This window comes from Takifugu flavidus, chromosome 8, assembly GCF_003711565.1.
Source record: "Takifugu flavidus isolate HTHZ2018 chromosome 8, ASM371156v2, whole genome shotgun sequence".
NCBI classification, from domain to species: domain Eukaryota; kingdom Metazoa; phylum Chordata; class Actinopteri; order Tetraodontiformes; family Tetraodontidae; genus Takifugu; species Takifugu flavidus.
In genome coordinates, this window is record NC_079527.1 from 14,822,922 (window position 1) to 14,964,885 (window position 141,964).

General features: G+C 48.3%; 5 protein-coding genes and 2 long non-coding RNA genes across 19 annotated transcripts in view; 2 read left to right on the forward strand and 5 right to left on the reverse strand.

Moving 5' to 3' along the window:
• Window positions 1-11,443: 11,443 nt before the first annotated feature.
• zfp64 (zinc finger protein 64 homolog (mouse)) lies at window positions 11,444-15,565 on the reverse strand. Of its 7 annotated transcripts, none has more exons than XM_057041197.1 (7): window positions 15,429-15,565; window positions 14,802-14,864; window positions 14,526-14,693; window positions 14,301-14,447; window positions 14,144-14,206; window positions 13,801-14,052; window positions 11,444-13,200 (listed from the first exon to the last, which is right to left on the reverse strand). In XM_057041197.1, exons 1-7 carry the CDS (start codon window positions 15,454-15,456, stop codon window positions 11,927-11,929), a joined length of 1,995 nt encoding a protein of 664 aa, XP_056897177.1. In that variant the 5' UTR covers window positions 15,457-15,565; the 3' UTR covers window positions 11,444-11,926. The 7 variants fall into 7 exon arrangements, with proteins under 7 accessions (XP_056897177.1, XP_056897179.1, XP_056897181.1 ...); XM_057041199.1 differs by lacking the exon at window positions 15,429-15,565 and having other exon boundaries at window positions 14,526-14,589; window positions 14,665-14,693; window positions 14,802-15,326; XM_057041201.1 differs by lacking the exon at window positions 15,429-15,565 and having other exon boundaries at window positions 14,301-14,421; window positions 14,526-14,585; window positions 14,665-14,693; window positions 14,802-15,324.
• A 4,710-nt stretch (window positions 15,566-20,275) lies between these two features.
• On the reverse strand, window positions 20,276-63,412 carry LOC130529871 (uncharacterized). Its single transcript, XR_008951675.1, has 3 exons — window positions 63,016-63,412; window positions 36,871-37,196; window positions 20,276-22,223 (listed from the first exon to the last, which is right to left on the reverse strand). It is a non-coding gene; the product is annotated as an uncharacterized LOC130529871 (long non-coding RNA).
• Window positions 61,812-97,141, forward strand: LOC130529869 (teashirt homolog 2). 2 transcript variants are annotated; one of them, XM_057040524.1, is made up of 2 exons: window positions 61,812-62,519; window positions 93,435-97,141. In XM_057040524.1, the coding sequence occupies exons 1-2, from the start codon at window positions 62,480-62,482 to the stop codon at window positions 96,470-96,472; spliced, it is 3,078 nt and encodes a 1,025-aa protein (XP_056896504.1). In that variant the 5' UTR covers window positions 61,812-62,479; the 3' UTR covers window positions 96,473-97,141. The 2 variants fall into 2 exon arrangements, with proteins under 2 accessions (XP_056896504.1, XP_056896505.1); XM_057040525.1 differs by lacking the exon at window positions 61,812-62,519 and adding an exon at window positions 72,739-73,535.
• LOC130529870 (uncharacterized) lies at window positions 66,478-72,353 on the reverse strand. Of its 2 annotated transcripts, none has more exons than XR_008951672.1 (2): window positions 71,706-72,353; window positions 66,478-68,738 (listed from the first exon to the last, which is right to left on the reverse strand). It is a non-coding gene; the product is annotated as an uncharacterized LOC130529870 (long non-coding RNA). The 2 variants fall into 2 exon arrangements; XR_008951674.1 differs by having other exon boundaries at window positions 71,350-72,353.
• A 23,550-nt stretch (window positions 97,142-120,691) lies between the features above and the next one.
• On the reverse strand, window positions 120,692-126,537 carry znf217 (zinc finger protein 217). The gene is made up of 5 exons (XM_057041412.1): window positions 126,218-126,537; window positions 123,288-124,563; window positions 123,075-123,182; window positions 121,640-122,959; window positions 120,692-121,563 (listed from the first exon to the last, which is right to left on the reverse strand). Exons 2-5 carry the CDS (start codon window positions 124,534-124,536, stop codon window positions 121,451-121,453), a joined length of 2,790 nt encoding a protein of 929 aa, XP_056897392.1. The 5' UTR covers window positions 124,537-124,563; window positions 126,218-126,537; the 3' UTR covers window positions 120,692-121,450.
• A 4,158-nt stretch (window positions 126,538-130,695) lies between these two features.
• bcas1 (brain enriched myelin associated protein 1) lies at window positions 130,696-138,629 on the reverse strand. Of its 5 annotated transcripts, XM_057041030.1 has the most exons (15): window positions 138,398-138,629; window positions 138,270-138,318; window positions 138,115-138,199; window positions 137,204-137,535; window positions 135,134-135,313; window positions 134,280-134,339; window positions 133,788-133,823; window positions 133,442-133,648; window positions 132,981-133,043; window positions 132,795-132,836; window positions 132,512-132,553; window positions 131,876-131,995; window positions 131,578-131,796; window positions 131,395-131,495; window positions 130,696-131,283 (listed from the first exon to the last, which is right to left on the reverse strand). In XM_057041030.1, exons 2-14 carry the CDS (start codon window positions 138,306-138,308, stop codon window positions 131,415-131,417), a joined length of 1,506 nt encoding a protein of 501 aa, XP_056897010.1. In that variant the 5' UTR covers window positions 138,309-138,318; window positions 138,398-138,629; the 3' UTR covers window positions 130,696-131,283; window positions 131,395-131,414. The 5 variants fall into 5 exon arrangements, with proteins under 5 accessions (XP_056897010.1, XP_056897009.1, XP_056897011.1 ...); XM_057041029.1 differs by lacking the exon at window positions 138,398-138,629 and having other exon boundaries at window positions 138,115-138,277; XM_057041031.1 differs by lacking the exons at window positions 133,788-133,823; window positions 138,398-138,629 and having other exon boundaries at window positions 138,115-138,277.
• A 2,211-nt stretch (window positions 138,630-140,840) lies between these two features.
• Window positions 140,841-141,964, forward strand: part of pfdn4 (prefoldin subunit 4) — a 1,527-nt gene continuing 403 nt past the window's right edge. Inside the window, exons 1-3 of the mRNA XM_057041034.1 lie at window positions 140,841-140,967; window positions 141,384-141,491; window positions 141,579-141,719. Coding sequence (XP_056897014.1) covers window positions 140,941-140,967; window positions 141,384-141,491; window positions 141,579-141,719 — 276 coding nt within the window. The 5' untranslated portion in view covers window positions 140,841-140,940. The remainder of the gene's footprint in view (window positions 140,968-141,383; window positions 141,492-141,578; window positions 141,720-141,964) is intronic.

Here is a 141,964-nt window from a genome sequence, read left to right on the forward strand (position 1 = left end):
CTCCCCAGATGGGCGGAGACAGCTACTGCACGGGGTGTATTTTAACCTGTGTGTGTGAAAAATCACAGAAAAAAATCACAAAACGGTGCATGTGTGTGTGCACGGGCTCCGGACAGAGCCCGTGCACAGAATTGTAGTGGGAATTCTGAGCTTTTCAAACACGTTCCCGCGGTTCAAAACACACCCCGAGGTTTGTGATGTTTTCAGAAGCATTTCTAAATATTCAGGCTGAAAGGTGAAGTTTTCCGCTCTCTCCAGGCTGACATGAGCGCGCTGGTCCTGCCGGGTAGGAGCGCGTGTCCCTCCCCTCCTCATAACCCCAAACACATGGTCACCTCCTATTATTTTAACTGCTTCCAGTGACTTCAGATTCCGCTCGACCTCTGAGTCCAATCAGAGGGAATGACCACATTAAAACAAGCAGGCTGGCGACAGATTAGGTTACCTGCACAGTGAAAGGGTAGATTCTCCCTCAAAGGTCACAAATAACCCAACGTGATCAGTATCGCGCACCAAACTCACACAGGATCCCGTATTAAATGTACTGGGCTGCAAATATGGGGAGAGGAATTTAAAGTGAAGGAATTCCTTTTGGTCAGAAGCTTCTATTTCCTCAACAGCCCATAAACATGGATCTGTTAAGTAATTAATGAACCAGCTGGTGTCCTTCAACCTCCCTGTCTGCACCTGCCCATGAGGCAAAGCACAGGTCTTCATGTCTGGTGTCATTTGTAATTCAGGATGAGTCTATAACTTTAAAACTGCTTCCTTCCACATCCCAAAGGTCAAAGAATGCAGTTTAGGATGAGGAGGCTCAGTGAGAACAGAGCAGAACAAACAGGTAACGCTTACACCAGCTGCACAAGTGTCCATGTGTGCACACAAAGGCCTTCTGCTCCTGCTGTGGGACACTTTTTTCAGCAATCACAAAACAAACTTTAGCACACAAGCTAACGCGTGCAGCATTATCTGGGAAGTCCACTCGTCCACGGTTCTGGGTTCCTCCGCTGGTACCGTAGGACCCGACCTGAATGCTTCTCCAGAAACCCAATCCAAGCAAACAGCCCATCGCTCATAAAGACGCCACATGAGTGATGTGAGCGGAGCGAGTTATAGCGACCCTGGGACGTCACCCCCACCCCACCCCCGCAACCCTCCCCTTTCTCAAACACACAAATTCCACTGATTTTCCTCTCATCTGAGATCTCCGGATCAGGGCGCCGCTCATGAAATGTTACACGCGCTGCAGAGAACAAGAGCACAAGTGCTTCTCAGCAGCAGCCTGATCATTTCTCTCTGCTGTCTGATTGCAGCTTATTGACCAGAAGATGCTTTTTGAGCCACAAAGACATGTAATCAATCATTTCTTTCTCTCTCCATTGTTTGCTGCTGGAGGCCCAAGTCAATATAGTGAGTGGCTGATAATGGAGACACAAGGAGAAATTTGTTTTGAGGACAGCTGCTTCCAAACTCAAATCTCTTGCAAACTGTAACGTCCGCAGAGGGAGCAGGACAGTACGGAGGTCCCTTCACTGAAAAACTCCAGAATTTGAATACACTTCTCTGCTCCTGCCTGCAGATTTTTCTCATAAAAAAACCCCCTTTGATAGTTTAGCCATCTGGCCGGAGCCAAAAAAGTCCTCATAAAAGAGGCCCAAATAAGGTCAGGGGTCACTCCCTCCCTAGGTCAGGGGCCCGGGAAGGTTGTAATCGTGGACTTTACGAAAGTTGTCAGCTCAGATCCCCTTTTACAAATTAAAGCTCATTGCGATCCGTGCACCATTACAGTAAACGTGGTGTAAAGGACACATAAATATACACTAAATAACTTCCCTGCAGTGAGAAAACACACAGACAGCAAATATCTTTGCATCACTCTGTGATCAGGATCCTTTCATGTGTCAGACCTGACAGTTTTCCTCTTTAGAACAAAACCGTGATCAATATCTGGACGAGTAAACAGCCTTTACTCAACACATAGTACATTAAAGGTGCAATGACAGGCTGTCATTAACCCCGACCTGCCTCCGTCTCCATCCCAACATCCACGGGATGAAAGACCTCGGCTGGACTTATCACACAAGACACATTTAGGCGGCTGCTGTCTCGTGTGTCTGCGCGTACAAGCTGTCTGCTAACACGATACAGACGCTACGATGCCGGCCAAGATAACGGCGGCAGAGATTTCAACTTCTGTTTCAGACTCTGCGATTAAAATCCCGGAGAGCTTCTTGTGCTTCCATGAAGCAAACAGCATCAGCTCGGCCGAGCACAAACACCGGAATCGATCCGGGCTATTGATTTCCTTTGAAGAGCCTTAATGCTATGCTAAGCTAATTAGCCGCTGCTGGAGCTACTTTAATATTTATTCTACACATCGATGTCAAGTTTATACTCAAAGATGTCGTTAATGTCAGGATGGACGTAAATCCTGATGCGTGGAAACACCTGAGCGTACAATAGAGTTCAGGATTATTGCTGAGTTTGTGGAAATGGGTTCAAAAACAGCAGCTTGATTTATTATTCTGACTATAGAGAGGAAGTTTTTAATCTTAATTCTGTGCTAAATTCAGACAATAGATTTCCATTGAGACGCAGGCCTGAAGTGGAATCATGTTAAATGTAAAAACAAGAAAGAAAACTTTACAAAGAAGGAAGTATTTTGGGTGACAATTTACTACAGTAGTGCTTATTGATCTGTCACACAGGATTTGGGATTTTTTTAGAAGTTATTTCTCAATAACTGCTTTGACGTTGGATTAATTGTCGCAATCATCAATCAACTAATTAATCAAAAGAAGAAGAAAGCGATATCAGTCCTCATCTTTCATTAATCTTATCACTAGTCTCGGATGACCTTTGACCACAGATATGATCATCTTTCTTCTGACCCGCCCAAAGTTGTGGCGTGATATTAAACGTGCTGATTCTGTCAGATCACACCGGCCCACATCAGGTGGGAGAGCGCCAGAGCAACGGTGCCACGTCTGCCTTTATAGCCTGTGATTTTCTCACACATAAGAATGTGTTTGGTTCCACCCCACGTGCTCCCAAAAAGCCATCCGAAAGAACCGAGCCAGCGCCGGCGTCCGACAGCCCCTAGCAGAGCGTGGGTCGCACTGGACAAAGGCCAGTGTTTTCCTCACCACACAGCTGCTCCTCCAGAAATTTGTCACGACCCGATTGTCTTCACCCTTTAAAGTGTTCCGACTCCATGCTCCAGTCGCTCCTTTAGGAAGGTGCTGCTGGATGATGCATGTGCAGGAGTGTCCAGTTTCAGGGATAATGGTGAGAGACCTGGTCAGGAACGATGAGCTCCATTAAACAGGACGGCGCCTCATCAGGCTCTTCGGGGTAATCAGTAGCTCACAGGTGACTCAGCAGCTTCAGTCCTGTATTTGCCCAAAGTCCCTGAATCCATCATTAAAATATAATAATCAGGCTATTTTAGGCGGGAGTGTCATCATTACTGACTCCGTCATGCTATGTTTGGTTCATTAGTCATATCTCAACACTGACAATGGTGTGTGTGTGTGTGTGTGTGTGTGTGTGTGTGTGTGTGAGAGAGAGAGAGGTGGGGGGGGCGCACTTCAAATTCCACGCAGACAAGAATGCAACGTCTCCAGTTTCTATAATCAGCGTGCCTATGGAGAGAGAAAAATAAACAAACACTTTTTTCTCCTCTCCTCTCGTTTGCCTGAGGGAGGCGGTGAGGGGGAGATGGGGGTGCAGGGTGCGGGGGGGGGGGGGGGGGGGGGGGGGGGCATACCATTTTTAATCTTCAGTAATTGCAGGCTTCAGATGTCCCGCGACCATATTGTTCATCGTTACAGCGGCTGTTTACGGTGGCAGGAAGCTGACCTCTGACACCAGCGGAGCAGAAGCAGATCTGATAAACACACTTTGCTTTGTGCATCATAACCTGCTGCAGCAGCGCAGTAAAACATGCAGCAGGGACGGGAGGCCGGCGGTATGACCCGGGATAAAGAGGCTCTTTAGCTGGGGTTCAGTCTGCTATTCTGTCCGTGTCACCTTCTATGATGCAGTAAAAGCTTCAGGTTTGCTGTCTTGTTTTCTTCCTACGTCTGTGTTTAAACCTCGGGGTTGACTTCCGTGCATTTTATCAATAAAGGTGTTTATATATTCTTTCTTCTTTCCAAGGCTCATGTACAGTTTTCCTTCCCTCACCTGTACAGGGAAGTCAGGACCAGCTGCTGTCCCGGGCCGAGCGGTTCTCTCCTGAAGAGGAATGCATGCTGGTGGAATAATTGCCCTTACTCTTCTCTGACCACTTAGTTAAAAGGGATTCAGATGGTTTGGGATCTCCCTCCCCACCCCCTCATCCCCCCATGGGAGGAGGGGAGAGCCGTGAGGGGGATGGGTGCGTTTGACCTGGAGAGCTGAATATGAGCTTCATAAAAGGCCAAACTTCCTGCATCTGTCCAGCATAGAAGGTTGCTTATTTTCTACCTGAAACCTCAGCTCCTCTGAGTCCAGCGTCGGGGGTCGACGCTGCAGCTAAACTGACCTCCCAGAGGACCCAAAGACAGACGTGGACGCTGGAGGAAAGCGATCACGTGATCCTCATGGATCCTCGTGGATCATATCGCAACTTCTTGTCACCTTTTGTTGGAGGGGCGAGGCTGGGAGGTCTGAGTCCACACTGCAAGTCCGGTGGGACAAGTGACTGCATGTGTCCACAGCTTATCACACACACACACACACACACACACACACACACACACACACACACACACACACACACACACACACACACACTGCATTTGTTTAGTGACTCGCTGTCCAGCAAGCCTAACAGGTTTGAGAGTGATTTAAGGGAAACTTTGTTGTTGTCTCTTTGTGTGAAGGGTTTATTAATACATTAGCAGCTCCCTAAAACTAAACCGATATCAATTAGCCCTTTATTTTATCTACACAAGTGTTTTTCGAACACGTGATTTCGATTAAACATCTGCAACGTTTTCAGCGTTGGAGAAACCGGTTTTGGCTTCTTTTCCCCCTCATCTTTTCTGCTTATGTCAGCAGTCATCAAGACTGATTAATGGTGTAAATATTGAGCTGTGATGCTGTTTGCAGATATCAGTGTTGGACCACAGACAAGTCCGTCACCTCTGAGCTCTGGGACGTTTATGTTTGCACCCCCGACCCCCACAGAGACGCTAATTAAAACTATTTCAAGGACAAAGGAGGGAGGGTCGTTGCATCAGACGAGAAGCTGTGTAACAGATACTGTCGGGGATTAGCACCTGGACCAAGTCTGAACTACGACTCCGATGAACGCGCTGAATCATGGGACACACTGCTCACCTGATGAACGGGTTAAATTGGGACAGAGAGGAAAAAATGGACTGGTTGTACTGGATTGTAAATGTGTTGTGTGTTACTGAAAGATTCAACAGTTGCATCGTGCCGAATCACCTCAAACCTGCTGATTGAGTATTTTTTCTTACATATAAATGTGAAAACTGTACTTTCCACTTCTACTGAAGGTCAAAATCAACTGAGGTTCCGAGCATTTTCGCCTTCTCCTGCTGCCCGTTGCTTGTTGCCGTGCAGCCGCATCATTGGGCCGCTTCGACAAATGCCTCATTTCTGTATGTTCATAGGTGGGATATCGGAAAAGAACCTCTTCCTGGCATTCCTGCTGCCGAGCCCACCCTCCACCGTCCCAAACAAGATCTGCTGGTGACAAATCCTCAAAGCAGCTTCCTCCCGGCAGAGCCGGTCCAATGAGGTGAATTCTCTTTGTCCTGACTCACATCCTCCACGCCGGCATACTTATACTGCCCATTCAGAAGTCAGCCTCATTAAACCCTCGGCGTGAATCGAACCCCTGGCTGAGACGCATCATCTCGCTCTGATTAACAGTCTGAGTCAGGCAGTCAGAGGAAACCCCACTTTTCTTTTTCTTCTTCTTCTTCTGGGAACCAGAGCGTGTCGGTTCCAAGCGGAGGTGCCGACGGTGAACGTCTCATCCCGGCTTTTTAAGGGCATAGTTGTTATCTCTGCAGCCTCGGCGGTGCGGCTTATCACCCAGAAGGAACTGTATGTTAGCAGAAACAATAGGATTGATTGAGCACATTCCCCAAAAGGTGTTGGGTTACAGCAGTCTGCTCTATTTAATAGATGATATCGGCCTGACGGGACTTTGCAATGTGATCTTTATCACGCTGCTCTTTGAGAAATGGGGCATCATTCAAAAAGTCATTCATTATCTGGGAGAGCAGGAAGGAGCCCCTGGCTGTGCATCTGCTCAACCATACAGTAGACCGGCATGGCCGCCGCCATTCAGCCTGTTTAGCAATTACATGTTCAACATTTATGCATTATGTGCAACGTCATTTCCATTTGAAGAAAAATCATCTCATCCATATGTGAGCGTATATATCAGCACCCCCCCGCATGATTTTTCTTTAAAATAGACCCAATAATGAAATTAGCCTAACAATAAAGATGGTAATGGGTGCGTCGGCCTGAGTGTGAGGGTGGGATGCATCTGTAATGACTTGGGAATGACTCGGAGGAATGTTCACACCGATAAGCTCCAGAAGAGGCGGATTAAAACTTGCGTCCACGCACTAATCTCTGTATGCTGCAACTAAAAAAAGGGATTTTAAATGATAAAAAGGCAAAAACAACATGTTGAGCTTTTTATCTCCAGAAAGAAAATAATATTCTCTATCACATGTAGTGGAATAATATACAATGAAATATATAATAAAAATCAAATTCTCTCTTTGTTTCTCCAGAATGTTGAATAAACACATTCATTCAGTTATTTTAAGGGGAGCCATTTTTAATTGCTAAACCCAGATAAGCATCTGCTTTTGCTGCTTAACAGACCTGCTGACGTTACCTCGAACCTTTTAATCGGATTTAAAGAGTTTGAGCCACTCGGGACGTTTCGCTCCAGCCACTGAACTGTGGATATTTGCATCATTTCTGAGCAGGACGAAGCCACTTCCTCCTCAGCTCAGGTTTCACACACAAATCTTTGAAAGTAGGAAGAGTGAAAAGCTGTGAGCGTGCACCTCTCGTGCACAGATATCAGCCAGGCACTATCAGCCCACCAGCGGATTAATCGCCGGGGGTAGGATCACAGATGCTAATAAAGCAGACGTCCGCGGCCCTCCACACATTCCAGGCAGCCTGGAAAAACAAAGCGCCTTTCTTCCCTCGGAGCATCTCCAGCACGCAAAGCTTCATATAAACACTTAGTGTTATAACCTGATGTTCCCAGCAGCGCCCGTCCCTCCCCACCGCTGTCTCCGAAACCCGAGCCCCCTCTGACCACATTTTGGAATGGTGTTTGGCCAAGGTGTGTGCCCTTAATTGTCTGAAAACTTTCCATGACACTGGAGTTTTTCTGGCTGTTGTCCACTGTGCCTGACGGCCACTGAATTCATCAGCCATTGTTTTCTCTGCACGGGCATTTATGATGTCACTGCAAACATAAGCTTTGTCCTGAGATGAAGGATCAGCCAGAGTTCGTGCCCTCTCGGGGTCAATCAAACAGCAAATGTGGACAGGCTACGGCTCGGATCATTGGGCTGGCTGGACATTATGGCGGCAGTGAGAGAGCTTCATTAAGACAACAGAAAAAAGGAGGAAATCCTTTATGAAAGACTCTCAAAATTCTTTAAATCTTCCCACCTAATTTGTCTCTGAAGAAAAAAAATCCATTTGGCTTCTTAGACCTCAACCTTGATTTTATTTTTCCCATCTCTTACTTTTAAAAGCAGCAGTTTACAGAAACTCTTTAAAGCTCTTTTGTCAACGGGCCTGTTGACCAGTTGCTCTTATCTCCTCTCTTTGTCCCACATCACCATCAGCTCACTGATAAACAGCATATTAAAATAAAAACAAGCAGATTTCCTGAGTCTGACTCTATGAAATAGAGCAAACTCGGTCACCAAAGTTAAACAGAAGCATATTAACTGGAGTTTGACGAAGAATTTGAGTATAATTTATTGTTTGTACATGAATTTGGCTGCAGCAGTATGTCTGCAACACACACACACACACACCACACACGCACCACACACACACACACACGCAGGGAGACACAATGGGCTGTATCTGTTAAGATCAGATTTCCTACATGTTTGTTTTCCTAGGATAAGGCATGTGTGAAGAAGGAAAATATTTTGCTTGCTCGTGGCCATCTGCTGGAGCCACAGGAATTTCCAAAATTGTAAATAGCTTTTGTTTTCTCGTGTCAACTTTAATGAGGGAGGGGGGTGACAAGCACACGCGAGAATTGAGTTTAAAGTCTTAATTGTGAGCCAGCAGGTGTCATCCATGCAGGAATCCTTTATCTGGGCTTTACAATCCAAGTATTGAATGCATAAGAGGGATCCAATCACTGCATAATGGAGGGAGGGCAGTGAAAACAAAGGTCCAGCCACAAAATAACCCACTGTCACAAAACAATGTGCTGATGTGTGCAAATGATCAGAGCCGCTCACCAACCCCAGCATCGCCTCGGAAAATTAACAAAAACACACATATACAGTCAGGAGCTTGGTGTGACCAACGGACGGCTTCCCCCCAGCGTTCCCAGTGCAAACTTACATCCCAATAAAAAAAAACAATCGAGGGATTGTTCCCAGTTCAATACACGGCACCATGTGCACGGTCAAAACCACGCAAACACTCATTTGTTTAGGGTTAGTGGCATAGAATGGAAGCAGGACGGGGGCAAACAATGGCTAAATGTCTTTGTTACCGAATCACAAAAGCCCGGAGCTTATTTGCATTCACAAGATCGGAGCTCATCACTAAACGGTGGAAGCCACCTCGTTGTTGAAAAGCCAGGAGATACTGTAGCGCGGCCTCCGTGCACCAAAGCACTTTTATTGCGGCTGACTCTCTCACTCCAGACTCAAATTTGGACTTATTCCCCCCCACCCCCACCCCCCCAGGACTGTTTTAAACTGCTGCTTTCAATCATAAAGCAACAACAACAAAAGAGTCTGTGGGGTTAATGCTTCCTGACAACCAGAGACACACAATAAAGACAAAAACAACACCTTAAATACTCCAAAGACGAATGGATTTCTCCCACCAAAATGTGACAAAGCACTAAAGAATTGAGACGTACTGATTAACCGGATGAAATCTGCCCAATGGGCAGATTCCAGCTGGAAAATTCCCCCAAAACAGAAGGATTTTTCAGACCGAAGACACTTGAAACACTCGCAGAGGCGAAGGAGGAAAAGTTCTCTCATCGATTCCACTCTCAGATGCGACAATAGCCCAACGATGTCCTGGCAAATAATCACAGTTCCTTCTGAAAGGCAACTTTTAATGTCTTTTTGTTGCGTGGCCGTAAAGGACTAATCAATTAGCTCTATCATCCTGTATTTTTATCGCAGAGACGAGATAAAAGGCCTCGGCGAACCGTGGAATCAAACTCTCTTAAGATGTCAATAATGCCAGAGCCAGGCAAAAAAAGAGGCCTTCATTGGAAAACAACTGCACATCAATAGTTTGCCAATCAGTTAATTTGATTAACACGTCAGAAACCATTTAGAGACGGGAGGGAAAAGTGGGTAAACAAAGCAAAGGTCAGAATGGTGGACGAGCGCGGCGCCTCCTTTTACTGGCCTGTTGTCGCTGATGCTTTCTGCCTCCTGCCCGTTTCCCTCCCATCACCTGCCCCTCTCTGGATCTATTTATGTCCAGCAGGAATGCATCACAACTTACGGTTTCTTTAGGCAGCTGTGAGTGGAAATTGCCTTTTGGGGAGACATTTATGACCCCATTCAAAGGCCGACATCTCAAACACAGGAAGGAAGGAACCTGGAAGTGTCATACAGTATCAAGAGGTCTGGTTCAAACTGCTGAAAGACAGGATGGACGGGAGTTTTGGTTTTGCACAACATATTCCATGTGTTCAAAAAATAAAACGCCAGTTGTGTAAGAAGTAGAATCTGCAGCCCCCCCCCCCCCACCCCCCCAAGCAACGCTCTAAAGATGTGGTAGTCTATAGAAAAGACACTTAACCCAGCCCCAATGTCACATGTAGAACAGGAGATGGGGGGGGGGATGGGAATGGACTCTCTTCTTCAAGGGTGCTCAGGATTAAGGTCTGGAAGTCTGGGAGATAATAGATCAAAGAGATACACCAGAGAGCTCTTCCTGCTTCTCCCACATTTCACTTTTTCATGCAGTTTTTCTTTTGTTGGCACCTGAAGGTCCTGGAATCCCACATTAAAAAAAGCTCATCAGCAACAGTGGATCATAGCTGTCATTAGAATATCAATGGCAGCTTCAACAAAGGGCTCCTCATGGCCTCCTCACAGATTTCTATAACACAACGAGAAACAAAACAGCGACACTTTCAAAGCTACGATATCAGAGAAGCGTTCAGATCTCTAAAGGAGAGATTACAAATATAACTTTACTACAAATTAATAAAATCGCTAACATAGCCACATAGAAAAACAAGTAAAAGAGTTTTCCAACTACAAAAAGCTCAAGTGTCATCTTAGCCGATGAGTTGTATTCAGTGTAAAGTACATATTTATGTTTAGGCTACAAGGTTTTAATGTATTTTTTGTCTTTATGCTAAGCTAATTAAGCTAAACACCCAGCGACTATCCGACCACAGTGGGAGTCAAAGTTGCCAGCAAACACTCACTGTAACTGATGGATGGATGGAATATGCAGAGCTTCCAGCTTCCCATTCCAAATAAACTGCGCAAACTGGCGCCGCCTACTGGTAAACACGCAGAATGAGCAACAGAAATGAAAAAAAATTTGTTTGTGTGTGTGTGTGTGTGTGTGTGTGTGGGGGGGGGGGGGGTTTGGATAAAATTAAATTGTAAGATTGTCCTCCACCATCCCAAAAGGTATATTACAAGCTTAATATACTATATATATGTTGTTTAATTAAGCTAAGCTAAAGTAAATAAGCCAGATTTAACATCAATACACAATTATTAGAAGCTCATGCTTCTCCAAAATTCAGTGTGTGGTGTATCCTGACTGCAAAACAAACAAACAAACAAACAAACACTGCAAATTACAACTTCGATGATATAAATGGATCATGAAGAAGTCACAAAGTAGAAGTTTTTGTCCTGGCAAACGACTTGATGAGTGCGGCCCTGGTGCACCAGCGGAGCCATTAGTGTTGATGGAAGAGAGACATGATCGACGCATCTCAGAGGAGACCTTTATTAAGGAAAAGCCTTCACTCAAGTGCTCACGTCTGAGTGTATAGATGGGGCCAGAACTGGCACTTTAATGGAAAATCCATGAGAGCAAGTTGACTTTTAGAAGGCAAGATATATCAAAAAGAGTTAAACCTATAGAAGCTGTACAGTATAATAATGAGTCCAAGAAACCCGTTAATCGCGCTACTCTGCTGCCACCTACAGGGCAAACCCAGAAATACACGACAACAAACGAGACCTTCAATCACAATTAATTTATTTTTCTTTGCCTGAAAATAATCTATTTTCATCTAACAATCCACATAGTCAGCTTGTGCAAAATATCAATATTCCAATCCACAAATGGTGAGATGAGTATTTATAGATGCTTATGAAAGAGTTTCAAGGTTAATTCTGATGTCGACCAAGTAAAAACTACAAGAGAAACCAAACTCTGCTAATATAGTAAACCAACCTTTAAATGACTTAACTGCAAACTGATAGGGCCCATGTAATAATAGTGTACTTTGAATAAAATGATGAGATGAGAGCACCTCCATGTGCAGCCACAGACCGGTGGCGACCCTCTGGTGGCTGACAGGACCCCCCACCCCGAGAAGGTCTCAGTCCTCCTAGATTTCTTTTAATTGAATTATAATGAGTGCTGATTATTTTACTGTGTGACTGTTGGGTGACTGATTCACGTGTGAAGGCATCGCGTAAACATGAGTTGAAGACCGGCTTCATTGCGGGATGTTTTCTAGCGGGTTCGAGTCTGTGAAGAGCTGCTGAGTCTGAGTGGACACCAAGAGTGGGACACTGTGGATGACCACGTTCTGGCCCCCCAGGCTCATGCTGGGCATCAGTAATGCACTCTCCTCACACGGTAGATCAACAGTCTCTGCCGGCTTGTCCTCCGATGAGCCGGCCGCCATGTCGGGTGGCGCCGCCGGGGCGTTCCCTTCGGTGACCACGGTGACCTCTGTGCCGCCCTCCTGGATCAGAGCTTTCAGGCCGTCCAGTTCAGAGCAGGTTGTGATGAAAGTCTGTGAGCCGCTGGTGCCGGCCGACTGCAGCAGCGCCTGGTGGAGCGAACCGCCGCCGTCCTCAGCGCTCAGCTGCGTCAGCAGGACCGCCTGCGTTTCCAGGTTGGTTTCTGAGCTTTGGGCTGACATGAGGGGCTGGATGGGTGTGAGTAAGTTGACCTGTTGGAGCACCATGTCCTGGTTCTCTGGGCTCAGCAGAACCACGTTGGTCTTATTCTCACTCTGGATTCCATCTGGAATGATGTGGTTTTCCTGGTTCAGGGATGCAGACATGATGATTTTGAGCTGTGGGTTGCAGTAAGGAGCTACAAAGTTAGCCGGGACAGGAAAGGGGGTGTTGCTCTGTGGCGAGGGGTCCAGGGCGTGAAGGTGAGCGGCTCTGTGCTGCTTCTTGTGGCTGCGCAGAGAATCTTCCCGGACGAAGCTGGCGTCACAAGAGTCGCAGCAAAAAGCACGAGCGGCGTCGAGTTTGGCGTGGTACCTGGAGCCGACGGGCTTGGGCGACTCGCCGCTGGGCTTCCCTTTGCCGCCCTTTTCGGGTTTATCCGAGTGGCACTTCTTCCTGTGGATGACCAAGTTGCTGCGCTGCTTGGACGCGAAGCTGCAGAAGTCGCATTTAAAGGGCCGCTCCTCCGAATGGATCCTCTCGTGGACTCTGAGGGCCCCCCTGCTGGAGCAGGAGTAAGAGCACTTGGAACATTGAATGGGCTGAACGGGCTGGTGCTCCCGCGAGTGTTCCCGCAGAGCCGCCTTGTTGGCGCACCGGAAGTCACACTTCACGCAGTGGTAGGAGTTCTCGGTGCTGTGTTTGATCTGAACGTGTGACTTCAGGTTGCCTTTCATGGCGCAGCGGTAATCGCAGAAGTCGCACTTGTACGGTTTTTCACCAGAGTGAATCCGGACGTGTCGCTTCAGGTCCGAGTTAATTTTGAACTTGGCGTCACACTGTTGGCACTGGAACGGCGCGTCGCCTCCACAAATCAAATGAAAAGATCACAGAAAAAAGACAGAAATCCTTTACTTTAGATTTTTCAAAAGGTCAAAATAGAATAGTCGGTTAAGCGTGTAATATTAGCGTGTAAATGACGTCAGAAACAGTCTGGGTGCTCTTTGATCAGTGGTTTGCTGAACAGAATGAATACTCGGGTGGAACAGACAGATATGAACTGTTTAAAGTTTCTTAAATAATACACCAGACATCATCTCTGGAGTGATATTAAACAAGCTGAATATCACAATACACCATTTTAAATACTACAATTTGATGCATTTGCATTGTTATTTTGTGATTAACATCACCATTTTTAAGTATTGATCCATAAAACCACACAGAAAGATTGAGTTTACAGCCGAGATTGTTTAAAGTAGCCGTCATTTCTCCTACTGAGCGGTTATTTTACTGCATTACAGGAAAAAGTCTTCAGACAAACCGGAGTAGTTTGCAGACTTGAACAGACAGAGTTTAAATACCATTAAACTGCTTCAATCACTAGATGAATCGAGCATGCATCAAACAGCATAAATGCTTCTATGATGAGGACAGTAAGAGAGTTGTCCCGTGAAGGACTCACCGGTGTGTGAGCGCAGGTGAACCGTCAGCTGGCTGGAGTTGCGGCTGGCGTACGGACAGATCTGGCATTTAAAGGGCCGCTCGTCGTAGTGGATCCGGAGGTGTTTCTTCAGGCTGCTGCTGTCTGCCGCGGCGTACAGGCAGTGTTTGCATTTGTGCGGCTTCTCACCTGTGTGGGAGCGACTGTGCATGTTGAGCTTGTCCCGCCGACTGAAGCGCTTGTGGCACAGCTCGCATTCAAACGGCTTCTCCCCTGGACGACACCGGCGAAGAACATCAATCTCTATTTGATTCTGAAGAGCCCGGACACAAAGATCACAACAGGTGGAAGGTTTTGGAGTTACCAGTGTGGGTTTTCAGGTGTCGTTCCATGTCTTTCTGGCCGTACTGCGTCTTAAAAGTGCAACCTGTGGGTTACAGGAGGAAAACCCACAGGAAACAAATTTAATACTACATGCTGAGAGGCGATCAATCTTGTTGTGTAGAAGAAGCAATACCAACCTGAGAAAGAGCAGCTGTGTTTCTTGGACGTCGGGGCATGTTCTAGTTTTTTGGAAGGTGCTTTCTGTGCTTTGGTCAGGATCTTTTTCACATCCCCCATTAAACGAATCTGGGTTGATTCCTCAATAATAAAATCAGTGCTGGGATCTAAGAACGTCAACAATGGGACACTGCAGAACAACTCACACATGCTGAAATAACAGAGAAGACGTGGTTGCATTTTACCTGTGAGAGTGGTTATTGTGGTGGCGGATGTCGGGTCTGAGGTGGGCAGCGAACATCCATCTTGCTTATGGGCGAGAAATACCTCAAAATTATTATACTGCTGCTTGCAGAAGCCGCAGATGTGGATGTCTGGGCTCACCTCCACCACCACGGAGTGGCTTGCAGCAACTTAAAAATGCACAAAACATTCATTTGTTTAAGAGGAACTTCTGTGGTATGCATTTGATAGTATTAAGACGCATGTTGGAAATCTTATCAATGAATTATCTTCCTAACCTTCGGCGTTGAATGTTGCCATTTTTGACGTGCCGCTCAACTCATGTTCCGTCTTTTTAAAACCTACAGGGCGGTGATCCTGTTATCAAACTTCTCGAAAAGTTGCAGAAACTCAATTATTAAGAAAATGAAACTGGGAAGACCGCGTTTGTTTATCAAAGACAATAACAATTTAGTTTTGCGACACTGCTGCTATAGTTTACGGCACGCGGTTAGGTTTACGGCAGGAGGAGATAAACAGGGTGGTGGTGCGTTCCTTGTTATAGGAAAATCCCACCCCCGAAACACATCGCTTGTGTTTAGCCTGATAGCCTGATTGTTAAATGCCATAGTGTACATCCAAATATTTATAATTCAATGTGAAGTAATTTAAATTCAGGGATAATTTGCTTACTCAAAAACTCAGAAGTTTATTATGTCGATATTTGATTAAACGTTATTTGGTGTAGTATTTGGAGTGTTTACTGAATAATTTAGACGTTTTACAACTTTAATCTCGTAATTATCGCTGTAACGACTTATACATCCCCCCCCCCCCCCATCTCTCTCTGTATCACCAACTTCACATCTCTGAAATACAACCCTGCCGACCTACTCAGCTAAGATTGTTATAATTAATGTACTTGCATGATCTATGGCTGTTCTCTCTTCTCATGGTCCTCCCCCTTCTCCTCCCTCTCTGCCCAGCTGTCCATCAGCAGGAGGGTCCACCCCCCATATCAGCCTGGTCCCGCACAAAGTTTCTTCCTGTTAAAGGGGACATTTTTCCTGCCACTCTTGTTTGCTGGGGGTCAGGCCCTGGGATTCTGTCAAGCACCTAGAGACAATTTTGATGGTAACAGACACTGTCTCAATAAGTATTGATTGAATTGAGTTTTCATGCTGAGCAATAGGAAGATCTGCAAATGCACAACAGCATAACTTAAAAAAAAGATTAATCAGTAATTAATTATGTTTATAAAGAACTTGCTTTGTAGATGTTCCTCTTCTAGTTAATAGAGCATTATTTTTGGTTATTACTTCAGTTATTAGTTATCTGTTAACAAATTCTCTGAGGCACATGTTGTATGTTTCATAGTTATGGTTTAACAATGGAGCGCGGAGGATGATGATCTAAATCAGGTACCCAGGCCTTGAGGCCCAACCAGGTAGACAACACTTGCATCTGGGTTCCCATTCGCCTTGGTAAAAGGGGTTTTCTGCCTGGAAGGACAGAGGTGAGCAAACCTTTGATCCTAGAGGGTTGGTGCATTACTCGCTGTAGCCACGAGGGGGCAGTCTTCTTCAGACTGAGCCAGAACACTTAGAGAGTTTAAACCTTAAATGAACATTATTGACTTGTCTAGGATGAAATTCCAGGAGCTCGAATAGGCTCCAGAACGGAGTCCTATAAGGCTAGAGAGGACCTGGCAGGTCTGGATAAGGACTCTGAGGAGGTAGGAAATGACTCGATTGAAGGGGGTTGCGGGTATTCTCAAAGGCTTTAATAAAACAAGATTAGGTCACTCATCAACTTGTCTGTTATTTCTTTATTATTATTCACAAATCATTGTGCATTTACATTAATTGAGTTTGTGAAAAGAATTTGTAATTATTCGGTGAAACATTTAGTTCCTTAGCCGATATAAAGGAGAAATAACCTTGAGAATAAAATTCTGTGAAAATTAGACTTTAACATTGTCTGTCCTTATCAAAACCTGTCTCTCTATTGATATCATATACATATTCGTCCCTGACATAAACCTACAGGTCAGCGGGTCACTGCAGCATCTAAATGTTGGATCCCACAGAAAGAATGAACGAATGTCGTTGCTCTACTCACCGTGGCCACGTGGGGGCAGTATTCTCCACATTCCACTCGAATATTTGGAGAGAAAGTTGTTTAAAATTAACAATATTGTAATTAAACCACAAATGTGACAGTAGATATGCAACCTGCAGAATATGGAATATCAAGCCGCATTCAGTAAGTACACTCATGATCTTGTGTTGACTTTTGTTTCTGGAAAAAGTGTAATTATGGAAAACACACAATAAAGAAAACCTTGATGTTTTGATGTGCGCTGTCATAGCAAAATAAATACACGAATAAACACGTTTAAATGGATCATACAACACAAATGATGAAGACTCGTGGACAAAAGCCGAGCTTTTATCTATGGTGTCTTCTTCACCTCTTCAAATAGAAGCCTGGTGACTTTACCGCCCCCTGTCGTATTGGAATCATATTAAAATGAAAGCGATTCTGTTCCACCATAATCCAGAATAACCTTCACACTTCCTGCTGCAGGTAACGACTTTGAGGACAATTTGTTGCGTTATGGAGGCGAGGTTCCACGTGCAGCAGTGGTTGTAGGACGGTTAAGTAATCCAAAACCTCTCAAGGAAGGAGAATTTGCTGTAGTGGTGAGTGAATGAGAATGGCCCTTGATATGCCAGAGGAGTTGTTCTAGTGTGAATAAGCCATGAAAGTGAGTGACACACTGCTCCGTTTTCACTGGCAGCTTCTTAACTGCCTGATTGCCACCGTGAAGCCCCGGAATTTTCCTTACGCTGACTTTCCTGCATGGCAAAGTCACAGGACTGATTCTTTCCCTGCTGAACCAGCAAAACTGACAGGACACACACACACACACACACACACACACACACACACACACACACACACACACACACACACACTGACAAGCTGATTACTGATGTTTTAAATTCAATTCTGTCAGAAATTTCACCATATATCGGGCCAACACTTCATTTAGTTTTGTTTTTGGAGATTTTAATAACATATAAATAAACACAAATTAATTAAAAAAAACCTCATTTGGCCACAGGCTTCATTTCATTTTTAGAAAATTGAAACGTCCATCAAAAAAGCAAAGTCCCACAATGGTTGCGAGATGAATTAATTTAAGAAAAACTGCTCTTCATGAAGGTTCTTAGAGACGTGGAGCTTTACATCTGTTGTGTTTTTAGCATGTGTTTTACGGTCTATATTTTATCCAAACCAAAACATTTACATTGGACTGAATGCTTTGTTGTTTTACAAAGCACAGCTGTGCTGTAAACGTGAACCTTAGCATTGAATGCTGAATTGAATGTTTGTGGCTCCCAGCGCTGCCTCTTCCTGTTCCTGGAGGCAGCATCTTCCTGGAATCACCATAGATCAGCCATCATCTGCCTCCGCTGCTGCAGGAGAACACAATCCCACGCTGCAGTCCTTCACAGACGTATTTTAAGGGGCAGATGTTGAGCGGCCGAAGGTGGAGGTTGACGTTTATGTTGCCTTTTTTTTTTTGAGGTTGCAGAAACGAGACGGTGATCAGTCATGGCCGTGGCTGCTTCTCTGGCCACCATAAGTGTTTCAAAAATCCAAAACAACAAAGAAACATGGGGTTTTCTTCTCAGCAGGGGCTTATTTGAGACATGTAAAGTGATCAGAATTCTTCTCTGGCATCATTGTATCATCGTTTACTGACAAAAGCAAAGAAACCCCCCCAGCTTATAGATGAGCCTCAGTCGTCTCCTGGAAATTCACACAGTGATGTAATGTCCCGTTTCCTCCCAGTGAGACAGGGGCAACAATGGGAGGGCGGGTGGGGGCTCCATCACATTATTTTCCCCCAGCGAGGGAGGCCAGCTGCTTACAGTTGCTTAATGGCTCCGAGCTGTCACATGGCATCACAGGCTGCTGCCACACAGGAGCGGCAGATGCTTTGGTTGCACAAAGACTTGTAGATTGTCAACAGCAATTATAGCGGGCTTCCACCTGAGGGCACCCATACAACGCCGTCCTGGCCCCACCTGCAGCACCCAGAGAGCTCCTGAACTCTGGAAGCAGCTCGTGTCCTCACATTATTCCAATTCTCTGCTTTTGCCTAATGGTTTGTCAGACAACAAGCTTGGTATCCCAAAATCATATTTAGAAATGAAATATTTATCCAGCTTTGTCACCTTGCAGCCCTACTGCTCACTGATGTGGCAGGTCAGGGTGTGCACAGTTTGAGTAATTTCTCTTATTATTAATTCATGATGTTTCCCCCTCTTCTGCGAATCAGGGGAGGCTCGTCCAACGCCGCACGCGTCCAAGATTATTACCATTAAGAAGACGCAAACAAAGGTAGTTCGAACGCGTTTCAGCCCGCGTCGCTCCGAGAATGTTGATAACAAAGAAAACGGACGGCTAATGTGTTTCTCCGTCATTTAAAGTTGAAATGGGGGCAATTTAAAGGCCAAATCAGGTCTTCAGACCCGGTTAGAGGGGCCTCCGGTTTTGTTTGTTTTGATACACACACACGTATGAATTCCTTTGGTCAACAGCTGCCATCTCAGCGTCAGATCAAACCAGAGCCAGAGTCTGGGAACCATCAGATGCCTCCAACACTCCACGTTCTATCGTATGAAAAGATGCACACACGAGCAAGAGCGGCTCACAAAAGGAGCACATGCTCACACGCCAAACAAGCGCCGCGCTCTTTGTATCTGCCAACTGATGCAGATGATCAGGCTGCAGATGAGTGCAGGCAGACCGGAGATGAGAGGGTGCATGTGGCTGCAGAGACAATAGCAGGCCTTCGCCTTGGGAGGAGCGTCGAAGGCTAAGAGACACGCAGAGATGTACACGAAGGGGGAAATTACACAGAATTAGGCTTCAGATGGGAGATATTTACAAGTAGAGGTGACTAGACGAGTAAAAATTAGCTTCCCCGTCTCCTAAATGAAGTCTTTTTGTGCGTTGACAGTGAGGCTGTGTGTGTTTCACTGGTGTGTGTGTGTGTATTTGTTCCCAAATCAGGCTGCAGAGAGACGTCCCAGCTTCCAAGGCAGTGCTCCAGTTTGTAGCAGCTGACATTTTGGAACCAGTGGGTCAGCAAAATGGAGAAAGCACAGAGATGTATCAAGCTCAGAACATGCTGGGTGTAATTTATGGCGCCTCCTTCATTTCCTCCGCAGAGGGGCCTGATTCCAGCACAGCAAGTGACCGTTAGCGTTGCAGCCAGCAGGGTTTCAGGTCTTTCCATCACCAAGCTGGTTTTAATTCCTGACAGAAGGAATTCATGCTAATATTGATCCAATAACAGTGTTTTACAACACTGTTGTATCTCACTGCTGTTGGCAATTAGTGAACGATAAATGATCATTAATCAGCAATCATGTCCTAATAGTGAATTACAACATCACTTGGGGCCAAATATATCTTTAAGTGCAGCTTAGATATGAATTATATATGCACAGGCACATATCATTATATAAATAGGGTAAATACATGCATTTAAGGGAAATATATTATGTAAAGATACAAAATGGAATTCTTGTTAAAACTATGCAAAACTGTTAAATGATAAAACCATTTAAGACCAGGTTAACTGTTAACTGTCAGTAACAGACTTGTGCACCTCCGACGACAAAACAAAGGGAGCAAATGAAGCTGTTATTAATATTTATATTGTATTTTAATTTTAAACAAACACACACAGCCTCATCATCATCATCATCATCATCATCATCATCATCATCATCATCATCATCATCATCATCATCATCACAGAGGGAGAAAGGCTCATAATTGGATGGAGGTGTCTGTAGATAATGAAGCCAGATCTCACACCTGCCAAACCGTGGGGATTTCACTTGACTGGCCACTTAAATCTTCCTCACTCTGCGGGTCTGGAGGGCAAGAGAGTGAGCAAGGAACTAATGGGGAAAAAAAAGTGTGCTACAGGGAGGATCCCTGTCAGCGCGAGCGTAGCGTGGAGCCCGCCCAAGCTAACGCAGCCCCCACAGCTCGCTCCATTCACACACCCACCTCACTTCACTTCGCTGTAAATCCTCTGGTGTCAAGGATTTCAGACAGAAATGGGGGGGAAATGCTGCACCAGCTATTTTGTTTCGAACTCTCAAAAACACTCGCGTCTCCCAAGTTGTCTTTGGTGACAGCGTCGCGAGCGGGGAAGTGTATTGTGCCAGCTTTTAGCGGGGGTGTCATTCGAGGTGCTGAAAAGGAAAAATCAGATAGACGCTTCAACGGAGAAACACTTCTGTGTAGGAAAGTTTACCTGACACTCACCGCTGATGGCTGACACAGGATCAGTGGCGGCAAAAAGCGACACCAATTAGGGGTGGAGTTTACCCCAACAGAGCCCTTAACAATTTATGAAAGACAAAATGGAATTCCACTTCATCTGTCTTTGCCAGTCGAGCCATAAACAATGCTTGGGAATTGGGAGGTGAATCGCGGCGAGAGACAGGAAGTGGGTATCAAGCCTTGTTAGCTTGTCATGAGGACATACCTGCTGTTGTTCTCATAAATAAAAACAATCAATAAGTGCAGATATGCAGAGGGCGAAGCGCAGCCGTGTGATAACTGTCCAAGTTCTCTCTGCAGACAAAGAAACGAAGAGTGAATGAGCTGGAGTTGACCTTACGGGCTGGTTTCCACAACGCTCCTCCGCTCGCTGACAGATTCTGCTGCCGGCTGACAAAACCCAGATCCCAGGGAAAAAAAGACTAATATTTTCTATAAAAGACTGTTTATATCTGAAGTTGGGATTCTGGCTCTGTCCTCCCAATCTGCCAATAGGGACATTTCATTCCTCGCACATCGTTTGTTTGTTCCACCCCGAGGAACGGACCAATCATCACAATATGAGGTTTCGGTGCTCTTCGTTAGCTGATGACAACGTGGACGTTGGAAATAGATTTGGATGAAACTTGTAGTAATTCAAAAACCAGGACTCCAACTGGAACCCGCCCCCTTGCCTCTGTCATCCCGTATCATGTGACACGTGCGACTGGGCCGCTGGCTCTGCTGTCGTCTGAGCCGTGACAGGCAGAAAGCCGAGGTGACGGAGATCCAAAGAGAGGCGGAGCTACAGGAGCTGGGGCCGAGCTGCCGTCAGGTGTCGGTGAGGCTGCACGCAGGCCGGCAGACGCGGCGGCTCCGTCTCAGACTTGCACAATATTTGGCCAAAACGTGACTGAATTCTCAAGCTCCGGTTCCACCTGAAAGGTGCCAGGAAGCTCTGGCCAGCGTATCAAAGCCGGATACTTACAGTCTGATTTTCCAGCGTTCAGAGCAGGTGGGGAGGTAAATGAGTCCAGGTGGCGGGCCTGGCCCACGATACCCAGGAGGGGAACATTTCATCCAGCTCAGAAAGCAGCCTCCAGTGATGGATGGTGTCACATGTCCACTTAGAGCCGGCTCTCTGTGCGTGCTCAGGTGATATCCTGCTGCCCCTCCCCGAGAGATGAGAAATGCCCGAGCCCGCTCCGTCTTTTTGGGGAGACGCGCTGTAACCGTAGACCCCCCGATCGTCATCGTACCTGCGCGAGCTGCCGTGGCGGGACACTTTTAGAAGGTCGGTGCAGCGCTTTAATGTGGATCTTCTTTCCAAATTGTGGCGATAAGCAAGGCTGAAATGTACCCTGAAATGAAATCACACGGAAACGGAGAGCTTATCAAGATGAAGCTGCACCATAATACAAGAATTATCCATCACCATCCATCATGTATTTGTTTGCAGGAAACAGATTACACGGATCTTAATTGAAATATTATTTTACCTTCATTTGAATTATTTATGCGCCCGCCGAACGCGTTCATGCTTCAGAGGGCAAAAAAACACACATTATGTGATACGAGAACACGTGTGTGTGCGTTATTTTGTCAGAATTTCTCATATATTATTCAAATGGTGGAGTCAGAATATTACGCTGGAGCTTTATGAAGGGCATCAGACGGCCTGTCTTTGATGCAATTTCACTTGGCCGGAGAAGAGCTGTCCATTGGACCACCATTGCTAATGAGATCTGGGGGTACATTTGAGAGTGGTGGGAGGGCTGTCATCCACTAGGTGATGGTTTTAAGACCAAGCAGTGATACTTCATTAATTAACCTTCACATTCTATGTAGATCTGCTCATCAAGATGCAGTTAATTAAAGAAAGGTCATTCCAAGGGCTGCTGGGAAGCGGCGTTATTACAATAGAGGGATGGCACTGCTTTGAGTGAGATAACACCGGGGAGGGAGGGGGCAGGGAGGCGGCCATCACATAGTCGCTATAAAATGGCAGGCGACTCGCCAGAGCCACTCCCGAAGTGCTCCCCGTCACCCACCTACAGTCCAACAACAGAACTACTTTTAAATTGTTTTTCTTTATTTCTTCCCCTCCGTCTTTTTTATGTGGAAAAATGCTGCAGAAGCTCTAATGGAGGAAGCCTCGGTAAAATATTCATTACACTCAATCGACAGCATCTATCTTTTAACGTCTCCGTATAGTTTTTCTACTCCGGCTTTTCCGTCTGTGTCCTCCTGCCAATTTCCCGGGTGATGTCGACTTTCTCCGACCTTGCTCAGTGTAAAAGAAAAACTGCCATATTGGGTAAATAAAAGGGCCAGAACCCAGTGGGATATGAAATAGTTATGCATCATCTTGTGAGTGGAATCCACTTCTGGGTGCTGATTTATTTATTTTTGATTTCTGCGCATCCGCACGTGTCAATCTTCCTCGTTCTGCGGAAGTGGAGCTCGTAGATTTTAGCAAAGAAAAAACATCCCTCTTAGGCTCTAATCAATTTAGAAGGAGACAACAGGAAAACGTGTCTTCGGTGACAACATACGAGAGACTCCCGCTGTTACGTGATGCTTTTCCTGTGTCCAAATGCACCTGCAGAGACAACCAACACACAGTGAGCCTGAATACACAGGATGTGTCTGTGTAGACACAGTATATATGTGTCCCCGCCTGCTAGGATGCAGTAACTGCTGACCCTGGACACGGCGCCATTATGGCAGACAAGGCAGGGCTCCCCTGGCAGCAGCTGGGCCGGGTGGTTGCTAGGTGGAGAGACATTACCGCGGGCCTCTGCAATAATTTATCCTAAGAGCGCGGCGAGCCGTCATGTAGCCCCTGACAGAGAGCTGCAGTACTTTATCAGCCTGCCTGTAAATCAGCCATGTGTGGGTGCAGACGGCAACATTGTTTGATCTCTTTCAGACACTCTAATAATCTGCTCGCCTCTGATTGATACCTTCACACAACAAAGCACATTACACCAGCAAACCGCAGCAGCCGGCTCCGTGTGTGTGTGTGTGTGTGCGCGCGTGCTCTAATGTGCAAAACATGTGTGCCTGTGCGAGTGTGTCTTTCTGGTGGTCATCAGTATTGCCACTGGCCTGGGGAGGAAATAGGGAGGGGATGAATGAGTCTTCTGCAGAAACACAGGGTCATTTGGAGTCTGTAAACCAATGACAGGCTAACGGGTTCACAAAACGATCACTGGTTGGGGGGGTGGCAGGGAGGGGAGGGGGGGGCAGGGAGGGGAGGGGGGGGCAGGGAGGGGAGGGAGGGGCGGTGGTGGCGGGGGGAGCAGTCAAGCTAACCTCAGCGCCCGAGAAATACAGCAAACAGACAAAAAGCCACCGACACCGATGTCCTTCTGCTAAACGGTGCCCTCAGAACGTGGATGAGAACTTGATCGAGGATGAATGTTTTACCAGCTAATGTTTAAATAAATAACCAGATCTTGATGAGAGTTTCACAACCAGCCAGCAGGTGGCCCATTTTCAGAAGATCTACCCTCTCTGTCCTGTAGGAGTGTGTGTGTGTGTGTGTGTGTGTGTGTGTGTGTGTGTGTGTGTGTTGACAAATTGAGTAAATGGAACAACATGGCTGGATGGTTTTTTTTTATCTTTGCTTTAAAGTTCAGGGATTTCTTTTTATTCCGCTCATGGCCTCCTCTCACATCAGAGTAAATTGCATCCTCTCTAAATTGCACGGAAGCTGCTTGCTTGATATGGCTCATATACAAAGGAGAGCAATGTCCCGTCCAACAATACCCACGCCATTCGTGCCGCTCAGCTTCCGAATGTCATCGCTTTGAGTGTGACAGTAAAACATAACTCCACCTTTTATTTGTAGGTTGCTGTGGAACATGGCTTCCAATTATTCAGCTCCAAATTCAATAGCAATTTTCTGCTCAATGAAATGGTGGTTTCAATCTCCAGAGTAATGTCACTTTAGAGAGATTTTCAAAATGGCACGGCTGTGAGTGAATAGACGGACGCGGGAGGATTCATTGTGCTTGAGGAAATGGTGCTTGTCTGCTGAAGCTTGCCATTTATTGATGAAGAGACGCTATAGAACATATAGCGGGATGAGTGGACACAACGGTTCCGCTCCATCTGTGGATTCCGATTTTTGGCTTTCCGGCAGAATTTGTACGAGGACAAACCAGATGCATCACCTCGTGATTGCATTTGGTCAGATGGAACCCATTTTGCTTCAGCTGGGCATTAAAAGTAACATCGAACAATTCAAAAATGCAATTATAAGTGTTTGTGTATAATGTATCAGTGGGCCATCCAGGGCCCCGTAATGAATGCAATGCAACGTGCGCTCACTGAGCCGTGTGCATGCTCCGCTCAATGCATCTCTGAAAATAAACAGAGCAATGGAAATGGTTCTCATTAGTGTTGTTTTCATATTAAGTCCCTCAGACAAGGTTGACAAACCCGGCTCCCTGTGCCAGGCTCCTCGGGGACCACCGCTTCAATACAGCTCGGGCAAACAACACCAGCCGATACCAGCACCATTACCACCTCCTATAGTTACTTATCCTCCCCTCCCTCCCCGAGGAGCGCTTTGTCTACACACTCACAGGAAAATGCATTAAGATCTTCCAGCAGCACAGAGAAGGAGTCCTGCTTTCATTTATCACCATTGCTATTGGCCCTAAAAGGGACAAATGTCTGTTTTCCATCTCGCCGCTATTAGAAGGAGAGAAATGTGTGTGTTTGTGTGTGAGATGGAGGTTATTTTGTGCTCCAGAGACGATTCACTGCGAGGCTGTTTAGCAGGAGGGGAACAGGTGTTCCCAGCTTCTGGCTCCCACCATGTGTTCCAGTTGTTTCATCTGCAGCTGTTCCCAAACTCTGGATATGAAGATCAAAACACGTTATTAAGCACAGCGTTCCCTTTCATACGCTGCACTCTCCGCGGCTCCCAACGTTCCGGAATGGTGCATATTAATGCAGAGTAATTACTTGATGCATCAGGGGGTCCTTGTGTCACGTATATCATCCGATCGTTCGCTCGTCTAGAAACGATGAACTCTGACCTGCACGCGGACGGAGCGGAGCTGCCGTCAAATCAGCTCATGAAAGCGTTTTTAATGAACAATAACGTTTAAATGACGCGCATCATGTATGACAGCTGAGAGCAACAGCGCTGTGAACGTTACGGAAGGTGCTGGAATATCTGCGGTGATGAAGGACCTACCTTGATGTCTTCAGGTGACAGTTCTTTGTTGTGGAGTCTGGCCCCGCCCACTTTTTTCCTACTTTCCTTCGGAGAGTCTGGCACTAGTGACAAAGGTTAAACGGATGAGGTGAGAGCGGAGGGAAGGTGCGATGCAGGTGAACGAGTGGAGCAGACGATCACGTGATTTGGACAGGATGTGACACGGGGGACGGGGCGTTTCCTCTGGACGGGTTATTTTCTCCACGATAACAACATAATTAGCCATTTTGTTTCTGACCATAGACAATTATGAGGAGACCAGCCTTATCATGAATGCAAGATTCCGTGATTCCTTACGACGCCTACAGCTGTGAACTCCGAGTCTGAACAGCTTGCATGTTATTGACAATAACGACGGTATTAGACTGCAGGTCCCACCCTCTAAAATGAAATGGTATCGGGCCTTCCTGTAATACCGCTGTCGCTCCCTCCGGCATTTTGTAATTTGTTGCCATGTTTGTGTTTCCTTTCACACTTTAATATCATGGTATTGCTTCAATTTGAGCAGCAAGATAAGTTCTATTTCATTTTGTGGGATTAACTTACTGGATAGCGCACGTCTCAAGGTATTTGTTGTGTTTTGTTTTAGCTATGAATTATTTAGAAGCTTCAAAAATAGAGAATGGGCTACAAGATGGTGTCTCTCTCAGGCAATCTCAGTCAGATGTTTAATTTGGTCTGCTAGCGTGGAACGGCGCGCGCCACAACTGGGATTAGGCGGTGGGCTGTGTAATTTCCCTGAAGGAGGAGCACGTTGAATCTGCGAATAATGATAAAGGAGGAACGGAACATTAGAAACACGGAAACTCCTGATTGCGACGTGCGCTTCAGCTGTCATTCAGCCTTCACAAACAATGCTGGAGCACAAACCCCCGACACTTCAGCTTGTTTGTCATTAGGTGGAGCTTAACAATGAGATGTCGTCCGTTTTCAGCTCGTTTTTCATCGTTTCCCCCCTCGCTAAAGTTCACTCGCTCTATTAATGAAGGACTCCTGGTTTTCTTACCGCGCGGCACTTTTTAAAAATGCTAATGGACTCCAAGAAGCACCTGAGCCAAGATGAAAGTGCCCTAATTCCTGCTCCAAAGGTTACCGAGATGAGTTATAGCGGTGTAAGCATCTGAAAGCTATTCCCTCGTTAGATTTGACAAAGGGAGGCTGCCATTTCCCCCTTTAAAAATAGTGTTGGGTAATAAATGATCATTTGTGGATGGTGAGGCTAACGGCGATGACTTTTCTACTGACATAACTTTTAATGTCAGCTGATTTACATCCTGAAAGTTCTCCCCAAATATTTATCATGGGCGTTTTATTCATGACGCACGGCAGAGACCCACAGAGGAGCTTTTATTGGGATTCTGTTGGGAAATGGCTAATTAGTTGTCCGTGAAAAATACAGGCCTGCTGTTCTCTTTTTTTTTTAACCAAAATATTTTGTTGTTTTTTTTTCTTTCACTTTGCAGTCAGACCCCCCAGATCAGATCAGGACGAAACCCCCAGTTCAGTGTTATTAACCCGCTGACAGGTGGAACGCTTCCATTAATTATGCAGCGTCCTGGTCTCTGGGTAAAGCTGCCTTCTGTACCGCGTGGCGCTGCCTGCACCTCAGCATATGTGACGGTTCTTCTCTGCAGCCTCCTCCAGGCCCCGAAAGGTGCTGCTGGTGTGGACGCGGGGCTGTAGAGCAGCCCTCGCGGTGACAGTTTCAGGCGGAGGACTCTATTAATAGTTTACCTCTCAGCCGGGGCATTTCATCATTTTTGGTGTCTGAGGGCTTCCTGCTTCCAAAAAAGCAGGGCAAAGTTATCCAGCCCTGCATATTTCATGCTGTTGAGGATTATAAATACGAGGATCTCGGGTTGTTGGGCTGCGTCTCAGGTTCTGGCTTCAGAAATTATGACAATATAAACAACTATATACTAGAGTTGGTAAAATGGGGCCGTCCCGGCAGCGTTAATTCAAACTCAAGGCCAGACGTCACAACACACCTCACAGACTGAAAGGCTGTAATTTTACTGCCCTCCCCACATTTTGAACCTCTGATTCCCATATTTCTTTGAGCTCAGAGAGTCTATTTGTCCAGGATCAAAGGTCCATCCAACAACAAGAGGCGCTGACAGGCCGCCTCGGCCTCCAGTATGTGGGCCCTTCTGTCGGACCATGAGAAAGGTGAGCGAGAGCTTTCTCGCTCTGTTTTCCTCATCGCTGTGTTCGCCTCTAGAGACTTTGTGCCATCAAAACAACAGAGTCACACAAGCGCTCCCCAGACCGGTGCATTAGCCTGACCCATGGCCTGACCTCCTGTCAGAAAGCCCTGTTGTTCCGCCTTGATGCTCCCTTTTGGCTGAATCTGACTGATTGCTTTTGGTTTGCCTGTTTGCTATTTTGCAGAGTTTCCAGCAGGGGATGAAATTTCAGCACCTCGATGAATTCGTGATTACACGTCATTTTAAGGAGATTTGACCAGCAGACCCCTCGTAAAGTATCACGTCACGAGTTGGAGCTTTGTCACCCAAAATGAGGAAATCCTGAAAAAGACTGACCAAAAGCCAAGATGGTGTCCATAAATGAGTTCCTGTTTTTAGCGTTAAAATCAAGGTACACTATTAAAATTATTACAATTGTTAGCTGCTCAGAATGAGTCCGAGACTGAATCTAAGATTTCTGCCATCACAAGAATCAAAAGAAAACTTAGTTTCCCACAAATCCTGACTGACGAGCCCCAACCAGAAAAAAAGAAAGAGTTTTATTTTTTATTTTTCTGCCATCACTCAGGCGTTAAACCACCTGAAACCTCACACATCGACTTTTTATCCGCAGATTGCAACTCATCCATTTTTTAATTGCATTCATTTTTACCTGAGTCCCACCGGACCTGCAACAGTGGTGGTCACTGTCATCTGTCTGCTCTGACGGGAAGGGGGGGAAGGGGGGAGGGGGGAGAGACAGAGAGAGAGAGCGAGAGAGAGAGAGAGAGAGAGAGAGAGAGAGAGAAGAGAGAGAGAGAGAGAGAGAGAGAGAGAGAGAGAGAGAGAGAAGGGCGCCAAAGCCACTTTCCACCCCAAGCTGATCTGTCAGGCTTATCACACAGCCGAGCGATCTGGAGGTGACATCCTCCACTGAATCAGTGACATTTCACGGACGGTGCAAATCTATCCATCTTTGTCAAGCGTCCGCCTCGATTTTAGCATTCACCAAGTTAGCATATTGATCACGCAGAAACGCATGAGTGCGGATTTCTTGTTTTGTCGCTCCTTAAAAGGGGCTCTGGGAGTGCGGCGCGTACCTCAGGCTGTCCTCTCCTGACCTGAATATGATAAAAAACCCTCTTTTTTTCAGCAGAGTTTTAGAACAGATCTGGGATGTTCTGGCAAATAATTATCACAGATGCTGTGATCAATGACTTGTATTGATCGCTAATGCCTTATCCATGGTGAAGAAAACAGCCGAGAGGTTTTCGATATTCTGTCCACCGGTGGGTGTTTTCCACTCACTGGTTTATCTCCCCCCAACAATCCAGGTTTCACCATTAAAGAGGTTTGTGGTCAGGATCACTGGAATTAAAATGAAGGCTAAAGGCAAAACATAGTGAAGGATATTAACAAATACTGAAGTTTGTACATGAGACTGTCCTGTTTTAGCACTCAGGTCAGCATTGGCACGACTATCTCACAGGTAGCTGAATGAAAACAGTGTTTAGCATGCTAACGTTGCTCTGTATACATAAATGAGCCAGACTGGACCTTCGAATCAAACGCTGTGATTTTGGTGCCTTTGATTTAACTGTGTAGGAGTTTGTTTCACTACTTCACTGCTGTAGCAGCTTCATTATGGAACCCGCTGTTGGCTGGCAACCACGTCACGTTGGCGGGTTTTTAGCTCCTCAATTGTTTAGGCACATATGTGTTCAATAAACCATGCAGCTCTGCTTGCTTGCACTGCTTGAGTTTGGGAAACAAAAGAGCTTTGTTTCCACCGGCATAATTGCCGAGATGCATTAGAGAAAGAGCCCGTTTACGAGAGAGAAAGTATTTGCCACCTGGGTCCAGCAGTGAAGAAACCATAGCAGCTTCTGTTATTTGTAGTGTAATAATTGATTAATAATGCAGGGCTTTAGGGAACAGCGTAACCCCTAAAATGAGGCCGATGATTGTGCTTGCGCCGAAGCAAATCAACAGCGACAGAACAGCACCGGGGATTACAACATCTGCAGTCAGCGGTGTCGAGGTTAACTTGTCCTGTGATTACAAAACCCATTTCCTGGGAGCAGGTGTTGCACTGACACCGCTGCGATCATGTATGTGCAGATGCCTTCATGGGCCGGAGCGTACACACACCCAGACACACAAAGACGGCGAGGAGAGGGAAGAATGGCAGCTTCTGCGACCACATGCTTTTGAGACCCGTGTGAAAACATGAATGAGCTGCCTGCAAATCGATAGGGACAAGAGATCTAGTGTCTAGCTAATCCAGTGCAGACTGGCATGTTCTCCATGTAATCTCCTGCATTGTGCTGCGAGGGGAAAGATTATCCTTCTCTGACTGGCTCGTAAAAGGTTGCCTCGCTGTAGTTTGTGTCTGCGTGAAGGGAGGGAGCATATGTGCCGTGTAAACGATGCTTTCTCCCCCTCCCACTCTGTCAGAAACTGGATTATGTCCAGCAGCAGCACCCCCCCAACACACACACACACACACACACACACACACACACCAATAAAGGGCTTTCTCTCCTCTTTCCTTTTCAAAAATCATCGGATTTATGACAGGGGATTTTCGGAAAAAGTTCTGCACCAATTTTGATGCCAGCTAAGTATCCCGGCAGGATTAGAAGAGGCCTTTGGATGTTGCACTCCAACGTTTGGAGCGATGCATTGTGGTCAGGGTTATCAACCGCACGGAAAAAGGCACGTAGTGAAGAAAGAAGCGGGCTCGTTATTCGGATGAATGCGTATGCGTTTGAATCAATAAGAGCGATGAATCAGTCTTTTCCTTTTAATTCCAGAGGCACCATCCTGGAAGACGTTTTCACACAACTTGTGTGACTGTAAATTCAAATGTATCAAGGTGCTACGATTAAAAAAATCAATCTCAATAAGAGGCAGCGGCGGGCCAGGACTCAGGACGGCCTGATATCTGAATTATAGTGAAATATAGCAGCAGCTGCGAGTAATCATGATATTAATCATTCAAAATCTGGATGTAAGTGCAGTTTAACAGGGGATTAACAAACAATTAATTCATGCAGAAACTGTAAAACCATTGCAGGACCATGTGGTAAAAGGAAGGTCATCTTATCTCACTTTACAGCTATATTTTAAATTTAGCAATAGTTGTCACAATCTGGTGACGGGCTGCTATACCTAAACCCAACCAGTGGGGGCAGTAGAGTCAGGAAAGAACCTTCCTCTGGGTCGTCGCTGGAGGTCATGATGCTGGTCAATGTGCTGTGTGAACTTTGTTTCCTGCAGATGAGACTAGAGAATAATTTGACGAGCAAATATGCAACAATTTCTGTTTCTGCATTCAAGACGTCAGCTGCATTATGTCTGCGGCGGTGCCGTGCGTGCGGCCGACGTCCTCGCCAGTCGAACAGCGTCAGCCCGGCTGAGAGTCTGGCTGCTGTGGGACAAGGAAGAACTTAGTTAATAAAGCTTGAACCAGATCCTCGGGCTGCCCTTGGAGATCACTTACATCAAAGCAGCAATCAAAAACTGGTGCAGATATAATTTGTCATCAGGGATTTCCTGCTGGAGAATTATAGAGAAGATACAGGCCGATCAATACTATGGATTTTCACTGCACTGGCTGATTGTCCAATTGCTGTGAAACATGCACCGAGATAAAGGGCACGCCTGCCATTTTGTAACAGACTGCCGAGTCAGCATTCAGCCTGTCAGATACTTCCAGGCTGCTGTGAGAGAAAATTATCATGCTGCAGTGTCCAAATCCTATTTAACACTTTTTCCCTCCATGGGATGTGATTCATCACAGATCCTCCTCTGTTTGAGGGGGGCATCGCTCTGCGTCATTGTCAAGCGCCGCTCCGGCCACACATGGGTGGTGTTTAAAAGGAGCAGGCACGGGCAGATGCCAGAGCAATGCAATCCCTCCACAAGAACATGTCAACCAGAATTAGGGAAGACGTCGGCGGAATATGTTAAATCTCCCGAACACCTCGGAGAAATGACCATTTAGTGGCTGCAGAGAAGATTCGTTTTACACTCGGGAGAAACCGGGTTTTTAAAACAGCAAATATAGATCAATGTGAGCTGGTGGTGACCTGTTGAACCTGCAGGCTTTGACCTCCAGGCAAACCAGCAGTGACAGAGAGTCGTTCTCCTTTGTTTTCGATGCTGCTCCGGTGTGACACTGATCATAAAGCCCAATGGACCGGAACCGTATTACAGCCTTGTGGGCGGCAGGGTGGTGGAGTGAGCAGCACCACCGCCGCTTGGTGACTCTGGCCGTCGAGCAGTTCGTGTTCCAGCACCGAGGTCGGCGAAAAGTCACATTTGTCTTTCAGGGGTGAGTGGAGAGGAAGGTTTCCGCTTCCCGGCGAGTTTTGGTTGAGATTAAAGCGAGGTGACGCGTGAGCCCCCGCGTGGCTGCAGAGGCACAGATTCCTCTTTATTATCACAAAACATCTCCCTGCCGACGTTGTTCTTTGTCACAACCAGAAGGAGGCTTCTCTGTCTCAAATCCTTTTCACTCGGCATCAGCGGGGCCAGAGGGGACGAGACGTCCACAGAGGCGTCGCAGCGAGGTCAAAGGTCGACCAGGGTCAGGGTTGACCATTTCCATCCCCGCCTGTCCTCCTGGCTCACGATGGGCGTGGACTTTTGGGAACTATGCGCACCAAAATGAATTCATACTGTAATGTAATGAGGACTCGCAGGAGCTGTAATTGTTATTATTGCCAGGCCCAAATTGAAAAGCATAACCTGTGTGACACCAACTATCAGTTGTCATTATGTGGGAAAACATGCCCTCATTGCGGATCGCTGTCTGGTGACACCCAGTGTAATTGAGGAGGTAGTCAAGCTGTTGAAGGCTCTCAAAGGAGGGGCCGGACACTTGATCGGAGCGTTTTATGTCTTCGGAGATGATTTGATTTCACATAATGTCTATTTTACAGCCCAATATGCCATTAATTTGCATGATAGGGAGCCAAAATGTGACATTTTTATTTAGACGTCCCCGCAATGTTTGGAGAACAATTGGGTGCTGTTTTTTTTGTTCTGTCAGTCTTCCAGAGCGGTGTCGTCTCATTATATCACATCTTACCGTGCGGCGAATGGCTGCCTCTCTCCTCGTATTGCTGCTTCAGGTCAATGTGGCATTTTTGAAAGTGGTGATGGGAGGCAGGAGGAGCAGGACGGATGTACTGTTGACAGATGCCGGCGATTGTGTGTTTACCTCTGGTGTTTACCTAAAGAACTAAAATCAGACACAAAGAGATGCGCCAGCACCCTCTTACACTGTCTGAAATACTCCATCTAAATCACACAACTTCTATTTATACCCATATTAGCATGTCTATGTGGTGTTTTTATTGGGAACAACAGGGTGATTGTTTGTAGATTCACACAGTCTAGAAAGATGAGGAAGCAAAAAAAATAAAAAGTTTAGTGAAAGAGATCCCTGCACGGAGGCTGAACGCAGTAAAAGTGAAGCAGCTTTGGGTCTTTAACCACAGGAAGTGTTTTTGAACTCTAAATCAGGAAGTGTTTCAATCTTCAGGATGAGATTCTTGCAGAATTCTCTTTCTCCTGTTAACCCAGCTGGCAAACTGGGCAAGTCTGAGCCTGGTGGCTGGAGCGCTGAAGCGAGAAGGCGAACCCCCCCCCCCCCACCGTGAACCGCAGCCAAGTGCCAGCACTTAAGGTGAAGGGCCGAGGCGCCGGAGAAGTAATTTAATCTGAGGCTGGGCCTGATTCCCTGGCAGCCCAGTTTAAGAAAGGTCACAGAGAAACAGGCACTGGTGACCCCCCCCCCCCCCCAATTACGGGCGCTACAGCAGAACATATCACAGCACCGTCCAAAGTGACAGTCATTTAGCAGCAACTCATCTGAGGGGAGGAAGTGGGAGATGGATGATAAGGAAATAAAAAATGATTTGCCAGGACCTGTTAGCCACTTCTCTGCACAGGCCCGCTGCTCCCCCAGCTCCTCCCTGTCTTATTCACACACACTCATATACTCCCTCTCCCCCATCTCCTCCCACCCCCTGCCACCCCTGCTGCCCATCTCCCTCCTGCTCCACAGACACGTGACGACTCCGCATGATTATTGGCGCAATCACTCATGTAACAGCCTGCCCAGCTTTCCGTGGGGGCTCCAGTATTTGTCACTGTCACTTCCCCAAGTGCTCCGCCATTGTCTTGGAAATTGTATGTGTAAGGCAAGAGATGCCTGTGACCCACTTCGACAAGGGAGCCAGCGATGTGAGGGCGCTCATCACACAAAAAAACAGCAGTTTGATGTGTCCTATTATGTGTCCCAGCAAGAGCCATAAATAATTGTGACAAGTTTTTTGTTGCGCGTGAAAGTCCTTGACTCTGCCTCCTGTTCCAGCACCTCCTCTCTCGTATGGAGACGCTGCCAAGCACCCCCGATGATAGATGGCACGCTGCAGCAAATGACAACGGGATAGATTTTTAGTTTGTGCTTTGGAAGGGATCAGTAATGGTGCTTTGCTGTACAAAGCAATAAAAGAGAAGGACAAGAGACGGAGGGGGAGAATGAGGGGAAAACCGGGGGGAAAAAAAGGATCCGTGGATGACAAAGAAGGAAAAATGATGGCCGGTGACGCATGATGTTCGGGCTTTTGAGCACTTAAACATATGAATTCAGGGTTTCTCAGTGGGAAGATGACATGGCATTTGGACACAACACTACAGCAGCCACAAAAATGGATGAAACGGAGTTTATTGTGTGGCCCCGAAAAGCATTCCTCCCAACAACAAAGGAACAAATTGATATAGTGCAACTGCATTTCCTCTCCTTGCTCACACAACCGGACTGTTCAGTTGATTGTTTCTGCGCCGCGCTCATTGCCAAGCCGAGATTTCAGACTGCTTAGCAGAGAGAACATTTCCAGTGAAAAATCGACACAGGCGTTAGATAAAGTACCACCTGCAGGTCCTGGGTGCCAGGCGGGCAGGATACCGCTCGACACAACCATCAGTCATGGTAATGAGCACAAAGCTGACATACATGCTTTGAATTATGTGATGTTGAGGTCTAAACAGCCTCCGAACAGGCCGCAGATATTAGTTTAACTGCTCTGTCCTTATCGGAGAGTCAAGCTGTGAAGTTCTTACCCCTCTAAATTAACCTACCTCCACAGCAGTCCTCAGAAGACAGATGGTTACGTCTCCACGTGCTGTATTTCTCCAGCCAAAGTTTATTTTTTCAATTTCATGGATGACGACGGCGACGGAAGCGAAACCAGCGGTTCAAGTGTTACAGCAGCACGTCGGTGTTGGTGTTTGTCTTCTTTAGCCGACCGCAGATGCATTTGCTAATTGTATTCCGCTTCCTCTCTCATGGTTATTAATTTATCTCTTAAGACCACTGCGGCAGCGACGATCATTCATGTCACCGCATCCGATAGTTAAGAAGCGAGCTTCCGTAAAAATCCATCATGTACATCAATGCACATTACTGAGGTAATTAAACAGGAGGTAATGCCGCCAGATATTGTAAAATATCAGGGGGTGATCGTACGCCCCTTAACACCGCCTCAGCATCAGCACATGGGGATGACACGGTGGCACAAATGCAAATGGAATTTGTCTTTTTCAAAGTATCGGAGCCTTAATCAACCAAAAAATACCTGCTTTTTGAAACAGACTGATTAGAACCAACTGAGAAAGTGGCGTTAAAGGAATTACTCGCGAGCCCTCTTGGAGTTTGTACATTTAGCGCCGCACCGCCATTAGGAATAATCTGTCCAATTAAAGGTTGTGTAATTAATTAAGTGCACATTCTGTGAAGAGGAGAGGGGGGAAATTCATCAAGCTGCTGAAATATGACCTATCTTGTCCAAAAGACTAATATGTTTAAACAAAAGATGAAAATTGATGACAGCATTATTTGTAACAAAATGCTCACTGTGCAGCAATGATGCATCTGCACTCGGAGTCAGCTCTGTAGCGTCGTCCTCTCAGAGGCCGTGATGTATCACCCCCGGCCCCCTCCCCCTCCCTCGCCCCCGGACCCCTCTGCCCCCCCCTGGCACCCACCTCCCCCCCGGCCATAACTTTCATTGAAGGGCGTGTGTGGCCCACGGAGCGAGCCGGTCCGGTGCTGGTGTACTCAGGGAGGAGCTGCTAGATAAAGACACCTTCTACATGCACCAGAGGAAGCCAGGTGGCGCCGTCACAGCCTGGACCAGAGACCTGTCAGGTGCTTTTCTGTTATGGTGAGACATTTTCAGCATTACGTCTGTGTGTGTGTGTGTCTGTGTGTGTGTGTGTGTGTGTGCGCGCACCAGCGTCCTGCCAACTCTGCATATGGCCTAGAACAACACTTCAGGAGAGAGGACGAGCACAAGCACGTCTCCTGCTATATTTAACCTGACTGATGAAGCAGAGTCTGGGCAGCCCGCAGACACGGATCCATTCATCATTCCTGATGCTCCAGATCTTATGAAATTATTTCAGTCCTAATGGAGTGATGAGCAAAGCTGCTTGGAAAGTGCACCGAATCAGGAAAACAAATTCACCGAGATGAAGCTTTGTGTTGCAGTTTTGTTCAGCAAAACTCACCGAAGCTAAATGTTTATTTCATCCCTCCGATCTGAAACTGAGCCTCTTGGAGAAGATCCGCTGCTTTTAATGACTTCCTGTCAGAAGTGCGGTCCGGTCAGGATGGAAAGGAGTGATTCATGTTCAGGAGGCCACCATCTTTGACTGACCGCCACCTTTTGACCAAGCAAACCTGATCTGTGCCGACGCCTCGGAAAGAGAATCCCTTCTGCAGTCTTGCTCTCACAAGCTAACGAAGGAACACCCTGAACTGTTCCTCGTCAGGATCTCCCTCCAGCTGGAATCGCAAAGCTTGCGCTCCTTCGTGGCCTTCAGGACCAGTTTAGCTGGAAAGACAAAGCAAAAAGGACCCAATTTCATAATGAAGTCACAAACAAAAGTGGCAGAACCAAGGTTGGGCCATCCAAAGTGAGGCTGGAGGAGTCGTGGAACCAGGAACCAGCAGGCCTGAGCGGTTCTGAACAGCTTTAGCTGCCTGTTAACTGATCATCCATCCAGCAGATCTCACCAGTAATACAGCATTAACCAGGGGCAAAGGAAGGAAGGTCCTCATCCTTCTGTAGCAATATTACCATGTTGAAATGGAGTTTTTCTGACTTGCACTGAATCTTAATAAAATACTGAATCTTTTTTATTTCTTTTAAATATTTTTCATAGCCTATTATGGTTTTGGACCTCACGACTGTTTGATGTATTTAATGTTTATGTGTGAGTCCATCAGGCCAGAGTCAGGAAAGAAGACATAAAAGTCCATATCCTATCTAAAAAGAAATATTATCTGTGTCAAGGATAGGTGGGATGTCCTAAAATGGATGATAACGGGCTCGTTAAACATAACAGCACCGCGGTGATGAATAGATCATCACCTGAGAAGGTGCTGCTGTCCTGCTTCACTCTCCCTAAAATATAAGGACACATTGACACTGATGATTCATGATTTAAACATCATCATACTGTATGTCTGCGAGTGAGCCCCAGCTCAGGCCTGCACGTCCAGCTCTAAGGGTCACCTGGATGGAGCAGGTCAAGTCGGGGTCACGTGGTGCTGCCACAACTGGACGGCAGAAGGGACGAGGCAGAAAAGTTTACCAGAACATAAATATTCATCAGGAATATTCAGGACGGCTTTTTTTGAGCAGGAGGACCCCACAGGTAACCGACGGACATTTCCTGAAGACGCAGTCTTTATCAAACCCACTTCCAGAGCCGAACTGAATATTCCCAAACCGCATTGAAGGAGTTCTGCAACATCTGGAACATGCACAGGTGTCATAAAAGGCCTTTACGGTTTGGCACGACGGCGCGACACAAAGTTGGAGCAGCGCTTTAATATTTTAACTGCTGTTCTAATGATGACAGTAAATTAAGTCAAACTATCCCCGCGCAGCTCAGGACTGCGCACGCCTCTTTTCCAGACCGTTAAAAACTCAGCCAACATTCATCAAGAATAAACATTTACATCTGTGTGACATAAACAGATTCCATCACTGTAAATAGTGGCGAGGAGAGACAGAGCCTGGACCTGTCAGGGGGAATGAACATGAGCAATGGATGACTCCAGCAAGACGCCGACTTCTGAACTGATAGACATCCACTTCTGAGCGGGCCTGATGGGGGCAGATGGGTCCGTGAGTCCCCCCCTACACCCCCCCTTCTGTAAACATTAACATTCCACACGCATGAGAACGTCATTTGGCAAAAGCTTTGTCGAGAATTCAAAGGCCTGAAATGACAAGAGTTATGTGGCTCGCCCAGGAAGGCGTGTTTTCTGCTGCTCCGAGGATCATGAGAAACCTTCTGTTTACCACAGACATGCAGCCATGTTTGGGGGGGGGGGGGGGGGCAGACAGACAGACAGCTGCTGAGTGGCTCTGAGCACAGGGTCCATCAGTGGGGGCCCGAATTTTATTGAAATAAGCATTTTAAGTTAATTGAACCTATAAAGTCTGAGTCATTTTTAGTCCTGAATATCACTACTATTGGGGGGGGGGGGGGGGGGGCAGAGAGAGAGACAGAGAGAGAGAGAGAGAGACAGAGAGAGAGAGAGAGAGAGACAGAGAGACATAGAGAGACAGAGAGAGAGATGCAGGGGTGGGTATGCTTAAGTACACGTCATGTTATCAGTGTGTAAGGTTGCATTGAGCTCTGATTGTATCCTCAGTAAACTACATTTTAATCGAGAGTTTATTCTGGGTTTTTCATCCAAACGACCCGACTGAGCTGCTCTTTTCCTCGATGACACCGTTGACCCGGTGATCTGCACGATGGTTTCATTTAAAGGAAACGGCAGTTTGAGTGAAGCCGTGGAGGAGAGTGGCTGTGGCGGGGACGACGGCGATCTTCAGGGCAATCGAAGCTCCGGCGGCTCGATTACACGAAGCAGCGCTCCGATAAGGCGTCATTGAAATTTACAACAAGCAATCTCCACCATATGGACTCACCAAATGGAGCTCGCAGGCTGGCGAACGCAATCAGCTTTTTAATTAACAGAATTAACAGTGCGATGTTAAACCATAATGGCAGCCATAAAAACAGTTGATGTGACAATCAAAGTGCACCAAAAACATTCATAACCATTATTTTCATTAGTTGGAGCAAAAGGCAAAATGTTGCCGAGGCTCCTTCTAATCACACTTGAATTAGCTGCAGACGCGAGCGCCATAAAAGGCCGCTCGGCCCGGGTTCCCCTCACACGCTCGGTCCATTCTCTGAAGGAGCGAGATGGCAGAAGTACTAAACATCATTCTGAAGAGTGTCCGAATGTGAGACAAAGTCCAAATCGACAAAAGTTGGCCGTTCCGCTGGGCTTCGTCTCCCAAACTGCTGTGGCAGCACTACAACCAGAGATCGGATCAGCACCGGGGAGGCTTTGGCCGAGAAAAAGAGCCGTTTATTGACCATAAAACGTGTGTGTACATATAGAAGAGCAAACACACACCCCCCCCACCCGCACAAACACACACGCAGACACAAACGCCGCGGCTGTGCGGGGGCCATACCTCCGGCTACGCCGCGCAAAAAAGTCAAATTATTAGAAATAATGAAAAGCCATCAATAAGAATTCAGCAGAGAGTCGTTTCATTCTGTTTTCAACGGCGCTTTTCAACCCATTATTTTCTGTAAATGTTAACATCGTCAAGCCGGCCTATTGATTCTATTATTTTTGACCTTGCATTAGTGTCGGCTAATCTCGCATGCCATAAAATTTCATTTCATAGTGAAAAATACTCCAAGGCCCTAAGGGTGAGTTATACACAGGTTGCAGCACCCCTGGGATTCATAAGTGCACATGCGGGTAAACAAACCGTACATTTAATGTTTCTTAGATGAGTGAGCAGCGCCCGGCTCGCATTTCCTCCTGAAGCTCGCCGTGCTTCCCGCTCCTTCCCGTGAGGTGGCTCCCAGTCAGCGCTGGGTGGAGAGGCTGGTTCCGAGATGAATGTGAGCATCTTCCAACACAATATTGTATTTTCTCTCTGGCACAGACCCGGGAGGATTGCTGATCCAGTGAAGCCAAATGCTCTTTTTCCCCTATTTTTCTTCTTTTTTTTTTTTTTTTTTTTGGTAATGTCTTCACGGGCCGTCGCCGGAGATTGTTACATTTTTCACACGGTATTCAGGAATGACCGAAGTCTGACCCGGACGGCAGAACAATGGAGCGGCACCTGAGCTGCACCGGCTGCTGACACCTAATGATTCTCACTTTGGAGGTTTTACAGGCACAAAAAAAAGAAATAAAATCACAGAATATCTGGTGAGAAGTTCAATAGATGAACCGGACTGAACCAAGACCTTATTCCAATGTTAGAAATGCGTCAGTAACCTGTTTCTCCAGGTTTCTGCAGCTCTGATTATGACTGAGGGGGTCGGTTTGTTCCTGGTTGGACTTCCTGAAGCACCAACTGTCCTCAGACCAGCGTCAGGAACGTTGAACCGTTGTAGTAGCACCAAGATTTTACTGTCCTGTATTTGACGGGATGGTTCTTGGGCCATTTAACTGGCGATATACCGACTGTTGAAATAGCCGCCGCCTTTTCAGATGAGATGGGAATTGATTTACAAACGGCAGCCAAAGCCTCACGCTGCTCTGGAATCTGCAGATAATCCTCCCCTCATCTCCAGACGGTCCTGAATGGCTGCTCTGAGGGAGGTGCAGCCCCTGCATGAAGAGGGCTGGAGGAGAGGCTGCAGCAGCGTCACGGGTGGAGCTTCACCTTCTGGAGTCAGAATTCCATCACAGCTCAGTGAAACCACAGAGATTCCTGCAATATTAGTCTCAAACTGGCCGAACTCAGACATATTGAAATAGCTCCAGAGGGGCTAATCCTCGTCTCATTTAGCCGCGAGCTAACGCTCCTTCTGGTTTCTGAGGAGCCTCTAAACAGATGTGAAAATCCTTTACCTTTAAAAAAGACTTGATCTTCTATAATCTGGAACACCGGATTCGTAATCTACTCCAAGACACTTTACATTATTTCTTTTCCTTTGTGACTAAAGTGTCAGTGGTAATAGTTTGATGTAGCAGTGTGATCGGTGTAAAATGAGCTTTTAACGGGCAGCAGCTGCTTTGTGTCCGCTGATCGGATCAATCCCTCCTCTAATCTGAACCGATCACTTCATTGTTATTTTATTGGTTTATCTGCAGATTAGGCCGCAGCTGTGAGCTCACGGGGAGTTTATATCCCTCCCACCTTATCACACTTTCCAATCCGAGGTAAAAATAAATACATAGAAATGAGGCAAACGGGCAGGATCGTTTCACTCTGCTCCAAACTTAAAGAGCGGGACGGAGAGAGAGGAAGATTCCGGCTGCGGATGCCTGCGTTCAGGGTGTCACTTTGGTTAATAATCTCCTCCCAATCCTTCAACCTGGGTGCGCGTTCCCAGAGCTTCAAACCATGAAAACAGCTGGCGCCGCGCGGCCCAACTGTCAGACTCTCCTTTGCTGTCGATGATGGAAACATCAAACCAGTGAGCCGTGAGTGGACGTCTCAATCTGAATCTCCTCAGCTCCGCCGCGGCGCCGACACCCTCCCACTGATAATTCATGCAACATGCACGCGCACGAGGAGCACGCTGAAGCGTCCCAGCAACACACGGGCACCATCAGGCCCAGTAGTTCTCTTCCACTTGGAACCAAATGGGCTTCAGTCATTTTCTGGACTTTTTTTTTACAATTGTCCAATAATTTCAATCATTTGAGGAGAGGAAGCATTTTCTCATTTAGAGGGAGCAGTTTGATACATCCAGTGAGCTCAACATTTCATCAGTTTCTGCTCTGTGACGCGGCGCTCAGAAACTCCACTCATGCACTGCAAACATGCATCACAAGTGCTGAGTCATCACAAGTGCCGAGTCATCACAAGTGCCGAGTCATCACAAGTGCCGAGTCATCACAGGTGCTGAGTCATCACAAGTGCCGAGTCATCATGTCTCGTTCATCATGTTTCTGAGATAGAAACCAGTCAGTCTGGTCTCATCTATTCCTGGGAAACCCTCATCCATCCATCCATCCATCCATCCATCCATCCACCCACCCACCCATCCATCCATCCATCCACCACCCACCCACCCATCCATCCACCCATCCACCCACCCACCCACCCACCATCCATCCATCCATCCATCCATCCATCCATCCATCCATAGACATGATTAAAACAGAGGAACTCTTTCCTTTGAGCGTGATTGAAGGTGTGTTTGCGTTCTTTTTGGGAGCGCCGTCCCTGCCTCTCATCCAAGTTTAACAAAGCACCAAGGACGAGGAGCTCACGGCGGGCTGCAGCTCCTCTCATGGAGCACGAGATAAATAAATGAGTAGATGAGTTTGGCTCTGACAAGTGAGGGACATGGTGTTCCCTGTGCATTTTTGATAGTGATCTAATTCATCTGGCAGGCGTGGATGCTGATTAAATCAGAATGTCAGGCACTTGACAAGACAAGACACAAACCGGCGTGGAACCTGTTTGAACAGTGCGAGTCGTGCGAGATGGCCAGGGAGATTTGCAACGTGGCGTGTCCGCTGAACTGGGCGCGCAGTCCTGTTTCCATCACCTCCATCACTCTGTACAAGTCCGGAGAGACAGACGGACAGACGCGGTGGAATCCGCCGGGGCCCGCCCCCTCTGTTCACTCTGGGGCGAAGCCGGGTGTAAACAGGAGAGCACCATGCCCCCCCCTCGCCCCCACGTGGATGATGCCTCCATCAAATCTCTTTGACAATCACACAGCTGAAGGCGAGCCGCACGCACGCACGTGCCGGCCTGTAATTATGGAGAACAAAGGCTCTCTGAGCGCGCTCGCTGCGTGAAGGACTATCAATGGAAAATCAGACCAAAGACTGCCTGGGGTTGATCCGTCTGCGGCGCGGCACAATAGCAACGTGATAAAGGGGGAGTTCTGGAGACAAGAAATCATTCAGGCAGGTTGCTATTTAACTGATGAGTGCCTGAGCAGCGCCACCGGATCTGTGCAAAACTACTGCTTTCCAACACAGAACTTCAGCCATCTGCCAAAATATGACAAGAGGCTGATGTAAACACAGCCCGGAGAGTGATACTCATCTACTGAGTGTTTCCAAAGTTCCCCGTGTCAACCGCTGTTTTTATGTGCTTCTGTCACATGATTGTTTGAGTTTAAAGTTTCACAACAAGGGCAGCCTCGAATTTTCACGTCGCGCCAGAGGATTTATGTCTTCCTCTGGCCCAAAATAACGATCTAAAGACAATTAAGACACCCGCGTGAGCTCAAACTGGAGGGAACCAAAACCACATTCTGGGCGAGGGGATTTGAGCTGTCAGGCAGGAATGATGATACAAGTGTGATAGAATCTCTCACATCTGCTTCAAACACGCCTAAAAGGCTCAAATCAGACTCTGACCGGGGAGGTCACGCTCCAGCTGCAGACAGCGGGCGGGACTAAGTAAGATCCCTGCACATGAGGGAAAAGTTCATCATGAGAATACTTTTAATGAAACGAGCAGACGGGGGTTCACGTGTCAGTCAGATGGCCGCGGTGGGGCTGTTCTCCCCATGTTGTTGTCCAAATAGAGCAGGAAGCAGAGCTGGGTCTCTGGTCAGGGCCGCCCCTGCCTCCCTTCACCCTCCCTGCACACGCAGCTCCAAGGAGGTCAGAGTCACACGTGGAAAGTCATGCTGCTAATCTCCTTTGTCACTCATAAAATTTACACAACATCTCCCCGATGGTGGCCTGTCAGTTTGCTGCTGCCTGTGTCTGTCAGAGAACACAGATAATTACTCGGAGGGATCGGAGGAAGCCTCGATTATTTATGGGGATGGATGTCTGAAAGGGGGAAAGATACCGCATGTGACTTTGATGGAGATGACTTCTTCTTAGTAATAATACAACAAAATTATCGCTTTGAAACATTTGTCACCGCTGAAATCTGGTGAAAAAGACAAAAGAAGTAAACCCTGGAGTCATAACCCCCCCCCCCCAATCCATGTATGTATATATTTATATTATGTTTTTTGTAAATGAGAGCAAAAAAGAAGAGTTTTCCAATGAAACTTGTCTCAAATGTTCAAAGAGACACTGAACCTCCTCAGCACCAGACCATTCCATGCTGCTCCGCTCTTGACATGCTGGACACACGTCACGCGCAGACGGATGACGTGGAAGCGGAGGAGACGCCGCCTCTCGCCTTCATTTTCCCTCACCTTGTTATTGTGACCTCACCTGCTGCTCGTGCGTAATTCCTCCTGCGATATCAGCAGGACAAAAAAAGCTCATGAATTATACGGAGCCGGGAGAAAAACAAGGAGCTGAAGCCGCCAACAGGATCACGTTGCACTGACGCGCTCTTGAGTCCCTTCGCCCTCCGATCAGAAAGCGCTCCTTTCATATTCCATGGAAGAGATCGCACCGTAATGTTCTAATCTCCTGATAGTTTATTATTTTATTTATTATAAGAAAAGAGGTGTGACATCAAATCGGAGCTGTTTGTCTATAAAATTAAATATTCATGACCAAGCAGCCATCAATTAAAGCCGAGAACAACAACTGAAGGTCAATGTCAATTTAGTCAACAAAGAAATATGATTAAAATATTTTAACTGCCCCCCCACCTTCATGATCAAAACAAGACAAAGACTAAATCCAAATCTTTCAACACAAAGATTTCCATTTTCTTCATCACTGGATAATAAAAAAACAACTGACGCAAAAGAATCTTCTTCTGCTTGCTGACCAGAAAGTTCCACTCTCAAAGTTCCTACAGCTTTTACCCGGAACTAAAAGGTTCCTGGTGACTCTCGTTAGGTCACCCTCGTTTGTCTCTGCTCCTCAGAGCTGCTGTGATTGGTGGGTTCTTTATGTTTATGACTTTAGTTGTGTGATGCAGCTATGCTAGCTTAAATTTGGTCACCCTTTGCATAGATGCTCAACAGCGTCTGCTCAGCGTCCTCAGTCCATCTGTCCACACACTCCTGCTGCATCTGGAAGAACGCCGGGGCTGTAATCATAAATAAAAATAAGCCTGGAGCTGCAGGTGGCTGACAACAACAATTGTAATGACCCCAAAAGTGTCCGCGGACCCCCACCAGCGAGACCACAACAGGCAGGTAACCAACCTTTAAGAGTAAAACTGTATAATTACCTGGATCCAGCAAACTCTCAGTGTGCCTGTTTCATTCAAAATCGCTGCTTAAAGGGCAGCTGATCTGCAAATCAATTTGATGCCTACGGGGACTGAAAAGTGCACGTCACACACTGCGAGGCTGCACCAGACGGGGGGGCAGGTGCTCCTCTTCCCCCGAATCACAAGGAGAGTTTACAGACAGATATGAATTCACAATTAGCTTCAAACTGGCCACTTCTGAAGGTTGGTGACAGTGTCTGGGGTTCCACTAAAGGCCACGTGTGTGAAGCCATGAATTTCTTGCGACAGGCAATGATACCAGAGAGGCTATATTTAGGGAGGATAACTAGTACTGCACAGTATAATCTGACATTTGTACCACAAGGGAGTCATACTGCATTGCTCACAAATGACAGTGTCACTGTTGGTTTGTGTCCCCGGTGGAATAGGTTAAAGAGAACAAAACATGTTTTTGCAGTGGAGTGCCGCGCTGCAAGACAGATCTAATAAAAGTGCATTTGATTGTGGGGGTATGATCTGACTGCGTCTGTCACTGGTGAGTGAGCCCCCAGAGCTCGGAGACAGCGGCAGTCTGGTTGAAAAAGGAACAAAGAGTCCCTGGGAGTGCTCTCAGCAGTCTCTGGAACAGGAGTCTGCATGACTGGCCCGCGTCTGATGGCTGACTTCAGCAGAGCACAGCCGCAGCCCCTCCACCTCTGCAGCCCTCCTCTGGACGGGGACAAAGACGACAAGCAGAGGACGTTGCTCCTCTCATGTTGCCCAGGTTGATTTGCCTAAAGGATGCAGGCACCCATTAGGCCGCTTCGCCCTGGGTAACGTGTTATCAGTCCACAAATATCCTTTCTATCTGTCTGCTAATGCAGCGTTGTGGTTTGAATTAGAACATCAAGCGGCGGATTTGAGTACCTGTCAAATCCTCTTAAAGAAAACAAGCATGATGCAATTCTGCTCAACCAGGCAATTCATTAGCTGCAGTCAAACGCTCGTCCCTCTGCAGCTGCCTGCCGCCGTCCTCCCAGCGGACGCGGCGCAGCCACTTACGTCCACGTTCACCAAGGTGATGGAGCCTGCAGCAGCCTCCACCTGGCTCCCCTCTCTGGAGGAACAGGACAGGCTGAACAACAGAGCTCCGGCAGCTCGCCCGGGGACTCCGACGACTGCACGTTCAATCACCACATCCAGCCGCGGCTTGTTCAGGGCGCCGATGCAGCAGGCTGATGGGGAGGAGCCTTGCAGCCGGCGCCTGTGGCGTTCCGGGACAGTGTCCCAGCGCCCTGAAGGAGGGGGGGTGATGGAGCCAATAAACAGACATACAGAACACCAGTGTTCAAGACATCTTTACGTTAGATCCGCGTTAGCAGAGGCTGCAGGATACCGTAGCACCACAATCCTCTGTGGGGATCTGGAGATCTGGAACGTGCAGGCTGTTTTTTTTCAATGATATGTTTGAATTATTTCTTATGGGTGTGCATAATGGCAATATAAATCTTTCTGGGTGTGCAATTACAAAGACTGGCATGGTCTATTCCCCACTGGGTGATCGCCTGAGAACAATGACATATTACCGGCTGGCCGGCAGCGGTCATTAAGAGCTGATATGGGATTTATGGCCAGTCTTTAAACATGAGATGGCATTAGAGAGATTTGAATACAGTCAAAATGGCACAAAGGATCCTGCCCGAGCAAGATGGAGCTAATGAACTGTGGTTGGGAAGCAGGGGGATATAAAGTTATTTTGGGGAAAGCCAATTTCTCATCAGGCAAAATGAGTCTGATTTTAATCAACGGGTTGTCAGAGTCCATAACAAGCTCCCCGTGTTATTATGGTCTTTGAATTCGGAGAGGTTTTTATAGATTAGTAACGAGCAACGCAGGACAATTAATGCGTTAACACCTGCTTCCATTTATAACAACCAAAAGACGAGGACAAAAATATGAGAGCGTGACTCTATTAGAAGAAATGATGCAGACATTGTGCAGCATCAGCTCGGGCGCCGTTTCCGCTGGGCGACAACGGCGCCTCTATAAAACCATCCCTTTAATTTCCACTGGCAATTAAGGCGTCTAACATTCCACGTGATACCTGCTGAGAGATCTTAAGCAGCTAAAACATCCAATGTGTTCATTGGAAAGTGAGAAATAAAGACTTTGCCTCATCATATTAGTGCCAGTTCTTAAAGTGACTGTTTATCATGAGGTTGTGCTTCAGGTTTTAATGAGCTCCCTGCCTGTTCTAGTCTAATTCCAATTAGTCCCTCCGTCTCATGTAATGGCGTGATTACCTTGTGAAGCCTCCATTGTTTTCTGTACAAGCCTCAAAAGGAACCCCGACTATTTTAATCTGCTTCCTGGTGGCAGCGCACCTGCCAGCCGAGCCCCTCCTGCAGCACCATCACAGGTACGGCGAGAGCGGCGCCGTGCCGGGGGGGGGACCAAACCAACGGTACGACCGGATTCTGTGGATTCTCAAGAATTCATTCTCTGAATTCAAAAGTGTCATTAGAATTCTTAGATATCAGATGGCGAAATGCATCTAGCAATTGTCCTGGCCAATTAGCCTAGCTACTGTTTGAATTTAGATGGGGGGGGGGGTTATTGTTCCCAGCGTCTCAGACTGATTCAGAGACAGAAAGGTTTGACTGAAGTCATCATCTAACAGGATATCAGGCAGCACAATGGGAGAGGCCGGTAAGAGCCGCGACGTAAAACTGAATTTAGATTTCCTCCCAGATTTGACACTCAGGCAGAATAAGGGAGGGAGGAAATCTGCACGAAAACCCTTAAAAGAATCAATTTGGCGAGGCGTCTAAAAATGTGACTTTATCCGCTGCTGAGATTCCGACTGTCTCCTGTTGGAGTGGGATGACTGTCTTTCTTCCCCACTGACAGGCAGACCTGGGCCAAATTGACAGTTCTTTAAAGCAGCTGACAGGAAGCCGCATTAATTAAGTCATTGCTGGACTTTAATTGTGTTAAGAAGTTGGGGAAAAAAATCTAATATGAGAAAAGGTTACCAAGTCCTCTGCGGTGTCAGATTTTCTACTTTCTATGAATATTAATGCGCCTAATGAAGACAATCTTCACTTCATCTTCCCATTGTTCTGCATTCAGGTGCCAAGCTTTCACAGCCATTGATTTGTTGTTAAAGAACAAATATGTCACTGGAGGAAGTGACTGCCACCTCTTTCATCTTACATTTATCAAGAAAAACTGTTTTTTCCCTCCACTCCAAACGTGGAATTCTTTTTTCTCTTCTAAAAAGATTTCAGCTGAGTGAGTGTCATGCAGGAGTTGTTAAGGTGCGTTTGGGTGTTAATTAGATGTGTGGATGCTAATTTTGTTCTTGCTGTAAAAATGGGACAAAAGGGATTTGACGTTTCACCAAAAAACCTCAGGGAAGCGAAGTCTTTGTCTTTAACCGGTGGCAAAAACATAAAGATAATGTAGGACGATATTCCAGAGTATTCCAGACTCATCTGAAGAGTCTCTGCAGGAGCAAGAATCATCCGTCGCCTCGTTTGGGCCGCAACACGTGTAATTTTCACACAAACATGTAAATAAAGTAGAAAAACCTTCCAGCTGGAGCGTGACTTTAATTTCCCAGATGTAATTCCCTGGAAAGACGACAGCTTCAAACTGTTTGTCCGGTTGTATTTCAGAGGAACGATCACTTTTTAGAGCTGCTAACTGGCTTAGAGCCCCTTTTCATCACATAAGATGCTTCTAATGTTCTCTGGTCCAGGAGAACCCTCCCAGTTTAGAGCAGCCGACTGCGTCTCGGACTGAAATCACAGGCCTGATTCAATGTGAATCTGGAAAAATCCTTCAAAATATCATTGAAACCTGCAGTTATTCCACAAAAAAAGGATCTGAATGTAAATATAATATGACGGGACAAGCTGAGAGAGGAGCGAGCAGAGCTTTAAAGGGAAGTTCTGGGGCCTTCAGCAGAACCTGGGCTCCGCTAACGCCAGCGTTATCCTGCCTTGGTCGTGACTGCCAGGAAGACCGAAGAGACAGAAATTCAAATGAACCCCTGCTCTGATAAGACCACGACCTGAGTCCCTGTGAAAGATGAGCTATGGCTATTTCTGGAGAACGAAGCGCTCGCTCTCGCCACAGGGCAAACCCTGAATAGCCGGGCTGGAATTACTTGAAGAGAGGGACTGGCTGATGCACTTGGCACTTGTCATTGAAGGAGCACCTTTTGTTCGTGGCGCCACGGATCTCCATCTGAGGAGGAGCTCCAGAAGGTCCCGCGTGTTTGCAAACGCCTCGGCGAGACGTTCCAGGACCCGAGCAGGGGGGAGAGGAGTGCGGGAGGCTGGCGACGTCAGCGGAGCTCATTCATGCCGAGGGCTGAGTGCACACGCGGTGTGAAGGACGGGGAACCGTGCACATGTGGACGCGCCTTCATCACGTCTGACAGAGACGATGTTTCTGATGTCGTCCCTCACGTGAGAACCAGTGAAGTTTTACACTCTTTCCCACCACAGATGGGGGTCTCTCTCTCTCTCTCTCTCTCTCTCTCTCTCTCTCTCTCTCTCACACACACACACACACACACACACACACACACTGTTTAATGCTCTCTGATGATCCTAAAGGCCTCCAATGGGAGACTGTAGGTTCTATAAAAGATTCTTTATGAGTAAATTTATTGTTCAGACTGACTTTGGTTCACAGGAAGCGAAGCTGACAAATTTCACTCTGCACTGATTTAATTTAACTCCTGACTTTGAGCTACTGTGATTAAATTTCTGACACTGAGCAATTATCCCCTCCTTCAAGTCAAACAACACAACACAAATTCAAAATAGCCAAAGCAGCTAAATTAATTCAGCACTTCGTTAACATTTTTCTTATTGTGACACATGTGTGCGACTGGTTCAACATTAAATTTAAACATTAAATGCAGAGAAATGGAGGATTTTAGGGGCCAGAGAGGGGCCCCGTCTCTGTCCTGGCCCATTTTCACAGTCTTTCAACAAAAACTGGCCCAAAGAAGATAAAACAAGCTCGTTGGCAGATGATGCGCTCATCGACTGAAATCAATGTTTCCGGCTTCCGAATGAGCAAAATAAACACGTAAATTACTAAACAAAGGTCAAAAGGTGAGAACATCTTATTAATAAAAGCACCAGTTAATTCTTTCCAGCAGAAAAAAAGACAAATTAAGTTGAGCCTGAGAGGCAAAAGTGATGAAATGTCTTTCAACAACACTTTGTCTCCGTTCCTTTGGCCAGGACCGGGATACCTATTAACATTCCTCTTAAATTATTCATTCTGATGGATAAAACACCTCCACAATTAATTGCGTGTGAGCCGCTCAACCCCCCTGAAATGTGTTGAAGAGAGGAAAACTCTCTTTAAACGTAGCAATTCTTTGCTCGGGACTCTTAAAGGCGGGGGACTGCGGCTAAAAATAATACCAGGCGGGTAAATAGAGAAGAGGAACTTTTCTCTCTTCGGACCCCCCCAGGTCTCCTGGAGGAGAGAGGAAGAAAAGAACGACAGGCTTCTGAAATCTTTGCTATATTCTGTTTCATGGACACTTCAGAGGAAGTGAGCGGCGCCCCATCCTGCACGTTCATGTAAATTAGATCAGACCTCCGACCACGTTAAAAGACGTGGGATGGGATGTATAAATCATAAACATCAGGGATGTATGCACTATTAATTGTTCAGAAAAGAGCTCATGTTTCACAGCGGGGAGCCCGTCTTCCTGCATTTCATCAATATTCCACATGACAAAAGTCCAGTTTTTCCACCTGCAGAGAGAATAAAGTGTTAGCTCACATCCCGGGGGCTAATGGGGCAGAAAGGGCAGTATTGATGCGCACGGAGGCGAAGTGTTGGCTGCTGCTAACTGATGTGCACGTCAGTATTGATGTTTGCCAACAAGGCCGGTTCAGGGAGGAGACGCAGACACGCTGGTGGACGGAGAAGTTGGGTGTTAGGGAAAAGTCGTGCCGTAAGCAGAGATTCCAAATGAGCTTTGTGTCTCCGTGCACGTGCGCGACCAGGAGCAGCCTGGCTATTTATTGCCGCGCTGCTGAATGCAACGCCAGCTCAAAAGGCTCCAAATCATCGGGGAGATTGTTAGGCTTCGGCGAAAATTACGGAAATGCAGGGGAAATGGATGAGCAACACTTCATAACAATTAATCAGCGGCTGTTGATTAATAAAGTTCATTTTTTATTCTCCATGATTCAGGGGATTATCAAAAGGACACTGTCCTTGTCATTTTGATTAACAAACCCATCCTCACTCTGGGGGGGGCGCACTGAAGGGAGACGCTTTCTTTCGGCCATAAAATAAATATTGAATGAGAATATTAACTCGTTAACCTTGACAAGTATTTGTAATTTTCATAAGGGGGTAAAACCAGCAGATTCAGCACAAAAGCTGCTGTGGGGGTTTGAGGAGAAGGCAGCCGAAGAAGGTGTGGGGGGGGGGGGACGACAACGCACAACAAATTAGAGGGAATGAAGAATGCTACTGCATGAATCCTGTCATTTTTATGGGCTGCAGTGATTAATTTGTTTGTTGGAGTTCTCAATTAAGCTGGGAAGAACTGGCAGAATTAGAAAAAGGAGCGCGGCTCTGCAGAGCCCCTGGAGGGGGGTGGGGGGGGCACGCAGCCCTACCTGAGCTCAGGTCATCAGGCCATTCTGGGGCGCCGTCGTGGAGATTCATTTCAAACGGCGCAGACGGAAAAAAATGGAAATGGAAATGTTTCTTGGGCCCCCTGATAAATCATCCTGCCTTTACTTTCATTTGTCCAGGTCGCCCTGTCGAGGGTAATGCCCTTAAAATGTCAATTGTCAGTGTGCGCATGCATCGCATTACGGATGAAGTACAGTTCAGCACACAGAAGCAGCAGTCGGCCGCCGTGTTGCCCAGAAAAAAGGAAAATATGGAGCCTGCGCTTCCGCCCCTCCCCGGAGGCCTCGTGCACTTATTATTTGTCAGAGTGACAGATGTTTTTCAAACCATGTTGTCTCGCGTGCTGAACTTCCAGCAAAACGCAGTGAGAAGCTGCCCGGCGTGGACGGAGGCTCCCCGTAGGGGGGGCGCACGGTGGTCCGGAGGTGGCCCAGCTGGCCCCGCCCACGTCGCCAAACCTGCAGCTCAGCAGTTGTTTTGGTGGCTGCAGCAGCCGCATAAATCTGAATATGGACAGGAAACATTTGCAAGTTTCTCTGTGGAAATAAGAGTTCATTTGGATGCGTGCATTTTTGGATAATGCACGTGGGAACCACCATCCAGCTACTCAGTTTGGAGAGCTTTCTTCCTCCTCCTCTTCTTATTGGATGCATCTGTTTACTTTGTCTTCAGCAGCTGGATCACTTCACGCACATCAGAGGTCATTTTGAACTCCACCGTGCACTTTCTCAGTACCAGGTTGTGCAAATGTGAAGCAGCTTTAAAGCCTGTAAACAGCTCAGCGACCTGAGCACCAGCGCCGCTCAGCCACCCCGAGATCTCTGGGATGTCATGAGATCGTGTACATTTGGGATGCGTATGGCCCCTATATCGGCCCACAGACTTTATTTGTTGCCCTGGAACCTGCGTCTTTGCATCCACTCTGCACGTGTGCGCTGTGATGCACAGGTGTTTAATGAACAGCCACAGCGTCAATAAGTGTCTTTATGTTGAGAAATATGCAAGTTGACTCTGCTCTGGTCTAAAGGTCCCTACTAGTACTGAGCAACCACAAAGTTGAAGCTGAATTAGCTATTTTTACTTATTTTGCATACATTTGCATCCAGATTAGTTATTATTTATGTCTCTTCCTCTCTACACACCGCGTATATACATTTCTTTTTAAGGGGCTTATAAAAAGAGGCAGCCCACGGTTTATTTTACACCTCTTTTGTGCTCTTGCTGCTTCTGTTCTCCCAAGTATTTGTTTGCTGTAAGAGTTTAGCAGGAGTGAACAAAGAATACACACGATGCGTTCAAGTGCATCGTGAAGAGAGACCTGCTCCTTTTTCACACACGCTGCAAATTCCTCAAGTAAAAAGTGCAACTTTGTTATTGTGTTCACAACCATTATATGTATTTTAATGAAATCCCAGTGTTTTCCAGATCAGTGGGTGCTTTTAATGGTGTTGGCCACCGTTCTTTATTTCCAATTCAAGGTGTCCTCTGTTGTGCTCGGAGCGGCGACATTGACTGCAGCCAGCACTTGTGAAGCGAAAATGCTTATTAGTCAAACAGTCCCCATCGGAATAACGCCGTGGTCAGCCGGCGGTGAGGGATAACCCAGAGCGGATGACACTCTGGAGCTTATTCTGCAGGGAGACGGCTTCAGCGCAGCGCACACAAACATGATGTATGGACACACAAGCAGAGAGGCATCATGGGACCGCGCCATGGAGGAGCTACAAGAGTAACTGCAGCCGGAGCGGCGTTAGCGTCCAACGTGCTCTTCAAAACAATGACAGCGTGTTCTAGTTCTCTGTTTAATGATCCGTTTGCCCCTGCAACCTTGATACAAATGGTAAAAATAAAACAGTAAAAAAAATGCTTGTCAGTTTTGGTTCAATCCTCCAAAAGATGCCTTTTGATCCCTGAGATGGGACAAATATGAACCGCCAGAATATAAAAAATCTCCACAGTGTCCATGTCCATATAATGTAGGTAGGGGTAACTGTTGAGGGCTAACACTCGAAGGTCAAGAAGCTCTGGGAGCTAACAAGAGTTAGCATAATGAACAGCATGAATAGAATATTTTAGCAGGAAGGTGACCAAATTGTGTCAATGTTCAGCCTTTCATTTCCATCTCAGCCACTGCATGCTAACGCTAGCATGTTTGTTAGCAGTCGGCACTCCATCCAGAGTGCCTATCTATCTATCTATCTATCTATCTATCTATCTATCTATCTATCTATCTATCTATCTATCTATCTATCTATCTATCTATCTATCTATCTATCTATCTATCTATCTATATCTATCTATCTATCTATCCATCTATCCATCTATCATCTATCTATCTATCTATCTATCTATCTATCTATCTATCCATGGAGCAGGCTGCTCGGGATTGTTTGTGCTTTCCTGGTTTAATTCTTCTCGTCTCCCCTGTGAAGCATCTCATCATCAGCCAGTAAACCGTCTCAAAATAAATCCAATCCCATAAATCTACCTCTGAAGGAATCTGATACTTTTAAAACCTGACAGTGAGTGACCTTGAGATTTATTTTTGTCACACCAGAAACCGTCTCCCTCAGCAACGAGAGATGCGCCTGTCCAGATGGTTTTGTGTGGCATCGTCTTCCTAATTGTCAGTGATGCCATCAAAGGGATGTAGCAGACCTGACAACTGAGCTGATGAGCAATAAGATGAGCATGAGGGGGGAAATTAGAGCCAAAAACATGTGACAGTCTCTTTGTGCAGCACTACCTATGCTTTTAAACGCCTTAAATCCTTTGGCCTCCTTTGTTTTCTTGTTGCACAAAGCAAAGTTATTATTAAACTCCGGTTCAAAATAGTTATTTCTGTGTAATTATTGTGTCTGATTACATTACGCACGCTACCAATATGACCAACGCGTCACGTTAAATAGCCCCTCTCTTGTTTTCGCCGTAGAACTCGTGCATATTTTATGAAGCAATCACCTGTCTCGGTGGCTTTTAAGCCGAATTGGCGGCGGCTCCGTGGGCGCCGCGGTGCGTCCCCGATGACTGTAAAACATGCAGGACAAAACATATGACACAGGGGATGATCCCAACCCGAGAATGACATGTGCTAAAGAACATTATAGTCATCGCCAGGATAAAGGTCACATTGACTCGTGTTATAAATTGGACAGGACAGCTCCAGCGCACGAGGAGTGTCGAGTGTGAGGAGGTCTGAAAGAAAATCCCTGGGATGTTTCGGGACGCACACGCGCAGGCAGACGGATAAAAGCGTCTCCGTCTCGCTCTCACTTGTGATTAACGCACTTAATCATCGCGTTAAAAGGACAAGTCGGCGCGAAGTTCATCATATAATGGCGCCGCGGCGAGAAAAGGGCCGGAAAGACCTGCGAGTGGTCATCAAAAAAGGAAAGAAACCATGGGAAGGAGAAACGTTGCTGCAGTTCGTGCAGCTAATGAGTGAACCCACATCGCACCTCTTCTGCTGCGGCAGCCATAAATATTTACGTGTTCCAGCCTAAGAATACCCCGGAACAACAATAGGAACAGGAGCAGATCTTTGCTCCCAGTTACAAAAGGAGAAGACTTGAAAGGAAATGAGCAAATGAATGCGACGCCTCATTAGGCCGACTTTATTTGACCGTAGCCAATTAAAGAGCATCTGTAATTTAAAACAGCCATATTAAAAAAAGGGAAAAAAAAGAATGAAAATGAGGAGCACGCTCCTCTCGGGGGACCGAGTCCTTTCAAATCTGTTTTAATGAATGTTACTTTCTGTTTGAACAAGATGAAACAACACACGAGCTCAAAGCGCTGACCTGGGGTCAGAGGTCACGTGGGCTTGACGGGGTCACGAGAAGCCTGGGAAACGCTGTTCGTACCTAAACAGTGACGTTGGTGGGTCAAATCTGAGATCGCCACAGTGTAAATGTGCACGGTCAAGAACGTGATGGTGCTTAAAGAGATTCCGATGAGAGAAGCGCTATATTGATAGATTAAAGGGAAGTTTGCTAGTTTGGTGCTGGCAGCTGTTGGATTGTGGTTAATGCCCCCCCCCAATCAACGACCCACTGAGCCATTTTTACGCATCACGGAGATGCACGTTGGGGAAGGCAGAGCAGCTCCGTGGCCCGAGGATAGATCTGATCTCCGTGATGCTGCAACACGGGTGGATTTTGATCCTGGCGCGTCTGAGCCACATCAAAGCCACCAGGAGATCCCGACTGCTCGCTTTGCTCCGGCAGCGAAGCTTCCTGGAAAGGAGGAACACCTGTATTGCTTATCCTGGTTGTTAGGCATTGGGATAAGATTTTGTGCAATATGCATGACCAAATGCTGGAATAATGAGCCATCTGTATGTGTGGTCCCTTCCTTGGAGATGCCAGGAACGGCACCATCTGTGATGCAGCGACCAGCTGTTTTCCTTCTTATTACATGTTTATTAAAAGCTGCAGTTGTCCTCTTCAAGAAGACTAAAAGAGAGCACGGGTGGCACTGTCGCTCCTCCGACTGGCTCCGTCTCCATTAGACACAGGCTGGAGCTGCGTTCCCCCGTCCCATAAACCCACACTGGCTGTTTTAGCAGAACTGAGGGAGCGCTAATTAAACGCTCCTTTCTTCATCGGCGACTTGCAGGAGATTAAAGAACAAACATGCAGTTGACTGGCAGCAAAGCAACAGAGATGAAAGAGGATGAATGAACGCCATCCGTCAGGAGTGGAAATAAATAAATAAGCCGCGCCGCGTGGCCCACCTCCACTTAGCCCTCTGGGTTTGTGTTTCAGAAACCCTCAGCAGGCTTTACACATCTTCCCCATTTGCATTGTTTTCAATTTTCAAAACCTATTAGCAGGATATCGATTGACCGCAATTGAGCATTTATGCACAGCAGGCGACCTACATCCCTCAAGTCGGAATCAGATCTCATCCGCCCTAATTGAGGGTGGCAGAACTGCAGACCACCCTCTGCAACTGTCAACAAATTTCAGGAGCTCAGACTAAGATGCGTCGGGGATGCGTCCCGCACAGAGTGATGGACACCGAGAAGGAGAACTGGAAATGTCCATCAGCGTCCCCTGGCATGAGCTGAACGAGACAGGTCGGGTCTGAATAGACGCTGACAAACCCGGAGTGGACACACTGTCGACGCGGACTAAAGCAATACCAGGGGACAAGTGACAGGCTGCTGCGATGCCTCACTTAACCGCAGCACATGCACGCATGCAGGGAGGCAAAAATAGTGCGCGTGTTCCCCCCCCACCCCCACCCCCACCCCCACCCCCACCCCCGTCCATATGGACAGGCAGACCTCACGTCCTTCAGGAGGAGCCGAGACAAACTTAGGAGCAGCTTGGAGGCTGCGGAGCTGCAGGATGTGGTGGAGAGCAGCACCACTGATGTTTCTGACAGGGTTTCTGAGGTGAGCCTGCTCACTTTGCTCAATGCTCAATAGAATAAACAATATTCCGTCTCTGTCTGGATAAACAATTACCTGCTGCGGATTGTAACCTTATTGGATCGAGTGAGATGTTTGAGATAAATCATTAAAGGCGCCGACAGGGCATTTATCTTCGCTCCTGCTCTAACGCTCCGCGCACAACAGAGTGGAGGAAGTCAGTCAAGGGTGTGTGAGGTGGGTTTTTTAAAGCCGAGTCCCAGCGCGCCTCAGTGTGTGTGCTTGTAAGAGCACCGTTGCGTGTGTCAATCCTCCTGTGGAGCCATGTTCTCAAAGCTCTTCATTTTGAAATCAAGCATGAATAATTAAGCCGTTTCACAAGGCCGCTTTAACGATATATTACATGAGAAGAAATAGGTCAAGCAGCAACGTTGGAAGGGCTGTTTTTACATGGCGGTTTAAAAGACGGCCAACGGTGACTGACAGCTTCTCTCCTCCACCGATGACTCCAGGTTACACCTGCGTTATCGCTGCATTCCACGTGGAACATGTGAACAAGGAGTCGCGCACAAAAGCGAAAGGGACAACAAACGTTTGCTATTAACAACAGAGGCGCTAAAGTTGCAGGTGGACTAAAAAAACGGCGTTTCTGACCTGCTGAAGTCTGAAACGTCGGATTCTCCAGCTAACGCAGGTCAGCTGAGCTGGCGTGTGAAGGTGACCACGCTGGGACAGCGGGGTGACCTGGCTAGCATCAATAACTCATGCATATGCAAACGCCGCCGCTATTACACTGAGCAGAGCTTCTCTATACACCTGCGTTTTTGGATGACAGCAGAATTGACCCCCCCCCCCCCCACGTGTGAAGTCAGCAGCATTTGAGGCAGCGGCGTCACCCACAGACCTTCTGACGCTGAGAAAAGTTCAGAGAAAGAGCCGACCAGCGTCCACGTGTTGGATTCAGCTTCAGCAGGAAGCTGTTGCTAATGGCGCCCGTGTATCCGATTAGACGACGAAAACGGTATTTTTAACCACACGTCCATCACGGCCGTAAACTTTTCTCTGCTCCAAATTAGCAAAAGCTCTTTGTTTTTGCTCTGCTTGGTTTTCAGAAGCGCTACATGAATTACATGTTAAAAAATCAAGCTGCCTTTGACTGCTGGCACGTGTTGTTGTTTCCGCTCGGGGAGGTTTGAAGCCAGACTTCAATCACTGCCTGTCCGTTGTACATGAAATTTCATCTGCAGATTAAAGACGTATTTGGACGTCTTTGTTTTATTGCGGCTTTTATCGCGACGACGACGCCTCAGCATCCTTCAACCAGATCATGTGAATGAAGCCTAAGATATTGGAAACTGTCTCAGGTCCAGATTTTGCTCCACAAAAGGTTCTTGTGTGTTCCAGCATCCGCATGAAAGGCTCTCAGATGTTGGATTTAATCACACTAAAAGGCCGCTGAGTCGCTCGTGTATAAATAATCATAATTCCTGGGCAACAGAGAAAGGTTTCATTTAAAATTCATCCCACAGAGATGAGCTGGGAGCTCAGATCCAACAATCAGACGTGTTTATGAGCCATCAGAAAACAGCAGAAATCAGGAAAGGACGGGGAAAAGAGACGCTTTGTTGCAGAGGTCGAACCGCAGGAGCAGGTTGTCTGAAGGAAACTCAGAGGAACAAAGTTGAGCAGAAACAAACAGCAAAAGTTGCTTTGTAGCGTCTCGGCCCTGCAGGTTCATCAGTTTTCCCGTTTTCACTTGATCATTCCGAATTGTTAATGAGCGTCGTTGTTCTTCTCGGGGGTTTGGTGCTACCAACCTCTTACCGAGACACAGTTATGGGCTGAGACCAGAACGGGCCCCACAGAAACACATATCCCAGCGCTTGATTGATCACATGATTGATCATAAATGAATTCCGTTTGGACGCATCTGAGAAGCTTCAGCTCCGCTCCCGTCATCAGCCCGACTCCCTCGGTTCTTCACCTCCACTTGCTTAACCGCTGAGGTCAAAGGTCGAGGCGTTTCTGCAGCCGCTCAATAAAACGAAGAAGATGAAGAGGAAACTTGTGAAGAATGCGGGCAGGGTTGGTGCTCCCCGCCTGCCAACGTTGCACGGGTGGAAGAGCTGCAGCAAACATTCGAGGAATGCATAAACGGAGCTTCCTGGACTCTATCAGACAGGAGATAAAAGAACCGCCCACTTCAGTTCAGGTTCTAGGATCTGCTTTCATAACTCTGTGCACCACAACGTTTGGAGGAAGGTGGTTTGGAGACATTGGGTGAATTGGGTCGGTTCTGGCCCTGATCCAGATCTAAAGCCACTATCTGGATCAGTCTGATGGTTGTTAGAAACACAACTATAAAATGCAGGTTTGCAGGTTGGTCCTCAGGACAAAGTCTCACTCTTTGGGTTGTGAAACGAGGAATCGGGATCAGGATCTGGATCAAGATGGAACCTTTATGTTGTTGGTGCCAACTTCACTTTCATCCTGGTCTGGATCCGACCTCCCGTCTCCGGGAACAGTCCAAAGGCAGGTGTCCCACCTTGGTGCCCCCTGCTGTGGTCAGGAGCACTGGGCACTGATCGGAACCTCGGAGGTGGCGTCTGCAGGTGTTTCCAGCTGTCTGCAGCTCTAGAACATCTCATTCCTATTAACCTCAGGCCATCGGCTCCCATCCCGGAATCACAGCTAAAGGTCAAAATAGCCACGGAACATTGAGATTCTTCTAATTGGACACCTCATTTCCAGCCATGGATGCAGCTCCGATCAGACACGTTTGTCACCAAAACGGTCCCAGCCGAGGATCCCGCGAAAGGGAACGCTGTTCGACTCCTGTCCTGGAAAACCTTCAGGCGTCCAGGTATGAGAATCAGCACCGTGCAGGGAGGAGAAGCTCATCAAGACTTAAAGGATGACAAATTCCACCATCTGCACGCGAACACGGCCGCCGTGAGAGAGAAAGTCTGACAAGAAAGTTTTCAGCGAGCAGACGAAGAGACGGCGGCGGGCGCCGGAGCGAAGGCTGGCGCCGCTCACGCCGCCACTGTGCACAAACGGGTGGTCGGAGCTGTCAGGCAGGTACGGCTCAGGCTCCATCCGAGCCGTGATTGATCGCCCGGGGTCAGGCGGGGTTCACGGGAGGTCTCCGGTATCACCGGCGAAATGAGTGACAGACACAAAATAGCGTGATGGAATATTATCAAGAATCCATTTGTAATCCAGGGCGAGCCCGGATCTCTGAGGGGTGTTGTCTCTTTGAAATGAAGTCATCCATCACTTCAACTTCATATTTGATTAGGTCATGAGTGGCTTTTAAAGGGAGAGAGAGGCTTTCCGTGTTCCGCTCAGACGGCCTGCTAACCAGCGTTAAAGACCCCGATATCAGAGTCAAAACAGGAACTCCTGGAAAATTCACCTTCCGGAAGCCGAGCGGACACAAGGTCCCAGTTCTGGAGCCCTGGGAATTCTTTTATAAGCAACCATTTAAAAGAATGAAACCGAAATGATTTTTTCACCTAGTTTTCCAAATTCAAAAAACACATTTCATATTTTCACAGAGAAAAAAACTCACATTCTAATAAAGAATGGTGAGAAAGACGGAGGCGCGACCTCGTTTGCACTCAACAGGCTGCCAGTGTTCCTCCAACAAAACCTCTGGATCTTGGATTTTCTAGTAAATAAAAGCTTTTATCCCGCAGCATGTGGATCATCTGAAGGAACACGACAGTCGGCGCCATCGTGGATAATTACACAGCATCTAAAATAATTAACAAAGCCAAAGTAATGAAAACACCAGGCCCCGCCCACTTTTAACAGCACGACAGATGGAAGAGGTGAAGTTCATGATGATGGACGGAGTTAATGAGTAAACCACATCCTGGGAGAGTTAGTTGATGGGATTACACACCGAAATAGCAAATACACCATCTAAACTGCGACATTCTTCAACGTATCTGATACAGAGCTTATTATCAGCTTATTATCAGCTAATCATCAGGAATACAGCTCGTGAACGAGATGATGTGTAACAGACAGAAAACTGCAGAACTCACGTTGGCAGCGGGGTTAAAATCCCTTTTTATTAAATAGTAATACATTTTAAATTAAATTCCGTAATAAACCCGTCATAAATGTAGAATCCCTCCTCCACACGGCATCGTGGCGCAGCGAGACGCGTTATTACTCAGTTATATCGGAGCCAATGTTTGCCTTTGAGGACGTTTGGGCTCACATGTGCAGAAAGGCTGTAAAACTTTATAAAGATCTTAGTAAAGCCGGAGGGGGGTGCAGGAGAAGCTGCAGCGGCTGAGGCGCAGGCCGCCGCCGCTGCCTTTTCTCTGGCCTCTGTTCCTTTAATAAACTCTGGTTATCTAGTGTAACAAATGTCTCGCTGCCATCATCAAGTCCAGGCGAGGAGGGAGGAGTTTTTAATGTTCAGTTTGTTCTATGGATCGATGTCTGCTGGCATCGCCTCTCCCCGCCCGCCCGCCAGCACGCACGCCCGCCCGCCCGCACGCACCGTGCGCTCCCACCGAACCACCGCCGAAAAAGCCTCTTTTTTGCGCGGCTCCCCCCGCAGATCGTCCGGCGGTACCGGCAGCCTGCGGGACTGACTGACACGCGTCGATCAGCGTTCGCGGCGCTGATGGACGGAAGCGGATGGTGAGGAGCCGACTCGCCCCCCGCTGGAGGAGGAAGAAGAGAAGCTCCATTTTACGTCTGCTTCCCGTCCTGCGACCCGTTCCAAGTGGATTTCTTTCATAGTCAGAGAGACTGAACTACTCCGAGAGCCAAAATAAAGACTTGCGCACACGCGCGCACGCCCGCCCGCACCGCCGCCGTGTGTGTCCATGCACGGACCATCGTAGACCGCATTCAGATTTCACCTGGCCGCGGCAGCGAACCGAGCCTGCAAAACCCAGCGGAACTGAAGAGAGAAATGCCACGAAGGAAACAGCAAGCGCCCCGACGGGCTGCGGGTAAGACGGTTCCGAAGAACCCGTTTACGCGGAGCAGTGTTCTGGTTCTGGTTCTGATAATAACGCATGCTTTCTGCTCTCAAACTTTTAGCACTGCCATACATTTCCTCTGATTTCAGGACATTAATAACGCTCGTTTGCATCGAAGTCATGTAATAATAATAATAATAATAATAATAATAATAATAATAATAATAAGGATGTGGACATAAAAGGGCAGCTTTTAATACAAGGAAAGTGAATAACTAATGAATTTGGAGCTCTTCTGTGGGGATCTCAGAACATGTGAGCGTGAACTTTAGTTTTCTCCCCCTTTGCTGGACGTGACCCCCCCGAAGAGCAGAGAGGGGCTAAAAGATGTGGAGCCGCTGTATCTGTAGCACCTGAACTCTGGGTGAACTCTTCATAATCTTATGGACAAATGGAGAATGGGTCTCACACACACACACGCACACACACACACACACTCCTGCACTGCATCCACAGACAAGCTCACCTCCTGGACGCAGGTTCCAGTTTAAAACGCCGGTTCGAGGCTGCTGCTTGTGTCAGGTCGGCGCCCTCGTGGTGCTGGAGGACGCTCGGCCCGAAGCGCCGCTCTGACATTTGTTTTATCCCGACGAGCCGGGGCGAAAATCTGCATCGTGCTTTCATATTCACCAAGGTCACAGAGTGTGTGTGCGGGGCCCGTCCACTTTAGGTGTTTACCGGAGTCAAAATGGGAATAACACACCGGTCCCGGATCTACTGGCGGCGCCGTAGATGCAGGTTGATCGAGGTTATTTTGCCGTAGGAAGATGCAATTAGGAGGCTGCAGCTCGCTGAGAAGTTATCAGTCTTTATTATGGCTGCGGATGGAGCGAGCAGATGGCGATTGTTCTCTGCCAATAATAGTGTCTCTCTCTGTACCCGCTTAAGATACTGAGACCCTTATCTGCACCACACACTCTCAGTTCACTCACACACACACACACACACACACACACTGACGCTGGCTGCCATTCGCTAAATATTTTCCCCACTCTTCACCCCCCCCCAAGCCTCCCTTTTCTCTGTAAAACAAAAACAATGGGCCTTAGTTTTTATTCAGGGAAGTTTGCAGAAGATGCCTGAGTGATCCCTTTACACGCTCTCGCCGCCTCGCCTCTGCTCCGGTAAATGTGTCAGCCCTATAGAGAAATAAGCCCTCCAGAAGAGTTTCTTCATTGTTGAGGTAATTGTCTCCTCTTTGACAGGCACATTCATCAGTGGCTTAATGGTCAATCAAAAGTTGGCAGGCAGAGTGTTTTCATTCTTTCCTATCCACTACATTAGGAATACTTAATCAAAATGTCTCCCGGTAATGGCTGTGAAGAGTTCATGACTGACTGATCCGTTGTCTGCGCCGATAGAAAATTAACAGCTCGGCACCGGAGAGATGGGGGCCCGCAGATAAACAAATTGTGCATTAATATTTCATCTTCAAGACCTGGGATGTGCTGCGAAGCGGTGGAATATTCCTGGGCCGTGTTGTCATTTTTCTCTCTTTTTTTCCGGTGTTCTGGTGAAGGCTCTCTGCAGCTGTAACTCATTTCACTTGATGACTTTACTGGGGTTACAGAGAGTGACGACAAATTGATTACCTGGCAGAGCAAGAATGGAGCGAAGAGAGACGCAGGCTGACAGTCATGTTATAATAATATGTTTAATGATGTGTGGAGGGGAACAAGGAGAGAGCGCTATTGAAATAAGAGCAGGGAAGATACAAAAGAGCAGATTTCATTTTTCTGTGGGGCTCTTAAAGATGCAGCATCCTTCTTTTGTGGAAATGGTGTTTAAAAACACACACACACACACACACACACCATTCCCAAGCATCAATTCAGGGGACATTTTGCATCCGAGGTGCTTGTAATCTCCTCTGGGAATTGTATTATTAATAGGCGTATTTGTAAACGTGAGACCGCGGCCGCGCCAGGAAAGGCCAGTTGTATCTGATTTACTTTCTTTGCATACGCGGCCTGTATGGTAATTTAAAATGCCAATTACTCACCGGCGCAGGAGAGGAAGCACTAAACCTTTGCTTTATCACGGGGAAAGCATCGGCGAGACAGACGAGCAGCAGGGCTGCGGATTCCGGGATGAAATTTGTATATCAAGTTTATATATGGTGCGAGCCTAAAGCCCTGCTAAGTGCTCGGGATGCATTTTTGAGTGAAGGCAGCCATATGTTATTTTGCAGCCGCGGGAGTATTCCTTCTTTTTCCCCCTTTAACTTTACAATAACGCCGCGCCGCAGCCCCTTAGCCCAATTTGCTGTTAACAAGATAAATTGGAGAAGAGACAAAGGCGTTAAGTGTTGCGGTGCCAGCCGGTGACTGACAGCAGCTTGTGGGAATTGGCCAGCAGAAATTCCTCCTAAGTGGTTTTTGTTCAGGGGAAGACGCTGCCATGGAGGCAGATGTTGTTTATCCAGGTTAGCGGAGAGGAAGTCCACTCTGAATGAGAAAAGAAGCTCCAAAAAGTGTCTTTCTCAGCGCCAGGCCGCCCGCCGCGTGGCCACGCTCGTCCGCCGTCAGGACAAACTGAGATAAAAGACGAATTTCAGGATTTTCCTCACCTGTGTGTGACTTTGGGAGTGTTTCTGTGGCTGGATTCGAATTAGCAGTTGAAGCTAACAACTTTTCTCTGCTCCGGGTGACGAAACGCGAGCTCAGCGTCCTCGCAAAATAATGGAGGACGAAAATGAGACGAAAGCCCCCGGACGCAGAAACGCCGGCTGCTGCACAAAAAATAGTAGACGTGTGGTTTTTTTAAAAAGTACATTTCAGCTCAAAGGCAGCAATATTTGACAAATCAAACAAAAGTCGTGTTTAAGACCTGATCGGTCTTGGGTGACTTTGTCAGCGTTTCCTCGCTGAGCCTCTCTGGGCCGAGCCTGAAACAGCCAGAACCAAGTGATCTTATCATTAGGGGGCATTAAGTCTCTGTGTTTTCCTCTGCCTTGTATCTCTCTGGACGGGAGTCGGCGAGGCAAATGTTGTGTTTTTGATCTCATTCGGCTTTTCTCATTGGCCCGTGAGCACGCCGAGCCACATTCGTGCGCTTTATCGCCACGCTTGCACTTCTCCAAACTTGCAGGCTCCCAGCAGAGATAGCTTTTAATAACTTCGTCCTCATCAGCTACTTCTCAGGCTGCCCAGTTTCACCAGAACCAGGGTGAAAACCAGGCGGCGGGAGGTCCCGCTCGGCACGCCGCCCCTGTTCCAGGTGCGTGTAACCACGGGCTGGTGTTTGCACGAGAGGCAGACGGGGTGGTGCACTGTCTAGGTGATAAGGAGCGAGACTCCGCTGCCCTCCAGCAGTGATCTCCTCAGCTCAGCGCTCTCCTGTGTGAAGGAAGCAGCCCGTCCTGATTGGTCTCTCAGCTCCAGGTTCCCGTGCAGCGCTGCACCTCTCCGCAGCGACGGCTCGTTCACCTTCCCTTCCCTCTGAGACCTGCACTAGTTTCCAGGCAAATGACACAATTTGATATGCCGTCGGGGTGATTCATGTGGATAATGTTTCCATGTGATCATCGCAGCAGAAAGGAGTCTATTTCTCCTTATGATTTTTTTTCTTCTTTAAGTCATTAAGTCTGACAATAACTGGAATATTGGGAGTTTATTGTGAGGAGGGTAAAACTCATTATTTCTGCAAGACAATCCCGGTACAGAAGAAATTACGCGGTGGTGTTTTGTGCAGGTCCCAGCAGATGTGATTTACGGAGGAAATGTGAAGGAAAGCTCTGAGAGTTGTTCATTTGTGTGGATTTAGGGGATAAGAATGTAAGGCGAGCTTACAGTTAATACAGTAGCATCGTGGGCCTGCTATTGATTACGCGGATGCGGTATGCTAACGTTTTTACATGGTTTATGGGCAGATGTGCTGCACCTCATGTGCTTTGTATTAGGATACCGACAGACGTTCCCACCACAGCTCATAGCCTCATAATTTATTTCATCTGCAAGTTTTGCTGAGCTTACAGCGTCTCCTCTTCTTGAGACCAGAAGTCTTCGGTGAGGACATCCATCTTGTAGCTGCTGACCTACATGTATCAGAGATCAGACACGCTGGCCAGATGCTTATTGTGTCTTTCAACAACTGGATCGGGTTGAAGCTAACCGGAGGTGCCTTCTTTTTCCCCCTCACTAAGCCGGCGAGAGCAGAATTTGTGCAAGCTGTAAAGCCAGAGATGATTATCTGAACGTGTTTCTCGTGTAATAAACTTGGAAAGTAATCAAGCAGCGAAGCCTTGAAGGAATTTGAGGTTTCACATCAACATGCAGGTGACGGCAGTCAGGAGGAGAGCGTTCATCTTAAGTTATCCGTAGTGTTCCTGATTTGCCTCTTATCAAATCCTTAATGAGCTCCAATTAAGATTTATTATGCAAATTAACCCTTGACTGCCTCTGACTGCAGGAGCAGCAGCTACCACAATATTGTGCTAATGGCGTCATCTGTAACAATTACAAAGGTAAACTGCTTTCATGTCGCCCGCTTTGCACCCCGATTGGGTCAGTGTGTGACTTCACAAAAATGCTCTTTATTGAGTTCTCTCCGTTTGTCTGTGACCCCAGCTGAGGTCACCGGCACCCTCCTAAACAGCACGGGTTCGCTTGTAGCCGCAGATTTGTCAGAACCTAAAAAAAACCCGTCTGGGATTTTAGAATTGGTCTTAATAAACAGCAGCGTCGGAGAAGATGGAGATTCAGAATGAGACAATAATACCGGGCCCGGCCACCTTTCCAGTGTGGGAGCTTTCGTTTTGGGTCGGGTTTGTGCATGGGAGAGGGTCTTTTCCAAAGCCCTTTTCCAGCCGCCATTCCAGGGAGTTTCTACAAGGCTGAAAAACGCCCAGCCATGGACCACATGGGCCACATGGATCACATGGGCCACATGGGCTTCAGTCCGTAGTAGAGAAGTTCAAAGCTGCAAAAGCAGCCCTCACTGTTGGATGAAAACCACAGTTCTTTCAGCACTTCGGTCCACGTGGGTGCCGGGGTCTGGTCTCTGGTCTCTGTGCCTCATCTGCTCTTCAGGTGTGTCGGAAAAAATAGATAGATGAATGACTTTTATTTGGTGTTGCGAGTGGTTTCCGAGCGTGAACTGGTGCAGTCTTTCTGCCAGGAGGCGTAAACGTGTGTCTGGGACCGCACGGTTGGCACCGACCGGCCGCGGCTCCACACAAACCTGCAAAATGAGAAGGTTTGAATTGAGTCCATGCAAATCATTAAACAAACGAAGTTGGCGTGGACCGTGTCGGCGCCTCCTCCAGTGGGATTTGGTTATATATCTAACCTGCTCGGGACGTTGTGAACCCCTCACCTTTCCTGAGTTCATCCAACACCAGGCTGATGGCTTCCTGACAGCTTTACGGCCAGTTTGCTTTATGAGTGCTCAGGCAGCACAATTACGCCCGGCCCGATTTGATGAATAAAGTCGGTGTTTCACTGGTTGGCTGACCCCGTTGACCTTCGACTCTCCGCCGGGGTCAAACCCAGGCTTTCACACTTCCAACACATCCGTCACAGCGAGGAAAAGAAAGTTCCATTTTGAAAGGAATTATCAATTGCTCGCTTTGTTTTCAACATTTCAGGATTTTTGAGCTTCCTGACGACGTTACCGTTCCCACTTGATCCCTCCAGACTCCTACATTTATCAGTCATTGTTAATTATAATTCTTCAAATGACTCTAGGAAACTTCATGACCAGATAAATGTTTTTAGTCCAGACACAACTAAAGTCTTTAACAAAGTAAATGGCTCATTTGGTCGTTGTTTTGTGACACGTGGATGTTTAAATGGTTGCACAACAAATGTCAGATTTGGCTCAATTAAAAATGAGGGTCTGTTTACAGCTGTTTATAACACTGTTATAGGCGTGCGTGGGGTCGCTGACGATGATGACGGTGATGATGAACTCCGGATCCTTTGATTGTGGTTTCAACGTGCACTCGCTCAGGCGTTCTGCAGCTCCTCGACGGCGTGTTGCGATAACGCCGCGTCCTCGGGGCTGTTTGTGTCTCTGCGCTGAGCTGGTCTGTTGAAACGGCTTAATTGATACTCATTAAACAGCGGTGACAGCTTAGGTGTTCTTGATGAATGTAGCATAATTCGCTGTACTTACGACTTGATTAAGGAGGAGAACGCCGCACGTACCCGGATCTTTAGGTTCCTACCGGTCTAACAGCTCTCGTACCTGCAGAACAAAATCAGGGTCGGTTCTTCGGAAATAAAGTAAAAGACCTGGATATTAAAGACAGAGCAAACTTGAGAGAAAATGTTCATTTTGTTGGATTTGCTGGATTTTGTGTTTATTTTTGCACGTCCAAGTGCAGTCTGGCATTTCCAGACAATAATAAAGCCAGTGGAAGATGAAAAATGTGCATCTTGTGTAATTTGAGTATAAAATTAGAGGTAATTGGAATTGGTTCAGAATTGACTGTCTTTGTAACGAGTGCATGACGAATGGTATCATTTAGAGAAGAAAATGAATGCTCAGGAACCAAAAAATGTTATTCCACAACATTTTATATGCCATCATAGCCCGTGAAGATGAACTAATTTATCTAAATCCCACACAAAATTCTGTGTTTTATCACCGAGGCGCAGTGGAGACGGGGGCATCGCGCTCATGCTAATGTGATGCTTTCTGCTCGTGCCGCCCGCAGCAGCCGCGGCCACTAACATGTTGGAGACAACAATGTCTGGGAACCTGCTGGAGGGCTTTTCCTTCAAATTTAACATCAGATGTGCTCTCGGGCCTTCGGACGACTGGACTAGACGGTGTCGTTATCGCATCTTTGGCATCTCAGCTACACTGAGCTGCGCAGGAAACGTTGGCGCTGCCCAAAAATCAGGAAAATATGTGAAATCCTTGAGAAAAATAGACTATTTGTTGTGCTTGAAATCATGCTTAGCCACAGCAATTTCATGGATTAATATTTAATTTTGCTGTGTTGGAGTACTGCCGAGTCACCTGACCAGCTCACGCGTCCACAGCGAGCTTATTGTGCATGTTGCTGTCTGGCTGTTGAGCCATACCGCAGCCCACCACCGGGGGAAGGGGGTGTTAATGCGTATTAAAAAGCTTCCTTCTGCAAGTCATGGCTGCTGCAGGACTCACTGTCAATGGAGAGGAATTTTCCACAGAGATTAGATTTACACTTTTATCCACAGATGATTAATATAAGACAGGGAGGTCTTTGTACAGGAAGCAGCATGTCTAATTATGGTCCAACTGTGTCTGACTGGGAGCAAACATGGTGCCAAACCCTCTGCCGGCAGGAGAGGCGCTGAGACGTCACCGACGCTCTGCGCCGCTGATGTCATTGTCGCCCAGATTTCCAACTGATTGAACCAAATATCATCTTTTATGCGGCCGGCGGCAGCGTTCTATAAAAATGGCGCTGCGGCTCCGGTAAAAGCCAGCAGTGAAGTGCATTTACTCATTTTTTCCCCCCGCGGCTACGTCTAACGATAGCCGTGACCTCAGTCGTGATATGCCCACATTTGCTGTTAAAAGCAGAGGCAGATTCATCACCCCCCCCACCCCCACCCCCACCCCCTTACAGGAACGCCACATCCTCCCACATCTGCCTGTTCATCATATATCTGGGCTCAGACTTCCAGGAGGTTGCGAGCCAGGCCAGCTGTAAGTCTTCCTGCCTATCAAAACAAGACGACGTGTTCCTCTGGCTTGGTTTTCAGCTGTTACTTGTAAACCCAGACAGCATTCTTAAGATTAAGAAGTGACTGACAGGGAGGCCTCTGTAATAGCATGATATGTTACAGTATCGTTTTATGGCTTTGGCGCACGAGGCCAAGTATGTGCGTGGATGGATCATCTCAGGGAGCTAAAAGGCTAGCGCCGCTCCTCAGAGGAAGGGACGGTGTTGCGTTACGGCTCTTGTCCGGGTGGAACATTAGAGTACAGGTGGACCCCTGGCTGGGCTCATCCAAAGCTAGTGTTCGGTGTCTTCCGTCCTGACGGTTTCAGACAAACCCCCCCCCGCACCGTTCATATATTGGATTTTGACAGTGGTGTATCGGCGCTTTTTTGAGGCACTTTAGGATCTCAAGGACACTTCCCTCCTCCCCACATCCTGACAAACATTGACTCAGCAGTTGTCTGCTGTGTTCTCTGAGCTTGTATCTCGCGCTCCGCCGCCCCAGGCCATTTGAAACTTGTAGAAAGTGGTCATTTTCTCTGCGTCAGTGGGAGGTCAGTGTTGTGGCCGTCGGCGGAGCCGCTCAGCCTGCTGAAGCAGAGTCTGCTGGGACCCCTGAAGACATTTTGTCCGGCCTCGCTGTCCGTCTTATTCCCGCTCACTGACACAGCTGGAAAAATCGTAGATTATTTCCAGACCTCCAAACCTTCATTCAGACCTGCCACACCTAAAGCTTCTGAGCTGTCAGCTGATGGCAGTTTAGAAGTTGAACCTGACACGTATAAAGTGAATATTTGCATTTACTGCCTCTCCCTGTGTGGCCATTTGTCCTTCTGTCAGCCTGGATTCTCGTTCTGTACGGCTCTCGCCCGATCAGAATATCCACCTGTCTCCGCAGCTCTCTGTCTCGCTGCCTCTGTTGGTGACTGACATGTCCTCTCTGTGCTACGGTGTCTCCCTGGCAACTGTTGCCGGGGGCCCACTCATCCCTAAAATGTAACCGAGGTCACACACAGATCATTGCTTTCGCCGAAGGGCCTGACTTTAACACAGAGTGACCCGCTCAGGCGCGGCGGCGGCTGCTTGGTGACGAATCGGGACGTAATCTGGAAATCGGATCGGACGCTCGGCGCTCGTTACCTTAATGACCTCCAAGGCCGAGCCGTCCCGGTACGCATAAAAACCCGGGTCATGGGTTTAGATTCAGACCCACGCCAACATTCGTGTGTTATGCGCCATAAAGGATCCTGTCAGTAGCTGCAATATAACATAATTACGCTTTACCCATATTCTCCCTCTAAAAAGTGACCTCATAGTTCAGGCGTGAAATAGATGATTGACGCAGGTGTGTCTCAACCACGCTCGCCGCCGCTGAAGCGTAGCTGCCATTTTTTTCCCACACTTTCGTCTGCAGGCGGATTAGCAGGTAGCCGTGCTAACATTCGGTGCTAATAGTTAGGTTCCAAATATTTATGGCGATAAGGAGCAAATGTCACCTCTGACAGCTGGAGGTCATCGTCTCGGGTTTCATCCAAACACATATCACTCCGCCTTTTGGAATGTGCTTTGTTTCCTTCTCAGCAGAGCGGCTGCTCTCTCCTCTCTGCTTCCTTTGAAGCCTCCTCTAATCCCTAACCAGGAATTTGTCCCTCAGTGAATTAGTTGTTAAGAGTGATTAATCTGTTGCAGCAACATCTGATGTGCCAGACTGACTGTTCAACTGTAGTCTGTGGAAAACCGGTTCCTCTTCTTTTCCTACCAACACCCATCGCTGATGAACGTACGTGCGTGTTTGACAATACATTGTTTTTAGCTCCCGACTCGAGTGAAGGTGATTTAGTTGAAGCCGTCGGTCGTTTGAGTTTGGGCCCATGCCCTCTGATGTTCTTTGATCCTTTGGTCCTTGTGGGGAACACCAGGGGGGGCTGGGGAGTGTCTCCATACCTGCATCCTGTCAGGAAATGACACCAGGATATTCGGTTTCAGCCAGAGCTGCACGATGACATCACAGCGTGGCATAATTGCTCCGTCCCTGGTTTGAGGGACGCTATGACTGATGCCAAAAGCTTTGTTGTTGCGGTATTTGTTTCAAGATTCAGAACAGGCCCATTCCAAAGATTGCTGACCTTCACCTCAGGCGTCCTCAGGTTCTGATTGCCAGGACACACGGGGACATCTATTTTTTTGGACAGTACACTAGTTTAAGGTCACGTTGCTGCAGCCTGTTCTCATGTTCTCGCACCCTGTCGCTTGCTTGTGTATTTGCACGTGTTTCCTCTGTTCTGGGGAGGTCCACATGTTCTCTGGCAGCGTCCCAGCAAGAAAGTTCCGGTACTGTCCACATGCATCCTTCAGGGACCTCATCAGCCCCTGAATTTCCTTCCCCTCATGCCTGCGGGCATCCATATTCATTTCCTCCACTGATTTGGTGAAAATGATGAAAGGCCAGCCCCGTACCCCCCCCTAACATCCCCCCACCCCCGTATCTTATTTCCTGCCAAGGTTGCTTGCAACGTAAATCTGCAAAGAGCTGCAAACACATTTAATTTGGACACGAGCAGCTTGGCGTTGGTGCCGTCGTCCCGCGTCGCGGGCTTGTTCCTCTGACTTCCTGGACAGAGTTTGGTGTGTTGAGCCCTTAAGCTGGCTCAACTTCCACCACTGTCTGTTTGATAAAATAATCTCAGCGAGATATGAGGGCTTGGTGGTGCTGCTCTGGTCTGAAATAAACCTGTGATTAGACTGGTGGGTGGGTATTTACTCTCACTGCAGACGGGAAATGAACGTTAATGAAAATAGCAGCCACGTACAGTAATAACCGCTCTGTAATTAACGCCGTGCGTTTATGGCGCCGTACGTATCCAACACGCACAGCAGCGCAGCTACTCCTCAGGTAGTCTGCACAGCAGCTCGGGGTGGGGTGGCCCAGCCCGGCCCGGTGCAGGAGCACGCCGTCGGTTACCCAGGCAACCCCAAACACACACGTACACAAAGGAAAAGGCCCCACTGTGAGAGCGGATCGTCTCCACCTCTGGCTGGATAAAGAGCGGCGTCGCTGCACCCGCTGGAACGCTCCTCCTGCCCTGCAGGCGTGTACGCCAGAGAGCGCGCACGTTTGCAGACGTCCCCAATGATCATTATTCATGACACACCTTGGACGGGGCTTTATCCACAACGCCGAACCAGCGCTTTCTGTGGATTTAAACGTTCCTCAGAGGACGTGAAAAAGGAGTCGTGCTAACGTGCTAAACTCATTCTGAGCGTTTCGGACTTTAGGTAAAGATTTACACGCCTCCCTTGATTCACGCCGGGCCGCTCCGCCGCAGGTAATCCTGGCTCGTCAGCCGTCCGCCGAGTGTGGGGACGTGAAAGACAATCAGCTCCCATTGATTTTTGGAGGAGCCCTCGATGTTCTGAGAGAACGTCACTGTTATTCTCAGAAAGTCTCATATTTCTTGTTTCAGTGTTAGAGGACACTCCTGATGGTTGGTGCTGGTTAAAGTGCTTTATATTATATGAAATTATATTATAGGGCTTTAATAGTACATTATCTTTTCTCTCCTGGAGGGAATCGTTCTGGTCTGAGCTACTCTAATATAAGAAAAGGCCTTTTACACGGTGAGGAATTCGGCTTTGTCCATGTCACAAAGGGCCGTCCACCACGCTCAATGCACGTGGATTTGAGTTCTCCTCACTTTGATGAGTGTCGCCATTTCCCTCCACGTCTCGTCAGGCCAACACGTTGTTTACAGGCTTTTACAGAGCTGCAGGGGGAGGTGAGGGATCGTGGATGTGGGATTTGACCAAGCTGAGAGGAGTGTGCTAGCATAAGAAGGAAACCATCCCACCAAAGTATTTAGATGAGCTCACAGTTGATCAGAATATCATTGGTCAGAACTAAAGCAGCTGAGGGTAAAGCTCCAGCTGCAGGTGAAGGGCAGAGTGCTGAGAAGTTTCGTTTTACAAATGTGCTTTAACCATTTCCAGAAGGTGGAATTGAACATTTGAAATGATTTTAATCTGAAACTGAAGGCTGAATGTGAACGTGGGGCTCTGCACAGCCTCATGCTGGATCTTTGCTTGGCTGTCTTGTCTCTTGTGTGGGTGACAGCTCGCTCTCAGAACTGGCACTTTGGATTAATGGAGCTCAGAACTGAGTCTGTATTGTTGGGCTCTAAATCTGGGCCAAATATGATAACAGAATTATCCGGCTGTAGTCAGAATATGGATGTTGTCATCTGAGGCCTGCGAGCTGCAGACGGCCTCGTGGCTGTGGGTGTCTGATAGACCTCACGTTCTCTTGTGTGGACTCGGCTCAGCGCCACAGCACAGCCGTGGCCGGTGAGCCTTCTGGCCCTTCTGGGCCCCTCGTCCTGAGGGCAGCTTGTATTTTGATGCGTCCCCTCATGCATGAAGCCGTGCTCTCTGCTATCTTCAGATGAAGTCATCGATGTAGCCGAGGAAAAAAACAACCCTCGGTTACTTAAACCCGTTCAGGTCCTGCAAACTTTTCCATCCGCAGACCTTTGACTCTCGTCAGCCCTCACGCAGAAACATAAAGATTCTCATCGATAAATAACATTTCGGCGCGCCCGGGTGCACGTCTGGTGCCACATCCTGCAGGCAGCCACTGAAAAGCCCATCACACCCAGATGACGTCAACGATCACTCAGCGTTTGCTCGTGACAAACATCTAACGTGGCTAATTGCAGATAAGTGTCAGGGTGAAATTAGTTTTGAGCCTGAGATGTTGCACAAAGGCTTTGTGGATTTTCACGTGACTGTAGCAGCTAAAGAGCCGACAGGGGTTGAGCAACAGTGCTGAAAAAACAAAGGTTTGGGCTTCACGGGGACGAAGACGCGCTCCGTCCTCGTCTCACTCGGAGGAGGCGTTAACAGGAAATACGTTATACAGCAGATCCTTGATTAATTTCTGTATCTGATTTCAGATTTTAGGGGAAAATAGTCCCAAGATTGATCAGAGCTTGGATTAGAAACTAAACCGTTCACTTTGGACAATAAAGACAAGCAGCGAGTCATCAGGAGGGGAAGTGAGATCAGTTGGAACGTGGCACCCGTGGTGCCTTCAGGTGCACCTTTTAAGACCAGGAAGTTTCTCCGTCTTCGCCTACAGTCGTCCTCCTCACATCTGATTAAAAGAACAATCAGCCTGATTTTGAGTGTTTACGGTGACTCTGCGGGATCGCGCAGCTTCCGGTGGTGCAGCGCGGCTGTGCACGAGCTGGCCTCCTGTAGGGGGGGGGGGGGGGTTCTCTGCTGCTCTCTCGCCTCAGATTTTGGTCAGTGAGTTATTGACCCTCTTCGATAAACCCCTCAGAATGACGGCGACATAATTCAGCCTAAAAGTTTGCACTGTCGCCAGGACGAGCTAACTGTCCTCTCCAAATATATGGGTGCAATTTTGGAAATAGGTTTATAGCAATTCTCCGGAGAGGAGGGCGAGATAGTGATATTACTGACTTTATCACTGCAGCTGAGCAGCACCTCCGCGTCTCTCTATTCCTCCGCTGCAGAGCAGTGAAGGATTGCACAACACACATATTGGAGGTTTTTACAGAAAGAGTGTGTGGCTCCTAATGGGACGAGGAAAGAATCTGTCATTATTACAGTAATGCCACATAATCTAGCCTCATCATAATCTCACATCCTTCTTCTCCCTGGGTTTGTGATTATTCTCTGGACTCTGGGTGACAGATTGGAGTGCTGCTCAGCTCTGCGTCCAGGTGGCAACATTCACGTACGTCCTCTATATCCAGTCCGCATGCGTTTTTCCGCTCCTGCTTGAAATGAATCATTTATTTACTAATGATTGTGAATCGTGTCTGCGCACCGCACCTTTAATCCCACTGGATTCCTCGAAGAAGGGCCCATTGTTCATATCTGGCCTTGCCTCCTCTTTAATGTGTCGAGACAGGATCCCAACCAAACCCCCAAGAAACTAATATACGGAACCAGTGTAGAGCATCCTATAAATTGATTCGGACCCAGTCTGTGAACAAAAGGAACACTGTTGCTTTGCCATCCGTGGCTGATGCCGCTCCCTCTTTGGCTCCCGCTGAATACACTCCTTTAATAGTGTGATGGGTGGTTGCGGGCAAAAAAGTACCTTATTTAGTTGGTTGTGGGGAGGTAAGGGGAGCTGGTGGGGGGGGGGGGGGTCTGTGACTGGCACTGATCAATCACTCTGAGAGGAAGCTAATGAAGCAGGCTATGGTTTATTAAAGGCTTAGCAGGGAAAAGATTAGTGCAGGAGTGGCACAGGGAAGGAGGGCCCAGTGCACCTCTAATGGTTAGAGGCGAGCCATAAAGCCATCAAGGTGTTCGTGCACGTTCCTCTGATGTGCACACACTTCTTTTCTTTTTATCTTTCAGTCTCACACTGATGCAAAAGTCTGGATGTGATGTTGATCGGCTGAACCGTCCAGACTGTTATTGCTGTTTCTTCTTTTTCCGCTGACTCAGACAATTAAATCGAGACTATTAACGAGATCAATGAAAGCAGATTCCACCGTTTGTGCAGCAACAAGCAGGAGATTAATAAAGACCCCTGACTGCTAATTACCTCTGCTCATAAACTGATTAAAAGAGTAGCGCTAGCCATCCTTTAGCTTCCCTTTAAACCAAGATGGTTCTGTCGTGACGTGCGCGCCGCCTTGCAGGTGACGGACGTGCACGCTCGTCCCATAAATCCTGAGATGAAACCTTTGGCCCAGATTAACAGTTGCTGCATCCTGGCACAATCTTGTTTTCAGTTGACAAAGTGAGCTGGGTGTTTAGCAGTGGAAGTCAGACCCCCACCCCCCCCCCCACCCCCCAAACATCCTTCATGATATTCGGCCACTTCCAGAACGGCCCCGTCCTGACATTCCCGGTCCTGACAGGCTCGGAAGAGGTCTGTAAAATAACCCCGATTCTGACAAGCCGTGAGCAAAGCGAGGCGCTGGTGGATATTTTGAGAGACAAACGAGAGGCAGGGGAGTGAAAAATGCAAAGCAGATGTTTTTCCCACCACTTTTTAATGGCGCTGAGACATTACTGATGCCATTACCGAGACCTTTTATGGCTTCTTTTAATCTCCCGGCCTGCCTGAGGAAAGAAACCCCTTGTGGTGCAAAGTAGCCTCTTTACTTCCCAACGTCAATTTGAACCCATTTCCAGCTCACTTCCCTCGTCTGCCACGGGGGCTCACACGGCTCCCTCTGTAATTATTCTGCTCCCGAATCAAAGGTAAGGCATTAAAATCCACCTCTCAGGTAAACATTTGCTGCTCATCACACTCACGCAGGATCGGAATGCCTCCCGGACCTGAATCCTGAAAACAGCCCGGCTTGTGTGTTTCCGTATCCTGCCTGCGCGGATTTATTTTTGTCATTTGGTAAACATTTTCAAACAAAGCCACCATTGATGATGAGATCCAGCGAGAACGCGGCGCTGGCTTGATTTACATGCGGTGCCATGTTCGCTGTCTGCTTCCTGCATCAGATGAAACCTGGAAAGCTCAGAGGAGCACTTAGAGGGGTCTGTTTGGGGGGCTAAAAATGAAGGAGATGAACTATGTGGCTCCGTCCCACCGTCCAGCCGACAGTATATCAGCGGAATCACAACCGCGCGGGCGTGTGTGTGAGCGCCGGGCTCATAAATATCCCCCCACCCACCGACGTGCACACACTCACACCCCCAAAGGGGCCTCTGTGATGGTGATGGCGAAAGGATGTCGCTGTCTGGGTGATTGAGTGCTGCTGGTCCTGGCCCTGGGCACATCCCCGTGCTCTGAGCCCGGGTGGGGGGCCCGGGCCTGGAGGGAGCCGCCTGGAGGCGGCGGGAGGCGCCGCGCCTGCCCGGAGCAGCTGCTGCACACAGAACCTGCTCAACTGGTTCTGTTCCAGTAAAGGATGAAATAACTGAATAACTGCCCCACATTTAGCTTTTAGTTTGCCTACAGAAACTTGGATCGGAACAACGCGGAAGAGGCCAAATCTGAAGATCAGCCTGGAAATTGTTTCATCATCCTCCTAGTTAAGAATTTCAAAATTTGATCATTTTGGGTTTAAAAACAATTGTCAGAAGTGAGACCTCAGTTTCATAATTCTGACTTTCAGCAACTTTCTGTCTATTTCTAGAGATCTTTTGATCTGAATTCCGGCGTAGTCTTCAGCTTATGGCTCGTCACCGTTAATGAAGAGCTGCATCACAGAGATCGGGCTCGTTTGTGTGTAACTCGTTATGAAGAACACCTGAGAGCTGTTGTGTGTTTCCACAGGAACGTGGGTTGGTCTTAATTCTGCCACTCATCAGAACGTGTGTTTAAACCTCTGAACCCGTCTGATCCGAACTCGCTGAACCCGTCTGTCTCCGTCTTTGTCACTCAGACACCTGAAACAATCAAGACGCTGTAATTAGCCTGACGAGCTGCATCATAATTGGGGGCAGGGGGAGGTGTTTCCTCTGATAATGGCCGACTCCAGCTCGCCCGCGTCTGGTTTTCTCCCGCTCGCCTCCTTCTCCTGGACGCCGCGCTTTCATCAGTCATCAGAAGCTTTTTTGAGAGCAAGGGGAGAGTTCCTTTTAGAAACCTGCTCTCTTTTCCCTATTTGGGTTTCAGCGCCATCAGCCTTCGCCGCTGCCTCGCCACGAGAGCCCTGACACTGTCCAGGTCCGTCCTACTTGGCAAGAGGGAGAACTACAGAGAAAGGCAGAGTTTATTTCCTGTTCTTGTGAATCATATATCAGTACAATTCCCCTCTGTGCTGTTTGGCAGCAGCGGAATGACGGGTGTCATTTATCATACGGGCTGAAAGGGGCTGTGGGAAAAGGGATTTGAATTCTTCTGGAAGTGTGTGGACTTTCCTTCCTGGTGAATCATTAAACGGAGGAGTTTTTCAGCAGGGATATGAGCAACTCCTCACGCTGGTACTTTGGTCCCCCATTCCACTGGCACTCTCAATCATTAAACGTCCCAGGAATTAGATTTAGTAGTTTTATATAAATCTGGAAGGCAGAGGGCATTTAACTTGTAATTGGGGATTTTGTCCTGTTGAAACCATTAAGTCGCTCCTCAGTCTTTGGCTTGATCCAAACGCCCCGCTCGAGCTTTATGAGAATTACATTTAAGCTCATTTGAATTTGCAAATTTGATTAGCGTTTGTCAGCTTCCTGTTGTCGTGCTCAGCGTTGACATTTTCATCTTCGCCACGCCGCCGCCGCCGCCACCCTGTTGACTGGTGTTTAAGATTGAGCTTTATCAACACTTTGCGTTGCTCCGGATTTTGCTTTTTACTTGTCACGGACGGTTACTGTTTCCTGCACTCGGAGTCGGGTGATCAAAGGAAACGCCTTCTGATTGGCTGTCACCGGCTCCTCAGCCGCTCCGGCAGAAATAAACGTGTCAGGCTTTAACTTATCCTCACCAAAAACATACTTGGAACCCCCCGCTACTCTAATTGAGTGCAACTCCCCGAAATCTGTGAACACACGTGCAAAACTGAGTGGATCATAAATCAGGCTAGCATAGACAGCCACTGCCCCTCCCACAGGCCTCCCCAAAGGAGCTACTGGTTTCCAGGAGATGCTGGAATAATGTTTGTGGTATTTCTGTGCCGTGCTGTCGTTTTATTCTTTTTTATCCTGAACCTAAACGCAGTCGTCCGCAGATGTTTGCCGTGCGTAGCCATTAGCGGCTCTGCGCCACCTCATCATCAAAACCTCGGCTAGAAGTGGACGTGTGGAGGTTAGCCTATGGAGCTCCGCCCCCTCTTCCCCGCTGCTCAGTCATACGTGGATCCGTCAAACACGCATCAGATCCGAGCACGAAGGTGGAATGAAGCACTTTTTCAGGTTTAACTCAACAATCCAGGGCTGCTTTTAGCCTGTCTTCATCTTCATCGTCTAACGTTGATGGAATATTCCAGCAGTTGGCGCCGGACGCTCCGCACGGCCGTAGTTTCGTGTTTTCTGAGCCTGAGCTCCAAGTGCGTGACCTCTCCCAGAGGCCTACAGTCCCGGGCCGGCATCTTGACATGTTAGCCTGCCGCCGCCTGCTAAAGAAGAGTGTAGATGCCCCTGAGGTAAATGAAAACATTTGGTTCTTGCCAGACCTGTTCACATCTCAGCTGGGTCACATGAGCTGGCAGGTGACGCGTGTACAGAGGGGACTGGGAGACCGCAGCATTGGCCTATTTTCCCTCCAACACGGGGCACCACGGCCACATCCCAGAAACACAGCTGAATATGTTCAGCCTCCAGAAGCCGACAAAAAGGCTGACGTCCGTCCGTGCACAGTTCACACTGAACTGCACGTGTGAAGATCTGCATACGGGCGGCAGAGACAGCAAATATTTGTGACGGTCAAATATTCGTCCCTTTTAAAAACAGCACAGACGATTGAGTCGTGCCCACCCCCCCCCAAAAAAATGAATAATTGAAGTTCCACTCAGGCGACACTTGTGTTAATGATGATCAAGCGCAGACACACATGCACACACACGTGCGTGCCATGACAGGAATCACTCATCTGGGGATTTAGCTTCCACTGATTCAGCAACTAGCTGAACAAAATGGACGTAAAGCTGTTTCCTGACACCGAGCAACGTGGCAACGAGGCGTCACAGACCAGCACGAACCGCTCAGAAGCAACTGAAGGTGAACAAACAGCAGAGCGGGCGAGTGAGCCTCGCCTCATTAAAAATGCTCGGCTGATTGACACCAGCTGAGGTCTCAGGTGGGTCACGTTGCTCCCGATTAGCTGACCTACATCCTGGTCACAAAGCCACAACAGTGGCGTTAAAGCCTGACTAACCAGCCTGTCAAGTTTCCCTGTGAGGGAAATAATTACGAAATTATAAATATCTGAACTCCATGGTAACGCTTTGTACGCTTAGCTCTTCCTGGGCCTCTCTCTGGGTGTTAGAATAGCTCGTTTTTAGCACTGAAGGCTAATTCAGTATTAGCTGAAGCTGTGATTCTGGAGAAGGAGCTTCAGCAGCTCCAGTGAAGGAGTTCAGCCCCCGGGCCAGTCATGAAGCTCTTCTTTTGTTCCAACTAGAAACCACAGCGGTTCTTCTCATGGTGCTTGTTGTTGCTTTCTTCATTCCCAACAGCTCGACCGGTTCGCTCCTCGGCTCTTCCTGATTTTTATTTTTTTCTTCGATAATTATCAGAAATAGACTTGACATGGTGTCACCGTCTCATATCAACATCTGCAATTACCAGAAAATCTCCATCCAAGTCCCGCGAGGAAACGCGATTGCAATTAAAAGCGAGGGGCAAATGTTAATTAAGTAAAATACTTGAAAACTGGAAACGGCGAATCTTTAATTTTTTTCTTCTTTTTACTTTTAACCTTGCGCTTATTTTTATATTGGCAGCCTTCCGTGGATTACAGTCCAAATTAAGAGACGCGGTCATTGTTGGGCGGGTATTTGAGAACATCCACAAGTGACTGTAGATTAAAAAAGCAGTTTTACCGCGGTGGGATATTCTCACTTTGAGCTCCTCTCCCTCATAAAGCTGATGGCAAACGTTGGGATTTTGAGAGCATGTGGTAGATAACGCTGCTGTTCTCTGGGTTATTAAATCAGAGGGTAGAACGGGCCAACTTCTGGCCATTCTTGTGATTGATGAGCCAAGCTTTATTTGCTGAGGCGGTGTGTTTGTTCCTGTGTAATTGTCTACCAGATGGCTAAGCTAACTGCTCTTAAATGCCTTCAGACCTGCAGGGGTCCAAGGTCTTAACATTTTCCCTGCTAATGACATTATGCCTGCAAACATCTTTCCCTTTAACTTGTCTAACCTCTAATGTTCGAGATCACGATGGCTTCACGAGGCATTTAGCTCCAATTATCTCCTCTGTACAATTTTGTTTTTAATTTGTTCAAAGTGGATGTTTCGCGGTCTCTCTGTTGGTACACTAGAAAATGAGCCCCCTTTAAATTGAAGGGAGATGAGAAGGAGAGCGGGGGAGGGGGAGGGGAGGGAGGGCTTCGCCGCGCTACCTGTGAGGAGTCAGATTGGAGGAGAAAATGGATCTAGGTGGCAGTGCGAGTCATCAATCACGGCCCCTCAAGGGGAGCTGCAGCTAAAGCTGCTCTGAAGTGCTATCTGTCAGCTGCTCTGATCCAGTCAGGGGACCAGAGAGGGGCCGTATCACCGCCCATCAGCTCATACGCACCACACAACTGCCATGTAAACACATGCAGGTGCTACAGTCATAATAGCCCCCGACCCACTTCAGCGGGTCCTGCTCGGATTCGGCTTTGTGCCGTGTTTGCTGAAGGAAACATTTTCCGGATGCTGCAGTTCCAGTAAAAGCTTTTTGATTGTTGACATTGCTGGGTGGTTTATTGTAATCTGAAATTGAGTACACTGATTCTCCCCCACCCCCTCCCTCCCTCCCCAGCACTGAATAAAGCCACCAAGTGCTTCTCCGCCGATGTCGAGCCGCATCTGTCGATACCGCTCAAGATGGATAGTTGTTCTGCATGCTTATTGATTCGGCACAGGCCAGAGATATAAGTATCATTTGTCATTTGTGGAATTATTTGGAGCCCTCGTTAAAACCCGGAGAAAAGGTTGGGGGGGACGGCCGTGCCTTGGGGGGTTTGGTAGTTGGTGGGGGAGTAGCGAGTTGTCTGAGCTTTGATGAATGACTGCATGGGTTTTTGGTTTTTACTCCGAGCGCCGGGGCCCTTTAGCTGCTATTTGCTTTCACCGTGGTCCAAGAAAAACAATGCGATGGATCCAAGAGGCGAGCAGCATCATCCTGTCATGTGGTGCAACACGGCGAGCAGGGTGGTCCGGGCAGAAGAGTCTGGAGGACTCGGCCCGGTCCTCCCACTGGATCTGACACGTTATCATTCACAATCTGCAGCAGGACAATAACCAGAGTTCTTCCTTCAGACAAAGATGCTTCTGGGTGGGGGGGGGGGTGGGGGGGTCGCGTCCCCTGTGACTTGGCTCAGGCCTGTTTGGCATCGGGCCCACAGCAGAGCTGGCTTCATTACTGTATGGATCATCTTTTAGGTCCATTTAAGATCAACGGCAGCTGTTGTGCACTAACGACCGCGACGCCGTGAAGTTCATTACGCTCAGACCCTTTGATCCATTCAGCCCCGCGCTCCCTCGCCGTCCCGGCCCCTTCGTTTCCCCGGCGGAGTCAAAAGGAATCGCCGCTGTTTCATACTTGAAAGTTGAACGGTGTGTTTTGGAGTTGGGCGAGGAGAAAAGTGTTTAACCGAGGAGCATGTTTAACAGCAACAAAAGAGGAGAGCAGAGGATCCTCAGACACTTGAATGACAAGTAATTATTTCCCCCGTCCATCAAACCCTCTTTTGATGCCAGGATGCGATCAGACATGATACGAGCAGCTCCACAGCCTTCAGACGGAGCCCCGCCTCAGCCACGCGGCTCCCGCCCTGCATAAACACGCACACGTGAGCGTGCGCTGCCTGACCAGTCCGATCCCGCCGCCACCGCCTGATGACCGCCGTGCGTTCACGTCCACTTCAATAAGTCTCCTCGCAGCGCGGAGCTTCGAATAAATCCCGACCCAATGGCGCCACGGGCGACGTGATGGAGTGTGGAGCGTCTCTCCCACCTGATGGCCGCTCACCTGCCGTCGCCGCCGGTGTTTTCAGGCCTCCCACGCGCTCCGTGGCGCTCTGTCCATTCCGTTCCGCCATCTTTGCCATCGCACATGGGCTGTTAATGTGATGCTAGCTTGTTTTCTCCCGAAGGTCCATAAATCGAGTGGAAAACAGTTAAAGTTGAAACCGTGTCCGGCCATGTCGGCCGTGCACCTCTGCGTTCTTCGCACTCCCGCTGCTCCAGCATGTCACGTGCGCATTAGGCGGGCGGTCTTCTCCATTTTGTGCTGCCAGCACAGACACCAGAGGGTCTGCTTGATCCCTTTGGAGAACTAGTGCATGAATTGATACATCCTCTGCTCGCTCCTTCCGTCTCGCTAATGTCTTTCCTCGTACTTGAACAAACAGCCTGTGCGTGTAGGACACAGAAGACAGATGTTTAGGATTACTTTCACCTCATTGCTCTATTGTATGCACTTTGAGGGCGCTCAGCTGATGTGGAATGCCACTCATGCAGGCTGCGGGAGCTCCTGCAGGACGCCTCCTGTTTATCAAAGTGCCATCTGCACTCCAGGCTACACAACGCGATCGGAGGTGGGAAAAACAGCCGGGAAATAACAGAAATATTCCTCTCCTCAGGTCCGCGTTCGTCACTGTGCAGGAGCCAAAGGTTTCATCCAGGAGTCGTTGAAAACACTCTGATGTTCGCTGTTAGGTTCAGCCTTGCAAAAGCACATTAGTGTTATATTTCATTTTGATATTGGACCGAACCGCAGCTTCAACCGCATTTTTCTAACTGTGTTTAAAAATGGTCAAGTGGTTATTAGCATTTTTGCTCCCCTGCAGGAATAAAAGCTCTCTGCGTCTGTGTTTACAGCTGTAAACTGGCGCAGGCCCTCACTGATATGGTTGAGGGGTGACTTTATCTCTGAGCAGAGCACTTATCTAATCTGGCTGTTGTGGGGAGCTGGAGGACGCGGCTGTGGGACACAGGCTGGCGAGGCTGCATCTTTAATTACCATTGATATCGCAACACAGAAGAGAAGAAGAGAGGGATGGGGGAGCGCATCCGGCGGCGGGGGAGGCGACGACGGGGGTGGGAGCAGAGAGAGGGAGAAGACCCGTGTTCACTTTTTAATTAAGGCTCCGTAGTGTAACTCGTCAATGTACATTATTGGAAGAATGAGCGTCAATGCCATTGCTTTTTCTCCCCCTCCTTTATCTCTGTCAATGATTCAAAGACATGATTTATGGTTCGTCTCCGTCTTTCACGATCATCCATCAAGCTCCGGCTCTGCCGCAGCGCCACCCGTTGTAAATCATTCTGAAAGCCTGTCACTCATTTCCATTAACCGTTCCTCTGTCGCTCTGTTCTCCGCCTCCCCTCAACCTCCTTTTCTCCCTCCCTCCTCCCCCCGCGCCCGGTGCACAACCTACAGGGTATCAGTTCCGTTCCGCTGCTTCGTCCGCCTACCTTCTTTTCAATAAATTAACCACTTTCTCCCATGCAATGAGTAAAAGGGCCCCGCAGTCGGCTCCCACTCCTCCTCCATTACAGCCGAGCACCTTACAAATGTCACGCCGCTGACTCGGAGGCTAAATCGGGACGTAGAACAAAGAAAAAGATTTTTCTGCCTCTGTTGTTTTGGGGGGGTTTTGACGCTGTTTTGGAGATTTTCACGGCTTTGATAGGAGCGTGGGATTAATGAGCGTATATCCCACACGTGTGCATCTGCTTTTGTTGTAGGAGATTTGAAAATAATTTGCCAGAAATTGTGCTTATGGCTGCACGTGTTGTCTTTTTATGATTTCGGTCGTAAAAATCTCCAGTCTTAAACACTTAATGGAAATATTATGTCTGTAATTATTCCTCCTGCAATCCACACTAAGAGCACTGTCACCGGGTTCTGGATTTTAGCAGTAATTCGTGCTCTCGGGATGACGGCAGTCTTTAACCAGGTTTTATGAACAGAAATAATTGGCTCAATGGAGTGACTGTCAGTCCCCCACAATGCTGATATGCCTGCTCTGGGGAGTCCAATTCACAGGCTTCTTTTTTCATTCTAATCAGCATCTCGATATCAATGCGGCGGAATACCCACAAACAGCAGAAAGCCCGCTTTGAGTGGAAACTTTAACTATTGGGTGCCAACACATTTCACTGCTTGGGCAGCCGTTGTTCTCAGAATGTGCTGTCAAAGTGACAGCGCACGCCAGGCACATCCAGAAGTTTGCACTTTTCAGAAAAACAACAGGCCCTAATCATTTGGCGGAGGACACTTGACAACAAATTTGCCATTAAAATGAATGCGTGTGGGGAGGGGGGGGCTGTTTTGAAGCATTTGTGCCTCTCCTACCGTCGCTTGTCTTCTCCCACAGAGCTCCAGGTTCTGGCGGGGTGGCTTCTTTGTCTTTGTGCCTGCCACGACGCAGCCTTTGGTCCCGCCAGCTGCTGACAGAACCGCACATTAGCTGCAAGTTCGCTCTGGCAAATCTGCTATTAATGAACTTTGAAGGTAAAAAAAACAAAATAAGAAGGTTCTGAAAACTGCATAAAACTGGGTGTACAGAGAAAAGCTGTGGCTGGAGTTCACCAGGGTCTAAAGAGGGATCCACACGTGGCCCGAGCGGGCGGAAGGCTCGGTGAAGTGCAGATTGTTTTAATAGAAGGCGCGCAGCCTCTTGCAGCTGCGCTATCAGCTTCATCGAGGCCTGACCTTGATGGAGGGCTGTTGCTGTCTGGGAGGGCCAGTGTTTAAGGTTCATGCAAAGTTTATGATGCACAGGCTCTATGTGCTGTATACATCTGCCCATCTCAGGGGAGGACCAAATGGGGCTCGGCAAGGAGACCTGCCGCCGGCTGCTTTTTGAGATAATCTAATATTCAGTCCCTCCAGGAATTTGTGATGTCGCAATCACAACAATTATTGAAAATTCCCTGTGAATTCTGCGCGGCTTTGCAGTTGGATTCCGTCGCTGGGACCGGTCGTTTGCCTCTTCTCCGGGTCTCTGGAGTCACGGTGGCAGCAAAGTGTCAGGACGTGCATCACAGAGTGAGACGGTTCCTGGTCTCATGCACGTGGGTGGAGACGAGGAGATCGGAAGTCTGTTGTCTTTGTAGTTTACCTTTGAATAAAGCTGTTCTAGTGTTCATTTTTTAAGAAAGGTTGTGTTTTTTGTCAATTATGCAAAAATGTTTTCATCAGCCAAAACTACATCGCAACAAAGCACCTGAAGTTCATTTAAAAATCTTCCGCTTTGACTTTAAAAAACATCCCACAGTGCAGGAATTGGAATTGAAAAGCCCTTTATTCAATGGAGCCATTGGGCATGAAGACAAACAGCACGTTAGCTGAGTGGAGGCCATCATACCTTTCACTCAGTATCTCATAAAGCCAGAACAAAGGCCTTATGTGTGCAAGGCAGTGGTCCTTAAAACGATGGCCCACTTTCCTCCCTGCTGCCATGCAAACATTCCTGACTGACATTCAATCAGGGAAATTTGAACCAACGCAAGATGGTCTTTTATTAGTGCCGCCCCTGTTTGCTCGACTGGTCAGCTCCAATATGCGGAGGGGCTTTGAGTGGCACGCTGGAAGATGATGGCTCCGCTCTTTGATAAGGGTGAATGAGGGGTAAACTGCTATTCTGCAGAAAGGAACCATCAGACCTCATCATGTCGCTCCTGGAGAACCGTGTCACGGGCTCTTCAGAGACCGGGTGACGGAGCGGCGCGGGGCTGCTTCCTCTCCTGCGAGCGGGAAACGCGCTGGCGTTGAAGCCACCCTGCTTCTGCTCCGCCAACTGGAACTGCGCGTCAGCCGGGGTAGAAGAGATCATCTGTAATCTGGCAAACACACGCCGAGGCTTTTAAGCCTCTTCACTTAACGTGACGTTATCCCGCGCGCTCGCCACATTGTTTGTATTTACATTCGCTTGTTAGCAGAAGAGGACAAATCGGATTCAGGATGGGAGCTGTATGTTCAACGGCTCCATCTAAACACAACAGTACCCACATTTAAGGGCTTTCTTTGGTGAACGTACACGCTGGTACAGGCGCTGAGCTTTGCTTCTGTCCCTTTTTCAGAGGACAATATCGGAATTTAGGCTCAGAGTTCTGGATCTAATCGTGCCGGGAGCCGCCGCTCTGCAGGTTGGGATTAGAGCTCTGTAAATCTGGGAGAATGGAGCACCTCCACTGTGACTGCCACCCCCACTGCAGCTCCCTGAGACGTGAAGGGGCTGTTGTTGTTGATATCGGACCCTCTGGTGCCATCCAGCATCGGGAAAAATCACGTGAGGCGGCGGCGGCGGCGGCGGCGGTGCGTTCAAAGTGATGACTTCGGTGCCGGAGCGCAGATTGCAATGCTCTCCCACCGCTCGCTTCCAATTAGGCAGAGGGCCGACTGATGCGTCTCGCAGCAGAAGCTTCTCGTAGGCATCAAAAAGAGCAGCATTTGTTGGTGACATCACGGGAGACGAGGCGCTCCTGGAGCTGGAGGCAGGGCGGCCCGACGCGGCTCAGTAAACGTAACGATTAGCATGGGCGCGACATGCGAGCGCAGACGTTTAGAAATTCCCACATTTGTGTCCTTTTATCATGAAATCGCCCCGTAACGCCGAGTAAACCCCCCCCCTCAGCGCCGATGAGTCCAAACTCTGCGTTTTTAGTTAACGGAATGATGGTGGCGAAAACATTTTTGATTAATTGCCATAATTATTGTGATCATTTTTGCCCAAATGATCAGCCAGATGGCAGGATATGGTGTCATATTTGCGTTCCTCTCGTATTAATCTGGCTCCGGGTCCATCTGAGCACATTGTGCTGTTTGCTGTGCTCGCAGTCTGTCCCCGAGTCGTCCTGTCTTTTTCAGGGCTGCGAGTTTTCATTTGATTATATTAGTCTATTAAATATTAAAGTGGAGGGTGTGTGAAAGCAAGGCATTTATCTGCATGACTAGCCCGTGTTTGGTGGAGGAAGTAATGCGCTTTAAGTAACATCTCCTTCATGCATACAAAAATTAACACGAGCGCTTCCGTCTGAGCCTCAGAAAGATGCAACAAAGGCACTCAGCGAGGGTTTTATGCCGCTTTTAAACACACATTTCACTGTATAATCGACAGATTTTAGGCCACGAGACTGCAATTACCCATTTAGGGCTAAATACGTCATAACTCCCTCCATGACTCCTGCGCGAGTCTCAAATCAAAAGCAGACGGGAAAATAATGGGTCAACTGGTGTCCAAACACGCGTTTCTATTTAAAAGAAGGTCCCAAACTATTTTATTCTGCAATATCAATTAACCTACAGACAACTTTTGTCAAAGGGAGCACTCAAACGTGATTGTTCTCTCTTTACTCCGCAGTGTCCTTGGGCTCCGGGAGACTGTTTCCTGACAGGGAACAATGAGAAGAGAGGTGTTTACAGATCTTTACAGATGGCTGCGGGGCTCAGAATTAGCTCTTCTCCATTTCTCCTGCGATTCGGTTCACAGTTAACTTTAGATGTGTCATCAAGACTATCATCAGGATGTCTGAGAATGTATCTGTTTGATCCGTGACGTGCGCCGCTCACCGAGTTAGTCAGATATCACTGTCAAATATTAAACCCTGTGACATGTGTGTCTCGTTCTAATGATAGCTCGCTGGAGAAAAACACAAACCAGCCCGGCAACTTTGGAATGCTGTTTTTCACACGCGGCCCTTTTTGAGTGACATTTCACTCCTATTTATAACAGCAGATGAACAAATTAAGTGTTATATTTTCGGTACAGACTCTGCAGACGTATTAGCGATGACAGGCGAGATGCTGACCTGCATCCTCAGGATGTTCTCTGACTCTCCTGCAGGCCTCCTTTGCTTCCCTCTCAGGTTTTTGTCCTCTGCGTGGCATAAATCCAGGAGATGAAAATGTCATGGAGCAGGTTCATTTTGCAAAGAGGTTTTGATTGCCATGTGCGCGTAATTGATTGTTCCAAGGACAGGGGGAAATCTAGAAATGTCATAACAGTCCTGCTCAGGTTGGTCCCACCACCAGGCAATCAATGAGAAGTAAAAAGGGATATTGATTCGCGAGCAGCAAAAACTGTAGCTTGAGACAGCCGGGAAAGTGGCAGAGACGTGCAGACCTGTCACGGGCACCTATGAATTACCAAATCTTCTGTGAAGATAGTGTTACCGTGGATACACACACACACACACACACACAAAGATCTGCACTGACACTGTCCATTAGCTCAGCCCCGCGCGCCGCTAACTCCCTCTTCATGAATGAACTCTTGATTTTCCACGTAGAGAAACGCTGGAATCAACATTTTCATAGGTTAGCAACATGCTACACGTGTAGCTCATGTAAACAGTGACCAACGTTAGCATATGAGATTAATAAATACAGTCCACCCAAAGTTGGACACAATGCAGCAAACCCAGCAAAGAGGGCTGGTATCAGGGTTTAAGGTGTCACAATGCAGTCAGACAGCGTTCCGCAGCGTAGCAGTTGGTCTAATCTGCCAGTTCCTAACTGGTTTGTGGAGATGTAGGAGTGGAAAAAGTCCTGTTGGCTCAGAAAGAGGCAGCTGCTTCTGTAAATCCAGGCCTGGCTATGCCAGGAGTCTGTTCTAACGGATAAAGGTTATAAACACTTCAGCTGTCTGATTTATGATGGACACCTCAGGTTTTCTGACCTTTGCATATCTCAGTCTGAAGATATAAATTTGTAGTGACACAGATTGGAGGCTTTACAGCGGTTTATGACATGCTAAATCTCAGCCGAGGCGTGCCAGCCTCTTGTTTTGTAAGGCTTGTTAGGTCGGGAGTTGCCTTGCTTGGCCCCAGAAACGTTTTTCATTGCAAGCTTTTCCTTTAGTTTCTTATCTTCCAGTTGTTCAGGAATCTAGATGGAGGCCATTGTAATCCAGTATTTTCCAGAGTGATACAGCATAATATGATTATTTTTATTGTTTAGCCTTCGGATGAGTGCATCATGTAAGTGATACAGATGCATTCTGGGACGGCGGGTTTGAAGGCTGTAGTCTGGGGGGATAGAACCGGACTGAAACTTGTTTACATTCACGCTGAAAGCTTTGGCCTTCCCACACACACACACACACACACACACACACACACACAAATCATTTGAAAACATTTTCAGTTTAATGGTGTTTCATTCAAAACCAAAAACTGTCTGTTGCATAGTTGCTGGTCCGACACCACGGCTAACTGACCAATAAGGGGTCAGATTTCTCAGAATGTCTCTGCTGATTGGCTGCAGGAATAAGCCCCGCCTCCAGTCCATCCTAATAAAATGAGCAATCGAAGCTTTGTTATGATTCCAGAACACTGTGGATGTGATGTGGATCAAAGCACACCTGTGAGATGATCGGCCGTCCTCGCGTCCTCCTTTTCTCCGGACTGTTGAGCAGCACATGGCGGAGAAGACGGTTCCGAGCAGTTTGCGCCGCTGAACTTACGACTAAACACAGTTTTATTACTCTTGATGAAGTGCTGTTTTGTCAGTTTTGTCCTTGGGTTGCGTCTCACGTTATAGATCACCGTCTGGTGGCGCGGCAGCAGCACTTCTGCTGGCGGAGCCGCGCCAGGAACGCAGCGAGCAGCAGTCAGACGTGCACCGTCCCTGCCAGAAGGTTAATTGGCGCCTTTGGACGACTGAAACTTTGGGCATCTGATAGGAAGCCGAGAGGGCAGCTGTAAATCTCCGTCAGCTCCACCTCCGAATATCACGATAAGACACAAACATTCCCACGGAGGCCGATTTTACTCCGCGTGAATGGTTCTTTCTGGGGGAGGAAAGCATCTCATCCCATTTTGGAATTAGTGGGAATGAAGAAAACCCCAGTTTTCTTTGATTACCCTGATAAATGCATCCCATCAGAGGGCCCTCAAATATCTGTATTGATTATTTATTTTCAGTGTTAAATTATGAAGTAAAGACTATTTCTACTCATCCTGCCAGCAGCAGTGCAGTTTAAAGCCCCCACTGGGCTGGAAAAACACCCGTCTCCCCTCTTTGGTCCCAGTCTTTCAGGTTTAGTGACGACTTTGAAGAGCTTTGTCACAGCCTTCACCGTGAGGCTTAGATACTGTATAAGACTTTAAATAAAACATACCTCTGTGCTCTTCACAACCCCCCCCCCCTGCCATCAGGGGTGTTGTGGAGGCCATCACAGAGCCGGCCTGACCAATCAGAACGGCCCTCTCGCGGTGGATCCAGGCTCCTGGGCTGTGCCTTCACATTCTCCGTGTTTGTTTTTGAAAAGTCCGAGTGCCATCTCCATCTTCATCCATTAGCTGGCAGGCAGCTCACCTCTAGGGTTTCTCTGGAGGCACTTGTGAAATATTGATAGTAAAAAAAAGGCTTATTTTCAGAGGGCAAAAACGGGAAGACTTTCCACGGGCCGCTTGTTGTGGGACTCCTAAGTGCTCGGCTCCAGCCGTCCCCACACGGAGTGCCTTCTATTCAGAGAAGAAATATTAACCACATGAAACGCATAAGTGCCTGGACAGGGCTGTTATGTCCTATTCATATTTAACTTGGAGCATCTGCCGCGTCTCTCCCAAAATGCACATTTTCCAGCGCGACTACCAGGCGGAAAACATCTCAGATATGTGACGACGCTGACAAACTGCATTTACTGCAGTTACCTTCTGAGGGAAATATGCAAACGCCGGCTGCATCGGCGGTTTGATCCTCAAGTCGTCTGAAAATAGATGTCGTCGGAAAGGACTTTTATTTCTGGCGTCACGCGGAGCGAAGCCTGCAGCCACGCCGGACGCCGTCGATGCTGAGTCAAAGATCGCGCTAATTGGATGAGGGGGAACGTGTCAATTAGAAAGACTTCTTTAACGACGTCTTAGGCGAGGCAATGGCGTCCGTGCTGAATGAGCAGGTGAAAAATGAAAGGATTAACTGCTGTTTATGAGGCTGCCAGGGAGAAGAGAACAATGTGACAGATCACCGTTTATTTATTTATTTATTTCGATTTCCGACGCCGAATTAATCAGCTTCGCTCCTCAGTATTTGCACTCCCAGGTGGATTATTTTTGCTCAGAGGGTTAAACGTGTGGATTTTATTGACGGAGCATTAAAATCTCTAAAGGGCAAATGTTCCCAGGAACAGGCGACTTTCATTTTGCCTGCAGTTTTGAAGCATCCGTAATCACTATGGAACAGGTCACTTACAATAACACACACCGGAATAATCAATCTCTTTTTGTCACCCGGTGACCGGTGACTGTTGTAAACATCTCAACTGGAGGCTGGAAAAACCTCCGACGCAGCGGCGAGTCAACGAGCTGCCGTGAATCACGGCGGTGTTGAGCAGCACCAGCAGCCTGTTAGTGGAGCCATTACGCCCAGTTTCACTCCCGGAGCACCAAACGCCACTGCCTTCATGCACAAAATGCATATTTAGCCCGTATTTTTACAGCTTTTCATGTTGATATCTATTTACATTTTTTAAATAAGGACACGTCCCGGGGAGAGAGAAGAAGAACGGGGCCTTGTGAACCTCTGAATCTGATCTAGTCTGATCACACGTAAAGCTGTTATTGTCTGCGTGGTGTAAACAGTATATTAATGTCCCACGTGTCTTCCTCTCTTACAGTCTACATGCCTGAAGATGACGACGCCGCTCTTCAGGATGCTGCCAACGACGTCGAGGGCGACAACGACGCTCTGACCGAAGAGGAGTGCTCGGAGAAGACCAGTCCCAAAGTGTCTGAGGACCGAGAGCTGGACAACAAGAGCACCAACACCTACAGCAACCAGGACTCTCCCATCAGCGTCCTTTCCAACCAGGACGCAGAGCTGGAATCACACCTCAGCGACGGCAGCGACAGACTCTCGGATTTCAAAATCTCCCCGCCTCCCGAGAGCCATCGAGATGAGGAGAGACACGGCCCGAAGAGCAAAGAGGAGACGGGCAGCAGCTTGGAGAAAATGAGGGCAGCCTATGCAAACTTTCTGTCCGATTCCTACTGGACTGGGATCGGAGTGGACATAAAAGTGGGCAAAAACACCAGCAAAGCCAACTGTGACAGCACCAACGGAGGCGCCAAGAGCGAGTTTGACTGGCACCAGGACGCTCTGTCCAAGAGCTTACAGCAGACGCTGTCTCCCAAGCCGGTCTCCAAACCGAACCTCTTCAGCTCGGTTCACCTGTACAGACAGACGTCCAAACCTGGAGGCTCGGTGTTCACGGGCGCGAGCCGCTTCCGCTGTAAGGACTGTAGCGCAGCTTATGACACGCTGGTGGAGCTCACGGTCCACATGAACAAGAGTGGACACTATCAGGACAACAACCACAGCAAACAGAGTCACTCCTCCGCCTCCTCCTCCAAGTCCAGGAAGAGAAACCTGCATGACATGGAAGGCAAAGAGGACGCGCAGAAGGTTCTCAAGTGCATGTTCTGCGGCCACTCCTTCGACTCGCTCCAGGATTTGAGCGTCCACATGATTAAAACGAAGCATTACCAAAAAGTGCCTTTAAAAGAGCCCATCCCGGTCATCACCCCCAAGTTGTTGCCACCAGCAAAGAAACGGGCCTTCGAGTCGGTGAGGCCGTGCTCCCCCGACTCCACCACCGGCGTGTCTGGCTACGCTGAAGCCCAGAGGGCCTCCGCCATCTCCAGCGCCAGCAATAACCGCTACGGCTATCAGAACGGAGCGAGCTACACTTGGCAGTTCGAGACGTGCAAGTCTCAGATTCTTAAGTGCATGGAGTGCGGGAGCTCTCACGACACCCTTCAGCAGCTGACCACGCACATGATGGTCACCGGACACTTCATCAAAGTCACAAACTCCGCCTCTAAAAAGGGGAAACAGCTAGCGCTCGACCCTCTGGCCATAGAGAAGATGCAGGGTTTGGCTGACCCTGCTGGCACCAGTGACACGGAGGGAGAGAAGCTGTCTCCAAAAAATCCCTCCCCCAGGAGCGCAGAGAAGGACAGCCAGGGAGAAGGCTCCTCGGACAAAATGGAGGAAACGGAAACGAAAGACGACAAGCAGGAGAGCGAGGATCACAAGCAGAGCAACGGGGCGTTTAAGTACCCTTATCTCCGCGAGGAGGACCTAGAGCAGGACTCGGGGGGAGGAGGGGACATTCTGAAATCTTTAGCCAACACAGTCGCCTCCGCCATCAACAAGGCTCAAACGGGAACACCGAGCTGGAGCGCCTACCCCAGCATCCACGCCGCCTATCAGCTCTCCGGCATCATCAAAGGTGCGCCTCTCTCCGCGTCGCCGCCCTCTCAGATAAAGCAGCAGTTTAACCACAAGCTGAGGCCGATTGCCCCGAAGGGGAAGCTGTACCACGGCGGCGCGGGAGCCGAGGCCCCCCAGAGACAGCATCAAGCCGCGGACATCAAGAAGGAGAAGCTTGGCGTTAGCGATGGTAAAGAAAGTCAGAGCCTCAAGTTTGATCTGCTGGAGAACGACGACAGCGACTGTCAGGACGACTCCTCTTCCTCTTCAAAGCTCGACGCAGACTGTATGAACGAAGGCGGCGAAGCCGTCAAAGGGAAGATGAGCCCGGATCTCTCTGACAGAGGCAAGACACCGAGCCCCTCCGCCAGCAGCGGCCGCGGCGCCGCGCCGGAGCCCCTCGCCGACGCCGCCGCCGTGCTCGCCATAAACCCTCTCAGCGCCCTGCAGTCGGTCCTGAACAATCACCTGGGTAAAGCCAACAAGCCCAACAGCGCAGATAAACTGTCCGCTCACGCCAAGTCTGTCTTCGCCGACATCAGCCGAGGCGGCGACAAAGCGGCTTTGATGCTCGGAAAGGCGGCGGCAAACCGGCCCGACAACGCGTTCCTCTTTGTGAGCGACGACCAGCCCATCGATCTGACCAAATCCAAGCACAGCAAGCGGACGGCGCCGCTCCTGCCGTCCGCCCCGATGCCGCAGAAATACGCCCTGTCAGACATCGCCGACATGGTCAAAGTTCTTCCGAAAGCTACGACACCCAAACCTTCCCTCCCGTCGCGGATCCCATCCATGAAACTGGAATCAGACGTGCGGCGCTTCGAGGACGTGTCCTCGGAGGTGTACTCTGTCCACAAGCGCAAGGGCCGACAGTCCAACTGGAACCCTCGCCACCTCCTCATCCTGCAAGCCCAGTTTGCTTCCAGTCTTTTCCAGACCTCCGAGGGCAAGTACTTGCTCTCGGACCTGGGCCCTCAGGAACGGATGCACATCTCCAAGTTCACCGGACTCTCCATGACCACCATCAGCCATTGGTTAGCAAACGTGAAATACCAGCTGCGGAAAACAGGAGGGACCAAATTTCTGAAGAACATGGACACGGGCCACCCGGTCTTCTACTGCAATGACTGCGCGTCCCAGTTCAGGTCACCGGCGGCTTTCATAGCCCACCTGGAGTCGCATCTCGGCTTCCAGATCAAAGACATGTGCAAAATGCCAGTGGAGCACCAGACCAAGGTGGAGGAGCCTGAACTGGCCAAGGCTCTGAGCGCCAGAGCCACCGAGGCCCTCATGGCCGACGAGGACATTGACGCCAAGTTCAAATGCAAGCTCTGCTGTCGGACATTTGCCAGCAACCACGCCGTCAAACTCCACCTGAGCAAAACTCACAGCAAATCCCCCGACAACCATTCACAATATGTCGAGATGGACAAGGAGTAGCTGCGCTCCTTTCCTCTGGACGCTCTAATTTCAATACACGGGTCAGTTATTTCAGCCGTTTTGGGGTTTTTTTGTTTTTTAAATTAGCGTCGTGTAGAGTGATCCCCTTATGACATTTCCAATGTTTGATAGATTCCAGCAGACACACTGGTTAGAGGCAGGAACACAGAGACTTTTGCACCCTGGTCAAAGGCGTCACCGGTCATGAAATCTTTTACTGCTTGAAGAAACCTAAATGCTGATGTTTGCATGCAATAGCCCAGGCTATGACTACTATTTATTTGTATGATATGTCCAGTTTCAATTGTATTTCAAAGACAAAACAATGATCTGATTGTACTTTAAGACTCCTGTGGTCCGGCGGGCCCGAGGCAGGCTGCCGGGCGTACGAGCACACGCGCAGACGTGCACAGTGCATTGCTATGTAAAGAGGTTTTGTGTCGCAACCATAGAAGAGAGAGAAAAGAAGCACTTTAATAAATGTTTAATCACCAGTTTAGACTCTGTACATGACTCAAAGCTAATTAGGAAGTTCCACCTGTAAATACGTTTCAGAAGACGAAGGCGAGAGTGCAACAACAACAACAACAACAACGGCGAGGCAGACGAACCCTGTGATACCTGCACCTTTTTTTACTTATTCAAATAAAGAGTTAACATTTGATAACAGCTGGTATTTTTTCATCTTCATTCACTTCTGTTTGTCTCCACTCGTGTGCAGCTTGAGTTTGGTTTATTAGAACTAGTTAAAATAGTTAACTAGGTGCTGCTAAATCGCACACACTGGACCAACCTTCACCAGGATGGACTTTTAAAAAAACCTGGAACCTTTCAGACTTCATTTATGTCCTATTTAGGAAGTATTCCAGAATATTCCAGCATCTTGCTGGTCTAAAAACTGATTACTTTGTACTTCATTTTCAACAGCTGATCAAACAAAGGACGGCCAATTAAATCAGCTTGAGCTTCAAATGCAGCAATTATCTGCAGATGCATCAGTGCTTAATGGGTGTTCCCTAATAAATAGGAGAAATAACCAATTCCCTCCTCTGGAAGGCCTTTAAATAAAAGTGATTTAAGTCGATTTTTGGTGGAATTTAAAGGAAGATGGAACCTTGAAATGGGTTCTCTTCACTCCTCTACAACAAGTGCAAAACTGCATCATTCCTTCATCGGAGAATATTATCAGGAGATATTACGAAGCCCTTGAATAGTTCCCAAATATCCGAGGATAATAAAGAGGGAGCTGCGCTTCTATTATAGGTTTCTAAATCTACGGAGCAGCTCTCGAGCCTCTTCTGGAGCTCATGACTTCCACATGCTCCTCTCAGATACATCTTCTTGTCAGACTTTATTGCTTTGCCAAGAACGCCGTCGCTGTTGCCGCAAGATGGTATCATAACAATTAAACATATTTCCTCCAGCTCTATTATTTCAAGGCTATTAAAAATAATTGCCTTCTAAATTCATAAACATTTTATGCAATTCATCTTTTTTTTCCTCCTCTCTCCTTCAAGCAATCAAGTCCTCAATTACCTCCACCCATCAAATCTGTGTTTTATAACGGCCGGATGACATTTGACGGTAAATGGGGGGAAAGCAGACGGGCGCCGCGGTGATTTGAATGCTGTGACACCAACTTGCCCCCTATTGTTGGAAATGAGCAGGCAATCACGTTGTTCATCAGATGACTCCTAATGAAGTTAAAGTATTCGGCCATAATTCCTGCCTGCATTTATAATTACTGTCAAAGACCGCACACCTCAGTGAGCAGATTAACGCTATAAATTATTTAGCGCCTTTCTCCACCGATGGACCTCTGGTTCGTCTGCAGGGCCGCTGTGTCCGACAGCGACCTGGAGCCCGCAAAGCCAGGCTGCAGGGGGACGTTGGAGGATTCAGCAGAACCGGCCGAGCCCCAACCAGGCGACGGAAAAGCTGCCGTCGGTGCAATCGTGAGGAAATTAGCTGTTGTTGTTTTAATATTTAATACGTCAAAGTCAACGTGGGATTTATTGTTAGCACACAAAACTGCTGTTGGGCTCTAATCTCAGTGCAAACGCTGCTGCATTAATGCGCTTTGCAGAAAAGGAACCAAATCCTCCCCAACCAACAGGATAAAAATGGAATAGCTGAGCTACGCTGATACGGAGCAGCTGGGAAGGCGCAGGTGAAACAAACACATCCCTTTTTTTTGATGCATTGTATTAATTCAGTTTGCATATTAGCCCAGTTAATCACGCTGTGTATCTAACACGCTGCGGCTAATTACAGAACACCGCAGCAACACTCACAACACTTGTTTTAACCCGATTACGATAGATATGAGACACAGCAGCACGCTGCTGCTCTGCTGCTGCTGCTCTGCTGCTGCTGCTGCTGCTGGACACACAGGTGACGCAGCCCTTCAGCAGAGGGGGGCGGCCCACACATCAGGACTCCAGAGTCCAGCCGTTAGCATCGTTGAAACCTCTGGCCGCCTGACTCAAAGCAGCAATGGGTTCGGATCCCTCCCCGCTTGGAGACTTTTGCTCCAAAATTGCATTTAATCAGCCAGTTGAAAAATCCAATTATGCACAAAACTGCGGCCCGTCTTGGGAGAAGAAAGAAATAAAGTCAACTCCGATGCCAGCGAGCGTTTGCAAACCCTTTGTCAATCCGTCATTAACCGTGCTATCAAATAATGATCAGTATGTGCCGCTCGCCCGCGCCGCCGTGACTTCCTGACGCTGATGTGCAGTAATGGGACAAATGCGCATCAGAATTTCCCTGCTTGGTTACACACAAAACATTTACACTGAGGCGGGCCGAGGATGGATTCTCTGCATCATCTGGCCTGTAGAGCGGGGAGGGAGGGGGGAGGACAAATGTTCATCCCACAGCAGCGGCAGTGGCAGCGGCAGCAGGGTAATGACTAGCTCATGTGTTTAATGAAGGCCTGTAGAACTTATAGCTATAATGACCCACATCCTAACTCCCTTTACTCCCATTCATGCTCCCCAAAGTCCTGCAGGTTAGAACGCTCCTCAGAGAAACATCCCAGAAAGAGGGGACAACGTTTGCTCCTTTAAGCTGCGTCTTTTGTCGTCTTTTCCAAGGAATTCTTAAGGATTCCATCTGCTGAGGACCCTAAATAAAGGAGTGTGTGTGGATGTCAGTGCAGGAGCGAATGGAGGCTTTTCCCTGCATCACACTGTGGATGAGAGAAGCAACACTTGATTGCCAGCAGTTCATCAGTGCATCCTTCAGATTTGTCACACAGCCCGCCTCCAGGCAGCGTGCTAGCTCAAATTGAAGCTGACATCTTCCAAATATGAAAGCAACAAATCACACATTTTTATTGGGCTTAATCTGCGGCCTAGCCCCCTGCAGACGTCAGCACAATCACGGACACTCGCCCTAATTCTTGCAGACTGCCTGCGTGTGCCTCCCAAGCGTCTCCAGACTCACACAACGGCCAAAAAGCTGAGACGGGGACGAAGATTCTTATTACGAGGCCTTAATGGGAGAGGATGGTAAACTGGTGGACAGGTTTTGGACGGTTTTGTGTTGATACTTTCATTTACAAATCACTTAAAAACACAAGCTGAAGATGTTCTAAAGGATTTCATCCCGTTTGCTGGTTGGTGATGAAGCTCTTTAACCCATCGAACGCTGCGATTGACAGAGTCGGAGCAGGAGGAGAAGGTTGTGACCCAAATGGTTCTGAAACGAAGATGCTAACTCTTCCTTTTAGCTTCAAGAGTTAAATAAGCTCAAATAAGTAACAGCCCCCAGCTTGAATGATTGAAGTTGTCATTAGTGGAGCACCTCCCTGTCCTGATTGTGCGGAAATGATGAAACTCCCAGCTGTGTTTTTAGATTCAAACAGAAAAACACACACACAGATGAACCCCCAGTGTGTGTGTGTGTGGTGTGTGTGTGTGTGTGTGTGTGTGTGTGTGTGTGACATCTGGTTGCTCGTTTACGTGTCAAACGCACCAAAACCCGACGCGGCTGAGCTTTCTTTCACAGAACTTGGACGGCGAAGCGTCTCAGCACTGCTGCGAGGCATTTAGCAGCACGCTGATTGGTCTGAGGGGAAGGTGAAATATCTGTTGCTGATTGGTCCAGATGGGGACATTTTGGGGGGACGACAAAATTACTATTCATCTTAGCAGCATAAATTTTTCCAAGAGGGAGGTTTGGCTTCATTTCCATCAGCTGCAAACATTTGCAGGCTCGTTGTTAACGGGACAGGAAACCTGGACAGAGTTAGTCTGCAGGTTGCAAGGTCATCGCGGTCGGGAGCTAACGAGCCGACGTGGACGGGCTCGGGTCGGGACGCCTCGGATGTGGTCGGGAGATTTCAGGGACCGTTGGCTCTCCGCTGAGCAGCTATCAACGAGGACACGGGGACGCGTCCCGTTCGCTCCCTCGCACCTACTTATGATGACATCACTTCCTCACTGTGACGCGTCCCGCTCGCTCCCTCGCACCTACTTATGATGACATCACTTCCTGACCGTGACCCGAGAATTCATCCTCACACTGTTTGTGATGCAGCTGCTCGACCACAGCGAGAAGCTTTGATCATCTAAACGGCTGCTCGGCACATTTGCTGCAACACAGCTGCCACAAAAAGTAAAAGTAGCTCGTATATATCGTGTGTGTGTGTGTGTGTGTGTGTGTGTGTGTGTGTGTGTGTGTGTGTGTGTGTGTGTGTGTGTGTGTGTGTGTACACTACATATCTTGATACAAAAGTCTCCCTGCCCATCAAGTGAATTTCAACATGTGTTTCTGAAGCTGATCTGAGCTTCAAGTTTGAAGCATTAGCCTCCTGGCTAACGCTTGCAGTTTGTGTGCCAGAATGGAGGAACAGATATACTGATAATGGGTGAAAACACACACACACACACACACACACACACACACACACACACACACACACACACACGCACACGCACACGCACACACACACACACACACACCACACACACACACACACACACACACACAACACACACACACACACAGACTCCCCTCCAATATGAGCTAAAATCTACTTAGTTGATTCCATTTTTCAGGTATTTTCTGCCAAATTGGCCACAGTCTGTTTCTCAGATTACTGGCATCATCAGAGAACTTTCAGAATTCCATTGTTGACCACGTTTTGCTTGAGATACCAGTTGAAAGTGGCCCAGGCGATGACACGGCCCCTAAATGAGACTGTAATCGGAAGCACGTGTCACGCTGTGGAAGCGATACTCCGTTATTCTGGAATAAAAGCCAACAGCTGGATGATTTCATCCTCCTGAGCGGTGTCAGGCTGAGGAAACGCTGGCTCGGAGGGGGTCTGCTTGATGGATGGATGGACGGACAGACAGATGGATGGATGGATGTTGAGCTCCACCTCTTGCCCTCCTCGGCTGTCATGCGTTGCCCCACAGCAGGCCAGAGGTTGTTGGCGTTTTGCTCACTTGTAATCCGTCTCTGTGTCTGGCTGCCGGCTTTCAGGTCACCTGTCACTCAGTTTGACATGAATCAGCATTGACGCTAGCAGATTTAAGCTGTTTCCTGCAGTCTGTAAACACTCCTTGGACCCACAGCAAAATAAAGTCACCCAAAAAGACCCTCCACCCACAGACGGATGCCTGATGACCCATCAGAACCTGGATTTATTAAGATGTGTTTTGCTCTTTTTATGTGGTATGAGGCCCATTAAATGTGGAATGCTAATCAGGTTGTGCTAATGTGACATGACGTGCAGCTGCAGCTCCGTTCTGCAGCCACAGATGAGGACGGAGCCGTGGACGCAGGAGACCGGCTGCAAATCTCTCGTCAATTTGACACAGCAGTCTTTGAGGCGAATTAGCATGAGCTCAAGTACGAGTGGAGGAATAAGAAAGGAACATAAAAGGGTGCGAAATATCCACTGGGGGGGGGGAAAAAAGGCATTTCAGGCGACGGAGCCAACAGCTCGCCGCTGCATGTAAAACACATTTTGCACAGGAGATGCAAACGTGAGCGTCGCAGCTGCCGAGGCTGCGGTGGAGACCCAGACGTGGACGTGCCGCCTTTAAGGAGTCAGCCGCTGTGCAGACAGCAGAATCAATACAGCATTTTGTTATCTATCTCTATCTTACAACTTAAAAGAGAAGGATTATATGTCATAGAGTGAGCCAAGGCAGACTCGGGCGTAGATCCATCATTGTAGAGAGTCAGAGGCCTTTTCCTGTGTAAATCATGTGTCACATGGGCGGTAAGTTCATTCTCCGGCCATGGAATACATTTAGGCCTTGGACACAGACTTCAATTTTTCACTTTTGATGGAGTGCTTCCCTGCAGTGCAGGGCCGGTAAGTGGATTATTTTCTAACATGACGCCTTCATTGTTCGTTTTGTTACCGCTGCAAATATCAGCTGAAAACGTCGAGAAAGAGAGAAGAAAAAAAAAAGCTTTGTGAGCTAAAAGGAGTGATTGATACGTTTTAATTACTCCACTTCTCTTAGGAGCGAGAGTGTCACAGCTGCTGAGGTATTAATGTGACAAACGCTCGGCCGAGATGCGAGCGGCGGCGAACGACGCACCTGTGGCTGAATTTCTCCCTCCTGAGCAGTCAGTCACGCACGTGTCAGAGGCTTCGGGGCATAAACCACAACTGATACGGACGGAGCTGTAAAAAGGCCCAAACCTGGTGAAGGAGAGGCACAGAGATCACATTTGGTATTACTGGTCCTTTGGAGGACGGCCGCTCCCACAGTAGTTACACATGAGACGGACTTTTCCACGCGAGATTGTTGAAGTTAAAACGAAAAATCCAAATTCATACGAGGAAAACTCAAATCCGACGGTCGGGATTGTAAGATTCCTCCTACAATTGTCGGAAGATCCGTATGAAATCGTGTTTTTCCTGCAGAACTCTCCATAAAAGGTGTTTCCTGTCGAGTCAACAGTAGCTGGGGGGGGGGGGGGCAGGCCGGCCGGTCCTTGAATATCTGTCCTCAGTTCATTCAATCACTGGAAATGGAGCCCAGGCACGGAGTGATCCTCATCCTTTACCCGTCTTTGCAGATGTTTGAGGGTCATCCCTCACGCTGACCACAGCGCTGACCCTGGATAAAGTGGGAAGCGGTGGCAGGAGCTACGGACCGCCGCCCAACAAGCGTGAGGGAGGGTTTCATGTGTTAAAGAGCTCGTTGCAACGCGAGGAACAGTTATTAAAATGCAAAGCATCCATCCGTCACCTGCTGTGCCTGCGGGTCATCCTGATGTGACGGCAGCTTTGCTTTATGGCGCCGCTCACACCTGCATCATGCTGCCGGAACACCAGCAAATGAGAGAATCCAGGTCTCAGACCGGACTGCTGAAGCCCCTCGTGCAGCTGCAGGAGCATCAGAGACGGAGCATCCCATAATGGCCAGTGACCATAATGGCCTGGTGCTGGAGCCACCTCCAGGCGTGGTCGCTACCTCAGACCCGCCGAATCACCGGGACAGATGGGGACGTCACATCACCTGGACCCGGAACATGCGTGGGTTAGCATGTTGGGAAGAGACAGAAAATCCATGTTTTTACAGTGAGGAGGAACTGGCAACATCTGCCAACCACACCCGAAGCTGCACCAGCCCAAAACCAGAGCGCCGACTCCTGAAGGATGATGTCGTCCAGCGCCCAGATCCATCCCACCTAAAGATAAAACATCAACCTTGGCAACACTAATGTCCCAAAGCAAAAAAACAAGGCGAGTGGAACTAATCTCCCGTCTGGATGTGGGGATTCACCTCCGCCCGCCTCCGTCGGCACAAAGTGACCCAAGATGATGAGAAACAAAGCGGCCGTAAATGCCGCCGCTGGTGTCAAAGACAATGAGACGACGGGTCCCAGCTCGCGGCCATTATGCTGCAGGGTTTCAACAAAGAAGCCGCCTGGAGACAATATCTGCTGGAAACGGAGACGAGCGCTCGCCGCCGCGTCACCGCCGCAGACGAGGGGCGCAGCATTTGAAGGCCCGGAGGCTTAAACTAATACAAAAAGTCTAATCAGACTAGCAATCCCTGATGTTAATGAAGGTGTCACACGTTGCACAAAGAAAGTTGTGCCTGGCAATCTTCCATTTTTCGGCTGCCTACACCAGTGACATTTCATCTCACATTCAAAGAGCGCCGAGGCCCCTTAATGAAATGCATAATTAACATATTCTAATTGTGCTGAGCACAGTGATGGTTTTGACAGAGCTCACTTTCCATGTCTAATTCAATGCTAATTTAATCTGTTCTTTTCCCGCTGACATGACCTTTCTTGATTGAGTTTCACCGCAAAGAATTTTTTGATGGATTGATTTATCAACCTCGGAATGCAACAAAAGTGCCCGTTTTCGACAGGCGGGAGAAGCGTGGCGGCGGAAATCAGGTGACTGTGGAGAAAAAGGCTTTGATATTTCACGATTAAAGGAAGCCGGTTCAGCCTCCCATGAGGCCTCGAAAACACTCGTTGCTGGTCTAATGGCGCCGTTTCTCAGCGGCGAGCAGATCATCGCTTAAGCCATTTAGCCGGCGTTCTTTAACACGGGGATTAGGAGGAATCCAACGATGTCCCGGTGACAGATAGAGCAACCTGAACCCGAACTATTCAGGGATCTTCTTAATCTGAGTGTTTACCAAAGGTTGATGCTGAGTCGGTGCTGGAATTCTTCTTCTATTGTAATAAAAACAAGAGGACACAACAAAATTAGAAATTCAGGGGGGAAATTGTCGGTTTTGTTTGGATCCGAGCTTTAAAATGTTGGCAAATTCAGATCAGATCTCATCTCATTCTGGTTTGAACCCACCTGAGCCTGGGAAGAACACATACGAGCACAGGAAAATGCTTCAATTTGGGCTCATTTATTTTCACCACAAACAAGTCTGTTTTCTTCCCCGTCTCAGTCAGAAGTTTATGTAAATATTGAAGCCCCCCCCTGCCTCTGTGCACAGCGAAATGTGTCTGCAGCAACTAATAATTATGACTAAAACCCCAGAACGCTGGTGTGAACCAGCAGAAATCCGTCGCCATCACACGAACCTGCACTGGGGACGGTTTCTATAGGAAGAGCAGAGGTTTCCTGGGGGGGGGGGGGGGGACGCCATGTCTGAAAAAAGGGAGGAAGCTGTGGATGAGGAGACGGTGGCGCTGTCAGTCAGTCAGTCAGGAGGACGGGGGATTATGCAGAGCTCAGAGCGGTAATTGAACACCGTCGGCCCGCCCTCATTTACATCTCTCCCTTCTGCTGCCTTTGATTGGCAGCTGTACATGAAATGCCACATCGGTTGAAAGTATGTTGTGAGCTGGCACTAACAATCCCGCGGCTCCGGGGAGACCTGCCATATTGTAATTTGGTTATCAGGCATGAAGGAAATAATTCCGAGTGCCAGGAAATGTGAGGCAGAATAAATGCTTCATTGCTGCATGTTGCCCAGGGTGACAGTTCTTATTTAATGTACAAGAGCGTCCCGTTGCCTGTAAATTTGGGGGGGTGGTTACATCCCGCAGAGAATAAAAGCAGATTACCAATAAAGGAAATGATTCCGCGTAACTTTAGGGTCAAAACGCAACGACGGGTGCATCCTGGGAGCACCTCTGCGCCCTGCCCCTTCCACACGTGGACGCCGCAGACGAGGAGCAGCGATGCAGACGCGTGCGTGCCGCCGCACCATCGGGCTGACGTGCAGTGAAAATGGGTCCTGAACGCAGCCACTTCTCTTAAGTGGCGCCGGCCTTATTTGTTTTGATGCAGTGTTTTTGCATGGGGAGTCGTCTCTCTGGAGACGGAGCTGTCACGCTGTAAAGAGGAGCCCCTGATGCTGGCAGCAGCCCCCGGGCAAAATGAAAACAAGTAAGTGGCATAGATAAATCATGCCAGCCTCCGTCTCCTTGATGAATCAGATAAGACCAGAGCGGCTCACAGCGGCTGGGCTTAATGGAGGTCCCAGTGGCAGCTGTGGGCGGGATCAGCATGAAGGTGCACGCTTCCTTTTGTTTATGAGCAGTTAGCACAGACAGACAGACAGACAGACAGACAGACAGGGTCTGCCTGTTCGTTAGCTGGTTGATGGACGTCCACTCGTCTCCGTCTGACGAGTCGCACCGTCACCTTCTTCCTCTCTGTTGTGGGCTTTGATCTTGTGTCTTTTCCCCGTCTGGACATTCTGACCTGGACGCTGGTCCCCTGTGGACAGGCAGTGACACCGAAACGCTTCGACGATGAAACCCAGTTCGTGTAAATCCCAGTAAAACTGATCCCGCAAGAACCAAACGCTGAAACACAAACAGAAGGACGGATGCTTTTATAGACGGGTGCTGATTGGACACAGGTGGACGACATTAGGGTTAACGGAGGGGGGGGCACAGAAGACAAGACTTTGGCTGTTTCCGAAACCACCCCCTATACCCTACATAGTGCACTCAAGAGTGTGGACGCCATTTTGAAATAGTGTCCGAAATGTTAGTGAGCATCGCTGGACCCTATGTAGTGCACTCAATGTATCCCACAATGCACTGCGAAAAGTAGTGAATATTTACAAAGATGAATAGTAGCTCTGGATCCATTTTTTGATGAAAAATTGCTTTATTAAATGTTTTCACTACAGCGGAATATGACTTGAGAATGTGCCATCACGTCTTGGCTTGAAAATGTTAAGGGACACTGATTATTTTAGGTAATAAGTAATTATTATTGCATTATTATTGACATTAATATTTCATTTTATTATATAAAGTTAATTATAGGGTAAAATATTGCATTTTCATTAAATGACCGCTGAATGTATTTCTGATGGGTTAAAATAATTAAATGAACCTGGCCACTTTTCCCGGCGACCTGTTCGTAATTATTATGCGACACCATGACGTCACTTTACGTGCGGCGTAAATGACGCCGTTGTCCGAATAACTAATAACTTTAAATTGAGTGAGCTACGTAGTTCACTCAATCCATGATAGTGAATAGGGAACGAGTGTGTGGTTTCGGAAACAGCCTTTGACTTCCTGTTACTGGCATCATTAGCTCACCTGTACAAGATGGATGGATGGATGGATGGATGGATGGATGGGTGGGTGGGTGGATGGGTGGGTGGATGGATGGATGGATGGATGGATGGATGGACAGACAGACGGACGGACGGCTGGCTAGCTCTCCCCGGCTGAGCGTGCATCATTTGTGTGCAGCGGCGGGGGCGGGAGCGTCCCACTGGCGTGGAGCGGGCGGCCCAGACAATGGGCCCAGTGCTGGGCCATTATCTCCTGTGTCAGCAGGCATCGGCCTCCCATTTGAAGAGTTCCACTCATCTCTCATTCCTGCCACTTTGAGGAGCATCATTAGGTTGGTGCCTGTCAATTTAGCGGGATGCTATAAAAACGGCGCACCGCCGCCGCTGCCTCTGTTTGCCTTCGTCTCTTCCATCCAGCTGCCTGCTCGATGATCTGCCCCACGCCAAATGAGCTCTGCCATCTTCTTTTAATTAAAAAGCTCAAAATACTTGAGGAAGTGGCCTAATGGCGGCACACTTGGCGTTGCGTGAAATTCGGTATATTTCACAGGAGCGTGCCTGGTTGTTTATGTTTGTGTTTACAGCTCTTTCTGGCCGCCTCCTCTCTTCATAATCTACCATTAATGGAGTGACAGGCTGACAGGCTCACGGACCTCAGCTTCAATAACACTCACGGCGCGCTGAAGGGATTCAAGCAGGTAAATACAGCTGGATGTACAGCGGACCTCGCGTCGCGCCGCATTTCTGTTGTACCTGATCAAACAGGCGTGTGAGGGCCACAGACAAGCTCGCACCATCATTAGCGAGGTTGCTACAACAAGCGCGCTCAGCTCATGGCCAAATTGGCTGCATGTCAGTCTGTCGGTCCTCAGCGAGGTGTTTAGATGATGTCTGGAGAGTGTGACGCTGAGTTTCTCCTGGTGAGCTCGACGGAAACTAGTCAGAAAACTAGTCAGAAAACTAGTCAGATTAGAAAGTTAGCCCAACCTGGACCTGGAATTTAACATCAATTTGGTGAAATGGAAATTTCATGGAAAAACAACTTTTTTAATTTAAACTGCAGAACTGTGGTGTGTGTCTGTGTGTGTGTGTATGTGTGTGTGTGTTTGTGTGTGGGGGTGGGGGGGGGGGGGTTTGCACAGATTTGTATATTGTGCTGATTTCTGACACATCTCTTCCTCGGATTTGGCTCATCTGTAAACCTGCCTTTGGCATTGCCAGAATAAGTTATGTGGATTCCCTGTGAAGACGCGATATCTTGGAAGCACTCAGCCTGCCTCCAGAGAATTGGCCTGTAAACCATCATTAGCGAGCGGAGGAGAAGTCTTTAAAATGTTAGATCCCGCTGACGTGCCATACAGCCGCTTTTATTCCCAGTGACAAACCAAACCATCTAAAATCATGTATAATTAGGGTGAGGCAAATCCAATTTACGGGCTCTGAATGTAGGAATTTCTAAATAAATGTTATTACACGTTAAAGAACATAAAGCAGCAGCACCATCTCCTAATTCAGATTATGATGCGTCTGATTGATTTTACACATGTTGAGGCAAAGATCTGTGATTTTTCTCCTCTTCTTCTTTTTTTTAAACAGTGGTTCTGATCTTTTACCCGACTCTTGTTGCAGCCGGGCTAAGATGGAACATCAGATTCACGTCTGACATCTTTGACAATCAGAGAGACGGAAGCAACCTTCAAAACTTTCCCAGAAAACTTGGATCAGCTGTATTTTTAAAGGTGCAGGGGAAGTCACCGTCCAAATCAACATTTCAAAGTCTTCGCCGAGCCCTTGACTTGTTGTGGCAGATCACAGAGGGCTGGATTGACAAGACTCATTTACATTGTTCAGAAATGGCTGCTGCTTTAACTTCAAAGGGATGCTCCCCTTTACAAGGCTCCGATTTCACACAAGAAACAGCCTCAAATGGGCAGAAATGCGCATAAACAGAGCTGCAATTATTATCAGGTCAACTACATAACCCCAAACTGTCTCCACCATTATAATAAGAAAAAAAATAAAAATAAAAATGTATATATAAGGTGCCGCTTCAAACCAAACAACATCATCATCAAACCAAACTTAAAAATAATGACAAATGGCAGAAAATCAGCCGTGCGACCTGCCAAATACACCCAAGTGAGCTCAGTCGCACGGCCACTCTCGTGCATTCCACCTCCCCCCATTCATATGGCATCAAATGAGCATTTAACATTAATGAAAGGATAGATAATAGTGTGGGCGGGGCTCCCACGTGGGCGTGGTTTGATCATTTACATCACCCTACCAGCAGGGGGCCGCGGTAAAAATCTCCTTATTGAACTTGCTTCTGTGTTTTAGTTTCCTTGCTATTTGCATATTCGCAGACAAACAACAGTCATTAAATTCTCATTGTGGGAACACAGATATTCAGCGGGAGTCATAAATAAACACTCCTCAAATGTCAGACGCCTTCTTGCTTCTCCTTCTTCCATCTGAGCGGCTGTAAACGGCACCGTTGGTCCAAAGCTCTTGTTTTTAGCGTGTTTAGCAGCCATGTTGAGCTGGGAACGTAAACTTGGATCTCTGGCGCTCTGAAGGCTGGGACTCCCCCCCCCCCGCCCCCCACCGGCACTTTTCTCTTCATGTTATTGTTGCTAAAATGTGTGAAACCTCAAAAAAGGAAGAAGTTTGAGTGACTCCATGAGCCGAGGCGATCTGTAGAGCTGTCAGTTGATTAGTCCTCTTGATTACCATGTATAAGAGGCCCTGGCGCTCCATTATTTGCATTCCTATTTAGCAGCGATTCTGCAGAGGGCGCACCGTGATTAAACCTGTCAACGGGCTGATTGACAGGGTCACATCTTCACATTCTGTCCTGCTGGAGAGAGGCGAAAAAAGTAGAACAGACACTGGATGTGTCAGCCTCTCTTCCTTCTCCTTTTCCCTGTCCTCCCCCTCTTTCCTCCCTCCCTCACTCTTACAATCTCAGTCAGGAATGTTTTAATTTTAGGGATAGATTCAGCCTGTCAAACCAGGCTGGACGGCCTGTAGTTCATATGATGAGATGTGATGGGTGTAAAACAATAAAAAAAAAGGAGTGGGAGATGGGAGAGAACAAAGGAGGAAAGAGCGCTCTTTATTGGACAGATTTAATTACACTGAATAGAGATTAAGCCTGGCAATCCAGCCATGTGTGAAATTAACCCTTGATTACTGATGAAGCTCTGAACACAGGCGGAAAAATAAAACAGTTAAAAAAGATTGACCACTTGGAAATGGTAATTATTTTAGATATCACTTGAGGAGACGAATGTGGCTAGGTAATGTTTGCATGCATAAATGAACAAGGATGTGCGGCTACATTATTAACCAGGCCTGGAAATGCTAACGCAGAGAGACTTGACATGGTTTGAAATGTAGCAGCTTGCTTGCATCAGAGATTACCAACCTCTCTGTTCGGATGGGCTCGTTTCCCTGGAGAGAAATCAGGCCATGGAGGAGGAAGGAGAAGAAGAAGACAATTAGATGGCGCAATCTGAAGCTCATTGTGGGGACCAAACCGGCAAAATGTTCAAGGTTGATCCTTGAGCTCCTGGTTAAAGAAGCCATATCAGTAAATGTGTCTTCTTCCTGTTGAAAACAACATTAATGCTTTTGTCATCGATGGGATGTTCATTGATCTGGAGGAGGACCCGTAACGTCCTCTCCACAGCGCCGACGAGGCTAGCTGTTAGCGTAATTAGCGGTAATTAATGAACACAAAGCGGAGACTCGTTTGTGCTTTAAATGATCTTAAATGATTCCATTAGCACTTGTCATCCTCCTGCACGCAAAACAATGTGAATTCAATTAGAGCTTCTCTGTCAACTTTGGCTTCCAGATGCCACAAATTCATTAAAGCTCAGCAATAAAATCCCACGTTATAAAAATATCCAGTTGAAAAAAACTCCGGAAATCTTGGAGGATTTAGTCTAACAGATTTTATTGTATTTCCTCAACAAATGTACAAGAAAGTCGAACCAAGTCAACCAATTTTGAACCAGTTTGAACCAGTCAAACCGAATCCTGTGATTTTGTTGCCAATCTTCTTTATCTTCATCATAATTATTCATTATTCTTCTAAATGAGATCTAAACATGACAGAAAAACCATTATTCAGTAAAGCAGCACCATTTTGACAGCATTATTTTCTGGTTCTGGTCCATTTTTTTTGGTCTCTTCTTTCCCCTGCAGGATGCTGTGAAGGTCCAGGCCTTCGGGGGTGGAGGGGGGTGAGTGGGGGGGGGGGGGGGTGTGAAGCATCACTGTCCCCCACTTATCCCCAACTATCTGTGCACGACAGAGTGCATACAATAAAATATGTACCCCGTCTTGCACGTTTCATTGGTGGGCCCGGAATGGACAAGGGAGGAGGAATAAAGTGCCGTAATGAATCTAAAAGGCATAATTCATTCTGATCAAAGCACTCAGGGATGAGTCATGCTCCGGTGGATCCTCGGACCACCGCTGGCTCCGCCGAGGAGGAGACCATGAGGCGGGATTGACGATTGCACATAAATTCTAATTATTCCCAATGTATGTGATCCTGCAAATGGAGCTGGTCGCAGCGGTGGCTGCTGATGGGCCTTCTCTCACCGAGCCGCCGCCGCCACCGCCGCCGCCCCCTCCTCCCTTCCTAAACCTTTTTTATGAAGCGCTCCGGCTGTAATCCTGGGACAGGAGCCGCGGAGCCAAAGGAAGGAAAGCAGCAGGTCGTGCAGCAGCTGAAGACGGGAGACAAACAGGGGGAAGAGGAAGCTGCGATGATCAATTAATCCAGCAGTAATTGGATGAGTGTGTGTGTGAAGCGGTAATGCTGTAATGAAAGTCATCCTTTGTGCACGCTCGCTCGCTGGTCGCTGAACCATCCCCCTCATCATCTTCTGGATCTCAGGTGCTTAGCCATGCAAATCTGTCTGACAGCCCAGTACATCTCTGTCCGCCTAATTGGACAGTATAGAGTTGTTTATGGATATCGCAGACATTTAGGACTCAGTTGGGGGCGGCTCAAAAATCATTAGCGGACGGCCCCCGTTACCAGACTGTCAGCCTCTCCTCACCGGCGTCAAGGTTCCGTGGTAAAAAATGTTTCTCTCTGTCAACAACAGCGACGCCTGCTTTTAAATGGAGCCGGAGACTTGCTGAACACTCAAACATGCTCCGATGAGAGAGAACCTGGATCCAGGAGCTTGTTATTTCCCTCCAGCCTGGATCTTGTTTCTGATGTGTAAGCAGGAGGCTGTTTTGGTTAATTATGAATGCAGTCCGCTGTGCAACGGTGGGAATCTCCACATACCTCAGAAGAGAATCCGCCTTTAAATAATCAAATTCAATCTTTTGTGCTTCTGTGACGAGCGTTAGGGATCGGAGTGCACGTTAAATGATGCATTTGGCAGAAAAATGTAGTTCCAATCTATCCAAAACCTTCTTCATTTTGATTTGATGCCATTAAAATTAGCGACACCTTCAAAATAAAAGGTTGTGTAGAATGAATACAGTGAAATTGATTTTGGATTCTGTAGCTCTCAGTGTCTCGTTCTGTTGGCTTCAGCCAAATTCTCTCTATTTATTTGCTTCTCCGGTCCAGATTCCACGTGGATCGATGCTGAACCGGAGCAGAATCGTCCGCGGTGCCTCACCGAGTGATGATTCAGCTTCTTGGGTCCATAAAGAAGAAAGTTTTTCTGTATATTTCCAACATCTGGGGCACAGTCGGACCTGTTCTCCAGCAGAATATTGATGCTGCCGCCCTACATCTGGCTGCTCCGCGGCCCCCTGCGCTCCCACCGGCCCCAGACACGGGCCGCAGGTTCCGTTCTGAGTGTTCACATTTAAAGCACTCTGATTTGCATGGCTGAACATGGCGGGTCAGAGGGAGCTCAAACCACACAGGCTTTTAAAGGCTGGCGGCACCGGCGTGACCGCACACGGGGGCAGAACAGAAGACCAGCTGGAGGTCACGCACCTCGCCGCCGGCTGGGTTCATCTGCAGGGATTCACACCTTTTATTCTTCTCATTCAGCCAAAATCGCCCCAAAAATTTGGCAGCTTTTGTTAAAAAAAACATCCACTGACGTGACAGAAACAATCAACGGGCCTTAAAAAAGACAAATTACACGGTGATTTTTGGGAGGATTAAAAAGAGTCGCGTGTTCGGCCAAAGCTCGGCGCATGGGCTGGAGCCTCGCTGACCTTTGACCTTAGTTACTCATGATGTGACCACAGAAGAAGCCTGAGGAGAACAGAGGAGCTGGCGAGAGGACGGCAGGTGCTGCCCCCCCCCCAAGCGCTCCATCTTTATGGCTGAGCCAATCAATGGCAAACCAGTGTCTATTGTCTGCTCTGCCCTCCTCCAGCACCCCCCATTACAGAAATGTTTCTTCCCATCAGTGCCTTTACTTATCACTTCCCGGGTGACATTGAACTTCCGATGCCCCGGCCGCCGAGACACATCTTTGAACTCGCACAATTACTCTTCATCCCCACTAACAATTTAGTAATGAAGTATTGATTTCCAGATTCCTCTCTTATGGATGATATTAGATTTGGTTTGATAAACTGTTGCCGGGGCCTCTAATCTGCACTGTCCCTTCTCCCGCTGTCTGTAAAACAAAGTGCCACTGGAGAGATAATGACCAGGGAACATCGATGAACTCATTTCATCAATTTGTAACACTTGACAATGAAAAAGGGCAGGCATTCCTCAAGCGCCAATGTCAAAGTTTATTGCTCTGGCTGCGCTCTTATTGGAAGCCAGACGTCTTGAGCGGCGTTCGGCTCTAATTTATGGGCCCCGGCGTGCCGGTTACTTTTAGAGGAAATGTTTGGATACGGGGAGGTTATTAGTGTTGCACCTGAGCCGCTGGGGATCCGCGTGTCACGTCAGGAAATATGAAGGGGGCGGGGAGGGAGGGGAGGCCGAGGCTGTGGGGTGGCGGACGCGCTCGCACCTGCGGGGCGGATTCACACGTGACGCCCGAACCCGCGTTAATCCTGTTCATCCAGGCTGGAATTCTTCTCTGTTGTTCTTCAGAGCGGCGTTGAAATGCACGAGTCTCCTCTTTAGCCGCCGCACGGCTGCGCCTGCTCGCTAACCTGGCAGCGGCCTCGTCTTTACGCGCGCTCTGGGGCGAACGTTCCTCCGCCACAAAGTCAAATCATTTATTTCCCCTCATTCATCCTGATAGAATGAGAGAGCCGAGGAACAACAGGCAATTTAGGCTGAAAATCCCAGTTCAGCTGAAGGTAATCTGATTTCTCTGCTCCCCAGAAATCTACATGTATAGTGCTTATCAAGCGGATTACTGGCAGGTAGGAGGAATAACCCAATTTAGGTTACTTGTTTCTCTCGCTGTAGTATTCAGTGTCAGCTTGCATTAGAGGACGGCGGCGATTGCTGCGTGGACGGATGCTCTACTTCCTCCCTTCAGAGATGGAGCGGCTCATTTAGTGCTCCTTTTTACTAACCAGGTTAAACGGCCTGTAATCTGGTTACATAGCAACAATCAGACTTAAAAAATGTTACGTTAAATACAAACCTTGTTGGGTTTCTTGCTGCTGGACACGTTGGTTTTAGTCTAAATAATTAAAGGCAACATCGTAACACGTGGAGGACGATTATTATAATTCTATGATGTCGTTTATTATTATCGATGAGAGGAAATGACGTCATGATGACTTTAGTTGCTATTTTCACTTCTTAACTAGATGAAAACAACCTGAACTGAGAACTCCCCTTTATTTGGCTGAATTCCATGTTTTTGTAACTGTTTATGGTCAGTTGATTTAAAATTACAACTAAAAGAACTATAAAATGAACAACTGTCAACAATTCTCAGCCTTGCAAAGTGCACAAAGAACAAAGGAATTCATTTTGATATGAACTAATTGGACATTAATTCCATTTCTCTTAGTTTATTTTCCCCTAAAGTGTCCACAACATTCTGATTCAACTCTGAGGTGCAAACGCTGTCCAAGAGGAAGAGGAAGAGGAGCTTCCTCTGCTCCCACTCTGTTTCCAGCATCGGGGGCTTTTCCCAGACTCGCCCTGTGGGAATATCATCCAGGGTGGAGCTCGGGTTGCGGTAACGGACGACCGCCGCCGCCTCGTGACCACAGAGGTCGGTCTCCCTCCATCAGCAGCGACGCTCCCGTTCAGGTGATTATTGATGGGGATGAAGCACCAGCTCAGACGGTGGGGGGGGGGGGATCCTCGGGGGCCGGACGCTGCTCCTCGTCTCTCTGCAGACAGGGACCGAGCTTAATGTATAAATACTGTGGTGGGACACAATTCCCAAACCTATTGAGTGACTATAAAAGAAACGGAGTGGAAACCATCAGGGATGCAGGGAGCATGTCAGTTTCCTTTAGACACACTCCTCCTAATGTCCTTTAAAGGAAACAATCATCTTTCCTGATGAACCACAATGTCCTGTAGCAGCCAAGGTCATGTACACTGGACACACACACACACACGCACACACACACACACGCACAGTGACAGTGAATGCATCATATCACATCAGCCTCTGCGTTTCTTCTTTTGCCAACCAAAGAAGGAAATAGTTTAATTCAGAAACTTTGCTAACATATATTTTAAATTGTTTTCTATCTTTCAGGACAACAAATTCACCTTTAGAAGAAATAACTCTAAATGTATAAATTAATGATTAACGTGGATGGATGGATGGATGGATGGATGGATGGATGATGGATGGATGGATGGATGGATGGATGGATGGATGGGTGGATGGATGGATGGGTGGGTGGGTGGATGGGTGGGTGGGTGGGTGGGTGGATGGATGGATGATGGATGGGTGGGTGGGTGGGTGGATGGATGGATGGATGGATGGATGGATGGATGGATGGATGGATGATGATGGATGGATGATGGATGGATGGATGGATGATGGATGGATGGATGATGATGGATGGATGGATGGATGGTGGATGGATGGATGATGGATGGGTGGATGGATGGATGGATGGATGGATGATGGATGGATGATGGATGATGGGTGGATGGATGGATGGATGGATGGATGGATGGATGGTGGATGGATGGATGGATGTTTTATCTGTTCACCGATCCACCACCAGGGGGCGGCATCGTCCCTCACGAGTTTTCAGCCTTTCTGTCCACCAAACTACCAAACTAGAAAAACCACGAGTGTACGCGCGAGTCAACTAGCCAGAAAGGCTAAATGTTTGCTAGCCGTTCCGAGGCTCTCGCCCACTACAGGAGCGGGATTTCTGGTGGTAGACAGCTCAAATCTCAGAACCTGGACGCTTTAATAGAACTGTAAGAAAACAGAAAACAGTTGCTCAGGAGGGGCGGTGTCCCGCCAGTCGGGCTCCTCTTCTAAAGGCGTTCCAATGGCACCTGAGGGGGAATATCATGGCTGCCATCCCAGAAAGCCTGCTTCCCATCTGCTCCCCATATGAGCGAAAACAGACGAGTGTCCTGAAGAAGGTGCCTCCATCATGTTGCCTTTGAACTAACAAACTCCAGTTTTCCAGGTTGGTTTCAACATCTTTGTGCAATGTGCAGCGCCTTGAAGCGGCTCCTTGGCTCCCAGAGATAGCGGGGAAAGATGGCGAGCACGTGCGGCGCGCTGTAGGTCGGGAGCGTGCTGGGAAATGTGCATCGCCGCTCGGCCCCGTCGCAGCGAGGAGCTGGCAGGGGGAACGGCAGAAGAGTGGGACGCACTTCCTGTAAATACCCCCTTCATGCTTCTGGTTTTATCATTCCCCGCGAGTGCTTCCTGACCCCTCCAGAGTCGACAAGAAATAGCATTATTTTATGGGATGGAAAAGAGAGGAGATAAAAATAAAGAGGAGCCGGGGAGAGAGAAAAGGGGGAGATGGGGCTAAAAAAGGTCCTTCAGGGAACGTGGTGTAAATGAAGTTCCAGGAATGACACAGGCGAGCAATGAGGCGTGGATGGGAAATATACGCCGCACATCATCGGATGGAGATGCCAGCGAAAATGGCTTCATTGAAGTGTCAGCCCTCATCCATCAATCAATCATCCGCAAGAAACAATAACGCCGCGGCGGCGGCGCCGCCTTTATGGGGCTTATTCATGGGTATCGGAAACAGCACTTAAGTGTGGTTGTGACACCGGGAGGAAACGGAAGTCTGACGTCTGGACGCGACGGAGGAGCCGCTCTGACTGCTTCTGCTCCGTCTGGAGCCGCTGCTGGCGTTTAAACGCGTATCTGCCCAGGAAGATGAGCTGTTTTATCAGGGAGAACCACTCTTTTCCTCATGGCTGGGGGTCTTTACCGGCAGCGTGCAGGCCCGCTCATGAGGAAATGCAATGGGAAAACATCAATTTGTATGTTTCTGCCAAGAACTGAAGTACGTTTCTGGAATTTGTGCCTCCGTTTTTTACCCGTTTCAGTTGGATGTTGTTTACCAGCTCCTTTAATTGCTCTTCCCTCCAACTGGGAGTGGAACCTGCTAGCTTCTGCTCATCCTTCGGCAACAATTACGACCGCCGTTTGGAGGCTGCTCTTCTGATCACAGCCGTGCTAATGCTAGCAGCGGGCTAACGCTCAAAAATGACAGTGCTGATGAAGCAGACGTTGTTCACGTTTCCTGTTTAGCATAATTTTGCATGTTAGCATGGTAATGTTCAATCATTTGCATACAAATCACAGTGGAAGCTCATGTAACAGCATTATTTTAGCATATACTTGAAAAGATAATCTATTTAACCATAGATAGATAGATAGATAGATAGATAGATAGATAGATAGATAGATAGATAGATAGATAGATAGATAGATAGATAGATGGATAGATGGGGTCAGACTGATGCTTTTTGCTGTTTTCCAGCCGTTTGACGCTCTTGATGGTCCCCAGCAACATGAAACATGACACGTCATCTATTATTCTCTACATGTGCGGTGCCAGCTCAGGCGGCTCCATATGGCCCCTGTTGTCTCCAGACACCCAAATCCCTTTCCTCAGGCCAGAGGCTGTTTTTGTGGCAACCACTACATTGCTCCTCTTCCTCGGAGGAATGGGGTGAGGATGATGATGATGAGCAATCGCAGCCAGAGCAGACTTTCTGCTTCAAATTCTGACGGGAAATTCGACAATCGACCGCGTCCGCTTTGCTGGCCCAATTGCTAATTCATGCAAGTTGACAATCTGGAGGCCACAATTACGAGCGATGGAAGGGCTGAGAATGAGAGGAGGGAGCGTTTACTTCTGCGGGAGGGGGGGGGACATTTGACACTGGAGTAAAGGTAACGCCATCGTGTCCTGAGACGGGAGGAAAATGGCTGCCGAGGGCGTCTTCATCACACTCTCGTAGTGACAGAAACTCCTTAAAACTCCAGCAAGTCCACATGACCAGGAGTGAAAATGTGACTGATAACACTGGTACCCATGTTGTAGATCACCAGCCCATTTAGCCTCTCTGTCCCAGTATAACCAGCCCATTTAGCCTCCCTGTCCCAGTATAACCAGCCCATTTACCCTCCCTGTCCCAGTTTAACCAGTCCATTTACCCTCCCTGCCCCAGTTTAACCAGCCCATTTACCCTCCCTGTCCCAGTTTAACCAGCCCATTTACCCTCTCTGTCCCAGTATAACCAGTCCATTTACCCTCTCTGTCCCAATATAACCAGTCCATTTACCCTCCCTGTCCCAGTATAACCAGCCCATTTATCCTCCCTGTCCCAGTATAACCAGCCCATTTACCCTCTCTGTCCCAGTTTAACGAGTCCATTTAGCCTCTCTGTCCCAGTTTAACCAGTCCATTTAGCCTCTCTGTCCCAGTTTAACCAGTCCATTTAGCCTCCTGTCCCAGTTTAACCAGTCCATTTAGCCTCTCTGTCCCAGTTTAACCAGTCCATTTAGCCTCCCTGTCCCAGTTTAACCAGCCCATTTAGCCTCCCTGTCCCAGTTTAACCAGTCCATTTACCCTCTCTGTCCCAGTTTAACCAGTCCATTTAGCCTCCCTGTCCCAGTTTAACCAGTTCATTTAGCCTCCCTGTCCCAGTTTAACCAGTGCTCAGACCATTAAGGTCAGAGCAAATCTCTGGCATTTGAATATTTTAGCATCTCCCGAGTCTCCAAATGAAAGAGAAAAGCGTGAAGTGGACGCGGGAGACTTTAAGGATCTTCCCCGATCAAAGGGCCTCTCGACAGGGGCTCGTGGCGGCGCGGACACGCGGATTGGGGGTAAGATGCTCGTCACAAGCTGCTGTCGGCTCGCGTCCCCCCGCATCATCCGGCGCGTGCGCCGCGGTGCGGGAGGAATCTGAGGGTGATGCTAAGTGAAATGCTCATTTTGCGTTTGTGATTACCGAGACCCATGGGCGATGTGCACTAATGTGAGCTAATGCAATAGATTACACAGTGGTGGCCCTGGGGAGCAGACAGCCAACAGATGTGGTCTACTCAGAACGGGGGGGGGGGGGGGGGGGGGGGGGGGGCAGGAAAGTTGAAAGTGCGCAGGATGCGGGAGATTGTCCTCTGTAATTTGCCGTATGCACAGCGCAGCTGCGTGATGCGTGTTGTCAGTGCTGTCCGCAGATATGCGACATTCAGCGACAGCGTGCTCGTGCAAACGCACTCAGAAAAGCCCGGAAGCTTCGGGAGTTCCTGCACGTGGACCCACAGCAAACCGCGGCGCTGATGTCCCACCAGGGGGGGCCGCTGGATGGCCGATAGGCAGCTCCATCCCTGCATGGTCAAAGACTCCAACACGTCGCCTCAGTGCTCGGACCTGTCGTTCGTGCACCGAGCGCGTCCACGCTGCGCGCTCACCTGGACTCGACTCCTGCAGGATGAGGCCGAGGCCTTCAGGAAGCCGCAGAGGTTGGTCAACACTGCCATCTGGTGGACACTCCGACACATTCACAAATGATGACGTGATTTTAAAACGTTTCAAAAAATGAAAATAATTGAAAATGATTAAATAATTTCATTATTCCATTTAATGATTAAAAACTATCCGCTACAGGACAGCTCATGCTTTATTCACTATTTACTTTATATGTCAGGTTCACATCCCAACTCAAAGAGGTGAGTTCGTGGGCTCCTGTGGGCCCTTGAGCAAGGCCCTGAAACCCAGAATGATCTTTGTGACTCAACATTTAACTACGCTGCACAATTATTTCCCAAACTTTCACTCATCAAGCACATTTCAACACTTCAATAAATAAGACGAGAACTTTGCACCTCACTTTATTATTAATCAAACGTGTCGTACAAAGCTCAAATAATATTTCCATTTTTTTACACATTTTATGAATACAAAAACAAATTTAATTATTAACTTAACCCGAGGCTTCCAAAGTGGTAAACAGCCCGGTGAAGCCTGTAAATATGTCAACCTGAGTCAAAACCTTTTGTCCTCTCCTGATCTCACTGACATCAGGACTGAGCTGAAACTCTCAGAGCGACTGAATACTGAGCCAACGAAGACGTTTCAAGTAAAGAAAACCGTCAGCAGAAAAGCCCCAGCCTGTGGAACGCCGGTGGTCCGGGAGGAGCCAGGCGCGAGCGGAGGCGCGTTCACACGGCCGATACAGCAGCTTCACATCAATAATAGTGTCTCCAGCAGGAAATGAGGTAGAACACTTCAATACACGTGCACTGGGCCTGTGCACTGGCCCAAAGGTGTCACACAAACACACTCCCTGGTGCCTTACGCCAAAAAAAATAGTCCTCTGGCTGGTTCGGTGACCAGAGCCGAACGTACGTCTGTGCCCTCGCGTGCACGTTACAAATATCTGGAACGTTAATGTGGGTCCAGTGCGTCTGAAGCCTTGACGGCGTCAACTCAAAGAAAAGCATTTCTCAAGAAAAGGAATGCGTTGTCCGGCCTGTGGCATCATTGCTCGTCTCCAAACTGTCCATAAATAAGACGGGAGGACGGGGAGGAGCGCCGCCCCGGCACCACCTCCCCACGTGCGTCTGGCCGCGGCGCCTCAGGCGGTTTTGTCGGCGGTCCCGTAGCGCTGGTTGGGGAAGAGCGCGGCTGGATCTCTCCTCTGCAGGTTGGGCAGAGTGGGCAAGTGTTGGTACAGCACCGTGATGCCCCCTGAGGAGAAACCTCTCACGTTAATCCCACGTTAAGGCTCTGGATGTAAACACGGACCGCCGCTGCTAACACATACCTGCTCTGGGGTTGGCCAGTCCCGCGTGGGCCGGGGGGGGCGGGGCGCTGTGGTACAGGGAGGCCAGGTCATTGGGCGAGTAGGAGCTCAGGAGGTTCATCATGCTCCACTCGCTGTCCAGACCTCCCCCCATAGCTGCTGCTGTTTTCGGGGGAACCAGGTTCTCCGGAGCTGCAGGCGGAGACACGCTTTTCCCACCTCTGCCTGGAATCAGCAGCCGGCTGGAAGTGGCCCCCACCGGCCCTCTGAACACAACGGCGTCTGCCTCCCTGCACGGAGCCACCACGTACTTCAACCTCTTGGACGGCGGTTCCCCAAAATCCATGGGGGGGAGGGGTCCAAACTGGCTGGACAGGCACAACCTGGCAGCATCCGAGTGCCACGAGGCGCCGTTCCTGGAGGGGTAAGACCACTCGGTGACCGGGACGCGGTCTGGAGGTCCCGGGCGCTCCGGGACGGGCTTGCTTCCCGTCGAGGGTTTCTTGGATAATTCTGCGTAGCCGGACGGCTGCTGTCGGGGGGGTGCGTCGCCGTCGCGTCTCTGTTGCTGGGTGTCCTGGACATCACGCGAGGGTGCGCGGACAGGAGACGTCTTCGGGGGGAGGGGCGTGTTGCCAGGCAGCTTTTCTTGTGGTTTGGCTGGTGGGCGAAGCGGCGATTTGGTCCGGCGAGGGTGCCGCCCGCCAAAGACGGGAAGCGGGGCGACGTCCCTCCCCTCCAGGGCGGGGGGGCAGCCCGTCAGACGGTTGGGTTTCGAACCTCCAACCGGTCCATTCTTCTTCACAGGTTTGTGCTTGTGCACCAGCCTCGCGTGCATGATCAGAACCTCTGGGTAGAAGGTTTTATAAGTACAGAACTGGCAGGCGAGCGGAACGGAAGCGCTTCTGGACGCGGCGCTGGGACGGATGCTGAGGGACACCTTTAAGGACAGATTTAAGGGGACGTCAGGCTTCTCCTCCCTGAGCTCGTCTTTCTTCAGGTTAACAGCTGTGGGACAGTTTGCTCCATCATCCGTCAGCGAGTTCGCAGCGACGGGAATTAATTTCTGACACCCTCCATTCATTTGGACGGGTGGATTTCCAGGTTTGTCGTCGACACTCTCGCAACTGTCCTCCGACGCTGCCGAGCTGCACGCCGACGCCGCGGGGGCCGGTGGTCCGGCTCTGCTCTCAGCGGGTTTCCCACCCACGGCGGGGGCCGGAGGTCTGCCGGGAAGCTCGGCGTAGCGCTTGTCCTTGTGATGCCGGTCCAGGTGATACTTCAGTGAGGTCTTCTGGGCTGCGGCGTAGTCGCAGTGAACACATTTGTACGGCTTCTCACCTGCCACAGGAAGATCAACACACACATTTGAAAGAAGGTGGAGGAACGGAGCCGGGGGGCTGCTGTGTACAGGCACCCCTGTCGCCATCCTCGGGGGCAAACATTTGGAATTTACCTGTGTGGGTCCGCAGATGAATGGTGAGGTAGTAGCTTGAGCGGAAAGACTTTCCGCAGTAATTGCATTCTTTGGATCGGGCTTTAGTTTGACCGAAACCGTCGTCACCTGAGACACACGCGAGAAAGCACAGCCGTTGTAATTACCCCCTCCCGGCTGCAGGGGGAGCACTTGCAGACATTAACCACGACAGAGAGACAGAGCTGAAAGTACCTGGTCCAAGGGGCTCCGACAACACGGCTTCCTCGAAGCCCTCCTCGCAGCCGTCCTCGGCCTGCTCCGGTCTGAACTTCCTCTCACCAGACGTTGGACTCTCCTCGCCGCTCCGGTCGCGCTTGTGTATTCTGGAGTGCAGGACCAGCTGATGGTAGGTCCTGAAGGTCCTCTGACAGTCGTCGCACCTGGTGGGTCTCTCTTTCTCCTTCACCTTCTGTATGAGGCACCTGCGCCGGGTTTCGGGGCCTCCTGCCCCCAGCTGCTGCTGAGAGCGCAGCTCCCGGGCGAGGACGTCTCTGGGAGCTTTGTCTCCTTGTCCTTCGGTCCAACCGTTGCCCGACTCGTCTTTGTCAGAGCTGCCGTCCTCGTTGTCTGTGCTGGCCTCCTGGCTGGCATCTTTCGTCGTATTAGGCCCCACTGCTATCTTCCCCCTGGTGGCCAGTTGCCAAGCCTGATAAGTGTTGAAAGGATCTAACTGGGGGATCCATTTTGATAATCTCTCAGGTTGTCCATGAGGCTGCGGGAGAAGTCCAAGACCGTGAAGGAACATCTTCTGTGTGACCGAAGCGCCTTCGTCTTTGCTGGGTTCCAGCTCTCGATTGTGGACTTTACAGTGTTCCACCAAAGCGTCGTGGTCAGGAAAGAAGAAGCCACAAACCATGCACATTTTGTAAAGCGTGGCCACGGGCCCGGGAGGGGCGTCCTGGAGAACGCCGTTGACCGTGACCGGGCTCTCCAGGTCCTGCTGGGCCCTGCTCTTGGAGCCCGCTTTGGCGTGCATCTTCATGTGCGCCTTGAGGAACCAGGGCTCTCTAAATCGCCGTCCGCACACGTTGCAGCAGAAGGTAAAGTAGTCCTTGTGCCTCCTCATGTGGGCTTCCAGCTCACCGGCGTCCTGAGAAACCTGACCACACACGATGCAGCTGAGGACTTCCTCCTTGGGGACCGGGAGGCGACTGGCTTTGACCCGCGGTCTCTCTCCCGGGATCCTGAACTCGGCCTCCACTTGAAGCACGGCCGGCCCGTAGAACGTGGTGGGGTGCTGCGCTAAAACGTGCGGCCCCAGCTCCTGGTGGCGAGTAAACGTCTGCTCACAGAACATGCAGGACGTCAGCGCGCCGTCCGCCGCTTTTTCTGGACCCGAGCCGTGCGGGGTCATGCTGGATCCGGGCCCCATGCTGGTCAGGGTGTCTCGGGCAGGCCCGTCTGGGCTCTCGACGCACTGCAGCAACTGGTGAGTCGGCATTTTCCTGGTTTCTACGGTTTCGGGGACCTGTGGGTGGAGCAGAACCGTGAGAGCTGAGCGGCAGAACAGAACAGGGCCGTTTATCTGCAGAAAGGATCCGTTCACAGACGCGCGCTGAGATACACAGATCCCACCACAGGAAACAGGAAACGCATCTTTTTAGCAACTAGTCATTTCCTCTGCTGAAACACACGCGAAGCAAAGTGAGGAAAACGTTCCCCAAACCAACATTCGCTCGTCTCGTTTGAGATTTACGAGACGTCTCCCCGTCCTCTCACTTGTTGCTTCGTCAAATCTGACGGAGTCGCACCTAAATCCGGCGGCTGAGCTACAGGAACTCGCCCGTGGCGACTGGAACCATCGCACATTTAGAAAGACGGCGGGTTTGTGCCGCCACCACTGGGAATTCTTTCTTTGTGGCTGCACACAGCAGTTCTTTCAGCAGCCGGAGCCGCTGAAACTGATGGAAAGAGAGAAGGAATTCTGATCGCTCAGAAGTGGAGCGACTGGACCAGCAAGTTCAAACACGCAACAACACCAGTGGAAACAGAAACAGAACCAGATTCAGTTTCTTTCTTACATTATGTCAGATTTGCTGAGGGGATTCCCTCCTGGAGCCCTTTCAGGAAGTCAGGGATTACCCCCAAAGGCCGCTTGCTAGCTGGGATGTTCAAGGTGGTTCCTTGAACATTTGGAATGTACGAATGTGACGTTCAGAGAGGGGACGGAGTCCAGCTGGACACGTTCAAGGACAGAATCTACAGAGCGACTGTCAGAGTGAGAGGCTAAATATACGGCCTGTAGCGGGGTAGAGGGTAAAATACTGGTTATACTGGAACACAGAGGCTACTGGGAGGCCACAGCTGGAAAATGGGACTAGTTAGAGTGAGGTAAACAGGTCAAGTAGACTGGTTCAAGTGGACAGAAAGGATAAATGGCCAGGATACTATGTGGACTGGTTATAAATGGGGCTGATTCACAATGGGTAGACTGGTCACAGTGGGGGGGGTTGAATGGTTTTAAACTGGGCATCCAACAGTGACAGCCCCCCCCCCCCCAGAATATTAACTGACCCCTGAAAAACTGTTTCTTCTCATCAGTTTGCACTTGAGAACTCGCCAACAGTAGCAGCGGCTGTGCCCAAATAGAAGATCGGATTAAAGGCGTGAATCGGACTGTATCCAGGTGAGCTGCGTGTATAATCAGCTGCTGGGATCTTTGCGGGGCGGCCACACGATCCCCGGATCAACCCAGCAACTCCGGATCTGCTTGACGATCAAGGAACCAGGCGAATTCCCCTCAGCACCGTTGGCGTTTGTTCGACGAGGCCGTTATTACGTGTTTACGTGTACTTAATAAGCGGAGCTAATTTGCTCATTTGGGCGACATCAATCATCGGTGGCGTTTCAAATCAGCGCGAGCGAGCGAGCGGCTCCGGCTCCGAACACGACCTGCAAGCCCACATTAGCCGCACCTTGGACCTCACCTCGCCGCCTATCGATCCGATTAACAGCCGATTCCAAACTTTTCTCCCCTTCTTATTCAAGTTTCCGGCCAGGACTGACGGAACCGGCAGAAATGAAAGCCCAGGTGAGGCGGGTCGCGAACGTTAGCAGCCCAACAGTCACCATCTCCCATCGATCGACCCAAACTGTGGAGAACTCGGCCAAACAATACCCACCGGGGAGAGTTTCCGCGTTAACCCTGGCACGGACGCTCCGGGGCGGCTGTGGGCGCTGCGGGCTGCCGGCTCCTCATGTCCCGACCTGCTGTCGCTGTCTCTGGGCCGCTCCGCTACCGGACCGTCGGACCGGGACTCATGCTCGCTCCGCTCGTCTTTCACTTCAACCGTGCAGCTGTTGATGAGTCGCGAGGCGCGCGCCAGCTCTCAAAGGGAAGGATGGAGCGCGTGCACAACAGCCTTTTAAAAAAAAAAGCCCACGGCGCGGTCACGTGGTCGGGGCTACCCGAACACAGTGATGGACGTCAGGGTACTTCAGGCAGTCCGATCACGGTGAACCACGTGGTTCCGATCTGATCAGATTACAGGTGACGTCTGTGGCTCCTTTAAACGGTTTAAGTCACCTGCCCTGGCGGAAGTTTGGGACAGATACTTTTACCACTTTATGGGGCGTCGTTCACTCTTTTGAGTGTGCGAATTGGTTTCTATGAGGCCACATTTAACTGGAGTTAACGGTCATATTTACACAGGGATGATGGGATTTGTGTCCACACCGTTGCGAAACATCAGATATGAGGGTTGCTCTCCATCCACAGCCTACTACATTTGACTTTGCTGTGGTCAAAATTACTCTATTGGTGAAATCTTTACATCAATCCGTGCCTGGCGGTCTGGTGTTTGTCCGTTCCATTAAAACAACCATTTGCTCGTGTCATGGCCGTCCTATATTCCAGAGCCTGCAGCTTCAGCTCACACTTGTGTTACTTTGGTCCTTTCAGTGTGGAGCAGCCAGCATGTGGGGGTGGGGGAAGGGTGATTCCAACTTTTTCACAGCAACTTGAGATGTTTAAATTCAAGTCCTTCGTCTTTCTTATCCTGACAACTTTTCTGGACTGTTCTCAAACACATGCAGCTAATTCCGCACCATTTTAACCACAGTTGAGCATGAAAATGCATTTTTCTGAAGAAAATCTCTCACCAGAGAAGGAAACAGATTGGTTTGGTCACCTTTTCTTCTATAACTTTATTGTGAGGTGCTGAGGTTTGTTCTGCCTGTTTTCAAAGGACGCCATTGTGCATTAATAACTCAGTTTTGCCTAATTAGTGAGAGCAAGGACACTGCAAATTCATTGTTGAGGTTAAGGATAGATGACTGTTCTCAGATAAGGCCGACACATACAGTAACCACCCAGCAGCTCAATAACACTTGTTAAATATCTGCCCCTCCTCCACTCTCCAACTCCCCTGAGCATAGAGGCTTCCTTAAAGACACACAGACACACTCACTGAGGATAGTCACTAGATTCACTGTACACACACACACGCACACACACGCGCACACACACACACATGTCCTCTTCTGAACCGTATCTGAAGAAAGTCTCTATATGGATCCTCCCCCAGCTGGAATTCTGAACAACAGCAAAATACCATTTGCCAGTGTGTGTGTGTGTGTGTGTGTGTGTGTGTGTGTGTGTGTGTGTGTGTGTGTATTTACCAAACAGGTCATGCAGTGCTGTGAATTCAAAGAAGATGTACAGGTTTGACGAGCCGTCTCTTTTTAAATGCTCTTATTTAAGTCATTCTTGTGCACACGCCTGATGTCAGTCAAGGTGTGCTGCAAAGAAATAGAATAAATATTCTAATTTCTGAGGGAGCGGTCTGTTATTAAGTTAACTGGAAGAACAGTTTAGGTTCTTCTCTTAAAGAGCTATTAAAGCTGCCTTTTCCACCTCCACCCTGAGATCTTGTAACATAAACAAGTGTCGTATGTTAATCAAAGGCAGCACATGTGACACAGTGAGGCCTCCTGCCCACTTCCTATTGTTCTGCTGCCACAAAGGCTCTCTGAGAGGCTATCAATCCAGAGAGCAGCGGCGTGATGCAGCCGCATGATAAAATTTGCCTCCATAACAATGCACGTAATGATGAAGGGCAGAAGCAAACCTGACTGGGAAAAACCAATAGAAAAAAACTCCTGCAACTTAAATACACACTCAAAGACCTGGAATAACAATTAGCATTTTTCTCAGGAATTTATCCCAAAATCCCATCTAATGTGTAAAAAGAAGCCTTATTTCTAATTGAGATAAACAGCGACAGTAACCAGTAAGGTTAGTTTGTAGGTGGTGGATAAGAAGGTTAATAATAAGAAGAAGATTTTCACTTTTTCAAGTAAACAGACTGTTTGATATTCAGGTAAATCTAGAAAAGTCCAGGTTTCTGCTGGTTTAAACATGCTTTTATCAAACATTCCTGCAGTATCCAGGATTCTGTAGCAACAATGAGCGAGATGGGCCCTTTTATGCTGATTTAATCCAAAGTTTGGCCCCTTTGTGGTGGAGTTTCTCCTCCCAAACCCCACATCCTCTCTGGCAGCTTGAGCAGCAGAGCTCTTTCAGGCTGAAGATGACGATGAAGAAGATGACACACGTATGATGAATAACGGTGTATTCACATTTGACAAAGACACTGAAGAGGATGAGCGAAGGGGGTTAAAGCGGCGGCGGCGGCTTCTCTTTTGTCCCGATGTGTCAGGAGCAGCTGACTGCATTGTTCTCCAGCTCCTCATCATATATAATCTGCTTCTTCTCGTGGTGCAGATTCAGAGGAGCAGCTGTTTAGTTGCTTTAGTAGAGGAGGATTTCACCAACAAATGCATCAGATATGTCTCCTTTATTCACCTTTAATGCCGATAAGATGAACATCACAGTTTATTAATGGAATTAAATCCAACCTCCGTTTACACGGATTCATCCACACGAGCAGTCTGGAGGCAGCGTTAATGAAGTCGATGCATCAGCAGGTAGATACATCCCAGAGCTGCAGAAGGTGTTCTGGGCCAAAGGTAAATCATTGCTTTATTTAAAACACCCCCACTCTGACATTCAGAGCTTTAAAAGGAGCCTCAGATGCATCACTCATAAGTTCCTGATCTGGCTGCTGTTGGGAAACCAGCTCTGATCCTCCAGGACCTCCTGCATCACAATCAGCGTCTCTTCAGCGTGACGTGACCCAGCAGAACCGACCTGTTGGTGGCGAACGGTGCCGCGATGCACATTAGTGCTGACAACAGGCCTCCTGTCAGGCCTCCCTGCCCACTCTGGCCTTGTTCCACCCCCCGAGCTGGCTGCGTTCACACACACTCGTGCATTGTCCTGGGCTGAACTGCAGCATCATGGTGATCGCACACGTCTTACACACTCTTTTGGCTATTTTACATAATGCTGAAGAAACAGTTTTTCTTAAAACCTGCTTGTTTTACGGGTAGAAGACGAGATCAAGCAGCTCCAAAAGTTTTCCAATCTGGCTCCGGGCAAGTCCAAACATGCAGCTCTTATCTCAACGTTGGGAAGGAACCCAGCTGACGTTTGAAACAGTCGTGCTTTTGTGATGTGCACACGCAGTTCCGACTGCTGGAGATGAGTTATTTTATTCCAATCGAGCTAAACTTTGAATATATTTTATGAAAAATTGTATAAATGAATCGATTCAAGTCTAAATTCTGGGTTTTAAGTGTTAATTACTCAGATTCTCTGAAGAAATGTTCTTAGGATAATTCCGAACATTTTAAAAGTGAAATTGGAACATTAAAATTGCCAGATGGAGAGAAAGTTAAGACCTGTAAGACACGTTGTCGTAATTATGTTTCAGGTTTCTCTTCTCATTTAAATAAAAATCATCTGCTTCTGAAGCTTCCTCTGGGGGTGGGGGTGGAGGGGGTGTGTGGGGGGGTTCCAAACAATGGACCACATGTCTTCCTGGGAGCAGGAACCACTCTCCTTGTCTCCTCACTGCTCCGTTTAGAATGACGTTGCAGAGGCTAATGCAGCAGGAATGTGTGTGGTTGATAACAAAGCAGTGGGGCCAGTGATGCCTTCAGGGGCCATAACTCATCTCTAAACTGTGGGTGTGTGGTGAGTGGCAGACGCTGACATCGGAAACGTTTCCGCTCAGAGATTAAAAGCCATCTTTACCTGGAATCCCACTGCCTGATCATCAGAAATCATCAGTCTTTAGTGTCTTTGTTTGCCAGCTGACAACTTGTCTGCCAGTAAATCCAAACAGGAGGGCGGCGGCGGCGTGTTGCTCTATAGCTCAGGCGTGTCAAGGTGTGGAGAAATCAATCATAAATGTTTGTATGGTGAATATTTTGGCTTTGTGGCTGATCACTTCTGGGCGTTGTCCTTTTTCATTACGTGTGTCTCCGGTGAGACCATTTGGTTTCTTTATTAGCAGAAAATATAGAGAAGTAGTATTAAGAAACCTGTCGCCCTCTAAAGGTTATTTTAGGGATTGCATGAATTATTTGTTTGTTTGTTTGTTTGTTTGTTTGTTTGTTTGTTTAACCGAGTTGTCCTGACCTATTTAATAACCTAAATTTGTTCTAGGCACAAAAAGAAAATCACTTAAAAAATCACTTCTATCCTATTCAGACAAACTAAATCGAGGGTGGAATCACACCAACAAAGAAGAAACAACAGTAAACATATTTATTGTCTTCATGATGGCTGAAGTTACATATGCACACGTACGCCCGGACCAACATATAAGTTATATGGAGGCAAACAAAAGCACTCAGACTTTAGTTAGTTTGGTGACAGGAATCACAAGGACACGTTTGTCTGTTGAATTTGTGAACGATTTCCATCAGCTTCCCACAGAACAGTGAGTCATATAATTACACGATTGTTAGCTTAAGAGCTCATACAAAGTTAAAAATAGTAAATGCAAATGTGTTCTGTTACACAAAGACCTTATTTCTACTTTAAAGATAATTTCCCATTAGCCTGTTGATATTATATGAAGCCAAATTTAATTTTTAACGGCACGTTTGAAGTGTTTCTGACAGATTAACTAAAGACAAAGCGCGCTCCTGTCTAGGACTTAACCCCAACTGGTCAGGTTGGAAAAACAGAGAGAAAGTCACATTAAATGTCTGTAGAAAAGTCTTCACAAGCTACACTTTATCAGGACATTTGTCACCAAAAAATATATATCTGTCAACAGTTGCGTCTTTTTCAGACCGCAGCAGATTCAACGACCTCAGTCAAGCGTTTCACCATCTGAAGAGCAACAAGAAAGAGATTTAGTCAGAGTGCTGAGACTGGATGGAAGGATGCGAGGCAGGACAGAGGTGGAGGGGAGGGGAGGGGAGTCAGTCTGTACAGGAGAACCTTCACTGGCGGTTCTGGCTTCATTTGGACTTCTCAGCTGCTGCAGAACCAGCGAGTGGTTCCGTTTGGATGCCAGCATCTGTGGAGTTACGCTTCTGACTCTGAATTCAAGCAGAAAAAATGTGTTCAGGCAGAAGCGGGCCGCGCTGAGATGAGCCCCCACCCACGCTGAGATGCCCTCACCCGAATTTTGAAGAAGAGCTGGATGGAGTTCCTCTTCTCCAGTTTCTTGGGGCCGCTGGGAGCATCTTCCCCGGCCTGAGCAGCCGTCACAGCTGCTTTGTTGTCAGCAGGGGTTTCTGAGGGCTTGGCTGCTGGTTTCGGCTCCTCTTTGGTTTTTACAGCCGGGGCTGGTTCAGCTGCGGCAGGGGGGGCTGGGCTGGCCTTCTTTGGATCGGCAGCCTGGAGGTTTTGTACACAGAGAAGAACATGTCGGACTGTGTCTCTGTCCTTGGTGAAGAGGAGCTTTAGTGTTTCCTACTTTGGACTTGAAGATGGACATGAATCCTGACTTGGAGGCAGGTTTCTTCTCCTGGGCGGGCGGTGGCGGTTCAGGCTTGGGCGCGGCCTCCAAGGTGCCCGTTTTTGAAGGATCCACCTTCTGTTGTCAACAAAGCAGATGCAGAAAAACGCACATTGTGAGTTGGAACCCTGAAGGAAAGATCTTCAGAGACGTGGAGAGTGAGCGAGAGCCTCCACCTGGGAGGAAACACTGAGAAGCACAGAAAACAGGAAAAGGTCAGATCAACATGCAATAAGAGGAGAGGGGAGACGTTCATTCACACCATCTTTACTCTAATTAGTATGAATCCCAGCGGTGGGCGTAGGTCGTTTGCAGGTGTGTAGCCCCGCCCCCTCTTTATGCTACGCTAAACCAGGCTACACTAAAGAGAGACACCACAGAGATGAAATAAAGAGGTGGACAGAATCACGCTATCCTGACACGCTGGTTTCAAGGCTCCCCTGACCTGAGGGACTCAGGTCAAGCCCATTCTTATGCTATAAACTCAATCCCATCCTAGCACTGATTTGTCCTCCTCAAGAAAAGTACATTCAAGAAGAACCCGAGATAAGAAAATCAATCCTGCTCCCTCCTAACATGTGTCTCCTCCTTTACCTCCTCTTCTGCCACTGGCTGTGGTTCTTCTTCCACCGTCGGCTGTGAGGGAAAAGTTACAGGGTTAAAGGCGGAGCGCTGAGCTGCTGGTGACATGATGTTACTTCAGATGAGGGAGAGATTAGATTGATATGCATTAAGGTTCCAGGGCGCCTCCTGCAGATTCTCCTCCACCTCTAAACCGCACCCCTCTTCCTCTGCTGTGTTCAACCCTTTTTCACAGATCCGAACGGCGCCACTGTCCTCAAAACGTAACCGCTCACATGTTCTCTGTGTGGTTTACCTGGATCTCTACAACTGCTTCTGCCTCCACCACTGGTGTCTCCTGCAGAGCAAAACTACTTTTTATTCTGAGGATACGAGAAGTAAAACGCTGCAGCTGACTGAAGAGAAGTGTTAAAAACATGTTTAGAAATGGATCAATGTCACATTTAACAGCTACGGTACTGGGACCAGCCATCTGGTTTACCTGCACTTCTACAACTGGTTGTACTTCAACTACAGCTTCTGGCTGTGGGAGCTCCTTGTCTTTCTGAAGGACAATGAAGCATTTGTTAGTGAGGGGCAGAACAACAAGGCACAGAAAGGTTGTTATAACACGTAGTCAGCATGTTAGCCTTTTCACAAACCCATGAATGTTAGCTTAGCATAAACACTGGAGGCCTCAGGTAAGTCTGTGTGCGACCACCTGGGCAAAACTCTGGAGATCTACCACACACAAAAGCTGCTTTGGCCCGAGATGGGAAACAGCGCCGCCTGGTGGCCAAGACAGATGTCAGGCACTACTGCAGCTTCAAGACAAAGCAGCTTTTGTTCGTGAGAGGAAGAGGCAGCGTCCAGCTGCTGAGGAACCATCTGTAGATGTCTGACACCCACTCAGCTTTACGCCACCTTCAGAAACCACCAGCAGTCCTGCAGCTGCTCTTTTACCTTTGAACGGAAGAACTTGCCAAAAGCCTCTTTGGCTGATTTCCCTTTTGAGGCCTCAGGCTCCTTTACTGGTTCTTCTTTTGGAGTTGTTTTTGCAGGCTTGGCAGATGTCTCTCCTTTGGTTTCCATTTTGGGGGGTTCTGGAGGAGGCGGCGGTGGGACGGACATCCCTTTGGGTGCTGCGGGGGGCTCCGATACCTGTGCCACCTATTCAAGAGACAGGGCAGATGTCCACAGTCTCCTCCAACACATTTACATTCAAACACAAGATCAGCAATTAGTGTGTAAAAGAAGCATTTTGGAAATAAGCAAGCTTGATTTAAAAAGAGGGGGTCAGTCTGCTCACATTAGTGGTTTCTGCCGGTTGATTCTCATTCTCGGACTATTCGGCAACAGAAAAAGGAAGATGGCAGAGGTGAAATGTTAAAAGAGCAAAGAAATGTGTTAAAAAACAAAGTGACACAACTGAAAAATGAAGTATTTGTTCATCAGAAATGAGCAGAAACAAAATATCCTAAAATAAATAAGAAATCTAAAATATAATCCCACTTCAGGGGTAAAAGTCTCCTGCCATAATATGCGTATTACTATTAAAACTATTTACATGCAATTATCAATAATCAACCTTTTTAATGGCTACGATCAAAATAATGTTGATAATTTGTTTTTTCAGGAATGTCGTAAAAGTCAAAATAATCCAAAAGATGTTTTTTTCCCCCTCTTGTTGCCTTGATCATCTTCCAACGGGAATATTTTAATCTCCCCGCTAATAACGAGGGTTAGATGAGGATCCCTTCTGATCGGAGCTGATGTCACATGTTTAGGAGCTTGTGGTCACCTGATCTTTGGCGGCGTCAGGAGCAGCTGAACTCTTCTTGGGGGTTTTGGTGGGAGTCACCTGTGCGAGAGGGGAAAGAGGTTTCATTCAAGCGCTGGTGAAGGATTTGAGGAGCTCTCCATGAATGCAGACGCGGGCCTTTATGGCCGGCTGACTGAGGCCCAGTGAGGCCGCTGACAGAGCGCGTTCAGTCCACGCGCCGTCATTGTGACAGCCATTGTGCTCTGGCGATGGCGTAGGCCTGCCCTCGCTCCATCTTCCACAAATCTCCACTTCCATGTGCAACAGGCCTCCCTTGTGAGCTCACGCTGAGGCTGGAACAAAAGGCCACCACATTCCCGCATGTTCAAAGGTTTGATTAGCACGGGGCTAATGCAGCGCTCACTCTTTAAAACGCCATGAAGCCGCCAGCCAGCGCGATGAAGAGCAAACACAATGGCCGCTTGTTCCAGGCTCCCTCGTTTCAGTCGCTTCAACGTCGCTCGTCTCCAAAGTTCAGGGCATCTTTTTATCATTAATTATGACACGGCGGCAAATATCATGGAAGGCTTCGGGCCATTGTTGGCCCACTATTTGTTAAAAAATGCTGGAGGTTCTGAGTTGAAATGGGTGAATTTGTCAAAATGGCAACATTTTCTTGGGTTTTAATGCATTCAAACATTTGAAACATCGAAACGAATCAACTGTCAGTAATGTTTCAGCCTGAAACATTGTGATTTTAGACGTTCTCCCATCATTATATAAATCAACTCCTTATTTTGCAATATTTCCGACCGAGCGTCACGTTTCCTCGGCCTCTGGACAACAATCATAGCTTGAAAGTGGAGCCATTAGAAAAACGGAGAGAAACTCACCAGAGTTTTGAAGAAGTTCATGACTGAGTTCTTTTCGGGGTCGTCCTCCTCTTGGATTTGCTCAGGTTGGGTGTTGCCGTCGTCGGTCTCGGGAGCTCCTTCCTCCTCTGGACTGGGCTCTACGCTGGCGCTGTCCGGCTCCGGTGGCGGTTGGGCTTCTGGTATCAGGTGGGTGGTGTCCTGTGCACCATCACAGAGAGTCAGCCTCTGAGGACCGTGTGGCAGCAGCGCAGCTCATATGTACGCAGACTTAATCACAGCATTGAGACGGGCGCACAATTCCGACCATGCCTCTGCCTACTCGGGGCATCGCCAACAATCACCCTTTTATTAACGCGTGTGTCCCACCCCTCACTCATTGATATTCAACAATGTGTGTGAGTTATGCCCTGGGAGATGCCAGAAGGCCTCAAATACCTTGCTGTCCCCATGGGGAGCTGCTTTAAATGGTCCCAGCTCAAACTCAAGCCCAGTTCTTTATTCAACACAGCACAACAATGACGGAAGTCTATAAAAGTGATGATTGTTTATTGGGTTAATACTGACATTTGGCGGTGTGACGCTGGCACAGAATCTTTATTCACTTTAACGCGGCTCTTCGTGGTGTTTTAGATCTATTTTATGTTGTTCAGGTATTAAAACTTCAGGGAAAACAACTGAATAAGACGCAGTTTAAAGATTAGAATCAATAACAGTCACAGTTCTGGCACATTGACCCGATGACCTGATGACTTTTGAGTCACGTGACAGGTCTGGCGCTTCCTGCTCGGAGGTCACATGACGGCGTGCGTCGTCTGAAGTCGTATCTTCGATTGTTTCAAAATCTCTTTCAAAATGCCCTTCGACGAAGCTCTGGGCCTCTGCTCCTTCGGGTTCCTCCACCCAAGCGTCGGCCGCCTCTCCGCCCACTGTCCCGGGACCTTCTCCGCGCCTCCTCTCCGCAGTTGGAAGCTTTAACTTCTCGGAGGTCGCCTCAGAGGTCGCCGCCACGACGGCCTCGTCTTCCAACAGGATCTCGGCGTCCACGGCAGGTTCTGGAAAAGCAAAGTCGCCTAAGAGCTGAAAGAAGGCTTCAATCGCTGCTTCGGGGGTGTTGACGGGATCCGCTTTAGCAGCGGCAGAACCGGCTTCTGCTCTGGTGATGACAGGAATGCACTCGCTTCTCCCGGGCCAGGTCAGGCCAGGCCCACCTCTGGAGTCAGCGCTCGTGAGAGGGACAGAAACCTCTTCCTGGTCTGTACTTGTCAGTGAAGCAACTATGACATCTTCAGTCTCAGGCACCCCTTCATCCATCTCCATCCCTCCACTGAAGAAAATGTTCTGGTACTCATCGTTCATGAACAGCTCTTCCTCAGCAGGGATTCTCTGGTTCTCTGCGGGTTCCTCAGTAGCAACAACAGACTGACTGAGGGCTTCTTCTTCTTCTTCTTCTTCAGGCTCCATCATGACCAGCTTGCTGCCTGTTCTCTCTCCAGCGAGCGTTCGCAGTGATGTCGTATCGTCTCCACTCGAGCTCGACTCCTTGATCATGAAAAGCAACACTGGTGTTTAGATCAAATCCAGCTGACTGACGGCGCGTCAGCTCGGACGTCAGGAACGTCGGAACGTCTCCTCACTGCGACGGTCAGTGGAGGACGGACGAAGGGCCAACGAGGTCAGAGAGACATTAGAGGCGGGGCGGCCGGGGGTCGTTAGGCACGGTGACATTAGAGAAACCCTTTTTATTTATGTTTTAGTGGTTAAAAGGACAGAAATAAAGATGAGAGGAACTTCAGAACTTGATTTCCAAGCATCCGTGGAAACAGACGATACGCGGATGAGGTATTAACGTGGGATATTTAAGAGGTGAGCGCAGTTTCAACATTCCATTGGTCCAATCACAGGTAGCGGAGCCGAAGGCCACGCCCTGTGGTTGGCCGTGAAGATGTCACCGTGGTGATTAGACATCAGCTCAGGTGTGGAAATGACAGGTTTCTTCTAAACTTGCTTTTTGGAGCAGAACTAGGTGTAAATGTCTCTTTAAGCGTCGTCGTGCTCGTTTCAGAGGGAGCAGAAATGTGAAGCACTCACCTGCTGCGGTTCCTCTTCAGGAGTGCTGGCACCTGCCGGACTCTCACCTGGGCTCTCCTCTTTAGGAACGTTCTTCACGTGAGGCTTCATTTTGAAAAGCTTGCCGAAGCGACTGACTTTTTCTTCTTTGCTCTTCTTCACCTCTTCAACCACCTTCTCAATGGCCTCGTTAACGACTGCAGCGTCGACGTGTTCTTCCTCATGTTCTCCTCTGTGTTCTCCTTCATGTTCTCCGTCTCCTCCATCTGTCACCTGACCGATCCCGTTTGGTTCTACGGCGAGGCTCAACAAAAGCAGGCCGCCATTTTTCTCAACTGTGGGCTCAACGGTGACTGTAGGAACAAAGAGAGAAGGTGTGAACAGGAAGGACTTCCATCTTCCCGCTACATCCCCTGAAACACATGAAACATTTCAGAGAAGAAGACGAGGAGCTGGATTACTTCACAGTCTCGGATCAGAAGCGGGTCTGATTAACAACGTTCCGAGACACAGACAGTTTTCCAAAAAGAGCCTAAAGAGGGAACGATGCCGTCGGATCGCTCCCATGTCGCCCAAGTTCTCCCAAGTTCTTTGCATGCGACGTGAAGCCGTCACATGAAAACTGCGGCTCCTTGAAGCAAACATGGGCTAGTCCGTGTGAGCGAGTGACATCCCATGATGTCCAGGATCAACAAGAGCTCTTGGATAAGCTCCGGCAGCAGCGGGATTCCTGCACCGGCGCTGGGACACAAACCACAACACCACAAGTCAAACAGTTCATCTCAGACACGCCCAGCTGGGAGTCTCCGTGTTTGCAGAGCGGGACTGATCCCACATGGACAACGTGGACGGAAGATGAGGGCCACAGAACGGGGGCCGAGCTCTGACCCCCCCACCCCCCACCCAAAGCAGCCGATGAGCGACAGACTCACCGCTGATCTCGGAAGCAGGAGCCAGGACGCCTGCGGACAGGCCGTTCACGGAGCCGTTTTCGTGCGTCTCGGGAATTTTCTCTGTCTGCGAAATCACCAAGAAACACTTGTTGGTGTCTTTAAGCGGCGGAGCGGCTCGGCTCTGCATCTTTTACCTGCGTCGGCTCTTCGCTCACAGATTGCTCATTTCCCATTTTCCACAACCTGTTGCCATAAATCAGACGTGACATCACTGATACATCTGGCGCGGATAAGCCCATTGATAAGAATTCCCGTTCCGTACCTTTTTTGGCGATCGCACGAGTTCAAGTCCTCGTGAAGGAAAGGGAAAACGAGTGTGTGTCAGCGTGACAGCCGCCCGTCTGCAGAGCCTGTGTGTGTGTGCAGCCCACAGTTAACATGCTGTTTTATGTGTGCTCTAAACTGGGTGGGACCGTTTTTACAGTGATCAATTGGATTTCCTCCAGTGAAACGGCCGCCGTCCAGCCCAACCAGGCTTTAGTGCTCATTTGTAAGAGCACATGATCAGCTCATTGTGAGCTGTTGTAAATGGCAAATTCTCTGATGGCGGGGCAACGGCACCAGTGAGAGGTTCCGCTCCACTCAGTCGCACCGTGATAAGACGGAGCAGCCAGCTTTTATGTGTTGACACGGTTAGCCTGGAAGATAACAGGATGTGTGTTAAGGATACTGGGCTGGCACGCTTCCACTCTGTCCGGGCAAAACAACACGCTTGGTTCACAAGATAGGAGAAAACTGTTTATCTCGTCCCTTTATGCAAAGCAACTGCAGCATGATTAAGAGGAATTTTTGAACTTCCATTGTCCTTAAATAGTTGCTGTGATGTGACGTGAGTCTTTAAAGGTGCGACTATCAGTTTCATTATCACGCCAATCAAGAATTACAAAGCTTTTTGTGATGAAATCATCAGCTGTGAAGCCTCTGGGGGCCCCTCAGCGCCACACTGCTAACATCTGGGAGGCGTCGCAGATCAAAGACTTGTTCATTGCTTTTACGCGCCTTTTTTTTTATTTGGATGTGTTTGCTAACAAACATGCCACAATTACACGGACAGGTTTTTAATGCGCGTCGGTCCTGCTGCATATTACTGACACAACAGTATCATTAAAGATGGAACATGGCAGCTGTCTGGTTTGGAATCCAGCTGGGAGCTGCCGACCGGACAGCTGACTAATTTGTCCCGGGATCCCACAAATTGCCGCTTTGATCACTTTGGTGCTATTTTTCGATTTATGACAAGTCCTGGAATCCATGTAAACAATGTCGCGATTGTAGCCGACAGCGTGCACATTGAGGTGGGAGTTGGATTCCCGTGTTTGGATCGAGCATTTCTGACTTCATGTAAGGGCAGCAGCGGAGAGGCCTCAAGCAGACTCTTCATGATGTACCAACGCGGGACAGCCCACTGGTTTCACTGGAGGCCCACCACAAATCTGACAAAGACAAGGGGAAGCAGTGGTCCTGATACTTCCACTGAGTCTGATTTGCTGGTGTTTCTTTACAGCCAGTCAGGATTGCCGTAATAGCTCTCAAGCTTTGCAAATGAATGATGTAAATATTTGGACTTGGGTGCAGTACTGTTTGCTGTAGAAATATTTGCAAAGTCAGTAGTTCCGGATTGATACAACACAACTTGCACATGGTGAGCACTTAGCAAGGTGTTTTTGTATTTCCTCAGATAAACTCTTTAAGATTGTTAAATGTATCCATATATATATATATATATATATTTATATATACTGCATGTAAATTCTCCTGATCAATTCTGTGATTATGAACGACACAAACGGGTGTCGTTCATAATCACATTCTGGGCTGAACATACTTTACTAAAGTCAGCAACTCTCTGCTGATTAGCTCCTTTTTGTGTGTCCCCCAGCCAATCCAGACATGTTCCTTACGGAACCGTCGTTCTATAAAAATGATTAGTGGCTTTCACAGCTCATGAATTTTGGACATATTCAGCCCATTCCCGTTAATGGTTTATTGGCTTTGTCTTAGGCTCTGACAAATCCTCAACATTTAAACACACTTCTGCTTTTAAAACAGTTATTTAATGCAGGCTGGCTCGACTCAGGTGATAAGCCTAAAACAGGAGTCACCTCATGGAAAGCAGGATGTGGATTTGATTCTGTGCATGTTTTCCTGTCTCTGCGTGGGTTTTTAGAAGTGCTTTTATTACGCATATAATGTTGATTACAGATACAAAATCACCTCTCATTTGTTTCTGAGTGAAAGGCGGAATGAACTGACGACCTGTTCAGGGTGTGTGTGTGTGTGTGTGTGTGTGTGTGTGTGTGTGTGTGTGTGTGTGTGTGTGTGTGTGTGTGTGTATTCCTGCTTCTCATCGCTGGGACACACTCTGGATCAACGGAAAAACCATGGCGTTTCCTTTTACTCCGCTAGAGAGTCTTCTGCTTTTCCTTCTTCAGTTTGTGTGCACGCCAGAAAGCCAAGATTAGTGATGAGGAGAATTCTGACCAGGATAAGAATAGGACACACCGGATTAAATCATATATAAAAAATTATTTGGTAAACATTTAAATAGGAAATGTGTTCGTTTCAGAGAAAAGGAAACTACAGAACACACAATCATGTAATGCAAGAGGTGTGGAAAAGAAAGGAGTAAGCTGAAAATGAAAGAAGGGAGGAAAAGTATAACGTTTTGTTGTAATTTAATTATGAAGAGCACATAAATATTACTGCGAGCCATTGCAGTAATCACTCCTGGCCATAGGGTGGCGCTTGTGCACTAGCGTTGTTTGCTGCCAACCAGGAATCTCAGAGACGAAGAAGGAAGCCAAGATGGCGGCTCCACCGAAGGGACGAGTAGTAAGTTAAAACATTCTTATTTCTCTCCTCGAATTTGTCTTCCGTTGCCTCTCAAGGGGAAACACAAGGCGACAACGAGTTAACGCGGACGTTGCAACTGTAATTCGAGCGAGTAGACGTGGTATCGATGATGTTGGACCCGCCCTCATGCGGCTCACGTCGCCCTTAAGCTAAAGCGTTAGCTGTCGCTCATTGGTGAGCTATTTGTTGTATCAGTGTTACGAGTCTTTAAGCGACCACTTCAAGATCTCCGGTCGTGTTATTAACGAAAATCTTGGCTCTGGCAAGTCAGTAAACCGAATGCCGTTTATGGCCTTTGTGGTGTAACAGGGAATGATCTGGGTTGAACAGGCGCTCCAGAGATCATTTAGACAGCATCTCAAGCTGACACAAGGTGGATTTTCTCGTATTTGCAGGCTGTTGAAGATGTGCACGTCACATATGAAGACCAGCAGAGGATCAACAATTTCGCCACCAACATGAGGCGGATGACTGAGCTGAAAAATGAACTGGAAGCTAAGAAAGTGAGTCCCGAGTCACCGCGGAGCTGATGCCTGGATAGTTTCCTCATGCTCATTATTCCGGTAATTGCTGTGTTTGTGTCGCCACAGAAATCTCTGCAGAATTTGCAGGACGCCAGCGATGACCTAATGATGCTCGATGACGATGCTCTGATGGTCCCATATCAAATCGGTGAAGTGTTCATCAGTCACACCCAGGAGGAAACACAAGAGCTGCTGGAGGCTGCAAAGGTGCGTTTACACATGCATCTTTCCACCTTCCACCTTCCTTTTAGAGCTCTATTTATTTATCTAGTTTGGTTTTGTGCAAGTTGCTGAGTACTACGTGCATAAACATACTAAGAACGTGGTTTATATTGCTAGGAGCTGCTCAGAAGGACATTTAGAAATCAAGAAAACAACAGCAGAAAAGTCATTCGAACAAATTTTGTGCTTGATTCTTTTCTACATTTCCTGCTGCAGCCATTGCAATTGTG

Coding starts and splice junctions, on each gene's coding strand:
- zfp64 (XM_057041197.1), bottom strand. CDS start 15,456: ATGAGAAGAGAGAACAGCCATAGATCAT. Junction 14,694..14,801: donor GGCAACATTCAACGCCGAAG/GTTAGGAAGATA, acceptor TGCATTTTTAAG/TTGCTGCAAGCCACTCCGTG. Junction 14,053..14,143: donor ACACCTGAAAACCCACACTG/GTAACTCCAAAA, acceptor GGTGTCGTCCAG/GGGAGAAGCCGTTTGAATGC.
- LOC130529869 (XM_057040524.1), top strand. CDS start 62,480: ATGCCACGAAGGAAACAGCAAGCGCCCCGACGGGCTGCGG. Junction 62,520..93,434: donor AGCGCCCCGACGGGCTGCGG/GTAAGACGGTTC, acceptor CCTCTCTTACAG/TCTACATGCCTGAAGATGAC.
- znf217 (XM_057041412.1), bottom strand. CDS start 124,536: ATGCCGACTCACCAGTTGCTGCAGTGCGTCGAGAGCCCAGACGGGCCT. Junction 122,960..123,074: donor TCATCTGCGGACCCACACAG/GTAAATTCCAAA, acceptor TTCCTGTGGCAG/GTGAGAAGCCGTACAAATGT. Junction 121,564..121,639: donor ACTGGCCAACCCCAGAGCAG/GTATGTGTTAGC, acceptor GTTTCTCCTCAG/GGGGCATCACGGTGCTGTAC.
- bcas1 (XM_057041029.1), bottom strand. CDS start 138,262: ATGCAGAGCCGAGCCGCTCCGCCGCTTAAAGACACCAACAAGTGTTTC. Junction 131,996..132,511: donor AGCCAGTGGCAGAAGAGGAG/GTAAAGGAGGAG, acceptor TGTTGACAACAG/AAGGTGGATCCTTCAAAAAC. Junction 131,496..131,577: donor AGCTCTTCTTCAAAATTCGG/GTGAGGGCATCT, acceptor GCTTGAATTCAG/AGTCAGAAGCGTAACTCCAC.